Source organism: Scomber scombrus, chromosome 5, assembly GCF_963691925.1.
Source record: "Scomber scombrus chromosome 5, fScoSco1.1, whole genome shotgun sequence".
Taxonomy (NCBI): domain Eukaryota; kingdom Metazoa; phylum Chordata; class Actinopteri; order Scombriformes; family Scombridae; genus Scomber; species Scomber scombrus.
The window spans coordinates 21,257,223-21,379,118 of record NC_084974.1 but is presented as its reverse complement, the minus strand read 5'-3'; the positions used below and the strand labels follow the sequence as shown (position 1 = coordinate 21,379,118).

The 121,896-nt window shown below is 39.7% G+C and overlaps 3 protein-coding genes across 3 annotated transcripts in view; 1 reads left to right on the top strand and 2 right to left on the bottom strand.

The window, feature by feature from the left end:
- Positions 1 to 8,533: 8,533 nt before the first annotated feature.
- On the bottom strand, positions 8,534 to 51,904 carry LOC133980657 (LHFPL tetraspan subfamily member 6 protein). Its single transcript, XM_062419425.1, has 4 exons — positions 51,653 to 51,904; positions 50,164 to 50,679; positions 13,467 to 13,565; positions 8,534 to 9,330 (listed from the first exon to the last, which is right to left on the bottom strand). Exons 2-4 carry the CDS (start codon positions 50,546 to 50,548, stop codon positions 9,212 to 9,214), a joined length of 603 nt encoding a protein of 200 aa, XP_062275409.1. The 5' UTR covers positions 50,549 to 50,679; positions 51,653 to 51,904; the 3' UTR covers positions 8,534 to 9,211.
- Positions 51,905 to 54,960: 3,056 nt separating this feature from the next.
- Positions 54,961 to 78,803, top strand: cog6 (component of oligomeric golgi complex 6). The gene is made up of 19 exons (XM_062419376.1): positions 54,961 to 55,130; positions 55,469 to 55,612; positions 56,362 to 56,433; positions 57,995 to 58,053; positions 65,455 to 65,566; positions 66,054 to 66,136; positions 66,357 to 66,427; positions 67,208 to 67,301; positions 68,873 to 69,001; positions 70,039 to 70,130; positions 71,134 to 71,198; positions 71,289 to 71,380; positions 71,477 to 71,594; positions 72,637 to 72,768; positions 72,966 to 73,133; positions 74,121 to 74,228; positions 75,732 to 75,785; positions 75,874 to 75,953; positions 78,231 to 78,803. The coding sequence occupies exons 1-19, from the start codon at positions 54,996 to 54,998 to the stop codon at positions 78,376 to 78,378; spliced, it is 1,956 nt and encodes a 651-aa protein (XP_062275360.1). The 5' UTR covers positions 54,961 to 54,995; the 3' UTR covers positions 78,379 to 78,803.
- A 30,038-nt stretch (positions 78,804 to 108,841) lies between these two features.
- Positions 108,842 to 121,896, bottom strand: part of foxo1a (forkhead box O1 a) — a 27,205-nt gene continuing 14,150 nt past the window's right edge. Inside the window, exons 2-3 of the mRNA XM_062418795.1 lie at positions 110,593 to 110,784; positions 108,842 to 110,110 (exon numbers count right to left, since the gene is read on the bottom strand). Of these exons, the coding sequence (XP_062274779.1) occupies positions 108,926 to 110,110; positions 110,593 to 110,784 (1,377 nt within the window). The 3' untranslated portion in view covers positions 108,842 to 108,925. The remainder of the gene's footprint in view (positions 110,111 to 110,592; positions 110,785 to 121,896) is intronic.

Below are 121,896 nucleotides of genomic sequence, written 5' to 3'. Positions count from 1 at the left end.
AAATGAAAACAGTGACCAGTGATACATGACAAGCCGGTTATAAGTCTAGTGACTTGTAACCAGCTTGTCATGTATTACATCTGCTTATATCTCAGGAATTTTAATACTCACTCTTTTGTTTTGCTCTCTGGCAGTGCTCTGATTGCGCATATCAGCAAATAGTCTTCCAAAAGAGGAACATGGAGGCAATAATGAGGTAAATATTGGTGCAACAGTTTGTCTATACAGCTCCTGGATCATGCTGCACAAACAGTTTTTGGGGAAATATGGGGGGAAAAAGTCTCTGTTAGTTTGGCAGTACGCTCTGTACAAACTTCAGCTGAGCGAGCACTGAGAAATGGATAATTCATGATTATTCATAGAGTTTGTGTGAACTTTTGCATTATGTAATTAAATACTGGCAAATTAGATGGTAGAATGACTATGATTTCTAGCTGGTGATTTTCACAAGATAAAAACATCCACACAGAAAAAAATGTTTCTGAAAAGATTTTCATACATCAAAATCAAACAATTACACTTTACCTATCCCAGTCTTTAAATCTAGGCAAATTTATAATTAAAAGCTGTGTATTACAACTATAACCTTTGGTATCCAAAGAATATGTCACTTTTTTATTTTATTTTTACCATGAAATAGCAGACAAGACTGCAGCAGTTCAGCCCCTTCTTCGCCACTGCAGAAGTGGAACAATACTGTGTTTTTATACCAGTAATTGGCTAAAGTACAACAATGTCAGGCGGTTAGTTTGAGATCAGCTCTGCTCAGTTCACAAGGGAGGAACTTTCACATGGCTAGCTAATCATTAAATGCTGGTTATTAAAGAGGGCAACTGAATGACCAAGCTGTGCAAGTTCTTACCTCAGACTTGAAAATGTTTAATTTTGTGAGGTGTGAGGGGTGAGATCAGGACACTTTAATAGAAGAAAAGACATCGCTGTAAGTGTTTGTGGTGCCAACAGCACATTAAAATGCAAAATCCTAACATATGGTATCAGTCAGATGTTATGACACTTCTCTTCTAGTTGTGCTGCTTCAAGAATGACAGATGACAGACATGAAGCAGCTGTGGGGCAATACAAATTCAAACTGAATGACAATAAGAGCCTCTAGTGTAGATGTTTCTCAATGCTGGGAGCAGAGTCCCCATGTGGGTCTTCTTGATGTACACACAGAGTTGTAAGATATTTCAAGGACTGATTTAGTAATATTTGTCTGGTATAGTTTAAGTGCTTTTATGCAATTCATACTTATCATTCTTATTCTAATGCAACAAACACCCTCACATTCACATGACAGCTTGGTAACTCTATTGGGGACATGAGAATTTTGAAACCAAAAAACATGATCTAGGGCCTAAAGACTCTGAAAAACCTTGAAGTAATGGCATTAAATTATGTCAAAATGTTTTTAGAGAACATTGCCCTGTAATATAATCTGTCATTTTAAGCTTCACTAAATTATTTATGCTTGAGACTATCAATGAAATACATCTCTTGTCAGATAAAAAACCTCAACATCTTGCCAGTCTAATTCCCAAAAGCAGCTTATATTATATTAAAATCCATCAAATGGTCCTTCATGGGGCAGCTGGAGATCTACTATATGAGAGGGTGAATAACTCAGACCATCAGAGACCGATTAAAAGCCAGAGAAGGATGTCATACTTAATGGTTAAATAGTAGGAAATTATGCATAGATCTATGAGACATTTTGGTGTATCAGATACATTAAGACGACAGTGTTAATTTATGTCCTGAGATTTAGATAATGATAACAAAAAAGTTATAAAAAAGTATGAATTAGTGTTTCAAGAATAGATGAAAGAGACATTAAAGATGTAGCTTAGTCTCACACCCCTGAATCACTGCCCATGTTCCCAATTTGGTCAGCAATTCAAATAGAATGAGTGGATGAAGTGAAACGAAACAGAAGTTCAGGCTGATTATCAGGCTATTAAAGATGGACATCAAGAAACAAAACTTATAATCTACTGTGTCGTGTCAGTGAAGCTGCTTTATGGACAATGAAGATCACTTTATGCACTGATCCAAGGTTGAGCTCAACTTTAAGGTCCATTTGAGCATTATACTGCAGAGGTTTTATCACAGTTATCTTGGATGCTGTCACCTTGTCGCACTCTCTCTCAGTCCATTGTCTTCGGTGCAGTTTATGGGTTTATCCTTCACAGGTAAGGGATGAATCAGACTGTCTTTTCTTCTGTTTTCAAAGAAACAAAAAATACTAAAACAGAACAAACTTGAATTTGTCTTTTACCTACAAATAGAATGTCATTCTGCAGCAATTTCACAGAACTAAAGAGCACATGACAGATCCACAGAAGGTGCAAAAAGAGGTAACAGTATGATTATCAATTACCTCATAATGTTCCAGTCATACAGCTTCAATCCTCTCTGGAATGCATTAAAGCAAGAAAGAAAGAAAGGAAGAAAGAAAGAAAGAAAGAAAGAAAGAAAGAAAGAAAGAAAGAAAGAAAGAAAGAAAGAAAGAAAGAAAGAAAGAAAGAAAGCCTCTGCTCATTTGAGGGAGGATGAAGGCCGATAAAATGTGCACTGCTTCTTTCAAAGCTTAACAAAGAGACTCAAAGTTGAGCTCAAATATTAACATCTAAAGACAAGACATGAAATTTGACTGCATTAAAATGGAGTTACAGCAGTCCTAATAATATTAGCAATAACATTAATGACTTTCCAGGTTAGATGAGGATAAAAGCACATTGATTTTTTCATACTAGGTGGATAAAAAATGACTGCTGTATAACATCAAATGGTTAAGTGTCGATAATCCTCCTCCAAATGTTGGTACTCAAATTAATATTACCAGACAGCCTAATGAGTTCTGAATAATATGTCTGGAGATTTGAACAACAAGGATGACATTTCACAGTGGTGAGAGATATAGCTGAATGTGTGATGAGGGATGACAGAGTCAAATATGTCAGAATTTATTACCTTATTAGTTTTGGCCAGATGACAGAAGATTTAGAAGAAAAAAAAAAAGCTGAGAGTCACACAGGCCCAGCGCAAATTAAGGATGAAGACTGATGATGTGATGGATATCATGCAGTAATGTTCAGTCTACTGATGAGTCCAAGTTGAACTATTCACTCTTTTAGCTTTGACCTTTTAAAAAAGTTCATGTGGTAAAATATCATATCTTCTGTGGTACTGGCATTCCACTGCTGGGACATTTACCGATTGTACCACAGAACATGTGGTTAATTACTGTAATCCTGTATTCCAAAATACCACACACGTCTCTGAGTACCACTGACACATCAGAGAAAATGTCACAAGAACATAAAAAGCACCAGGGGGAGGAGGAAGAGGAATTTACCTGAGGAACATGAAGTACCAGCACCACAGAACATGATGTATTGTATTTTACCAGGGGAATTTAGCAAGAAACACTGTAAAACTCATTTAGTGCTGGGCAGGTGGTTAACAGTGGGTTAATCAGAGCTTGTCTGTTTGAAACTGGGGTAAAAGGGGCTAAAAAGCTGTGTAAAGCTGTAGAGTTGGCAATCATTCTCTTTGTCACTGTGAGCGACCTCTTTAACAGTGCACATTTGATTTAATGCTGCTATGAAAAATATTGAAATCATGCAGCTTTAATGCCTTCAGATAGGCTGCTTTAGTACAATGGGTCCCTAAAAATAGAATCTCTCAATATCAATATCATTTGTCTCAAACTAACCAGACAAAAATAGCAGTTAAACACTGGGTCTGTGGTTACAAATGATTAAAGGATCAAGGCTGGATTCTTAAATAGGAGCTGAACTACTGTTTGCTTCAAACCAAATAAATACTGGTGGCCAGAGACTTGTCACTGACAAGACGCTGGGATAACTTAATTAAAGGCCTTTTGCTGGAGCTCTACTTAAACAACATTTTGGGGACAGGTGAAGCACTTCATACAGCATATTTTGGGGAAATGGGTTTAAAACAGCATTACAATTAAGTGCTAGCAGTGAAACTAGTACTCACAAGCTTTGGGTAAGGGATAAAAGAAACTGCATGTTTCTCCTGGGAGTCTTCTGCACTACAGAGGGCTGATAGCAGAGTTGATTACACAGAACAGTTGTGACAATTTTTAGAGAGCAGCTCAAAGAATGCTGCTCTTGCATCCTCTCTTATACATTATCTTGCATTAGAATAGGTCTTACAGTCGTGAAATATTTGCTCTCTGTTGGCTTGCGTGTTATGCTAATAGGAGTGTACACTATGTTCTCCGAGTTAAGGGAAGACTGTGAAGAAGATTTTTTTCACGACTGTAACAGAACCACATTCAAGTATTCAGTATCGAATAGAAACTGTGCCATCTCTTTGAGACTGTGCCCAGAGGTAACTATGATTGCAATTCATGGAAATTTGTGAGCCTGTACCTTTGGTGTTTATTAACTATACAGCTGGTGTAGCCATGTCTCCCCCCGTCTTGGAAATAATGCTACAGCCCAAGTTTTAACTTCCACTAAAGTAACTTGAAAGCCAGCAGTGGCAGCCTGCATCCTACAGTTTATAATTGATGCTAACTGCACACAAGGAAAAAGCTCTCCTATCTTCACAGGAAATAACTTGGAGATGGATGACTGCAGGAATGAAGTGGTAAAGAGGGGAGTGAGGGAATGAGGAGGCTATTTGAATTTGGATGTTTATTCCTTATTAAAAAATTGACATCTGTTATTGATGAAGTGGTGCAGACATATAACCCAGGTCCACAGGTTTATTTTATAAGTGATGCCAGAATAGATTGGTCTAATATGCTTTTGAAAGCCAATAGACAAACCAATAGTTTTCTCTCCTGTGTATTTATACCCATTTTAAAGGAAGAAATAATGAAAAGTATATTGTTATGCATGCAGGTGATTGACAGACTTAGTCTATGTCCTCAAATGTTTCCTTCATTCCTCCATTTGTTTGATGTTAGATAATTTTACATTACGTTCACGCATGACATTACTAAACCCAAAGACTTGCTGGGAGATGTTATTAGTAACACCTGCTATTTCCCTATGGAAGAGTGCAAGAGATTTTTTTGAAGAAAAAAGTCTACTGTTAAAATTAAGCCCATTAAAGCCTATTATGGAGTCTGGTGACGCAATTGCCAGCCAGCATAGCTCCATCCACTCTCAACCTGAGCAAAAGTCTGATCAGAATCAGTAAAACACCTGTGTGGTTGTGCATGCATGGCCTATAAAAAGTAAGCACTATGGATATTGATTTTTCCTTTCACTCAAACGTGCCCTCCTAGTTCAAACAAACTGCCAATTTGGAAACCTTGTTAAATGCAGCCTCTGTATCACTAGGTGAACCAGTGAATCTTGAGCCGTCTATCTGTGATTGTGAGCTTGGAGTAAAAGCCTCTGATCCTTTTTGCTGATGCAATTTGTGTGGTGTGTGATCATACATACAGGGATAATTAGCAGTTCCTTTAAAGGGAACATATATTTCTGCAATTTTTTTCCTCATTTATGAAGAGTTGTCAGATATACATGTAAAGTGGCAAATTCTGTGGTGAGGGCCTGGAGAAATGAGCTCAGTGAGTAAAAAAAAAAATCTCACACTGCAATGAAATGACATGAGCTCATTATCGATGTCCATAAATGGGCATTCACTCCAGGTTCAGAACACCCACATGCACAGGAGGACCCCTCAGAGTTGAGGCCGCCAAGAACTGCATTGCCATACAGCAGTACAACTCAAGCATTTATTTCTGATCTCTGGATTTCACCTAGGACTGCAACGGCCTCAGCTCTCTGGCCCTTCGGCTGGCCATGCTGCAACTGAAGGAGGGGTGTTTCCTACTTGCTTGAAAGTGAAAAGTTATATTTTAGTATTCAGTTGAGGTGGTGGGTTCATTCACAAAACTGGGTCTGTGGAGATGATGGCTTGCTAATGCTAATTTGCTAGTTTGTTGGTGAGTTAAAGCATTTTACCATTGACTGTATATGAAAATGGACATCATGACAGCTCTCTAAAAGGGAAGACAACACATCTTGACCACCCTCTGTAGTTTCCATCATAAATCCCAAACTAAACTAAAAAATCAAAGTATGAGTAAAACCATTTTTTTCTAAAAAGATGATTTGTCATTTTAGGTAGTTTTTATCTTGCTATATTTGTCCAATTGCTCATATTTCTGATGGATTTACTTTTTATTGGTTTTTGAATGATATCAAAAGGGGTGTGACATCATGACAGCTGCTCTTGAATCTCCGTCTGGTGGCGAGACGGCTGAGGGGAAGTGTCCAACAGTCCGTCATCCTGCTCTGACTCTACTGCTCCGACTCTGGCTCCAAATTACGTCACACAAGCAAGATGGCAGCTCCAGGAAAGGAGATATTTCTGCCTCACTTTGCATAGCGGTAGGAAGTGGAGACACATTATCTATGTTTACAGTCAGTCATTTTACAGTATGGACTAGTACAACATAGAAATTAAGAGAATATATGTGTAGCATTTGATTTTAAATCAATAAGATTGAGTGACTTCCAAATATCATTGTTTGTAAACTAGTTAATGTGTGCATCACTTGCTACTTTGACATATTGCTGCTACATTTTATACTACACAACAAAATAACTGATGTCTCGGGGTCACGGACCAATATCTATACAGGCTCCATAGTTGCTGTCATGGCTCACTATCTTGCTATGCTGCAGCAATATCAATTATACAATAACTTTATGGAGATTGCTGTTATAGTTGCCCAAATCCTTTTATAAGTAGAGTTGCTCTTAAGGGCAATAATTATCTCTCTACGGTACTGTCGGGGAAAAAATAATTAGAAAGAATTAATTGATATTTCTAACTGGCTGCCAAGGTTGAACTCTCTAAAGGTGCTACTGTCCTTAGATAATCCCTGCTCCAGTTTGCATAGTTTGGATGTTTTGTCCAACGTCACACAATTGTGTTAATTTTTGTAGCATTCTTTTGAGCTATGGGCGCTTTGTTAATCTCTGAATATAATATGTTTGCTTAATCTCATGGTATTTTCCTTCAAGGTTCTAGAAAGTATATCAGGAAATGAGAAATGAACATTTTTACACTAATGTGTGTGAGTTTAACCTAAACTGACCTTACAAGATCAAATCACACCGTAGCTTCTATATGCAGAGCTGATCCACCTCCAAAATAATGGTGAGAAAAAGTAATCATTTTCATTTAATAGAACCATACATTTTATGGATTCTTACCTAAAATGTGTCCCTTTTTGTATCAAATGTATCAACCCTTGTAGATCTATACAGTGTTGTTAACAGATCAGTTTAGACATGATTTCTTTCTCCATAAGTATCTAACCATGCAGATAGTTCTGGTTTCATTTGCTCAGGTTTTAAGATATCAGTCTCTGAAATTTCTTCTGCCAACCCAACACGGATGAGGTGAATGGAAATCAATATGTGCTTCTCCCAACACTGAAAAATTACACCTTTAAGCTTAATTGTCTATGAAAGCAGTAATCTTGTTCTTCAAAACAGTAAAAACAGTGGCTTTAGACAATATTTCTTTTACCCAGCAACTGTACTGAACTGTTCATCTTAACACATATTTTTTCATGTTTTAAGACAACCAGCCGCCCATGAGGCACGAGACCTCGGCTTGCACGGTACACCCTGTCAGTTTAACGTATGAGTACTGATATAAAGGAGGGAATGCTCAAACTTGACCCCAATGTGTCAGGCGCTGCTGATGAGGCATCTGGTTGACATTCTGTAACAATCGCTGGTGATATCAATCAGCACAGCAGATCAGAGAGAGAACACAATACAGAGGAACCGTGCTAACATAATAAACAGAGCAAGTAATGAGAGAGAGATTTCTCAAGTGAGGGTGGAAGAGGGGGAGGTGGAAGTTGAAGGGGAGTTCCCATTATCTGGGGGATGCCACGCATTGTGAGAAAATGGGCATGCTAATGAGGGCCAAATACATCCAGAACAGCTGCATTGTAAATGAGCTGACTTTGTACACTTGGGCTTGGATGAATCTCTGAAGTGCTGTTTGTTAATCAAAGGAGGGAAAACGGAGAGGAACAAATTACTAAAAATAGTAACTGAAAAGCAGGGTGTAGTTTATGCCTCTGTGGTAATTGCTGTGAAAAGGTTACCACTATTGTTATTCACACTATGAAGGAAGGTTGAGGAACTATGAGATACCCCTTGACATTAAGCTGATGGATGCACGGCTACTCAGTGTCCCAGGGTATGATTGCGTCTCAGGCTTTGTCTGGAAGACGGTGAAGCTTTGAAGTTGAGTAACCGGATCAAAAGGCAAATAATCTGACTGGAGGTCATGGGATTCACCTCATCAATAATAGGGAAAAGTTAAATTCACAGTGCTGCTTGTCCTTATCCTCTTTATCGATTGGGGAAAAAAAAAAAGTCTCCCACATGTACTGAACACCACCAAGATCAAGAGGTCATGGGAAAAGCTTTTTAGGAATGCGAGTGGAAGCCTGTTCAATTTGCTTCAGGGCATATTGTGTAACTAAAATAACACTCTGAATCCAGAATTTCAATAAACATTTATTTACAAAACGAAAATAATGACAAAGAATAATTTGAAGAGTAAATACAAAACATGTGCTATTATGATAAAACACATTATCATACACAGCTTATATCTTATGAATGTGTTAAATAAACTATGCTTAGATTTTTTGGAATCTGAAAAGGCTGAGTTGAGGAAGCAGGCAGCCAGTGTTGGATTGCTTTACATTATAGGGATTATTGCATTTCAGTTTGTTTAAGGCAAGGATGAGACATGAGGAGGAGACAGAAACACTTCACATGACAATGACGCAATATAACTTTTGTCTTCGTCACAGGGAAGACTATCACATAAACATCAATGACCGAAGAGGAGAAAGACAAGAAAAAGAACACTCTTTTCGTTAAAGAAATAGTTATTTAGCAACTTTACAAACAGGATTGGTCCATACTTTTGTCATTTAAGAACAGCTTTTAAGAGAAGAACTAGTTTTCAAAGCCATGTGTGTGTGTGCTGCATTATGAAACAGTCCCTGCAGTTGTCAGATGAGTAGTGTCCCATGATGTGCAGAGCACCATAATGACTTGGTGTCTTTGGTGCCTGATGTGCTGTACTGGTGTGAGTCCACAGAGTCAGAGTCCTCTCCCTTTTGTCGTCCTGCCCGAGGTCTCTGCCTGTTCCCGTCTGACTGATGCTTCCTTCAGTACGGGTACTGCTTCTGCTTCTTGCCTGCGAAACAGGACAGGCAGGTACACAGCAGCATGGCGGCCGCTGCCCCTGCCCCCGTGCAGTAATACGCCCAGCCTATCTGGCAGGAACCTGCAGAGGAAAGTAGAAGATTCAGGATGTTATCTTTACACCTTTTGGTTTATCTGTCTGTCTGTCTGTCAGCCACTTCAAAGTGAGTTGAGGCTTGCATTGTTTAGTCTAGATCTATAGAGCATCTTTAGGAAAAAATCCTATAAATCTCCCCAGTTTGAAACTGTTAAATTACACAACAGCAACAGCATAATATGTATTTAATTGCTTAAATCAAGTACATTTATTCAAAAACTCTGTTTAAGTACAATTTGAGATACTTGAGTATTTCCATTTTATAAAATCTGATATTTCTATTTCGTTACAATTTAAAATGAAATAGTGTACTGCATTAATTTGACAGGTGTAGTACTAGTTACATTGAAGAACAACTTGGAGGCCTGACCTCCAGGTTGGGAACCACTGTACTTAACTACCTGCAGTAACTGTACACAAAGTAGTTGAAACTAGCTCCACCAACTACATATTGATATTGATTTCAGTATTAACAGTTTAATAATGTCAGCTACAATTACCAATTTACACTTGGTACATATACTTCAGTAAAGGATCTGAGTGAAAGATTTTTGCTTTGATGTCCATTTACTTTGTATATTGAATGTTACAACTACTGTTTTTGTGTTTGTGCTCATCATTTATGATGTTACATCTCTTCTTCTTAGTGAGTTGCAATCACATAATGCCCAAACCAAAGGAGTAAATAACTCTAATTGGACCACAGTGTATGAATGAAATTTCTACTATAAGACAAAGTTTTTGGTAAATAGAAAGTTCTCACTGGATTTCAAAATTTAAAGGTATATTTGCAGCATTTAAAAATCATTTAAATTAGGGAACTAAAGTGATGTTGGACATTATTCTGTCCTTATCATCAAGTTTAGGAACCATTTAGCATTGGTGGAGGTTTCCACTGTTTTCTAGTGTGTAGTCAGGACAGTGAAGGTGACAGCGAGCAACTGATAACAGCGCTGTAATGCCAAATGCTGTTCTTGTTAATCTCATAAAATCAGTTTGTCTGTATGTTAAGAATACTACATTACACTTCTAGACTTATCCAACATTAACAAGTTAGTGTTACGGGCCGAAAATGTCATCAACTGTGACATTTTTGTCCAAGCCACTACATTTCCCTCCCTCTTGTGAAAAACAGTTGCAAATTCAAATGCAAATTCACTGAACATAGTTGCAAACAGACAACTGTTCTCACACAAGTCAGCATTTTGGAAAGCATGCTGGAGACAAAAGATGCTGAAACTGAGCCAAAGGCTGAAAGCAAACACAAATTAAAACAAAGTGCCTCCTTAAGACACATTTTCTATAATCCTCTGAGGAGATGATGTGCGCTATTAAATAAGGATATGACCTACATCTATTCTAAATTTGGAAAGCGTTCGATGACCATCAAGACTTCTCATTATAAACCTCTAATTTTTAGAGAATATCTGATTGAATATAGTTATCTAATTACCAGCTGAGGGGGTGGAGGATGCGGCTCATTAATAAATCATCATCATCAGCTGTCACTGTGGAAACCTGATTCAGCAGCCAAAATTGAAAATACTTATGTCTCTGAGTCCCATTTTCTGTCGATATCATACTTAATGAAAATTAGCTTCCCCTCCTTTTCAAGTATGGCTGTATTTAAGGGGAAATATTCATTTTGAATAACATGCCTGGTTAAAGAAATTACTTGGATTGTTCTGATGACTTTTTGTTACTAATTTTTATTGTAGACTTAAGTATTTCACAACTTTTCCATATTAAAAATACATTCATTTAATGTGTCAAGCAACTACAATCAAAGTAATCTGTCCTTGATAAGATACTGTTTGATATCATTATGATTAATGAATCAGTCTGAGGAGATGATATTCTAATTCTTCTACGTGGTGAAAGCATTCTTTTGTGTGAAATCCACTGTTCTCGTGGGAGAACATCACACTCTTGTCATGGTGCTAACAAGGAAGTGGTGAAGCTGAAATAACCTGCTATGTTGAAGCTCACAAGAAAACGCAATACGCCTGCAGCACTAAACAGAACAGCACACTGACGCAAACACACTTGTTAACAGTATATGTACTGAGAACCTGTTATTTCTAGGGGAAAACAGAAACTTAAAACTTAATTATTCCTGATGACATACTTGGAAATTTCGATGTTTAGTGTGTTTCGAAATGCTTGGAAATGAAAACCAGTCAGATTTAGATCTGACTATATTTTACAGAGATAGTTTAAATGCTGCCAGAGCAACTGTATCCATCTGCTAACATACTGTCAGCTGTAAAATCCATACAGTTCATCTACTGAAAATTATATCTGGACAAAAAACTGGATTTGTTGGGGTACTTTATGATATTTATATTTGAGAGTTTTAAAAATTCAATGATATATCGGCTGATACTTGTTTTCAGTCCCAATATGGATCCCCTGTATGTTGTTTTTTTTAATTTTTTTTGAAGAATTGTGACCAGTATACAAAGTAAAAGGTTTATTTTACAGTTGAAAAATCAACTTGTCAGTGCTCTTTGATGGACCAACTATGTAATGGTGACCGTGTTTCTTTCAAACCTGGTTTATCTTCTTTTTTTTTTTTACTCCAATTTCTTGTTACTTATCAGCTGGCACATACACAGATACAGTATACCTGCAATAAGCATATATCTGCCAATATATCAGCCTGGCCAATTTACTCGTATAGATCTACTGAAAATAAATCAGTACACAGCATCATCACTTGGCTCTCTGCCGCATGATATCAACTTATGTAGTGTTATTTTTGCCCTGGTAGTGATGGGTTCTGTGAATTGGTGAAGCTGGTTAATTGGTCAGTTTGTCCATCCATCTTCCTAACATTTTGGTTTAGTAATATACTGATACCAATAATAGTTATCTGGTGCCACTATCAGGTCAAAACTCCACATCAACAGTGTGATTCATAGCAATGAGTCTCAAAAACTAACTAGCTGGGTTTCCAAGAAAATGGCTGTATATGTATGAATTATGTATGAATTCGGAGCTGTTGGTGGACCCCAGTGACCTTTCCTATATCAGGCCAACATTTCTACATGTACACAGGAAATATCAAAATCTAATGAGCAGATTGTCCTGACATTCACAGACTACATTTATGCTTCCCAAAGTTTCACATAAAGTTTGAAGAAAGATGAACCAGGTTGATTTAAAAGATTGAATCATGGCCTTTGCTCTACACTCTCAAATATTTATTATATATTTATATTTATTTTTTTTAGCCCTGGTAGCGGTAATTCTCTTTGTTTCATTCAATATTGTGAGGTGTGATTAACATCGCAGCCTCTCTTTGCTTGGCGGTTAATGGCAGTAATCCAGTTCACTGAAGATATATTATATCTGCATATCTAAATTAGTAAGAAAGACAGCAGACCAAAAAAAGCTTTAAAGAATCAGCATAAACCTTTGACATAGATGTAAATTGAAAGAGAGGACAAATCTGAGTGTACCCACGGTCACTTGATTACATGAGATGATACCTTTGACATTCAAATAAATCATTGCAATCAAACCAAATTGTTTTCCCTCAAATGGTTAATAGGCTTGGTATTAATATGAATTTAAATTTAAATTTTTTTTTTTTTTTTACATAATGTGAAAAAACATTATCCAGCACATGATCAGCATCACATAAGACAGCTGCTGTAGCATGACTAGCTCATCTGCCTGCGTAGTGTCTGATACAGTAGCATATGAGATAGTCCTGATAATGCCATCTGAATACAGAGCACACATCGAGCTCCTGCTTATTCTGAGCACATATTTAAAGCCATAAAACACTTCAGAAATCAACAGTAACTGGAGGTTCTCTTGACTTTCTATCATACATTTTAAATATTAAGGGATGGTGTCTCCCTGGTATGACAGTACTTGAAAGTTGTGTCTGCATGGTTTAAAAAAAAAAAGGCAGAATGTCAAGGGCCATACATAAAAGTCTGCTCTCCCTTTCCAACTTTTTCATAGATTTATCTGTTCAGGGACCAGAACATTCAGTGAACACAAGATAAATTTACACAGTCAAGGTTGAAGCACCAGTGTGTATTTTAGGTGCCGTGAACAGGCCGTAGGTGTGTGTATTTGATGGAGCTTCCTGGTGGATGCCTTACCTAGTTGAAACTGGTCTGAACTGTTGTTGCAGGTCTGTTGTACTTCCTCACTGTCCCATCCCAATGGATAGAGTGCACAACCTGATCCTATGAGCAGACCTGAGAACGAGAGAGAGAGAGAGAGAGTCAGTCAGTCAGTGATGACGGTGAGGCAGTAACTTCATAGATCTCTTCATGTTAAATAAAAAAAAAAAAAAGTCATATAACATGGCTGCAAGCTGACACCATTTGTGAAGGGAAAACAGGGAAAGGGAAGGTAAATTACAAACTCTCCCCATCATGGTATTCACTCAGCACCTTGAGGAAGGTCTCCAATGTTTTTGTAAGACCTCGCCTCAGTGGGTCTTTCATTATTAAAACTCTTTTCAGTAATGAGGAAGAAAAAATGCAAAGCGGTGAGTTTTTTTTTTTTTTTGGGCCACAGAAACTATAAATGCACCAAATCATCCAGCAAGCTGAAATGAATTAAAACTCAGGTATCATTCTTCACGTTATGTTTTAATTAAATGATCGAAAAGACAATAAACTGCTGCTCCCCAATAAAATAATGTGTGTGACCTCACCTCTGTCATTTTTTTCTCTCCCTTATCAAGTGTTTCCAGCAGATACTGGTGGGGAGGCAGCTATGACCTGTTCCAGCAGTTTTACCTCTGAACAAGCCTCACATCCTTTTGTAAAAATGACACGGATTGCGATTTTAACACTTCATCACATTTTTACTCCAACAAAACAAAGCACTCCTCTGCCAGCAGCTCATAAAACTGATGCGAATGAACAACGAACATATGCAAATAGCTTGGCAATTTCTCACAGAGGCTACGGTGAAAAAAACAAGCATTTTTTGGTACGCAATAATTACTGTAAAACTGTAAAATCCTTGAGGGACTGCTTCATGTCAGTGATTAAAGAGACTTATGACTGCGCTTAAAGCTGCACATACTGTAGAGACAAGAGTAAAATCTAGTCAAGGCCGTTACATTAAGGATTAATATCCTCAATATTTGCCTGGAGCCAGGTCTTGACAAGTTATTCCCTGGATGCCAAGGCCTGTCTCTTGAAATTACCCTGTGGGGGCCCCCGTTAGGTGGCTCCGCCATCACATTAGCTTAATCCCCTCCGATGTGCCTGCCTTGCTATCAGTTTTGGGATGTGAGGATGGCAGCGGAGGAAGGGAAGGCAAGAAAGCTCTGCCTTCCAACCTGATTACCCCTGCCATCCAGGACTGTCTTATTACATCTAGGGCAGATAACAACCAGGAATTAATCCACATGCTAATGCAGATGGGCTAGACAAACCAGCTCACATCTGAGGTGGAGAAAGAAAAGTGAAAGAGACATCTGTGTTTTCCCCTGCTGCAGCCAAGAGTACAGTGAACATCATTGCCTCGACTCTGGAAGAAAATAGAGTGGCTGATTATGGCACCTGTGGTAGAAAATCAATTCTATGAAACTTTGGCATGTTGATGAGAATGAAGGGATGTAAAAAGGCTCTGACCAAGCATATGTCATTATAGCTCAGGATCAGAGGGGATCCAGGGATTTTCATATGTAACAACTCAGCCGTTTCTTCTTCAGACCCTTAAGTTTCTTCTTCAGACCTAAAATTTCAACCTTTGGCTGAGCAGTACAGCAGAAGTAACACAGGAGAATTTGATGTAAATCCCCATCTAAGCAGTCACCACAGTCCCCCTGATCAACATAAAGAAATGACAAGGTATGCAAGGTACAAAAATGCATTTAGGAAGTGCACATACACGCAGTCATTTAAATGTTCTCAGTTATATAATATTATCGAATGTGTTTTGATTCACATTTGTAACAGTAAAGACTGTAAAGCATGCCAGCATGATAATGTATTCATGATTAATATTTAACATAATCAAAAATTCTCTTTCAAGTGTTGTGTAATGCAGAGAGATAGAGCAGCATGTAATCAAATCGAATTTCCTTGCAGCACAAGGGAGGGGAAAAAAAGCAGAGCAGAATATGGCATTGTTTGCCCAACGACATTGCTATTCTATCCAGCAAACTGATGGAATCAAGATTTATGGGGATTTACAATCTTTCTTTGATTAACACATTTGTTAAAACGATTAAAACCATAGAGAGAAGAAGAAGAAAAATGGGGAAAGAAAGACTTCAGTGCATAGTTTCCACATCAGGTCAGATGATGATGATGACAGTGAACGCTGAAAATCACTCTATAAGTCAACAGACAGGAGGGAAATTATTGCCACACAAAAACGAGAGCTCGGTTCCTTTGTGTAACTGCACACAAAAAAATCAAAGGTTTCTGTATGAGCAGTCAGTGTTTTCTTTTGTTTTTGGGGATAAACTCACTCAGCCTGCAACACTGCAGTGGGTGAAATCAATGCGTGCACTTGCATGTTATCATGACACTATTAAGGCAGATGCTGCAAAACACAAATCTCTGTGGGAATAGATGAATAAAAATGCAAACATACCGCCAAGGTGTAATTCAATTCCGTATCATCTGCGGTTCAACGTCTCTGTTTTTGCTTTTATTTATTTATTTGTTTCCCAGGATAGTTAATTCCATCAAATCCCATCCTCCACACTCACTATGTGGGTTATTCAGAACCAGAGGTAGGAAGGCTGGTTGACTGGGATGTGGGAGAAAGATTACCAAAAATGTTCCTTCACATAATGTTTATGAGCCAAGCTGCTTGAAGGAAGTGTGGACTTGTGAGAGGCAACTATACCTCTGATTCTCCATGCGTGCTCTTGTAGACAGATACTTCCTGTCCTTATTATGTGCTAAGCTGACGTCCAATCTTCACAGACAGACAAGTCAGGGATTTGTGTCATTTAGTATGTGGTTGTCAGCTGCAACTGTGTTCCTTAACCTGTTTGGATTTTGACTTCCTAAATTGAAGTGATGACCTCCCATTAAGAACTGCATATGAAGACTGGTGAACGAGTATAGTTACAGTACAGAACAGTATGTGTTTTTCCATAAATCATTTTGTGTTTCCCCTTAAATGACTTGACCTAAATGTGGTGTTCCTAACATTGGGTTAGAACCACCAGACTAGCAGATTCACTACAATCAACACATCCTCATACCGAAATGACAGAGTAGGTCAATTTCCAATGACTCTGAAAACGACTCTGTGTTTTCAGAATGGAGGAGCATAGCGTTAACACAAAGCTCAGTGCTGACCAAATATGGATCAACATTCTGGTACTGCATTATCTATTTCTTGCTTTAAACGTTTCATAATACGTATGTTAGTGTACTGTTTAGCTGGAATGGCCGGATCTGCTTCCAAAGAAGCTAAGATAACAACACACACAGAAGGAGTGTGATTTAATTCGCTGCTCAGTGCGCCATTACTCCACTTCATCTTTACATAGCAAATAGTTGTTTGCTAAATGTTATATATTGCACCTTCAACACTAGAACTGCCACCATGTTTTTCAAAGGGATGTTACTATGCTTTATTAAAATATTCATGTCTGCCAGTATTTGACAATGTTGTCTAGCACCTCCCTGATGTGAAAAATAGTGACAATGAATCCAGATTAAAAACACATGCATTCATTTCCATGCAGTTTATGTTTAAACGTTGCAAGTTACTAGGCAATTACGTTGAAGAGCTGAGAACTACATCAAGTCATAGTTATATTAAGAAAGAGCAAAGTGCACAATGTTCTGAATGTCTGCTCAAAGATTGTTAAAGGGAAACGTCAGATGTGTTCAAATGAGGATGATTTAGCCTCCTGACATACATTCATTGTGTGTAAAACTTAATTTTTAGTTAACTGATTATTCATTCATTTTAGTTTTTTTTAAATTAAAGCATTATAGAACATTGAAAACATAATTTAAGACATTTCAATGCATGAAAAGAGGATAATGCATTCAGTCTTTTGAAATAATAATAAACAAAATCCAAACTTTAACTAAACTATTTTCATATTCTTTTTACCAAGAAAATATTCAAAACCTTTGAAAAATCCCACATCTTTATAAAACCTTCAGTAAAATTGGACTCACTTAACTTCGAAGGGATAAGGTCCTTTGTGAATTTCTTCACTGTCCCGCACCCACAGAGAGACTCTGTTCTCTCTCAGACACCATCATCAACTTCAACAACACTCATTTTTCTGTGAGCAGATGGTCGTCTCATGATGAAATCGTTGCAGGACATCACTAAGCTGCCATGAGGATAGCTGGTGGAAGTCACCAGAAGGCAGTTATAGTGACTATACACAGCCACCACGGCACGAGATTGTAGAACAGACGGATAGAAAAGATCATAAATCTGAAAAATCTGCAACCAGCAGAGATCGCAGACACTCAATGTGTCTTCCACCGAGGTTATTGAGGATAAAAATAACCAGTTTCCCTTTAGCAGCATCCACCTTGCCTTCAGGTAAAATGTAAAGATGCCCTTAGCTTTCTGGGAGATCAGGAGAAGTTCAAGTGTGGCTCCATCAACACAGGTCTGAGAGGTTTGTTTGTTTGTTTGTTTACCTTGATGCTTTTTGCAGACGACAACTGTTTGTAAAAACCTTAGCCCATTTCAGAGTCTTGTTTCAGTTGCCATGGCAGCCAGCTGAAGCCTGATAATTTTCTCTGATTGAAAGAGGTGAAGATGAAGAGGAAATGGTCAGAGAGAGCGCTCAGAGCAGAATCTAAGAGGCCAGACAAGTTGTTCGCAGATTGAGTTTCAATTGATCTCCATGTAGTCATTATCAGAATGACTATCTCAGACCTCGTGGCTTCTCTGAAAGCCTGTTCTATGAACTGAGAAAGACCTCAGTTAAATGGACTTCAACAAATACAATCAGGCACACATATCAGTGTTCAATCCATAAAAGCTGCAATATAGTGATCTCTCTTATGCCTATCTTTGCCTCAGATTACATCATTGTAGTTGAGCTCACTTTTGAAATCACATTTTCTGTGTTTTAAGAAGCTCACAGAGAAGTGCTTTATTCCATCAGAGCTGCGCCATTATTCCTCATCCTTTTTCTGTCAACGCTTTTTACCTGAATGAGAAACTGCCCCCTTTTCATATCCCCCCACATTCTCTGATTTAGGGAGTGCTGATGCCTTTTGTCAAACCTTCCTGCTCCCTGTCAAGAACGAAGGAATTTCTTTACCCTCCCTCATGCCCCTAGACAATACCATTCAAGGTTATCATTCAAAAGGCCAAAGAGGACGGGGAGAAAGGCTGCCGCTAAGCTGGAGAGAATTTTGGTGGCCAGGGAATTGGAGTGGGGATGTGCCTGAATGGGCCGGCTTTATGTAGGGCATTCCCTTTTGGGCTTGGAGGATCATCTCAAAGAGGTAGGAAAATGTTAGAGCAACCACACCTGGGAAAGCAGGCCTGTTCAGTGCCAAAATAATATGCAACTAAATGTTCTCTGGTCTTTTTCTGTTTCCAAATCTAAATTTCCTCAAGAGAGCTGAAATATTTAGCCAATAGGTTATTCTTGTTGTTTTATATGTTAAGGCAAATTTCGATAAAACATGTCAATATTATGAAGAAAGAGCGAATAAGGCAGACTACTATGATCTATAAATGTATTACTCAACAGCACTTTTCTGCTTCAATGAGAGGTTAAACAAATATATTTCATGCATGGTTGCCTTTACTTAGAAAAATAGCTGGTATAATTTGTCCACAGTTGCGCTCAATTTTGCAAAATGGCACATATGGTTCAACACATTCACCTTCATTACATTTAGCCAGAAACGCATTCTCCTTTAGTGCGAGTTAAATTATACCGTTATGTTTAGGTAGGCTACACTCATTTTCATTCTCTTTCGGTTTACTTATCTGAGTTTAATCAGAGGAGGCGCCACGTTCTGAGTCTCCCTGTGTCACTTCAGCCCTAATAGCCCATGTGCCTGATCTGTCAACCAACCCATCCCGGCATGTTGAGACGTGTCTTCTTCTTCTTCACTTGAAACACAAGGCACACGTCAACATGTGCAGCTCGCATGCCTGCTTTTCTTATGATGTTTTGATTCTCCGTGTTATTCAAGTCGGATCAACGCGGGTGTTTTTAGTAGGGCTTACTCCTGTGTGAGCATTTTTGCTGGTGAAGCTGGTGTTTTTTTATGTGAGCGAAACGGGGATCTAGAGATTCGGTTGAAACCTTAGATTGTGGAGCAGTGAGAGATGGAGGATGAGGGAGATGCAGAGAAAGGAGGGATTTAAAGAGAGTATGTGAAATATGTGTGATATGTGATGTGCACAGTGAAGCATATAAATACTTGCTGCTGCCAGTGGCTGCCATTCAAACATTATTTAGCCAATAGTCTACTCATTGGTTCATTTACAAGTAGAAATCTCTGATATCTTCTTTTTTATTGAGATTATTTTAGCAGTTTCCAGTTACTGTTGCAGTTTTTCTACACAACACTTCCCAGAGATCTCCTCAGCCATCCGGTTGGACCAGGGGTGTATTAGTGAAGAGGGTTTTCTGGTTGAATGATTTGTTTCTGCCAATGTTTTGAGAATCACCTCCTGTGTGATGGGTGACTGCAAAGAGGATCTTCCAGTCTACAGTCTTTTACTGAGTCAGTCTTATGTTTTTCTATCACAGGAATGGGCTCTATGACCGAAAAATATGAAGCTTGGAGCTCAAAGTGTGACCATCTTCTCCATGACAAATTTCTCCCTCTTCCCTCTGGTATTTGCTACTGCCAGCCCACGCAAAGGTCATCCGCTTTCAAAAACTCTTTTCTACCATCAGCTATAAAATGATTCATTGTTATGCTGTGTCATGTGAGGTTTGCATAGTTATACTTTTATGTCATCCTGGAAGCAGACTGTTGTTTCCACGTGTTTTGTCTTTCACTTGCGTTTGGTCTTTTGTCATGCGGTTGCGTTGCTTGTTTTGTTTTATCTGCTGTTGCTTTTAACTGCTTTATCAGTTGCCCTCTGGGATTAATTAATAATAAACTGAAATGAACCTTAGATTAACCAAAGTACAAAAATCAGCACACCATGGATTAGTGTTGTGGTCCATTAAGTGGTCCCTGTCATGTCTTGGTTTTGCATTTCAAGTCATTTTTTCTAATGTCTTAACTTACAGTTTGTTTTCTCTGGTCTAAGGCAGTGGATAAATTAGTACATTTGGTGCATTGTCCTCTTGGTTTGGTATCTTTTCACACAGAGAAAAACATTCACACTGCTCATTGGTTAAATGTGCTTGGGGCAGGAGCAAGAACATAAAGTAAAGGTCTTGAAGAAGTTCCTCTGGACAAACACAACGTTCTTTGTTGCCTTAATCCAGGTTGGACCTCAATCAATTCTCTGGCTAGAGTTACATTTGCTCATCAGCATACCAGTATGTAAAGCAAACCTGGGTACAAGAGCCCTTTAGCTCAAAACTGTCAGGGTCCATTTACCAGTTTGGCTCGATCAAAGTCAAATCATATTTCCATAACCAACAAAATTCTCCAGAGTTCATTTGGGAACAGACTGAGACTACTCCTCAAAGGGTCTCAGCATGGTTGTTTTGGTCTGCACCCAAATACGATTACTATTTGTGAAACTTCAAACTGCATTAAAAATCCCCTACAGAGATATATACAGACAAATAAAAACACATTGCTTGGAACAATAATGTGTGTCTGTTGTAGTTTTTCTACAAAACATTTATAATTACCCTTTTTGCAGGGATGCCCCAGCGCTCTTACCACCTGCTGTGTCATCCTTAAAAATCCTTAAAACAGCATCTACTCCCTCTCCTTCACGTTAAAAATCCAGAAACTATGAATATGCAAATACGTTCCATTTCAAAAGTTGAACTACTGGCAACAATGTGCCTCCTACTTCACTATAAAATCCATTTTCAGTGTGTGTGTGTGTGCACTGGAGGCTTTAAATTTCCAAATCACACTTGTGTATGTTGAATATTGGACCAGAACTGGCTTCAAAATTAGTTGTGATGTCACAAATCATGCTTGTGGGCCCACCCCTTAAATTCAGATTTTCAATTAGCACAGTGAAACTTTTCACTTTCAGCAGATGAGTTCAAAAACAGCCCTCCAGTGTCAAATTCTGCACATACATCTTTATGCACAGTGAAGCTCAAACATCCAACTGTAGGAATAAGAATAAATACATACTTTGAGTGGAGGGGGACTTTAAGAATTTAAAACTATCTTAAAGTGAAAAGTAAAGTAGTCATTGTCACTTTTTCTGCTTTTATTGCTGCTGTGGATGCTTTGGAGAAAGCTTCGTGAAACTAACCAGCTCAGGGGGGTGGGGGGGTGCTATGTCCGGTTGTTTTCAGGCAATACTAGCAGTGCTGTTGATTGTTATTGGTCATGCAAATGTGAATGCAAAAGGAAAGATGTGCCAAAGGGTTAGGGTTGGTCCACAGGAGCAATTAAGCATGCAACAGAGCCAATTGCAGAACAAATGTGATGTGATGTGCTGGATGCTGTTTTGGATCAACCTCCCTGTTAAATACAAAGGAAATGCAAATAAGACCCCAGCACCAAAGCCCAATAGGTTCTTAAAAGATCAGGTTGTGCAAAGTGTCAGTGGGTTTAAAGTTCATTTCATAGAAAATGGACAAATGAGAGCCTACTTTTAACTTAACTATCAGTTTTTATTGCGTATTCCTGCAGAATAAGCCAAAAGTCAGCCTGATTCAATGTACACTAAGTGCTGGTGTGTTGGCTTTTGAGACGTTGACACTCTCTCGCAGCACAGTCTCATTTTGTTCCATGTACACCCATCAGTCTTTACCACTGGCCCTGAGCGGAAGGAGCAGCTTTTGTTATATTGATCTGTTTCAGTGCTTTTGCTACAGGCATTCTGTCAAGAGCTGGTCTTATCTAATCACACCATTCATTTGTCACACAGTTTCCGACTACAACCGGTAATTAATAAACACACCAATTACAAGAGCAAAATTAACTTCTGGTTCATTAAGCAGTGGGCAGAAACAGCATCAGCATCACATCTACAGCTCATGAGCACAACTCAGAGCAGAAAAATGAGCACAAGCTGAAAGTGGAGTGTGCCAAATACGTAACACATAACTTTCAAAAGAGAACATCTTCAGGATGTGTGGAGAGAATGAGCTCTTCACACGAGGGCGCAGATATTTTCTGTATGTCTCACTCTTTCCAGCTACAAACCCACGCCTCCATGCGACCTCAACCATGTCTGCTCTGATCTCATATTGCAAATTGGACATTCTTCTCCCTCCTTTCAGTAAGAAGACATGTCAAATAAGAGGCAGACAAAAAACAAAGGGAAGAATACAGCGACCTCCTAAGAGAAATTCCTCTGCTGGCTTTTCCAAAGAGTTGCACATTTACCATTCCCTAGTCAATGTACTCACTCCTGTGCTAAAATGGTGTTGGAATCTAAAGCATGAAGAGCATTACGCACAATGGTATGTCAGGATCTGAGAAAATCTGCCATGCCATGATAATTACCTGACTGCTGCCATGCTGTGCTGAGCTTTTGAAAATCTTGCAATATTTTAATTACATATTATAACCGAGTAGCCAAGTTTTCATTTAAATGTAGTGCAAAATTGTATCCACATTTCAAGAACATCAGCAACAAAAAATATGGATGAATGAGCACTTCCATCCACCACTGTTTTACGAATATAACAAGATGATGTGACGGAAGTGCCAGTGAAACAGACGATGTGGAAAACTTGACGGAAATATGGCATTCAGGGTGTGATTTGTGAGAAAAATCAGAAGGGGGGATGTTTTTGAAACATTTTTATTCATGAAATTAAATCTGAACCACAGTGGGAGAACAACATAACAACAAAAAGAGATGAAAGTTTACAGTCTCCTCGTTGGTACACACGGATCTGATCTGCCACCATTTTTTATTTGTCTTTTCAGTTCCAAATCTTGATTGACGCTAAGCCACACACTTCATGTATGTCATGATTTATTCACAAAGTCAGTTTCCATTGCACTTTGTTGCATTTTCTTCTGTCATTTTTCTTCTTTCAACTTTTAAAAATTGATGATTTAAAGAAAATCAAAGATGTTGTTAACATTCTGACATATACAAAAACACTTTCAGGAATATTGAACAATAAAGAATATTGGCATCTTCTACAAAGTGTTGCCAATACATATGCATTCTCATCTGGAATTTCTATTTAAAGTGAGGCAAGCTGAATGAAGAAGAAAACATATGAGCAGAACAACAAAGCCAAAGGGTATGGAAATTCTCCTCGGGGTATGATCCACTTTATAGGGTCCTACAAGTGAAACTCTTCTAACTGGGTCATGTCTGATGTTTTGAGCAGCACCCTCCTCCTATTGACACAGCCTAACAGGAAGGCATGACAGTAGGCCACGTGTCCAAAAGTCAGCATGTAGGAAAGCATTGCATTTCCTTTTTTAATTACCCTTTACAATGAGAAGTAAACATGCTAACGCAAGGCCTTCTGGGGAGAAGGGAATCAAAGATACCAGTCTACGCTTCAATATTCATGTTAATAGCATCCACATATGCAATGAATATTTTAGTATCCTCCACACACACTACCAGACATCAAAATGCCTCTCTGACAGTACTGGGGCTCATCATGTGAGCAGTTCCACACCGCAAACACAAAGAGCTTCCATTCAAAAGACAATGCAACGCTTCAGGGATTGAGGAAAAACTGACTCCCACTGCCAAGTGTACAAAGTACTCCATAGCTTGTATTTTAAGTGCCGACCCACTGCATTCATGCTGTCTTCTGGGACACACAAAAGTTAGCTTATTACCCCTGGGGACTGAGTTTAAGTAGTAGTAGTAGTAGCTCACCCAACCTACCGAAGCAAAAATCAAAATGTTCCCTTCACTAACAGGTCATTTTTTCACCCAGCATTTCATTGTGTGGGGATAATGAGACTGGTTACTAAGCTCTGAGAGTCTAAAAACATCAGAATACAACTTGACATATAACACATCAGCAGTCGATTGTAGAACTAAATAAATGTAGCTAGTAACATTTTTATATTGAGAAAATGCTGATTCATTCATGTTTAATTACTAAAACAGGCAAGCTTGTAGTTAAGCCTAAGATTAGCAGTTAGCTACGACTTTTTAAGCGAAGTGTCCACCTGAACGCTGAACTGCTTGATGTGATATTCGCGACTTTCACGAATAACTCAACATTTTGGGAAATACACTTATAGATAGATAGATGCTAGACATCACTGACAAATCTGTGTAAGCAACTGTAAGCAGCTAGTTGGCTTATCTTAGCATCCAGACTTGAAACAGAGATAAATAGCAGACCTTGCAATGTCCAACAAAATTCACCAACCTAGCTCAGTTTTTGTACAGGTTAAACAAACGTGTTATCTTTAAAGCAGCCAGTCTTTGTGATAAGCTAAGCTAACTGGCTGCTGGCTGTAGCTTATGGGGTGCACAGACATGAGCAATCTTCATTACAAAGTTGCCAAGACTACCAATAAAATGTTAAACTATTTATATAAGAGGAATTCCTTAGAAACTTCTGAGTTCATGAGTTATGATGTGCTGTATGCTGATGTTTTTTAAAAATGTTGATGACCACAAAAGCTTTTTCTTCACCTGATTTACGCTTTTGAGAGAGCTAGATAAAGGTTACACAGTGATGCACAAGATGACTCTCCTTTTTCATCATGAGCTGTTATGCTGACATTTGAGATCCCTTGAGAAAGAGAAGAATAGCAAAAATGAGAACACATTATGTAACATGTCAAATAATCTGCGAGAAATACAATAGCGCAATATAGCGGAGAGGAAGAGATCATGTTCTGCGTGACTGTGTGTGTTCTTGACATTTTGTATGATATTGAATTGTTATTGTGATCCTACATAATCATATAATATCTGGTTTATCCTGTCTGCTCAAGGATGAAAAGCTATTTCTGCCTCGATGATTCCACAGATTGAAACCAAACAGATGTCAAGAAAGGGCTATCAATTCTATTTCACATGAATATTTACACATTGCACATTTTTACGTTGCAATCTCTGACAGGCAGTAAAAAGAACTGAGGTAAATTGAAGTGGATGCTATTAAGTTGAGATAAATGTTCATAATGAAACTGCAGCCTCCTGGTGAAGACTTGTCTTTATATCAAGGCTGGTACGGAGTCCTTTGAACCCATGGGTAATAAAATAAGATCTAGAATAAACAGCATTTCTTTATGCTGATCATGTGGAAAAGAGAAATGACAGTGACACTTGTTAATTTCATTTTGGTGTTAAAAATGTCTGGTATGGTAAAAGATGATAAAATATGCAGAGCGCCTGAGGGCTTTTCCCAAACCAGTAAATAGTCTGGCTAAATGTGAGGACTTGGTTCTTGTTTTGACAGGCACATTCATTAAATCTTCATTTTTGATAAACAGTTTGTATTTTGTCAGTGAAACCCTGAGGCGAACTAAATCAAAAACATTAAAGGTAAAGAAATAAAACCAGCTGGATGAGAATGAACACTGACAAATAAAAACCCAAGGGTAGAGCGCTAGCGAGTGGGCTGTTATGTTTCTATTTTATATGCATAGTTATAGAGAATCCAGACAACTCCTATAATTATTTGAGAAAAAAAAATCAGTGGCTTTTCTGTATTCACTCCTGTGTCCATTTAGGAAAGAGAAAACCAGAATGAACAATGGAGCAGCTATTCAGCATAATATGTTTCTAATAAGAGAATTTTTATAACAGGATGGTGCCCTCACCAAGTTTCCTTTTAACTACACTTCAGACAATACAGACATAACACCTCTACACTACTGCCTCCCACAAACATATGGCTTCAATCACACTGCAGGCATTTATGTCATAAGAGGCAGTGAATCGTATGAATCCACTGATTATAGCAGAGGCGCAAGGACGAATGAAAATCAATAGTTCCCCTGAGTCCTTGCAAAACTGACCCTCACCGAGATCTTTTGCTGAGAAAAACCCCCAGATGCAATAAGATGTGGGAACAATGCTCTTTAAGCACCAGTGGTTTCCTTCAACAATCAGGGTGTTTGGAATGAATTTCCACTCCAGAGGGGCTAAATAACAGACACTGCTCATATTGCGTTACGCTTAATTCGCACAGGAATAACAGCACAATGTTTTCACCTCATGTAATTAATCAATTACCAGCTCACCCAAGTGTTTTGTGAAAAACAGGCAACAAGAAAATGAAATTTGGTGCAATGTAACAATGACCTTCCTCCATAGTATCAGCTACTGCATTCAGTTTTGTAACAAAGAGCAATATTTTGCATCAAAAAGAAAAGGACACTGTTGAATGTCAAAAACAAAGTCGATTTGCATTAGTGGATTAGTAAGCATTACCCGCGGACCTGTGACTTCACTAAGATGTGGCAGGTAATTTGTGTTGGAATTTCACAAAAATTACAGCAATGGCAGATTTACACCGGGATTAAAATCATCAACGATCGCACTCAATTATACAAATCACTTCCTGACCTCAGGTTATATTAGTTCCATGCAAATGGAGCTTTATAAAGTTTCATCAGTATTCATGAACATGAACAACTCTCTTCAGAAGCTTAAAATGAGAGATAAAACTTGGGTCTGCTGCAGTGCCGATGAATTAGAGATCAACTCTGTTGGATGAAACTGTGAAACTTCACAGGAAAATTAACTTTGTGTCATTATAGTGCTCAGAGTTGTGAACCAGAAAAGTTTGCCGCTGTAATGTCATGTGTCCACAAAGGCTCCCATTCACTGTCAAAAGAGCTCGTCCATGATGCAGCTCCTGATTGAATCAATTTGAGCGCCTGCAGCTCTTAGTGGGACTTGTTCGGGCTCACAAATTAAGACCAAATCAAGATCATAGGTCATTGCATGGGTAAACTGTTTTTATTTTTTTCGTTGGTTTCGGTCTTGAATGTTGATTACTGTAACATTGCTTTGGTAGCCTTACAGTGACTGAACAACCTGCCATGGGCTGTTGAGAATGTACCACTGGATATTTCAGAGCTTGTCAGTCTGATTGATTGAGCCATAAAGAGTTTGTCCGTGGGGCTAACAGGACTTGGATAAAAGATTAGGAGTCTGTTGAGTCTTGATTAATGTTAGAGGATATAACCTCTAGCCAGTGGTGCTGAAAGATTTATATAAACAGGGTCTCGGCGGTGAAATATACACACACTGAATTGGAGCGATTTGAAGGCAGTGAGGATGAAACAATAACAGGGTATCCTCAGGACACGAGCTAACTCAAAACAGAATTGTCACAACTCCATAATGAGACAAATGTATATTAACTGGATGAAACTGGACAGCAACACGAGGGACAAAGCATACTAGAAGATACTGAGGGCAACAACCCCAATTTCAGTTATGCTGCGTTCCAAATCAGAGGGAATTTGATGATGGTTGGGGGACGGTGGGGGGAAATTCCTCTGCATATTTATATGGACCTTGTCTGTGTCAAGCCCTGCCCCACCCCCTGGACTTAGGCTGCCTGATTAGTATTCAGTGAATTCATTAAGGCACAATCGCTGGTGTCTGGGAACATGGGAACTCTTGATGAAGGAGAGGTTGAGTTCAGCCCACTGGTTAAGTCCCTACAGAAAAACGCACCATCCCCCAAACGTGAAGGTCACTGTGTCCTTACTCTGGTACTGATCTGATGATCACAGGCAAACAGTGGTTGGGGGGGGGGGGGGTTCAGTGTCAAGATCTTTATTTGCACATGATGTGTTGTTGTCAGCATGCAAAGATATGTGCTGTCTGTGCCTGACAAAAAAAGGTAAATGTGAGTCTGACTTTGACTTGATTGTCTCCAGTGGCAATCACCCATAATTCATCACCAAGGAGGGAGTGTTGTTGTGTTGCGTTATAATATAGTGTTTCTCCTTGTAAGCTATAAAAAATATAAATGAGATCAGACTTTGTTGCTTCCAGACCATCCATCCCTCAAATGCTGCACCCCCACCTCCCCGACCATTAAAATCAATGTTGAGATGAATGAACAGTAGAAACCAGGGGGACACCGAGGAGAAAACTCTTCCGGCTGCTCCAACGGCTCATACGTTAGGGAGGTGAGCTTTGGTCTGTCCCGGCCAACCAGTGATGAATCATTCCTCTGGGAAGCACTTGCACACTTCAGCCAGTTTAATAAAAAACACCAAAAAACCTGTCCTGCATGAAAGCTTCACAATAATAAATCACAGGCAAGGAGACAATATTGCACACGGCCATGGTGCACAAATCCAATTGAGTTTGGCTTTGCACTCTTCTCGTTGCTCGACTGTCAATCTTCTGCGTTTCTTCCATCCTGCTGGTATCACTTTGACTTGCTGTACCAAATACAACTCTCTTCATCATCACCCCCACCCACTTCCAAAAATATTTGAAAACTAAGAGGGACTTATCAAACATATAGGCAAGAAAACACCAGAGGGTTTAATATTGCAATTTATGACTGTGTTTCGCTTCAAGTGGTCTCTTGATGGCTGAGGAAAGGTCTTTAAACCTACACTAATTTTAAAGCGTTCACAGTAAAACTAATTACCAATAAGAAAAAAAGAAAATAATAATATGAAGAGCTGCTCTGGCAGTCCACAGCGTATATCGCAGAGAGAAATCTGTGCCATATCCTGAAGCTTCTTTCTGTTTTCCTCCACCACAATGAGGAGGGACGACTTTGATCATCCAGTGTTCTCACTCCCCTTGAGAAAAACAGTCAGGGTATACAGGGTTTTTCCACACAAGGGGATCCAGAGCAGAGGAAAATGAGGTGAACAGTCATGAAAAGAAAGCAGAAAACCTCTAGCCAAGATCTGCAACACACTTGACAGGAAACTAAGCTGCTGAAACAAGTGTCAAACAAAACAAATTGCTAAACCTTTTCTGACACCACTGCGCGGTCTCAAGATTGTCATGGCAAGAGTGAAAATTAAGTTGCCGGAGACGAAGATGCCAAAGATAGATCACCAACATCAAGAATAATGCTGACTTTGGTGGTAGTGGTGATGTGTGTCTATGTGTGTGTTTTGCGAGATATCTGAGAATTAATTTATAAATGCTTGGCTACTTGTGGTTCTTCTGTCCAATACAGGCTTGGAACTATCTCTTTTTTTCTTTTCTTTTTTTTGCACCATTTTCAGTTTTTGTCATGGAGCCAAATCTAAAATAGGCTGCCTCACAGCAGGGACCAGAGTTTTCTGTCTAAAAAGATGCAGTTTTTCTTTCTGAGTCAGGCATGGCAGGCACATAAGCATGAACGTGACAGCACAGGTGAGTCAATAAGTACACACAGACGGTGCACTTTCATTTGGGGGGGGGGGGTACTTCAAAGTTCAGTCCACAGGGTTAAGAGAGAATACAAAAAAATAAAGAGGAATCTGCTCTGGTTGAAAATACATTTTGAGATAGAGAGAAACTGATACAACCATAATAACAGCTACAATACATTTTACAGTGCATTCAAGTTAAGGCAAAAGGAGGAAAAACCTATTTGATATGAATGAAATGTCAAAATTATGCCTTTATATTGATCTAATTTGAATATGTATGTGTGATATGTAGGTGTTTGAACAGTAAGCAAATACAGACTAGCCAAGTGATATGTATTATTTCTCCTTATGAAAACCTGTTTTGTTTGACAAAGTGGCCACAGAAAAGCAGAGAGTAAGCATGAACTATTAATCAAACTAGAACACAATGACACTATTGCCAGAACAAGTTAAAAATGCAAAGGGAGATGTATGAGATGTGCTTTCAGTAGGAGCAGCAACAAATAAAGGAGTGTGTATTTGTCTGTGACTAAGATCAGGGGCATGTTGCAAAGGTTCAAGGTACCCATTACTGCTGAGTGTAGCAACAATGGGATTACTGATACCCGGAGGGCACAGATGGCACCAAAATCCTTTGAGACATTCTAAAAAAGGTCACACAAAATTCAGAAAAGCCACCCCAACCTGCTCACCCACCCATTTTTCTGCTGCTAACAGATTCCTAAGGCTGGTTTCTCCTAAGGCTTTTAGCCTCTCTTCAATCCTCTGAATGCTCAACAATCATTCTTTTCAAATGTGTAACACAGAACAGAACAGAAATGCCTTTGAAATGTCAAACGGCAGCGGACCTGACTCGCAATGTCATTGATGAGATTGTAGCAAAGGCTGAATTCAATAGGAAGCTCGTGTCTCCTTAGTGGAAAACAGATTTTATCAGAGCTCTTTTGTTAAGATGTTTAATGGGACAGGAAGCAAGAGGAGGAAAAAAAAGGATGCAGAGTGATATATTGAAAGACATTAGACTTTATGGCTGTGCAGGGAACAAATTAATTGCTGTGCACCTTGTAATGTAGTTTGAAGGTCACTTTTGACCCCTTCTCTTCTCATCCTCTCATTCATTCGTCTCTGTCATACTGTATTTCCTCACGGTTGGTCTGCTCTTTTTGCTTTGCAGCAAGGACACTCGCATTCCTCCTCTGTCTTGTTTTGCCATTATGCTGTGTCTGTGTATTTCCTGCCACCATAAGGCAGCATCCTCCCCAGGCGCTGGCTCCTCCACTAACACCATATGGCAAGGCCAACTAGGCAGGCAGTATTCTGCAAGACTCTCACAGTGTCTCTGTTCTCAATGGTGTCTTCGAGGAATCTGCTAAACCACTTAAAAAGGGCCTTGCTACTTTAAATTGAAAATATAGGTAGTGAGAAAATGGCTGGGGGAGGTAAACTGTGAGGAAGTAAAAAAGTGATTAAAAATCTGCTGATTTTCAGGAGGTTAAAGTTTGCCTTGTAGACTATATTGTATGTTACGAAACCTCATCCTCCAACTTCACCATACAGCTCGCAAACTCAGAAAACATCCACTAAGAATGAACTCATCCTGACAGCTGGCAAAGCAATCACTGAACTATGGGGAGCAATTCGGATGATGACATGACTCAAGACTCTACACTCTAGGTGCGGTGGATTTAAATTGATTCTGTAGCTGTATGGCTCATTTCTTACCAGTTTTGGTGAATGATGCTGGATAATTCATGAGAAATTTGGCCATGCTGCTGACAACAACAACCCTAACCTTAACCCTAACCCTATTTGAAATTAATTTGGAGGTCAGATGCCAAACACAGCCAAGTGAGTGGTGTGTTCATCTAGTCAGGTGCAGGAAGGGTTTATAATGATGTATGAGTGATGAAAAGCGCTGTCAGTCAACTGTTGTACAGCGTAGTTGAAATTCTCACCAGACCACACTGAGCAAAGTGAAATTTGCGGGTTGGCCACGCAAGCAAACCATTTTATTCCAAAACACAGAATTACAAGGTGCACTGCTGCAATATTTTGGTCAGCACATACTGAACTGCGAAGCTGAAACTGCTACACTTCACCTCAGCAACACAACACATAAACTTGCCCATCCACTCCTCGGTTTACGAGTTGGTCTGTGTTGTGATTGGTTGGAAGCAATAAAAACATCAAGTACTTTAGTTAATATTTTTGCCCTTTTGTGTTTATACGGACAGCTTTTTTTCATTATGGCACCAGCTGTGTTAGAATAAAATGAGCCTCTGGAAGAAAGTGTGAAACCGACTCTGGAGAAAAAGCTGCAAATAGATTTAACCCAGCTCATCCCGCCAGACAGGCATGTGGAGTGTGTGTTATAATGTGAAAATGAAGCATACCCGAGGATCACACTTCATGTGTGGAGTGTGCTACTCTCATCTGGTGTTACTGCTGTATTCTTCTACTGCACAGACATCATGTTGAGAGGAAGGTGATGTAAACTAATGAAAAGCTTCCATTTATGAGTCAAAGATATTATAAAATGTTATGTTGCAATATTGTAATTGATTATCTAATTAATTTAATTAATCCACATGATGTCCTTGAATAGAGTCCCACCATTAGCAGGAACATATATTAAAATAATTATGCAGCAACTGATATTGGTGTCAAGACATGAGGAGTAGAAGAGAGTCTGCACCACCCTGACATCTGTGACTGATTACAAGTTGTAATGTGCCAGCGATAAATGTGTGAACACGAGGCGGTGATGAATTTAACAGTGTTCCCCAAGGAGCATGGACCTTCCATTACATGTCTTATTACTGTCTCTACCTTCTGATGCCTTAATTGATCCTTGCGGGCACACAAAGGAGACCCTCCTCCACCCATCCGAAGATTATGATACCCAACAGCACAGGGGAAAAAAATGACCACAGCAGCTTTCAACCCAACTAGCCCCTTGCTCAACATTTAATTACAGAGCTACAAGGGACCAAAGCTCTTGTAATACCGAGCTGTTGCTGGACCATAAAGGTGAATGCAGCGTTTTATCATGAAAGTTAATTTTCATTGGATACAGCTTGTTTTTCCTCGGCAGAGAAAACATGAAAATAGGGTCACTGGTCTGATTGGCATGTCCTGCTGCCAGGGCTTCCACTGCTGTGGTGCGTGCTGAACTGAGTGCCTTCATGGATGAATTCAGAAGAGAAATGCAAAGCATGGAGGAATAGCACTATTTTCTAACCACAGAGGTTGACCACGGCATATGTTGCTGCTTATTATTCCCTGTGTCTGCCTGTTTTTCATTGTATTTATAGCAGGGGGAACCTGATTTAGATCTAGGGATGGGTGCCACATCTTCCGCTCTTCTGTGTGTAATCTTTCCCTTTCTGCTTACTGCCCTTTATTTAAAGAAGATGGCAAGTGAGATAGCAAGGCGTCACTCCTCTCTCTTTTCTCTCTCTCTCTCTCAGTCTTTCTCTCTGACACCAGCTGCTGCTATACAGTTTATGATGCTGGTTGGGAGGCATGGAAAGAGGGATGGGCGGGGGTCCGGAGCCTGTGGAGGTGTAAAAATCCCTCCCACCTTCTCTGGTGGTATGCAAAGATTCCATGAGCGGCTTCCACAGCCCGTTTCCTTCCACAACCCTCCCCCAGCCTCAGCTTCCATCAACCCTGAGCAGCCCCTGAAAGGGAGGTGGAAATAATAGAGTTGAGGAGGAGGAAGAGGCTGATTGAAAACCATCTGACTTCCACTATTTTTTTAACCAGGCTATAGAGATCTGTAGGGTCTTCAGGGATTTGTACCCACAAATAGAGCGAGTGTAGGTGTCAGTTTCTTTCATTTCATGTAAATGCTCACTTCAGGAAATGTTGGCTAGGCCAGGATAGCTGAGTGGCCAAAAGATTATCGTCTGATCTAATGAAGTCTCCAAATTCAGGAACTGACAATGAGAAAAAGAACAGCAGAATTAACTTCTCTGTATATTCCTGACCATTTCAGCAGCACAGATCCATTTCCATGATCATTATATTTCAGAGGAGATCATAATACCTCTTAATGGGAAGGAAAGTCATTGCAACAGGCAACTGGTAATGTGATCATCTACCCATGACTGACACTCAATTCAAATCTTTCTTTAAATGCCCTCATTTCATTACCCCCTAATGTATTCTTTACTCTGTGTGCTCGTGCAGAGAGAGGTGGGAGAGATGAGAGAAGGGACGGTTAAAGATGAGCCATCTCTAATGCCTCATTTCATGGGTTATTTTTCTGCTGAAAGAGAAACGTCAAAATTGGGTAATTTCTAAGTGATGATTAATCAGCCCCTCTCTTCGGTTGAAACAGGCACTCCGACTCCTTTTCTGCAGAGTTAAGTTGAAGTTTGTTGAAGCTGTATTTGACTTCCTCTTGAGAGGAACAAACAAGGAGGTCAGCTTTGTGAGAGGCAACATGTCATTCACTTTGCCACAACTGCAAGATTTTCTGAGTGTACTTGCCAGAGTAAACAACTCACCATAAGGGCTGGCCGTCTGTCTGCCGCAGTATGGTGGAGCTTTAGTGTTGAACTATGTAAAGTGTGTGCAAAACATCAGCAGAATTGCTTCCTGTTCATTTTTAGCTCAAAGTTTTGCATTCGGTTTTCTTAAATTTGGAAGAGATGTTTGGGCAAAATGCCAATAGTGAGCTTTCCAGTCAAGAGTAAAATAAAAATGCAGTTTCAGTTTCAATAATGAAATCACTAACTGAATGTGGGTAGACTCCATGCAAAAATGTTCATAAACTGACTTGAGATTTTAAGACAGAAAATGTCTCCACAGCAAAGCATCTAAACTACAGTCAGATGGATGCAGTGTGCAACAAAATACAAGCAAACAAGCACACACAAACAGTTCTTTGTCTTCCAATGTCTTCTAATCTTAGAGTAATGGGGATCAAACACGCAGATGGAGAACATCAGTGCCTACTTCGGCACCATGTGCATTTGTTTGCATAACTGCAAGATTGTTTGCTCTAACCTGGAGACGTGACAAAGCTGTGATCGAAATTTACGACAGCTTTCAAAACAAAAACTCAACCAAAGCCTTAGGTAATAACAGGAAACTCCACAAGCCACACAGCTAGGCAAACTAACTTCCCATGCTATTTACTCATTGTCACCTCAGTGTGCAAGCACGGTCACGGCTGCTTGTTGCCTCTGAGGAGGCTGGAGGCTTCCAGCATGGAAAAAGGTCCGTCTTCACTGATTTTCATTTCCACGCTTACAGACAGAGCATGGGAGAAGAGACAGGCCACTGCTCCGGTGCCCACCTGGCAACCAGATGAAGGCTTAAGGGTTCAGGGTCCCCCTCATAGCTCTGCATATGCAAGCATGACCAGACAAGAGCCAGCCTGGCCCCTGCCTATGGCCTGTCTTGAAGACGGATGAGGCAATGGCGCTGGGCCTGGGGCCCCTGGGCTCCCTGCAGGGACCTCACTATTGGGCTGGTAGATTAGGTCTGGATCACTGTTGACATGCCACAGCAGAATGCAATGGGATTGTGGTGCGAGAGGCTCAAGTGTTTTTCACTACTTCGAAAATGGAATGGCCAACATGTGATCCGATGTTGAGATGTTTACAACTTCTTTTATATATTACTATACACAACTATTGCTGAAACAATTAGTGAAATGATCAACTTTTCAAGCAATGGAAAATTAACTAAAAACAAGTCAATTAATCGTTAAAGTCATTCATGATGCAAAAACGCTTAATGTTCACTAGTTCTAGCATCTTAAATGTCTTTGTCTGTTTTATATCATATCCTTGGATATTGAAGACGTGGGTGCTGAGAACTGAGCTGCAGCTATGTACATATCAATACTAAATTATCAGGAAGAACCCTTGTACAGCTTTTCATTGTTATTGTTGGCTATTAGTACATAGAGTAACAATAACAGATCGTATTTCCAATTGTTTCATATTATCAGAGGGAAAGACCAAATTAGCAGCCACTCAAGTGACAGCAGCCCATTTTCCCCATGTTCACCTCACCACCCCCCCCTATTACCGCTTCCTTGAAGATATATAGCTAGCCATGTACATGCCAATGAATCACAGTCCTACTCTGCACGTGACATGTTGCCCTTGGTTAGGCGTTACTTCTCAAGCTCAAGGTCTAACAACAGAGTAATTATCACAAAGTGCTGAGATAGAGGAGGATGTTAGAGGATGATACGTTTAGCTGAGTTGCGATGGGGGTTCCTTAATTGCCAGCCGCACGGTGTAGGGTCAATCGTTTTGTGGGTTTTTAAGGCAGAAGACAACATAAGTAGGTCAATGGCTGGATGTCAGAGAAAGCACATGGAAGTGCTGTATGAAGGATTTTTTTAACTATTAGGAGAGACAGTATAAAGCACATGCAGAGCAAACAACAAGGCAGCAGAAAGTCGCTAACCATCACAAGTGACAAATAGTGGCTAGTTAGTAGTGCAGGAAAGTATATAGATCTCTTTTCACAGATCAATACGTCCTGCAGACGCCCCTGTCATGTACTCGAGACTCTGGTGCCTGCTTGTGTCTGAGTCTCCACCCTGACCCATCCCCTTGACTGCCACTCTCCTCCTGTGTAACTGCCCGCAGGGCTCGCCAAGAGGGGGAAGAGCACATACAAAACAACAAAGCTTTGAGCAAGGACACTACCGGGATCCCAGCTGACGGATCTGAGCTTTGATCATGATTACAGATTACTGTGGCTAAGGGCAGGTGTCTTCCTGACTCAGCGACACCCTGCTGAGAACCCATCAATAAGCAGTGGGAAGGATGACTGTTTGAATGCTTTGCCTCGATGATAATACACCTTTAAATCCCTGTGATACCTCTGTACAAGCTGTCCGCTTTGAAATGTTGTTTTGTTCAGTTGTCTTCCAAGAAAGAGGATGTTTGTGAAAGCCCAGGAGACCTTCTGACTCGAATTCAAAAATGAAACTTTTTTATTTCTATGAAGGGAATCATAAACTCTTGCCCAAAGGAGTTACTTCACCCCATTTATAAATCAGGTTTTCTTATCAAACCACACAGGTTTTTACTAAACGCTTTATTGACTAGCAGCTACCCAACTCACAACTATTCCGCATTAACTGAGCTGAGAGTAATGTAAAACACCAGTGCCTTTTTGTTTTAGGTTTGCAGAGGCGTATGTGTAGTATAAGTGCATCTAACTGTATGTACACTGCCGGGGGAAATCTCCATGCACCAGTTGCCAGTAGCTGGCCACACTGCAAAAACGGCCCCTCTCAAAATAAGCCAAATAATCCTGAATCTAGCCAAATTATCTTGTATTGAGCAAAAAAATCTGCCAATGGGGTAAGAATTTTACTTGGTTAGAATTCTTAAAACTACCAAAAAATTCTAGACACTGAATACTCAAAATGTGCCTTAAAACTAGACAGAAATGTTAAAATTTAAGCAATCCATGCCTACTTCAAGCAATGAAATCACAGTTATTTAAGACAGAATTCCTTAAAATGAGTACAATCTTGTGCCTTTGCTTGAATAATTTGTAATCTATTGTCTTACCTTTTTACTGGTTAAATGCAGCTTGATATTAGCTGGAAAAACTAAATTAAAATAATATGTTCATGATTACTTTTCTATTTAGACAAAAAAATAAGTCTAATTTTCTTGAAACAAGTTTTTTTTTACTTAGATATCAGTTTTTGCAGTGCAGCAACTGCTCTGGAAAAAGTGTTGAGCATATTCTCATGTCTTTCACTGTAAATGTCTCTGGATGGTGGAGAATGGATTGGATTGACCAGTAACCATATATTTGGCATATTTCTTTGGTATGAGCTTTTCTTTGGACTCAGAGCATGAACTAGAGGCAGACAATGTGAGATTCACACACACATGAAAGCGGCAAACCCGAACGCAATCCTTTAAAATAATAAGCTGTCAGATTTCCTTCGAAACCTTTGACATTTCATTTTGTACTGTTTTTCTTTTCTATTTTTTTCTCTCCTTCTTAAAACACACATTTTTAATCCTGAATTGCTGTGAAAATAGTCATATTAATGCTTCACTTAGTTATGACTGCTGGAACCTTTCGAGGGAAACTCCACCCTGAACCACTTGATGCCGTTTCAAAAACAGCTTTTTTCAGTTCAATTCAAGCATAATTCTCCTGTTATTTTGGCCGAGATCAAGTGTTTGAACGCTTGCACCAACATTCGGCACTCATACAAACAAAAATGCATTGTAGAATAGACAGACATACCATTTTTTTCTAACAGAGCAGACTGTGGAGTTGCCACTTGATTTTCATTAAGCCGTACAGCTCTTGCTTTGCACTCAATCCAAAAGTTGGTCTAACCATACAGTTTGCATCAGCCAAGATACATAATAAAATCCCCCTTTTATTCTAGAGGACATTTCCAGCACAGTTCAACAGCCAGCAAGTCCACATGCTTCTCAGCTGTTTCTCTGCTTTTTGGACTGACAAAATAGTGAATAACTCTTCTTCAACTGCATTGCCTGAGGAAGCGGGAGCTAAATGATCTCAGAGCTCCAGACACACAGGAGGCTGGAGGGGAAGATGCTGAGATAATAATGGACATTTACAGCCCAAAACCTAGCAGGGTACTGCAAGGTCTCTGTGCACCGCACAGCTGTCTCTGCTTTTATTGACATTTTGTGTATGCAGCCGGGGTCAGTTTACCGGATGGCTTACAGACTAACCTGAATGTCATTGCTGTTCATGGGTGATGTGCAGTGTAACTACTGAATGATCCTCTGCCTCTATAATAGCCACCTCTACTACCTTACACGGCAGAGCTGATGCAGTTATAGAGAGGGAAAAACAATATTGGGTAGTATTTCATTTTTGGACCAGTCAACTCTGGGAGAAACACATCAGTGTAACATCAAATCAAAAATCAGATATCAAGCAGGCAATCAAAATGGTACAACCTACACGCTGTCCACTATGCTGTGACTGACGGTCTGCACTATGTTATCAGCAGGCCTGAGTGCCTGTGACTTCTCGGCTTCTATTATCTTTCTCTTTGCACATGACGAGCCGTTCGGCATCCATCATGAGTCAGACTGAGTGCTCTCTGTTTGAACAAAAAAAGAAAAAAGAAAAACACACTCCGGACAGCCACTGACTGTGGTTATCTTCAAATGTCAGATGGTGAAGCACATCACGGTCAGGCTGAAACATTGAGTAGAGTAGAACAGCTTCAGAGGACTTCACTACTTGATCCAGTAGCTTTCACAGAGATTCAGTGAGGTTAGGAAAAAATAAAATCAACTTCTATCCTGCTATCACTTTATCAGAACAGTTCAGCCAGCCACTGAAACTATGTTGTTATGATAAGCAATCAGCTTGATATCTTCTTATTTGTGTAATTTTGCCCTGAAATAATCACATCAAATGCATTCCTTGGGAATGAGCCAGATTGAATTTGAAAAGCAATTGTGACAATTTTCATATGAAAGCCATATCTTCAGTTTTCATACATTTACGTGCTCTAAAAGGGAGATAGGAGACAGCAGGAGGCAGGAAAGGAAGATGCCCTGAGGGGAATGCCAATAAAGGGCCAACATTGAAGTAGCACTATCAGGGCAGTCGTGATAGTGACACATTCACTAATGATCAAGTCTTAGCTGGCGGTGAAGGAGATAAGTAGATGAGTGATATCACTGGCAGCAGAGAAGTACGGTTCAGCTCCCAAGGGCTTGGCTCCACATATGATCACTCTGTAATTATAAATCCTCCATTCTGCTTCACCTTTACAGGTGTCTTTAGTCATTTGTTAAAAGCCTGCTGGTTTCCTTCCAATTTGCCCATGTAATAATGCTTACGGAGTGGCAGATTCAGACTATAACACTAAGGTGTGGAGACTGTAATGTATTTCATAAAAAAATAAAATAAAATAAAAATCAATTTTTTTTCAAATGTTGGATGCTAGAATAGCTCAGACACAAGCAGAACAAAATAATTTGATCTCATTTTTGCTTTTGAATGGATTTAGATTACTTTGTTTCGCAACTATTTATTTAAAATGAAAGCCACAATACAAAGCAGACAAATGATGGTGGTCAGTGTTTGTATTATCTTGGAGCTATTCACTGAAGATTGATGTTTTCATTATGCTGGCGAGTCTATAAATCCTGAGAATAACTCATATTTAATCATTTAAATTCATCCTGACCATCTCCCACAAGAGACATCAGCTCAAGAGCCAGCTAAAGCAATAGCTGGAATCTGTGATTAAAGAGCCTCGGGTTCAGTCATAGTATGGCTCTAAATCACACCCAGGAAAACTTTCTGTAATATTTTGGTGTAACTGTAACTAGGGCCAGGTCGCTGTTGCCATGGGGACCCACAGTCAGCAGGACTATCAGCGAGGATGTAGCTGGCTTGTCAAGCCTGGGAGAACAACACCGGGGGGGCTCAGACTAGTCCAGGCCCAGAATTAGTGCAGAGAGCAAAGTCACTCAGCTGGATCAAAGAGTACCTTTGTTCCCATGCTCCCTTTGGAAAGGAGCAGAACTCTCAGTTCTCGCTATTCATTTCAGTTTTCAGTGATATTTTGTTTCTGTCTAACCACAAAGAGCATGTAGAAGAAAATAAGGGAATACAGAAAAGAGAATAAGTGACTAATGAAAGCAGCAGATGAAGAGGCGGAGAAGGCATGAAGGGTAGATTGTCTTGCTAATGTTCTATACTCTTCTAACAGGTGAGGTGAGAGATATGGTATCAGTGCTGATATCATTATCCCTACCTACTGTACAGCTATTTCTAAACGGCCTCTGACTCAAACTCAACTTATCCTTACATTCAGACTCCAGCGCTTCTTTTATTAGGAATTTATTTCTTACAACAACTTTTCTGCAGGGCATTTTATAATGGCTTCAAAACCTCAGACAACTCCTTACATCTCTTCCACCAAACTATTTTTCACAACAATCCTATATATGGCCATCAGTCCTTGCTGATCTTCATAAACACATACAAATATGGGTAGAGCATATCTTCTGTGCTGTTTATAGTCTCCTCAAGCCCTTTCTCTGAGATGAAGCTCACTTTGTGCATTCCAGAGACCTTGTGTTATGCTTTCACAGGACTGCATTTTGGACGGAGTCTCTCAAAATACATTGGTTCACTCTGTCATACGGTGAGTATCCCATCTCAGGGCCTCTTATTCCAGAGCACTTTCACAGTCTGTGTCTGCTGGCCAGATCGAGCAAATGCCTGACATCTGCACGTCTCTCTTGCTGGGTTTTGTTTATGTCTTGCTGTTGCTGGTGATTTTTTTCTTCTTTTTTCTTTTTGAGTTCACAGGATGGCCAGTCAACAAGGAGCTGCTTAACTGCTGAGGCTTGACTATCTGCTCATGGAGAGTAAAAATAGACTTTGGGAGACTATCAGCAGAATGGTGGTGTTATGTTTCTTGAATCTACAGGCAACTTGTAGCTTAACTTGTTTATCTTGAGCAACAGACCACTGACCGCTACAGGACTCTGGGGATTTCTTCAAATGTTGACTCTCCCACTCTCCCTCTCTCCTTTAGGTCTGGACCCCATGCTGCTGTGGAAACCAGATCCTATAATGGGAAGAGCCCACCCAACTGCTGCTGACCAGCTGGAATGACAGTCTGGGAAGTAAAGCAAAGCTGGAATCACACTGCGTCGCCTTCCACCCAAACACTAAACCCTCCCTACTCGCCACAACTACAGCCGTGGGCCACAAAATGGAGGTTATTGTTCAGCTTGTGTCAGCCTTACAAAAATTGAGGCATGCACTTTTTTTTTCTTTTTCTGAGACATAATTTCATGCGGCACAATTACAGGGTTGTCAGTTTATGATAATGACAGAAGTGACATTTTGCTTAATTTCTGTGCCAAGGTGCCTTTGATGGTGTGTTTCTGCAAGGCTTCAAAAAAATCCCCACAATGCACATTCTACTCCTTCAAATTAAGTTTCATGTGTTGTATTGATCACTAAACACAAATAAACTCATTCTCTCAAGGGTCTCGGCCCATCTAATTTATATGAGCTGAATTCATAACGGAAAAATTCTTGCCTCTGTTTGCATTCACAAACACAAGCTAAATATAGATTTTGGCCCTCTGCTGTAAAAGACAACAAAAGGAATGCTGTGAAACGTAGTCAATTGAAAAACTTTCTCTTTTGCAACAGATGCAAGCGTGCTCTTTAAAAGCCAAATAAACTTGCAGTGGCGCTGAGAATAGGAAAGTCAGGACTGGGTGGGGGCAACAGAATATATTTACCTCAAATTCCCAGCATTCCTTAAGGCAGACAGCAAAAGCAGGCCCTGGCCTCTGCACACGGGACATTAATACACCAAATCACTTGCAGACTCAAAGAAACACACTGAGATAAATGCCTACATTTCTTATGCATGCAGTAGTCGTCAAGTCATTAACAAACTGCGGTTTCTCATGAGAGACAAACGCGTGTGCACAGGTGACGCTCGTCCTCCTCTGATCTGATCTTCAGCTGTCTTTTACGCCACCTTCACCTGCCCTTTCTGTCTAACAGCTTGGCTTCATGTGTCTAGTGACCCACTGAGGGACAAGGTTTCTCTTCTCATCCAGAGCTGCACACTGACCCTGATCTAATTCAGGGTATAATTAACTGTAGTGTTAAAGGCACGGTGCCTCTGAGACTGTAAAACAGGGCATGAATACTGAGCAAACTACTTTATCCCACAGGGCTCAGAGCCATTCCGTCCAATTCATACTTATTCATTTATTCAGCCGACTCATGGCCTCCGACTCCCTGAGAGATGTCTAACGGGTCAAACGTGGGTTTTCCATCTTCTTCATATGTTATTAGACATAACATGTGGTAGAGTTTTTGTTTTTTTTCTTCCCTTTTTCTCTCTTTTAGTTTCTGTTTTCCCTGCCCGGAGAAACAAGTACCAAGAAGGCTCAAAGTGCATGGAAAGGGGCTTATTCTTGTATTCCTAGCTGGGGAGGTTTGCTCACAATAAGTACAGGCTGGGGCAATGAAACATGCCCTCCACAATGTGTGTCACCGGTGATACAGAGAAGAGGAGCCTCCGCCATCTGTTGAGCATCTGTCAGAGCAGTGATTCATCCATTCACACATATACACTGTTTTAGGTGTCATTGGCAAAGATGTGTTAACAATTACTTTTCTGTCTGCTTAAGTAGAGCAGAAATCATGGAGTAATGATCTCAGAAAACAAACAGCTCAAACAAAACATTAAGTCCTAGAATTCAAATTGTTTATTTTATCCAACCAACTGTTCAAAACCCAAATATATTCAACTATCTATGATAATAATAGCAGCAAATCCTCACATTTGAGAAGCTGGAACCAGACAATGTTTGTCATTTTTTGCTGGATACGTTATTTCAATCGTCACAATTGCAAAATTAATTTTCTGTCAATCAGCTAATCAATTCATTGACTGATATTTGGACTTGGCACCACCAATGGTCAGTGTTCCCTGCTCTCTGTTTTTATGACCACATTAATGCTAGACACGACTGCAGACACACCAGACACGTTTTCTGGAACAGTTCTTTTCCGATTGAAAAAAACAACCTGATATGCAGCACGCCTGCTACTATGGCAGTGAAAACAATGACTTAACAGAGGAACAGACTGAAATAACCCTTCTGTCTGTCCTTTGGTACCCCAGACTTCCTGTTTGACAAAACCAAATCCCTGTTGATGCTGGGCTTTCCGCCCTGTTTCTCTCTGTTTCTGTCTCGCTCTTTTTTTTCTCCTTCCGTTCTCTCTTTCTGTCTTTCTTGCTGAGGCCAGGTCCACTCTTCGGGTCACTGGGTACTGGCCCAATCTTTTTTTTTTTTTTTTCCCAGCAGACAGCAATGTGCACAGCCAGTAGGAGAAGGAGAAGAGGAGCGAGCGAAATAGATGGAGAAGGAGAGGGGAAGGACACAGAGGGGTGGGCAGAAAAGCAGAACTGGGGGAAAGGTGAAACAAGCCTGAAATAGAGAGTTAAAGACTGAGAGCACTGCAAATAATACTGTAGTAACCCGAAAGGAAAGGGGCAGAAAAGGTGTGAGTTTATCCTGAGAAAGAGTAAAGGGTGAAGGAGAAAGATAAACCAGAGTGTTTCAGAAAATAGACACAAGCTACATTTCGCTGCTCTTTGACTCCAGTCACCCTTGTGGTGGTGTTAGTGGGGGTTTGAGAGAACTGTATGGTGAGCAAAAATAGCTGCCAGGTTGAATGAGCACATTAGAGTGTTGCACTTTAGGTGATCAATCAACCCAGAGGAAAATATGTCCACTTTATAACCATCAGTGGCCGGAAACGTAAGCAATGAAGAGCAAGATAACATCCTAAAAACCATTACACAAAGTTCTTGTCTGTAGTGAAATGGCCTGGCTTTCTCCACTCAAACATATGGGCCAGTGCTAACTCATTAGTTTTATGCAATGCCTACATGGCAGATCGGACAGTGTAGTTCATCATCATCACATCAAACTGGCAGGCCTACGAGGAGGAAGGAATACAGATAGGGTTTTGGAAGTAAAAGAATAACATGGCGCGTCAGGACATATTTACCCATCGCCTCGGAAATGTCTCGTGATCCGACACCATTAAACATTGACTGTCAAGAGACACTGTTTCAGACAGAATACTCCCCCTGAAAGATGAGTTCTTCATCCCAGAGCCTTCCTCGTATGGATGCCATTTAATTTTGTTGTACCTCTTGAAAATGAGTGCTGGTGGTGAGAGGGGAGTGGAAGCACACATTCTGGGACTGGGTGGGATCCAGCTGGCAAGAACTCACAAAGCCGACACAAGGACAAAGCTCCTAGCTGTGCTGGTATGGCTCTAAAACAGGACAACACACTCCTATGCCAAATAACCCTTGGCAAAATTATGGAAGCCACAATGGCAGCCCATCTGTAATTTATTTACCTATCTTTAAATTTATCACTCATACTAGTGCCCATGCCCTTGATATACACTTTGAGCTACAGAGGTAACGTGGACAGTCAATTTCAATTCATCTGGTTTGAACAATATATGACTAATACACTGTATTTCATGTTGTCTGTTACAGGGCATATCTGGGGAAACACTACCAAATAGTACAGTAAAACCAGAGGAAAAGGTAATTGAAATAGACCCAAAGTTAAATGTATTTCATGTATTTTCCCTGTGGTTCATTCATTCACTGACATTCCACACTAGTGTGGGCAAACAAGATGCTGGCACACAGGGAAAACAGCCAATCAACCAGAAAACGAAATGGAGAAGCTTTCCCAAAAGGCAACACAGCCAATTATTTGATATTTCAGATCAACTGCAGCTTGAACGGAGGCTGATGTGGGAAGTATTCAACCAGAACGGCCAACAAGCCTGTGCACACTGCAGAGGCTAGAGCTGGTGCATCGCATTGTTTCTCACACAAGCATGTCCTTTTGTTCAGTTACATCAACTTTTAGTAAAATCTTGTTCTACTCACTTTGAAACTGTTCTCATTTCTCCAGTTCTACTTTTGAAGAAATATGTCTACACCAAAAGGTTTGCAATGGGTCAAAAGATAAATGTGTGTCAAATGAATTACAAGTTTGTCATCTCAGTCTGAAAGATCTCACACGGGAGCTTCAGAAAGCAGGAATGCCTGCAAAAACCCCACATTTTTCTGATCTCATTTCATCTAAGAACTGTCAGAACCCAGGGGTAATATTTAACGTAATAGACATCAAATGTTTTTTTCCCCCCCACATCCCTTGGGGGAGCTGTACCTCATTGGTCTGCACCTCCTTCTGAACAGCAGTCGCACATATGAAGTCCTCTGTTTGTACCCTACATACTATCCCGTCAAACTGAAAAAGGACAAGTACAGCCAGTCATGCATCATACTGCCTGTCTTGTTTATTTCGCCTCCAGTTTCAAGGATGTAGCGGTTCAACACATTCTCAATGAAATATAGCCTATATCACCTGGTCAGGAGTAACTGTATCTCCTGACATTTTTATCAACAGTTAAGATAATTTTGATCCAGATGACATTCCCGGAAGGTCAGGGCAACATTTCATAATATTTTTCAGACATTTTTTGGTACAATGCTTTATTACCGCCTCTCTTAATATGACTTGTAGTGTTATCTTTTCTTCACATACAGCAAATCAAGCTTTGTTTAATCACACCAGTTACATTTGATTGGTTGTCTTAAAAGGGAAACTGGCTATGGTTGTCATTGATGTAAACTGGGTGTATACTTGTGATTCGTTTTTTTTTTTTTTTTTTTTTTAAGTACATTGTCAAACTTAACAGTCTGCTATTCGCAATTTTTTGGCCGTAACCACCATATGTTGGATTTGATTTTTCAAAAACAACTCACTGCCTTGAACTATTTCAGCTTTTATTCTACAGTTAAGGGGTATTTCTGAAATTTGGAAGCTCTTTTGTCGATTATATACAGTAGAAGCACATCACATTGTCTTTTCTTATTTAGCAAACAACAGCACTAATTAGTCCTTTGTTATCTTCGGAAATGGAACGCCAGGAATTGTGTGTAGGTGTGAGAAAAATTAGATCACACTACTCTGGTTTTGTTTTCCTGCCAGTTTTTAAATTATTTTGAGATTTCGTTTAATCTATAGCCGGGCTTGGCAGCTGGCTACACCACAAGCCTATTAATCCCTTAAAGCCAGTCGCACACTCCGTGAATTAGACTGTCTCAGACAAGTTTCTGAGATTTGAGAAAAAATCTTGATGTTGGAGCCAACAGAGCACACCGCCATCGTGGAAATCTGTTTGGTGTGATCGGGTCATAGATGCAGTCTGAGCCAGGGATTGAGCTCTTTAAGACATCTGCAGATTTCAAACATATTTGAAGTTTTTCTGCAGCGCTTTGTAGTGTTAGAATGAGATGCAAGGCTGATTTGGAGAACAAGAAGTAGCAAAGCCAATGAAAGGAAATTAACTAATAAAGTAAGTGGTTATGGAATATTTTGAACTGAACAATAAAACATATGTAACAAGAACATCAAACGATGCACAATCAAGGTCTAGCTATTTTAAAAGGCTTTCACAATTTACCTCTGACTCTTAGCAGTACAGACAACCATTCTAATCTGCTTTTCCCAACCACTCTCTTTTCCAAATCTGGCTGTTATCGTCTCTTTTTCAGCATTTTAGTTACTCCTTTGATCTGGTCTTCTTTCTCAAACTCCACCTGCATCACTTGACTGTAATGCAGGTGGTCATATTATTTTAATATGCATTCAAAAAATCTGAAATGTTGAAAAGAGTCTATCAGTATGAAAAAAAACCCCATTAGAGACTGACTTGGTGAGGCCCCTGGATCCCATTACAATCCCCTCATATTTAATTGGTGCAGACCAGTCATCCCATCTCTGGGCCTGTCAAACTGTCAGTCATCATGAGGCAATCAAATTGCAAAATGTCAAAACAAGACTACTTGTCAGGTGCAGAGAAGAAAAAGAGAAAAAATAAGAGAGGGTATAAAAGCATGTATTAAGGGTGAGTTATTGTGCCATGGAGAAAAACAGCATGTAAAAACATTATGTAAAAATGCACACAGTGTTCTTAAATCATGGCTTTCGAAAACAAAAGTTAAATAGCTTTCTTCCTGCTGTGTGCAGCTCTGCTTGGGGCACCCAAAAAGACAAGGCAAAGCTCTGTAGGGGAGAATCAAAATCCCTAACAACCAAATCCAAGTCAAGAATCTTTTAAAGTCTGAACCTCCCGTCTGTGCCACAGTCGTTTAGAGTCCGCACCACTGCATAACTAAACTACAGCAGAGGCAGTTGTTTAATGTAAGCAGCACAGAGATCTCAAGTCTTTGATTTATGAGCCAGAATAGTCTCATACTCTCATACTCAGACTCTAACTCTCTGGCCTGTAGAGGAAATCTGGGCCTTTGCCATTGGCAATTAACCAGCTCTGGAACAATTTGCCCACAGCGAACTAGGGGAAAAAATAGCTTTATGAGAGGAAAACAACAACATCAGCAACAATAATAGTTATCATTCAAATTATTCTTCATCAGCTAACGAGACAAACTGCTGATAAATCCTTTCAATTTGAATCTATTTCATGGGATTGAGATAAATTAGAGGGGGATATAGAGTGGATGTTTTACTTTTGGCAGCCCAGAGGCCCCGGCCTCTCTGGAAAGACACTCTTCATTAGCGGATAACAAAAGCAGCAGCAGAAACACAAAAGGAGGATGACACCAGCTTCAGATGAAGAACCATGAGGCTCCTTTGCATTTGTTGAATTCACATGCGATGCCTCACCAACTGTACACCTCATTTACTCCCGCTACCTGTTCCTGCTAATCACTGAGATTTGATCATACGTATCTCTTAACGCATATTTCGCTTTTCCTCCCCTGTGGTTCTTTATGTTTCCGTGAGGTTCTCGGTTAATAAGCGAATGCAGAATGGTTCAATCATCAGGTATGTTGTGTTCTCTCTCTCTCAACTTCCCCGCCTGCCTCAACACTTCTACACCCATTGTACGTGGTAGAAGACAATACTGGGAGCAGCTCACTGAGCTTCCCATTCGTGTCACTTCCAATTAGCCCTTCTGACATCTCTGCCCTTTGCCTCATTCAAGTTTAAAAGATCTGAGCGGTGTCCCTTGCATTGTACCCAGCTTCACTTTGTTCTCCTTCCATCTAAATTCATGCATGTCTGGATTTGTGACTCTACGAAAGAGAGAAATCGTGAGAAAGACAGACAGAGATTTTTTAATCCTACAACCCGAAAAAAGCAGCTTGCTATAATGCTGTATGTATGGGGCTGCTGTGAGCTTAAAAGGAGCTCCACTTTCATAAAAGTACATTTCTGAATAAACCAGCCAGCCTTCACCTTAATCATCCACCATATTATAAATCATTAATACTGATGTTTCTAAGTAGCTAAGCCTTTTAGAACTAGGACATGGTGCGTTGTGGTGGTCCTCTGAAGATTTATCCTTCTGGAAAAAACCTGGCAGCTCTGTCAAATCTGCACGCAACCTGCTTTTCTGTCACATCACTTTTTAAAGCAAAACTGAAGTGGTGGGGATTGTAAATAGCAGAGTGGTGAGCCACAGTATGCGCGCAAACATTTTTGAGTTAATGAGAGGGCTCAAGTGCCACAGCTTCTTAAACTAGGGCAGAAAAACTTGCAGCTTCCATGGAAGCCTTCCCTCAGACCTCACATCCCGGGAGAAAACGTGCAAAACCAACAGTACACACAAACCAAGCTGGTGCCTTGCATGTCCGCTTACTGTAATCAAACAAACAAACAAAAAGACGCTTTCACAGCCGGAGCTGCAGCTTGGACAGGACTCTATGTCTTGCAAAGACAAACGTGCAGAGTGAAAGGGCGTGGGTTTCTTTTCAACTTTAAGGGGCGCCCTCTGGATCAAACCCAAAGCAGAAAATCACACTGACATATTTTGGGCAGGCTTCTGGTCTAAATGAGCCTCAATTTTCCATGATTTCATCGGATTACCAAAAAACAAAAGATACAAATCTATGCCAAAAGTCTGTAGCACATAAGAGAGCGAGAGAGAGAAAAGCTAATTATTGATCACAGTAAAATACAGAAAGGTATTATGAAACAGCTCTACTCTGTATTAATTTATACGCTCTATAATATTTACACAATGTGAGCCCAATTCCAGTGTTCTCATGAACGGCTGGGATTTAAAAAACGTTTCACTGTACTGATGACCAAAGAACTTCACAAAATGTGTATAAAAAATTGTTTATCACAATATTCTATAAAATATGTATCTATTGCACAACTAGTACTAGGAGAGGTTCATGTGACATCTAATATTCTGGAGAATATTATGGAAAATATTGTATCATTCTTGAAAAATTCCTCAAAAAGTCCATAACTAAGAGACAGAATTAAGTTTTAAACTGCAGCCATGAGTTTCAAAATGTAAACTGATCTGCCGTCATAAAGTGAATAACATGACCAACATCTCACTGGGAGATTCATTTCCTGTGGAGCAGAGTATCTGAGGAAACAACGGCTTTTCTGGCCCAACAGCAGGTTTGTTGGCCAAGAAAAGTTGGCCAGAGGTAAAATTTTTCATGGTTAACAAGATTTCTATGCCTCCTTGTTTCCTTACTAATGTGTTTTTGTTTCATGAACAAAAGTTCTGTTGGGCGAGAGCAAATCAAATTTGATGAGAAAGTAATTACAGCCATCAAAACCTCCCACTTCCCTGTAAAAACCTATAACGTCAGAGTAACAGAGAAGGTGTAGTTTTCCACTTGTGTTTCAGTGTAAAACAAAGCATTGAAAAATATGCAATCAGACTGTTCAAAATGTGACAGATCTCTTCATATGCATCCAGATCCTCTGTCTGCACACAGTTAGCCAGAACAGAAAAACTCTCTGACCACACTGTGAAGGCAGGGTCAGGGTTGGTTTCAGGCGCATGCACACACACCTAAGAAACATAAACTTACCACCAACAAACTGGATGCCTCCGGCCACACGGCCAATTGTACGTGAGATGAGGTCAGAGATGCAGCAGCCCATGAGAGCTGTGAGTGCCACCAGAAGGAGGAGGCCACATCCAACGCCTGTCACTATTGTGCAGATCCTCCACTCGAGACTCGGAATGCCATGGAAGGAGGCATAGCGCCCACACTGCTCCAGCATCACTGTGGCCTGCCTCTCCTCATCCCGCACTGGGTAGGAGCAGCGCCTAAACGTGCCAAAGGACACGGGCTTGTCCATCTGTGTCCCCAGCAGCCAGTAGGGCATGAAGAAGCCAACACAGGAGGCAGCAGCACACAGCAGGGACAGCATGGCCCAGATAACACCCGTACATGTCAGACTAGACGCCATGGTAAACAGTCTGCGAACAGTTCACACAGTCACTGAACTAACAGCAGTTTTGAGCAGTCGCAGTGTTGTGGGAAGCCTCGCAGTGAGCATTTACCACCAGCAGTCTTCACCTTCTCAGTGACTCTAGGTCCCTGTGTGGATGAAGAGAAACAACCAGACTTTAGCACTGACATAGAGATCATATAGATAACAGCTTGATATGAAATATGAGTCATTATAAGTAATACAATTAACTCAATAACTCAGCAGCCAGTATCAGATATATGAGAGAATTAAAGTAAATAAATACTCATTAACAGGCCTTCAATAATTAGACAAACAAGCTTGGCTTCATAAGTTTTTGTGGCTGACTACTGATCAGTTAGATCTGGTTTTCTGTAAAGTCCTTTAGGGCTCACAATGAGGCAAATAAGTAGACTAAATACAACTGACCCTGGTTTAATAGAAAATGTATAGCATACACCCAATACAATAATGGTTAAATTCACCAATAAATACTTAACTCAATAGTTTGATAAGCTGAAGGCAATGATTAGAACATATGATAGATTATTGCTTAAGCATGATTCTTTAAGGCTTTTCTATGTGGAAATGTTAAAAAAACAAACAGATTTTAGCGAGTGTTTCACCACATTCAGCATCTGTAGGACACAAGTTAATATGCATATTAACAACCCGTACATCCCAACAGCTTATCATTGGAACAAAATGACATATAGGCATACCTTCTGGCAATGTAGCCTAATTATATACTGAAATTAATTTTAATTATTATAATAGGCAGACGCAGTAATCATAATAAACTTTAAATTGATATTATACACACAGCCCAACAAAATAGAAAGAAAAAACAGGTTTTATGGGACTACTTTATGAGGCTATATAAAATGCCTATTAAGTATGATATAGCCTATGGAAATAGGAGATTTAGTTAACCAAACATAAAAGTCGCTGCATGGACATAAGTGATTTTTCTCTAGGGGTGACCTCAAGGAACCCGATGTATTATCGCAGCGCTCACACCGTAGGAATGTGAATAATGAAAACAAGGCAAAGAAAAGGAACAAGACGATGAAGAAGAAGAAGAAGAAGAAGAGGGCTTACATGTTGGGAGACCTTTGGAAAACGGTGCTCTCAGTGTACACTGAAGGGTTATTTCCATCTGCGGACTCCAGCTGTGCTTGGCTCTCAAAGCAAACTTTTCTTCAGGAGAGGAAACGAGGAAAGAAATGCGTTCGAGGTGAGAATGTAAATCCAAAAGTAACCGCAGAATCCGTTCACAAATCACTTTCTCCTCATCAATATATTTAACCGAGGCGATGATCAATTATTCACTCCTGTGCGGTGCTGAAACGTGCGGCGCTGACTGAGTGACTGCACTACTGTCTCCACATTCCTGCTCTGCGAGAGAGAGAGAGAGAGAGAGAGAGAGAGAGAGAGAGAGAGAGAGAGAGAGAGAGAGAGAGAGAGAGAGAGATAGGGGGGCGGGGATGGGGTCGAGTCTCTGAAACACTCTCGGGAGGTGACCATCAATCACGCAAAATCCCCACCCAGGGGCTGGACTCACCGCTACTATCATTTCCCTCCATGCTCCTGATGCGTTCAGGGATACCTCGTAAACTCCTGAAGCCACACTTGGAAATGACGATCGTGAATCCTGTAAGCATTTTGTTGTGTTGCTATAGCCAAAAGTGATAAGATTGAAGATTCAAGGTTCCTGTATTGCCATTGTCATTATGCACTTCAATACACAAGAAAACGAAATATTGTTTCCCTTAAAAAACAAGAAAAACATACTGCAAAAAATAGCAATCTAAAATGAATGGGCTTGGATAAAAGGAATGTTCATATTCATATAGTGCGAGAGTGCCCATTATCTATAACAGTAGGCTATTGGTTAGTATTATTGTTAGTGTGCATAGTATATTTAAGTATTAGTAGACATATATTATATTATTATATTATTATTATATAGATATTATAAAATATATACATAGGATAAAATACTATATACATTAGACAATTGTGCACGTTTTAAAAGTGCAGTGAGATAGAGTAGGAGTAAAAAGATAGATGGATGTACTTTATTGATCACAAATTGAGATATTGTGTTACAGTAGCCAGAATATGATAATAAACATTAGCATACACAATAAATATAATAAAATTTAAAATATAAACATAGGATAACATACTAGACAAGTATGCAAAGTTGGTAAAAATGCAATGAGGTAGAGTTGGAGTATAAAGATGTGCAAATTCATGAGCAAAGTTATTGAAGATTGGAGTTTGGTTTAAAGCTGAGACTTCTGAGAGTTCTTTGTTGAACAGAGGTTGGGGGGGGTCAAAGAGAGTTATTACTTTGGGCAGGAAAGATTTCATATTTCAGCTGAACCAGTCTGTTAGAGAAAGTTCTCCACTATCTGTCCAGTACGAGTGGGAGAGGTTGGCCAGGATTATCCATAATGGATAACAGTTTGTTCAGTGTCCTCCTCTCCTCCACGACATCAAAGGTGTCTGGTTTGCAGCCAATTACCAAGGCAGCTTCCTTAATTAGTTTATTAACCCTGTTGGTGTCTCCAGCTCTAATGCTACTCCCTCAGCAGGCTACAGTGAAGTACAAGTGCACCGGCCACAAAAGACGACGAAGATTTCCAACATCTCTCTGCACACGTTGAAGCATCTCAGCTTCCTTGGAAAATAGAGGCTGCTCATCCCCCTTCTTATTTCCACCTAATTAACATTGATGTTGATTAGGTGTCAGTTCAGTTCAGTCAGTATATCATGCATATATCAGTAGCCTGACTGAAATTTAAATGGATTAGTTTTTAATTTCATGTAATTTTGAAATATAGGAGAGCCTTTTAGAGATCAGGTCATGGCTTATAGGACTATAGTGCATGAATACTAATGAGTTTACTGAGTCCTATTGTAGATCAGATCATATGGATTTGGACAATTAGGGGTTTCTTTGCTTTTATGTAATTTGGGGTTCAAAGATGTTGTCTATATTATAATAATCATCTGTTGACAGTGTAAATAATCAGTTATCTTTTGCATTCAATGTGTTTTTTTGTAAATCAGTAAATAAACAGAAATAAAAGATTTTTAACTGGCACAAAAAATACAACATTTATGGAGGCAAAATTACCAGAATAATGTAGTGTTGAAACTGGTTAAGCAAATAACTGAGTACTTGAAAATCATAATTACACAGTATTCAAGGTATACTGTTACTTTACACTGGCAACTGGGAATATTATGAGCATTTTGAATCTAACTGATATCCTACTGTAAGTCACAGTAAATCACACCTTATCTAGCCCAACAGTGGAATTTTAAGTTATATGTTTCATAATTTACTTGATGTAAAATACTTGATCAGTCAGGTCACTTCTGGGATTCTTGAACTGGTGATTTAGGTCCTTAGACCTTGAGTATTCACATAGGGTATTCCCACTATTATCTCCATGAATAATTGATTGTTGCGTTTCCTCATAAGTGGAATATTTCCAACAGCACTTGAACGTTTCATCAACATTTTCCAGTGTGAGAAGTAGATAAAGTTAGTCAACCTGGACCTCCACTAATTTGGAGATATCTCGTCTATATAGATTATATTCATTTATCTTTCAAAGTTAATTTGACACTGACTAGTTATTGGACCAATAAATTACCCAATTTATAATGTAATAAGTAATGTAGCTATTTTAATTACTTAATCAAAGTAATGCAACTTATTACATTTTTTCATTTGGTTTCTAATTTTCTAATAAATGTTTTCAGCTGTTAGTGAAAGTGTACCCATTAAGCCCACCAAAATCTAAGTTGAGGTGTTTTTCATGGATACTGACATGATTTATAAGGGAAATCATATCTTATAAAGCAAAATTTATCTCACCTTTGAAAATGTATTCATTAGTTTATGTAGATATTGGAATATAAAAAAAGATATTTTTATGAAAAAAGTTAATAGTCTGGCATGGGCTAATTGTGACACAATTTAAGCCCATGTGTGCTCCAAATAATACCACGTCAGGATTTATTTACAAAATATATAAAAAACATTGATTTTAAAGAATTAAAAACAGCAATATTTATATTCAGTAAGTAATTCAGTAAAAATTAGGAAAAAAATAGGAAAAAAAACCTTCCTCCTGAGCAACATCTTAAAGGTCTGACATCAGACTTAACCCCCTTTGTAACGATCAACATTTTCAAAGATTTTTTCTCAGTAGCTGTAACGGGTTACAGTTACATTTATTTTGTAATTAAATGACATGTAACTAGTTGCTCCCCAACATTGTTTGTGTATTAGAAGTAAATCATTTCATAGCGGAACGTTGGTTTGTTGTCGAGTACTCTTTTGGCTGGTCGGACATTTATTATAGCGGGACCATAACATCCTTTCCCAAACGTTGACGTGGAGGGTTTGTTTGTGTTTACAATGTCTGACACTAAAGTAGACATTTCAACTGATAGCTCCGCTGTCATCCAGAACCCAAATGCATCTTCTCAACCAAATAATCCGCTGTCGAGGAAACTCAACAAAATATTGGAGACGCGGCTCGACAATGACAAGGTGCGTTAAGAGTTTAGCTCCCTGCTAACTAAGCTAGCAGCAGATGAAGCTAAACTAGTCGCTTTAAGACGGGAGATATTTCGGGTTTACTGGGATATTTTAACCTTCCCTGATGACATGAACCAGTAACATTACTGGCTGTGGTAAAGCAGAGTATGTACATGTTGCTACATACGTTTCATCCCCCCTACATGATGGGGGGATGAAACGTACCCTTTAAGTGCGAAAAAGCAGGCGGCCAAAATATGACAGACATTTAATTTCTCCGGTGGTTTCTGTAAAAGGGGGACATATCCTTAGTTTGATATAAGTCATAACTAACTGGTATAATTTTTTAGGAGATGCTGGAGGCTCTGAAGGCGTTGTCCGTGTTCTTCACTGAGAACAGTCTGCGCACCAGGAGAAACCTTCGAGGTGATATAGAGAGACGAAGCCTGGCAATCAACGAGGAGTTTGCACTAATCTTTAAAGAAGTAAAAGAGGTAATGTTGAGGAGCGCAAGCACAGTCCAATGTATTACACTTTATTTATAACAACATCAATTTCCCAGTACAAGGAAAAGTGTGTGTGATTTGGGATGGGGAACATTCACAGTCTGAGCAGGGACAGTTAAGTAGATATAGTTTTAAATTATTGACAATATTTCTCTCTCTCTCTCTCTCACACACAGACAGACAGACAGACAGACAGACAGACACACACACACACACACACACACACACACACACACAGACACAGACACAGACACAGACACACACACACACACACACACACACAAAACAACAACCTTGATTTAGGGTTTTTAACTTTTAAGGCCGTGATGTCTTTGAAACACTCCTGGAAAGGTTTCAGTTCCCAGATTAAAACTGATAATACAGTTGATTTTGCTTACATAAACTGTACTTCAAATGCAGGGAATTAGTTTAGTTTGATCTAAATTACATGAGTTCAATTGTTAAGAATGTATTGTGCCTGATTTCTGAGAAAATGCCATTACCAGCAGCAATCACAGGACAGAAGACTGAAATGGGGAACTTAAAAGTCTGTGATTCCAGCAGGTTACATAAATGTATTCACAATAACAGAATCCTGATATACTCATAATGTAAAAAACTGTTTTCTATGAGGTGTATGCTATCACCAGTGTCTCAAAATACTGAGAGAAGTATACAGAGAGGTATGTCTGAACTGCCTTAGTGCTGTCGTAACAATGATTTCATTTTCTCCACAGGAACTTGAAAGTGTTCATGAAGATGTGCAGGCCATGACAATATGTTGTGAAGAAATGACCAGCAGGTTAAAGGTACAATATATTTTCTTGGCATGTGTTAAAACATTTTCCTGTACAACATAAAAACAACATAAATGGACTTGTGCAGACTTAACATAGTATGAATCAACTTTACGATTTTAATGACATCAGATTGATTTTTGCATTTCTTCTGAGAACATACACTCACAAACCACTTCATTAGGTGCACCTGTGTAATCTAATGCAATTCAATGCAACAGCTCTGTCATATATTCTACAGTTACAAAACTTATGTACGTTCAGTTTATGTTGACATTGTCAGAAAGGTGATTAATATTACTTTTTGTTTATTATTGAGGTTGTAGTGGGTTGTGGTGTACTGGAGTGCATGAATGGTGTTCCTAATATTTTTTCCACCCCATTAAAATACATACACGAGAAATGGTTGGAGGTATTAGAAACACTTTTCAATCTACCATAAAAGCTGGTAAATAAGACACAGTTTATTTTGGGGGGTGTCATGCGGGGGGAAAGTATTTTCTCTTAAAGACTGGTTTATTTGAATGCACTAGTAGCTATTCATTTATAAACACATATGTTTATACAAGTTACCCCAAAACTTTTTCAATCTACTTTTATTTGAAACACAATCATAACTTAAATATTACACCTGAAGCAGGGTGTCAGGTTAATGGTTAATGGTCCAGTAATAATTTGCTTAACTGAACTTGACCGTTATATTAACTCAGTCTGGGTTCAGGTTAAGCTATGAGTTTCACTTAAACCTTTTAAAAGAACACAGAAACTTAACATAATTGATAAAGTGTGTAGCTGTATTGTCAGTGGAGTCCAAAAAACTCTTCATCGGAGCTGTTGCTGTGCACAAATATTACACCCAATTCACTGTAAGGCTCACCAAGAACACTGTCCTCGGACTCTGTGTTAGTCACAGAGTCAAACAAAGCATCATCCTCTGTTCCATCCAGTGGAAAAAACAACAAAATTAGTGAATCTTTAAGCTTCAGATCTGTGTTCTCTACCACTGTGCAATTAAAGTTGGTCATCTGTGTACTTTTGCACATCGCATTTCAACATCAGTTTGGTCTGTAAATACTGAAACATCACAGCAAGTAGTGTCCGGAAATACTTCTGAGCAACATACTGAATCACCACCTGCCTGTGAACCCTTTTTTTTTTTTTTTTTTTAATTTCTCAGAGAACATATAGCAGGAATGGGTCTATTTTCATTAGCTGCCAACACAGCTGGAACATGCAACGCATGCTTGACACCCCTGTTTATAGGACATTATAGTTCATAAGTGTGGACGCTCACATCGTTATCTTTATACTTATTGTTATAGTTATGGCTCTTAGTGTGAAGAACGCCCTTTACAGACTTATAACCAAATCCAGATCCAACATCTCTCTGCATTTTACTGGTGTATAAGACACACTCCACTTTTAATTGAAAAAAAGGTGTATCAAAGGTGCAGTAAAATAAATTGCTGAGCTGTATTGTTGAATTGCATCAGATTGCACAGGTGTAATAAATGAAGTGGCTGGTAAGTGTATTTTAGCCACTGCAAATAATCAAAGACCTTTTCCTCAACAGGCTGCCAAGGAGCAAACTCAAGACCTAATAGTTAAAACCAACAAGCTTCAGGGAGAGAAGTGAGTTTCTTCTGAATGGGTGATGACAATTGTGTGTGTGTGTGTGTGTGTGTGTGTGTGTGTGTGTGTGTGTGTGTGTGTGTGTGTGTGTGTGTGTGTGTGTGTGTGTGTGTGTGTGTGTGTGTGTGTGTGTGTGTGTGTGTGTGTGTGTGTGGTGTGTATTATTGTATTAAACCTAAAAAAGACAGAGAAATACTGTACTTAAAAAAGAAAAACATTTCCCTCTGACTAAATCTTGATATTACCTGGTTGGATACATTTATAATTTCTTACTGTTAATGGTTTACACTTACACTTTCCCCGTTTTCCTCCTGAGGCCACATGAATCAAATTCATAGAATGACCGGAGAAGACAATATAATGATATCCAATATATAGTATTTATTACCACCTTTGGAACATGGACAGCTTTAATTATTCAATAGTTAATTCAGCTGAGTTTAAATTGTTGTGACTGTAGTTTGTGTTATATTTGTATTGAATCGGATGATGATGTGAAATGGTTGTAATGTAACTGCTTTATTGGATGAACCAAATCTCAAAGCACTCACATTACTAAAGCAGTAGTCTTAATATAATGTTACATTTTAGGTACAGTCGTATTTATTGTAAGGCTATTTATAATGGATTATGCCAAACACATTTTGTGCTTAGCATTGGTCACTCTTATACAAGTTTTGGTGTGCAAATTAGTCTGGGAATGCAATCAACTATTGGAATCACAAGATATTTTAGATCTGATTGTAACTAAATTGTCACCAAAATGTAAAATATGACCCTATGACGAGACTGTCGCCCTGAACTTTTAACTGGCATTTCAGAATGTCAGGGAGATCATGGAGATAAGGCTGGCAACTTTATGCTGAAGAAATATCTCACTGCAAATTGTCCACCCCTTATCTGCTGTGGGGCTACAAGTCATTTTGCAAATCTGTCACATATGTCACTGATAAGCATCTTCATCAGTCGAAAGCTAGACACCCCAATCTTCTGGTGTCTCATTTCCACAGAGAAATTACCCCTTTTTTCTATTTTCTATTCAGACGAGTTTCCAGACAAATAGCACTTCTATCAAAACACACGTCGGGCACAGCATTGTACACTTTGCAAGAGATAAGCTTTTATGGCACACACAGTGTTTGGAAAGGGAGACTGATTATGCAAGCACTTCCTTGTTTTTCAGGAGCTGCCTTTGCACTTTACTGAATATCTGACACCACCGGAAACTGAAGGGAATCTCCTCCTTTAAACCTGCTGTGTGACACTTTTGTCTCCCCTTCTTGCAGTTATTATAATTTAAAAAACTGATGTCATCATTGCAGACCCCTCAAGCTTTTAACATGAGCTGGTCCCCACCCTGGCAACGCAATATGATTGGGGCTTACTGAGGACAGTCTGCCCTGGTTAACAGTAGCAAACCAAAAGCTATTTGACGTAAATTGCATCACTGTCAATGCACCACCAACATCACATTCATAAACTCTGGTATACTGTGAAATCTAAAGATTTACCTGGCAGTGATAGGCTTAATCAGCATTGTGTGACTTTGTTTGGCAAGGTTTTGAATGTAATGGAAGATTAATTTATAAGTAAAAGTCCTGCACTCCAGCTTTAACGTAACTAGGCCACAACTTTAAAATTGCATACTGATAATTTGGCATATTTGCACAAATAAAGATATGACCCACCAAGTTAAAACACCATTTAAGTTGTAGAGAAATGTTGTAGTCTATAAAATGCAGCCTCTCTCTTTAGGGTCAGCAGTTGGAGAGATTTGGTGCAGGGCAGGAAGAACTTTCAAGCACATCTTTATTTTTGATGAGGAGGGATGAAAGATTTATGAGGTCGATGAATATTTTCCTGCGCTTGTCTATTTGCATAAGGAGGGCAGCAATCATCATTAATGGAGTTTTATTTTGTTTTATTCGTCATGTCTTGTGATGTTTGGCCTTGAGATACACATCAAAGTAGTTCCCATTTACTCTGCGCTACTCCCTGATCTTATTGAAGCCAGGCTATTACAACTGGTGAGCAGCTCATCAAGCGAGCTCTCAATTTGAGCATGTGTATTGAGATTTGCTGACAACACGCATTAGGAGCCATCAGATATGCAGATCCAATATATGCACACAATGACATAGAGTCATGAGTGGAGGCAGATAGTGTAGCTATGGTGCTCACCCATCCACAACTCTTGGAATACTGATGGGTTTTTTGCGGTGGGTTTAGAGCCTGCCAATAAAATGAATCGGGGTATCATGAATTTGGCTGGCAGAGTGTTGACAGGGATGTGAAAATAAAACAGTTGCTCTTGTTAGTTGATAGGCGGGGGTTGGGGTGGGGTTAATTAGCATCGGTGGCGGCTGTGACCTCAGTGCTCAGTGACCTTGCGAGTTGACACAGAGGCAGGGGCTCGGGCACAGATGATGTAGATTTCTGGCAAAAGACACTGCTGACAGTTGTGATGTACTGCTGCAATTCTATGCTCCGCTGGCGCAGCTTCAGGACCTAGAAGAAAAGGTGGCATAAGGAGGGAGGCGGTGAGATTTAGGAGGAAGGAGATGAGCTCTGAATCTAAGAGCAGTCAATTACACCAGTGGGAATAAAGCCACCAATGAATGCACATGTGCAATGAATTAATACAATTCATATTGCTTTGTGCAGGGGGGCCTTGTTGAAGGTAAGCGGTCAGAGGTTTTTACGTGAATGCCCTTTTTTTGAGTGGCCCCCCTGCCTTGTCTTTTTCTTTGCATAAAGGTCCCTTTTGGACCTGCTGTCTGTCTGTTTGACATTTTCATTCGCAAAGCCACAATGACTCCGCAGCCAGATGGGATGGTGTCTGCACGCTGGGCTTTGACCTTGTCTTTAGCAATTTTGTCTCAGAAGAGCTGCCAGGGGAAGTGTGCAGTCAAGCTGTCCTTCTTAAGCCACCCACCAGCCAGCCCCTGTGCACCGCACCACTCAAGTCTTCTGGGTCAGATCTATTTCAGGTCACACAATCCTCTGCAGTCCCAAGTCACTGTCTTACTTATTTATTTATTTATTTTCTTCTGTTGACATTTATTATAGCCATGTTAGATTTGCAGCATATTATCACATTTTGTGCTTGTTGGGCCGCTCTGCAGAGAGAGTACAGTCATTGTCAAAGCTCTGCAGATGCTAATGTGTATTTACCCGGCAGAGCAGGCCTGTCCTGAACTGTTTGCTATCTTACCTGCCAGTGGCACCGTGTCATTTGTCAGCTCTAATGAAACGGAAAGGAAGAGCAGATTGGTTATAGTGTGCAGAAACAAAGGTGGAGGGAGGGGGAACCAATGGGAGCAGACAACCTGTGTTTGTCCGCTGGCTTTCAGACACGCTGCTCTTTTTGTTTCGTTTACACGCAGGGGCTAGTCCTGTTCAAAGAGGCTGTCAGCAGCAGCACTAAATAGAGACTGTGTGTTGTTCCATAGTTAAACGTAATACTGCACACCTGTCCTGCACAGTGTGATCTTTGTATTACAGTGACATGTTATTAAGCTGAACAAGTTGAGACATCTCACCAACGGATATTTTTATGGATTGCGTAAAGGGGTCGGACTGTTGGCTTAATTGACCAGCTATTACTGAACCACTCAGTAGCAGTAGTTTGGCTGAATGCCATAGAACAATGTAGATATATTTAGTAACCTCAAATACCCCACAGTAGTTAGCATAACCTGTGATGAATTACCAGATATTGTCATTTGTGCCAGTTTTTTCTCCAAAAATAAAGCAAATGCTCTCAGTATGACTTCTGTGTAGGTCATTAATAAATCAGGAGTTTTGAAACCCCTGAGAGAACATCAGGGATTTCAGATTGTAAATGACAACCTGTGTAAAGTGACACTTGAGCCTTATTAAGGCTCAGCTGGCTGTTAATGAGGGTATGGCTGTGAGTATGCCTTTGTGTTTTCTGATGGGACTGGCTGCGACTGCACTCTGTGATCATTGGCGCGTAGCTAACTAACAGCTTTGTGAATGCCAAATTTCCACGCAAGCCTTTGAAATGGCCCCTAATAGATTTTAATGGATAATCAACCCACATGGTTTACAACTTATGAGAGGGGTTGGTCACATGGTTCGCATGCAGTTGATCTCCTAATCTTTCGATCTGTATCAGTTAGCACAATGCCCTGTGAATCATTTCTTGTCGTTTATCTTCACTGTCTACCTTTAGGAAAGTGATAACCTTGTCTGCTATCTTTCTATTGTGTATAATTACTTGCAAGCTTGGTAAATGTTACTTGCTGATCACGCTTTCAATTTTTTTCTAAAAGTTGACGGTCCGGTAATTAAGGAGGCGCAGATAATTTCAGCGTTTCAGTTTGGCAAAGCTGTTGATGCGATTGTGCTGCGTTATATAGCTTAAATGCTTTCCGTGCTTGAACAGACAAAATCAATCGGCCTAGTTGGGAAATCTGAGCACACAAAACAAAGAGACAGAGCCTTACACACTGCAGCGTGTTAAGTGTTTAGTGCACTGTAGTCTGTTACGTATACATTTCACCCTGTCATGTCACATTGTGTAACCTGCACTTATTGGGCATTCTTCAAAAAAAGGGGTTACCTCATTCATCTTTTCTTGGAACCACTAGCCCTAGAGTCTTTACATACTTGTCTTTACAGTGTGATTTTGCCGATTCACTCAAGTATGTTGCCTCTCTCTGGTATTTGTTAATTGTAGTCTGGAGAAGAATGTGTCAAGTCCTGACAGTGCTGTAGAAAAAAGATCCTGCTGCTCCACTGTTGCCTTGCTCCCCTCTGCTTTAGCTCCCGCAATCCTCCTCTCCTCACCTTGTACAGGCGTGTGCAGCATGTCTGTTTGTTGTGATTTACATCCTGGAGGAACAGGTCTGTCACTCAGAGCCTAGATGAGAGAAATTGGGGGCATTTCTTGTCTTCTAGGGGTGATTCTCTCACGCATGAAGAGGTGAAAACAGTTGCTGCTCTATGATGAGACTCATGAGATCTTATTTTCCACACCGAAAGTTGAGTACATGACATTAACACAGTTCAAGTGGTTTGTTGCAAAGACAACAATGAACATCACCTTTTACCCTTTCACAAATGTATCTTTTTGTATGTTCTGCATTTCAATGACAAGTAATCAAGTATTAATCAATTGAATTAAGTCATTCCAAATTAACTCCATTTTAGAAAAATTCCCTATTACTGTACTAGCTCAACATCAGTGGATCATTTAAATGTATCATAAACACAGTAAACACACATTCACACAGACACACTCTGTGTTGCTAGAAGTCTGTGGTTTAAATGCATCATTCATGAAATCCCAAGCTATGGCATGTTAAATGTGGCTGAGCAGATAAGGTTATGAAGCCTTTTAGATCATTAACATTATTAAGATCATCGGATGGCCAATCAATTTCCTATCTACTAAAACTGCTATGTGGGTCCCCCCCCCCCCCCCACACACACACACACACACACACACACACACACGCACACACACACACATTATGTATGTGCACGTTTCTGCCGGTTTTCTTGTGAAGATAATAACTCAAGAACCTGTCACAATACTAATTCCATGTTTGCACTGCAGTTCTTCACTATAGAACAGATTATCCAATTAGATTTCACTAAAAGCTTGCTGCATAGATTTGCATATTAGTGATACAAGCCTCTCTTTTCCTACAAATGTAGCCACTCATTCTACAAGAGTTTGAAGACTTTACATTAATAATGGTTGTGTGTGAAGACAAGCATGTTAACATGCAAAATAGTTTCTCTAATTTATGCATCACTCAGTTTGATTAATGATCCATTAGCATAGCTTGTTATTTTTGGCTGGACCGCAGCAGGCCAGACCTATAAACCAGTGTATTTCAATCTTGTCCTGGGGTGACCCTGCCCTGCATGTTTTAGATGTTTCCCTTGCTCCAACACACCTGATTCAAATAAATGGGTCCTTATCAAGCTTCTGTAGAGCTTGATGATGAGCTTATCACTTGAATCACCTTTGTTGGAAGAGGGAAACTGACTGAGAGATGAAGTTTCACCATTGGTCAGCTGAATGGTCGGTCACAGTCCAGCAATATACTAAGTTTTGACCGAGTCTTGTAATTGTAATTGTGGTGGAATATCAGATAGCTTTTTTTTATTTTTTATCTCTCCATAACTAAATGTGTGCTCTTTCTAAATAATTCTCATTCAGCTTTATCCTCTCTGTTTTGTGTGTGCAGGCTTGGGTAGTCACAGCCACTTTTAATACAAAAATATTATGTTACGTTGCCTAAGTAATGTACCACAATTACATTTGGATTAGAGGATTTTGGTAACAGCCTCAGAAGGTATTTTTAAGTAGTGGTACAACTGGGTTGTCGCTGTGAAGCTCATTAAGCCTATCTGTGTGTGTAGTAGTCCAGTTAAAGGTAGCGGTCCAACCAAGCTGTTGTCCTAGTATGTTGTGACAAAACCCAAACACACAAAATACATTAAGGACAAAGAAGCCTCGAGCCATTGTGTGTGAGGCTCAACAAATATACATTTTTACTGAATCATAGAGTCCTCCTACAGATTTACAACCCTTTGCTTCCAGCTGGCTGGTCACTGGTAATAGCCGTGTGAGAGACAATGGTCGGATAATGTTGGGTTTTTCTCCTCCACCAAAACAACCTGGTGATTTACTGATCCAGCCTTGCCTTCACACGGAGGGAGGGAATATAGACGAGGTGGTTTGGACAGAAAGATGGGGACAGTGGGAGGACTCACTGTTGTTCTGCTATCCCGTGACAGAGTTCCCTGTTAGACTGGGGCAGTTGCCATGGTCACTATTGTGTTGGGACACTTATAGTGACACTGATAGTGATCGCTCTGCAGTTATTGATAGAGACAAAACCTGGCCAGTATCTGGCTCTGTGCTCTTTTTGTTCCTCTTGTCTTCCTCTGTTATTTATTTTCTGACTGCTGCACATGATATCTCCACTCTGTGTCCTCAGTCCTGTAGTTTCACTTACAGTTCACTGCCAGCAAATGATTGTGTGAGGAGTATGACTGCCATCTACTGTGTGACTTCAATCATTACAGCTTGTTGACAGGCATCCCTATTTTTGATGTTAAATTACAGCATTTAACTTGGTTCTATTTTTCCCCAATAGGGCTTTTTATTTGAAAAAACACAAGGGTTTTGACAGAGCACAATGATAAAGCTCAGTGATGAAAGACTGAAATAGAGGAAGAAAACATTTGAGCACTTTTGTTTGATTAAAAAATTCCCAAGGGGCCTGGAAGACAGACAAAACAAATAAAGATGACACACAAAGGCCAGACTAAATGAAAAAGTATTACAATAAGAAAATATCAAAGGGCAACAGTGACAAGTGAAGGAAATGACAACATTTATTCCTTTTCCCTTAGTCACCGTCTTGAGGTTAGAGCCCAGGTTGCCCAGGCTTTCCTTGCCAAGTTTCAGCTATCTAATGAGGAGATGGCAATACTTCGAGGGGCTCGAGATGCGCCTATTACTGAGGTAATATCCCTTATGATGTACACTCATGAATTAAACCCTGTGAAGAATTCTCCCATCTGCTCCTAAATGACGAGAGGATGCAGTATCAGGCACAGATTTGTGCCTTGCCAATCAGCAGCTGTCTGTTGCTTGAGAGGCTTCATTACCTGGATCATCTGTTGAAGGGAGATGCCTCTTCCCACTCTGCCAACATTATGCCATAACATCTGATATGTTGTAAGATGTGATAGGGATTTTAATTTAAGTAGTTAAATTATATGTTCCTCTCCATCACTTTATACTGTTCTAAATTATCTTTAAAAATAACTTGGATACTTCTACAAACTGTTAGATTATAATATGATTATAAGCAATTAAACATGTGAAATGACACCGTACAGTTTAAGATCAAGGTTATATTTATTAAATGGTCACACCAGAAAACATTTTACCAAAGTTGTAATTTTTAGTTTAACAGATTTATTATGTGTCCTTTATTTTTTTCCAGGCTTTCTTCAAAGTTCTCAGCCGGGTGAAGCACATCCACGAGGATGTGAAAATCCTCTTGCGAACCAACCAGCAAACTGCAGGGTAAAGTGCATGTCTCACCGCACAGTGTTACTCTGTGCTCCACTTCTTCAGACAGAAAGTGTTTTTTTACAGTGATTTTATTCTTGTTGTTAAATTTATGAACCTGAATGGTAGGAAAAAAACATCCAGGTCTGGTATTTATGTCTCTGTCAGGGATCTGACACTATGGTGCAGGTCATGAGTATGTAATGTGTGGTCTTGGTTTGTGTACTTGTTCTAGGCTAGAGATCATGGAGCAGATGGCCGTGTTACAGGAGACATCATATGAGCAGCTCTACCGCTGGGCTCAGAGTGAGTAGAGTACACAGAGTTAATGCCACGGGTGTGGCAAGGGATAAAACTGACTCACTATGACCCTTTTGAGGTTTCCATACTGAATTTTCAGTGTCGTGTTGTCAAATAGAAGAGACATTAATGCATTTTGTCAAACTTAATGAAACAAACTGTAATTCTGTCTTCAGACATCTGATTTTTTTTGCTAGTGCTAGTTAAGTTTTTTTTTGTTAATGGATGTAACTAAATATAAAACTGTGCTCTCTCAAGTGAAAGTAAATATCCTGTAATAGCATTTGAGGACATGTGTATAATATCCTCTATATCAATAGTAATCATGTCTATATAATTGAAATAAAAATAAACTGTATAGATCAAAGAAACAAAATTTGTGTAATTATACAGTCCAAATAATATAAACACATTTTCTGAAGAGGATATTTGCTTAATATCATTTAGTATTTAAAGCATTCAGTAAGCTACGTCAGTGGTAGTGTGTGTTGACCCATTTTCTCAACAGTGTGGAAGACTGCCCAGTACCCTAAATCCTGGTCATTGTTGGTATTGTCTGAAGCATAAGTAAACTGACCGACGTCTTGGGAAAAGCTCATGGGAAAATATGATTGAAAAATGTTCCCCGTGCTTTGGTATGGTTGTTGCCAGCAGAGTTGTTATGGTCCAAAACATTTAGCAACTCTGACAACACAACACAAGCATAGTTACTAGAGAGACTGCAGCTGTTTCACTGGTTGGATGATAGTGCTCATTTCTTGTCCTATTGTCTTTGTTTCTACACAGATGAATGCAGGGGACTGACCCAGGAGAGCTGTGATATCAGCCCTGTTTTGACTCAAGCCATGGAGGCCTTACAGGACCGACCTGTCCTTTACAAGTAACTCACAAACCCTAACTTATTTGTCGAAACAACATACTGTAATGTCGTTACTGCATTTGTCTTCATTCCCATGCCAATCAGTGTTTATAGTGTCTTCTAAGAGCATTAATAAAAAGTAGAAGTGATGAATTTTTTACGTCCAAAATCAAGGCATCAATGGGGCAAGTCTACTGACACAACTCTTCACTGACAAAGAAGGCAGCAATACGTTTCACTCTGTATCTGTCCTCTGTGGGCACCCCACATCCCACATTGTGAGAGTTTATGGCCAGAGAGATTCTTGCCATCTCTGTCACCGATGTGGTCTTGGCAAAAGAAACAAAGAGGTTCTTGATTAGAAAACAACAGTGCAAACTGCCTGGAGCAACAGAAAATGTCGCCATCTTGCAATCACTGGGTGAAAAAAGCGCAAACCCATAAAAAAGCACTGCCAAAATATAAAAGAAGTGGCACTGAAAACATACACTCTCGTAGTTTAATAAAACTGTGCTCAACAAAATGAGTCCTTATGAATTGTGAGAATTTCTGAGCTGATCTTCTGTATTTGAGACATTGTATGAGATTCAGTTACACTGTAAACAATCAGTTGTGTCTATATTTAGTCTTTTTCTCCAAAATGCATTTGGCTACATTTGGAAGACTGCAGAAATGTGTGAACCAGCTCATCAAATCATTTCCTCCACAGTGCAGCTAGTGGTCAAAACACAGAAGTATATGCTGTATAACAGAAAATGTGCATCATGTAAAGATTGTTGTCCACTGATGTCCTTGATTTACTTTGTTTTGAATCCTTATTCAACCCCTCTTTCAAGTCAACAGCTTTTTTTTAGTACATTAGCTAAAAGATAAAAGAGAATCATGACACGTAACTATTTAATTCAGGCCTTGAAGTGCCCAAAGTACATATGAACAGCCTCTATGCATTTTACACCCAGTTATTTTAAAGCAATCACTGACTCAATCAGGGAGTTTATATATATATATATATATATATATATATATATATATATATATATATATAAAAGAAAGGAATCAAATGTTTTATAAAAACACTGAATATCAATATCTGTCCAAATGATTCATACTCGCCAGTACAAGAGAGCAGTGTGTGCTCACGTAGAGTGCAGAATTGCGTAGATTCACCGATTTCCCAATGCTTACTGTGAGTTCAACTTTGTCCCTAAAATTTCTCACGTTACTTCAAAATATGTTTTCATGGCAAATCTTTTTCCTGTCCATGCTGCATTCTTGGAAACGCACCTGTCTCGGTGCCCAGAAAGTGTCCAAGGTCATGCGTGGGCTGGGGATGTTGAGGCTGAGAGAATAAAAACCGGCGTTCCTGGAATCTTAATTCAGCACTATCTTCTGTTTAGTCTGACAAAGAGCTCGCCACCGCCAAGTAATCAAAACAACCTCAAACTCTTTCCTTTTGGAAAAGCTGCCTGCATTGTTGATTTATGTCAACGACTGACCTCCAACACATTCTGCAGGAAAACATTGTGGCCACCTCGTTTTCACAAAAGGTTTGAGGTTTTGAATGTTGCCTTCTTTCTCTTGTGTTTGGTCAGGTACACTCTGGATGAGTTTGGGACTGCACGTAGATGTGCGGTGGTACGAGGCTTCATCGATGCCCTCACACGGGGTGGGCCAGGAGGAACTCCCCGTCCTATAGAGATGCATTCACATGACCCCATGAGGTACTGCTCCAATCCCATTTGTGAAACATTTCTTAAAGGTATGCTGATTGGGGAGTTCAGCATTGATGTCTCGATTAATTGATGTTTGCAGTTTCAAAGAGAAGCCCCCCTTAAACACACAAGATAAACCGTTATGCATTTCCAAAGATAATTGACAAGCTCAACTGAAACAAGTGACACATTACTTCCAACCTGTTTCCTGTTGAAGTATTTGTTCAGTTGGGATTAATTTTAGTTATCACAAAATATTAATCTGTTAGAATGGTGTTACTATTCAGAAGAACTATAAGCTACACAAAGACATTTGAATGGAAACAATGGGGTGTCTGACGCTAAAATAAATCAAGTACAAAAACATAACCGTCCCTTTAATAAACTATTAAAGATATAAATATTCTACCTTCCCAAATGCACAGTATATCTGTTGTGTGATTGCAAATGTCACATGCCCTGGATCTATAAATTAATTAGAATTTGTTCCAAACCCCTGAGAGTGAAATTTGATTTCAAATTATGTTTGTTTTTTTCAAGGAGTGTCTAAACATGTCTCTGTTTCCTGTTGCACCACATCCTCTTCACTTTTGCTCCTTTGCCCAGCAGCCAAATGGGAGATTTTCTCAGAATACAAGCCATGTTTGGAACACAAAATCACCTCCACTTTAATAGGGGGCATCAGCAATTCTGAGAACATCAAGTTCTTTCTCACCTCCCTATATCCTCCTCGTTCACATGCACACGTACTTACACACGCACGTACTTACACACACACACACACACACACACACACACACACACACACACACACACACACACACACACACACACACACACACACACACACACACACAATCATTCAAGTTTACCTTGCGGCTTTCCACCATTATATAACACTAAAACTGTGTGCATGTGTGTGAGCGGAGTGAAACACGATGACCCATGCTTCAGTGTAGCTGTGGTCAGGACACGGTAAGATTAGCCCTCCGGTTAGCCCCTCAGTGACGTCCTGTTTAATACAGACTGGTTTTTCAATCTTTCAGGTATGTTGGGGACATGCTGGCCTGGCTGCACCAAGCCACTGCCTCAGAGGAAGAGCATCTAGAAGCTCTGCTCAAACAAATCACTCTGCAAGGTATGACGCTTCCCACATGCTAATTACATAGTGTGTAGTTTTCCATTATCCGGTTCATGCCACACCTTAAATGACAAACAATGTGATCACACCTACAGCTTGTTTTGTTTTTTTTGTTTTTTACCTCATTGGTGGCTCATTGGTACCTCCATGAAATATAGTGTATTTTACTGTTGAACCACTGCTTGTAAACAAATGTCATAGCTTGTTTATTAGACAGAGTTTTAGTAACCAGCCACTCCATTAGGTTAGACATTTTGGCAACAGTTAAAAAGTGTGAACAAATCCAATTCCAGTACATTTAGTTCAGCCTGGCAGACTAATCCTGTGCTTGTTTCCCGGATTTACCGTCTCTAGTTTTCATAGCAGTAAAGAATGAAGACAACTCAGTGAGGGGATCAGTTGAGACTTTGATCAATTAAGTTATGCTAAGCTATTAAATCCTGGCTGTAAAAAATGTCAACATTTACCTCCTCACATCCCTTTGGAGTAGTTTTCTGTACTTAATATTTATTATTTCACACATTTGGAAAAAAACAATGATTTTTCAGGTGGGTGGGTTTGAATAACTGCTGTCACCTGTGAACTTAAAAAAAATGTTCCACAGTTGGATTTTACTCAAATCTGTGAATGCACCTTAAGATTGATTTGATTGAATACATTTATTTATCCCCCTGTAATGTAAAGGATGCTCAATGAATATGCTACTGCTTATACTAACTTACTTTTTTTCCAATAAAGACATTTTTCCTTAATGATGCATTAATTAACACTGCTCATATTTATGATACCCTTGAAAGTGTTGATGCATTGAATCTCAGTTTACCTTGACTGTGTGTGTGTGTGTGTGTGTGTGTGTGTGTGTGTGTGTGTGTGTGTGTGTGTGTGTGTGTGTGTGTGTGTGTGTGTGTGTGTGTGTGTGTGTGTGTGTGTGTGTGTGTGTGTGTGTGTGTGTGTGTGTGTGTGTGTGTGTGTGTGTGCGTGCGGATTCCTTTTTCATTAGGCGTGGAGGAGAACATGCAGGAGGTGGTTGGACACATCACTGAGGGAGTGTGCAGGCCGCTAAAAGTGAGGAACCACATTAGTTTAGGAAGAAGGAGCCACAGTATTCTGTCATGTTCTAATCATGCATTCAATCATTATTGATCTGTCCCTCAGGTTCGGATTGAACAGGTCATTGTGGCTGAGCCAGGTGCCGTCCTTCTTTACAAGTTGTCCAACCTGCTGAAGTTCTACCACCACACCATCAGGTATTTCAGCTTTTTGATGTATGCAACATAACAACATATCTGTCGTTTATCCATTCATGCTGCATTGATGAATTGTCCCATATGATCTTTGTCTAGCTCTATCATTGGAACCAGTGTGGCGTCCTTGCTTATGACCATTGAGGAAATGCACATCCTCAGTAAAAAGATGTTCTTCAACAGTCTGAGCCTTCATGCAAGCAGACTCATGGACAAGGTACAGTATGAATAAGATTAGGTTTATTTGACCAATCCACAATATTTACCCTGGTACATGCAGTATGTTCAATTCTATCGTCCACCTGATGTACAGTAATTTGTCTATTTATAGATATATTTGTTATTTATAAAATATGAAGTTGTTTCTTATCCAGTGTGGTTAGTGCTTAAGTAGGGAATCAACAGAAATTAGAAAAAAAATCAAACCTAAGTTGACTTTTCCTACAAAAATCCATGCACAAAAGAAAGAAAGATGTCAAAGTAAGTGACTGCCAGCAAAGCGAGAGATAGCAGTATAATCTTTGTTTTTAGACATAAGGTTCACAATGTTCTTCCATAAAAGTACTTAAATGACGGTGCAGTTCAGTATTGCACCCTGTGGACACACATTGTGTATTTCAGCTCTGCTTCTCAACCCTCAAAGACAACAAGGCTATTTCTGAAGCACTTGTAAACATTTTTGGCCTCCTGGCCACAGCATCGAAATGGTGCTAGCTGCCAAAAAACACTTGACTTTTAGTTAAATTGGCATCCAAGTATACCTCAGCACGAGCAGGAGCTCTTCCACATAATATGCTGGCTGTGTCCCAATCAATAGCAGTTACAATAATTATCCCTATAGCTTGGTGTTAATCAAATTGGAGACCCTCAGGGTTTTAGTGTCAATTCCAGCTAATGCCAGGAACACAGCCTTCTCATAATTTGCTCTATTAGGTGGACAAATGTGGCCAGGCTCAGTTCTCCGTTGTGTGTCCAGAATCCCGTGAAATCAAAACCCTCTTCATTAAAAAAAAGCTCTCCTCTAAAAAAGCTCAGAACAAGCTGAGACTCAGTGTAGCAGCAGGGGGCAGTTGTACATTTGGCCAATCATTCTCATTAGAGATATTTAGTGTTTTGGTGTTATCAGGATCACTTGTCTTGGTGAATGCTGCAGCCCACACAACTATCCTCTGCAAGGATAACTTTGCTCTTTTTCTCCGTCTACCTACTACTACCTCTACTCCATACATCTCATCTTCTGGCCCTGTCTGCCTGGGCAGGTGGAGCTGCCACCTGCAGACCTGGGACCCACAGCTTCCCTCACTCAGACCCTGTCACTCCTCAGGGAGGTCCTGGCCTCCCACGACTCCTCAGTGGTTCCTCTGGATGCCCGTCAGGCTGACTTTGCTCAGGTAAACGCATATTTTGTGAATATGTTCAGGGTGGGGAAAAGATGTGAGAAAAGTCAAACTGGCCTCTTTTTACTGTCATATTTTAAGCAATTATTGCCTGTTAATGTGTTTAATATTAATGTTTAATATTTTTTATCACCTGTTCAGTGATATTTTGTCTCACCTCATAAGGATCTGCCTTACCTCTTCTCTTCCAGGTGCTTTCTTGCATCTTGGATCCACTCCTGCAGTTGTGCACTGTGTCAGCCAGTAACCTTGGTACCGCTGACATGGCTACCTACATGGTCAACTCACTGTATGTCATGAAGACTACACTGGCTCTCTTTGAGTTCACTGACAAGAGGCTTGAGATGCTTGAGTTCCAGGTCTGCCCTCACATAATACAACTCATGTCATTTGAGAATTGATTTATGTTTTCATTTTTTTAGGTATCCATTTATGGAAGCCTATATGGGACTTTTTTTTAGAAATATAGTAGTAAACTTGAAAATATAATTCCACAGTACTATGACAGTTTTTTCCAAATGTGACCGTGTTATTTGAGATAAAATGAAAATGAAAATGCATTAATCGAATTTGCATTTTTATTTTCACATACTTGTATGGACATTCTGACCATATTAAAATGAAAATTGAAAGGCTATTTGACATTTAATTTTCAAAGTTGTACCTCACTGTAGTGTAACCTGCAATTTGTCTTCTCATCAAGGCGGGTCTTCAGTTATAACGTTAATGATTCTCTGTAGGCGGGACACCATCCTGCTACTCCATGGTTGCATTTTCATTAGTTATTAAACATGTTCCACATATGTATGTATACATATGTGGAACATGATTAATGCTATTGGGATCTTACATTAACATTTTCAAGTTTACATTATCATTTTAATATAGTCCCCTATAGGCTTCCATATCCATTAACATTTAATTACAATCTTCTAATAACAAACTACACCTTCTTAAGTCGAATTGAATGATTGAACACTAATGTTATCCAGCATGAATGCTCATCTTACAGTCATCACATTGTCTGAGCGTTGTGGTATTGTTCATTAAAATAGTTAATTATTCTTGTTCCTTTCATTAAAACCCATCGAGCCCAAATCTTTTATTAAGATAATTTAATATGCTGTCTCATAAAAGGGTGTGCGTCATATATATTCGCCACATCATGCTCAAATGCGCCATCCATCCCTTTATTTTTAGCACATCTTTTGTAATTGAGCACCACAAGAGCTCCTGTGGAAGTTTCATTATCAATAGCACAGTGATTCTCCATTAACCACAAGTACCATTAGTTCACAATGCAGCATTAGACTGGATTTTAAACCACTCTCTCCCTCATTTTTCAGATCGAGGCTCACCTTGACACCCTGATCAACGAGCAGGCATCCTACGTGCTGACCAGAGCCGGACTCAGTTATATCTACAGTTGTGTCCAGCAGCACAGTGCTGAACAGGTCTCACGTGGCACTTAACTACAACCACACTTTCATATGCAGTCACTTGTGAAGTTATAGAACTGTGGTTTTTTTCTGACATAACTCCTGTATGACTCCCTAATGGTCTTCCTTTTTTTAATATTACACAGGTACTGACATATTGTTTACACTACCTCTCTGGGCTTTACAATCGCAATCGCTATGGTTACACATGACCAATGTCTTTATTAGGGCATAATATTTTCAGATTTTCATATGAGAATGGAGAGAGATCTTGTTATTCTATTAAAATATTTTAGCTTCCTCAAAGTGTCCTGTGCAGATGAGAGTGCTGATGCCCTGGAGCCTTCCTCTCCCATTATAACACACTTTGCCACTGAGCTGACTGAGACCCATAGTTGTGGTTTAGCATGCGAGTCTTGAAACCCCAGGTCATGTCAGGACACACCACACCCTGTTGCTCCTGCTGTAGCTCAACGCAAAGCTCAATCAAGAACTGTCATTCTGCAGCAGACTACTTCTCTCCTCGGGTGGCCTGTCTTGGGTTTTTTCCTTAAATAGTCTTCTGTTTGAAAAGATTAAGACTCACTGTCTACACTCGACGGCATCCCAGATGTCAACGACTGACAAAATTTCCAAAGTTTATTCTAGACTTTTAAGGTTGACTTTCACTATCTGTTTAACATTTTATCCCTGTAATTTTCTGAGATACATCGGATGAACAAATCAGAAACAGTGATTATAACAAAACTGTTCCACTGACTAACAGCAAGCAGATGAGTTTGTAGACTCATAGTGTGTTTGTTAATGTGCCCATATTCCCATAAAATTACACTTAGGCACCGCACTGTAGTTTTGACCCTTGCACTGGCATCTATTTGCTGCTTTTAATGTTGGCAATTTAAGCATTTAAGCTTTACTTAATGTAGCCATTGTGGGTAATCAGTGTCAGCTAATTGCCTTAAAGGTACCTGCTGTTGTGTTCACAAAGTCAGTCTTGTATTTGCTCTGCACAGTTTTTGTCTGGTTAACAGTGAGATTTAAGGAGGTACATGTCCAGGTTCAGTTTATTCATAAAAGGGTGAATTTTATTTAATTTTTCCCCCATTTAATCTATTCAGTTTAAATTAGGACTGAGCAATAAATTGACATCTAATAAACATTATGAATCTCTTACCAAATCCTCTTTTTTTCTTTCATGAAGGTTTCATGATGCTTTAAACAATTGTGATTTATTTTTTAGAAAAAATAAATATCCTTGTTATACACTTTGGTGGCCAGAGGAAACATTATTTTTTTAGGCATCACTGTATCCCTGCCTTCATCCATTTTTAGTAGCTGATCAGGGCAATGTAGACAAATCACACAGAAAGGAAAAACCTTGCAGCACTCTGAATAACCTTAGCGAATAAAGGACCTCAGCCTCTTGACCGTCATTCAGTTCTGAGATTAAATGTTCCTTTTCAGTTGTTGCAACCTTGAATTGGATTCCAAGCTGATGTTTACTTTTTCCTCTCATAGGGTCCTCTGTCCCTCCTCCCCAGCATGGATAGCTCCTCCTTGAAGGCAGCGATGGTGAGTAACACTGCGTGCATTTATAAAGCAGATTTCCCTGTATTCTTCATCTCATCATCTGCTGTTACGTCTCTCGCACAAACAACAGGTCCAGTTTGATAGGTACTTGTCGTCGCCTGACACTCTTGTGATGCCCCAGCTCAACTTCCTGCTCAGTGCAGCCATCAAGTGAGTTCCTGTCCCTAATGTTTATAGCCATTCTCTCTATTCAGGGAAAGAATTGCAACATTCAGGCTTCAAGTTAAATGTGTTCCACATTGCATGGTGTTTCAACAGGGTAAAGAGCACATTCAGAGTGATAAAAATAGCACAAGAGCGTTGACCTAATAATGTTGAACATTCATTAGTTTACCAGATGTAATACGATCATTACTGCATTCCAAACAAAACACTCGACTAAATGCACAGAGTTTAGATGCTAAATTGCTAAAGCCACCAACACATTGAGAGAGCGGTCGGCATGACTGCCTGTATTTGTCTTACTGATCAGAAAATGCACATGCTTTTAGCTCAGTCCAGCTGCTACAATGGAGGGCTCTTTATATGAGTCACGTTTACTGGGAAGTGCAGCAGGCTTGAGGAGCACTCTGTACCTCAGGTTAATGTTCTCTATTAATGGACATGGGAGGACTGATGGGCAGGACGCCATTAATTAGCTTCTGGTCCATTTCTCACTCACACTCGTTCCCTGAAATCATTCCTCCTCCCTGTCTTTCTCGCTCTCTCTCTCTCTCCCTCTCCCGCTATCTCTCACGTCTGCTTCTCTGCTCACCTAAATACACAAAAAACACCCACTAGCACTCTGAAATCACTCCTGGGGCCAGATGCATAAACTCTGTATACAGACAAAAACCATCCATACGCCATTCCCTGTATATAAGCTAGTATTTATAAACACAGACTGTGCGGTAAGGACGTGCGCAATTCACGCATTCTTCACACCAAACGTACTCACTTTTCTTAAGCAATCTGAGGGTTATGTGACGAGAGACAGTATCTTTCAGTAAACCATTGTTTTCTTTTATTAACAACCAACTGCACTGATTGTGATTTTTTTTTTTTTAGATTTGTAAAATGCCAATCAAAGGTGCATTTACAAACATAATATTGATAATCATTTTTGTGTGATTCATTTTATCACTTTTAATTTACATAGGAATCAACATTTTATTTTGCTGTTAATATTCTCTTTTTTTTTACCAGTAGTTGTGACACAGCTTGTAAAGTTTGTTGAGATATGAGAGCAACAAAACTAATCATTGTTTACATTTCTGAGATGGTGATGATGGTTTACAGATCCATGTGATGACTTAATAATATAGACACAAGAAAGAGCCGCACAGCTGTGCGTAATGGTCGCGTGTAATTACTGTATTGGCTGTCAACACACTCTGTACAACTGCACTTCTTTCCCATTTGTTTAATTGACAAATCTAAAGACTGGTTAAAGGCATGGGAGTATAAATGAGGTTCGGGTACATGGCCTAGTTCTACAATGACAGATTTATAAGACAGAACTATGAGTACACAAAGCTTTATAAATGACAAAAAGGATGCATATACGTTTTGTCTGTATACACAGCTTTAGTCTTTGGAGTGCACAAATAATGGGAATGTACTTTTAGACTCCCTTCATTTCACATTTCTCGTTAGTGCACTTGATGTAGTGTAAGGAGTTATACACAGTGTTGTGGTTCTATGTTCTCTGTGGGCCAATTAAAAACATGGATCTCAAGAGCCTGAGTGGGATACAACTGAGGACTTGAGTCCTCTCACTGGGCTCTTCAGTCCGACTGTTGCATCCTCCACTCAATCTCCACTGCAAGAAAAGGTTACATTATGTCTTTCAATCTCTTTTACAGGATGAGGTTTTTTTTAGATGTTCCTTGTTACATTTTGTTGTAGGCTCCAAGGGACTTATCAATCATCTATGCCTTAAAGTAATCAACAAAAGAAAAATGCTAAAAAGATGATATGCAGAGACATGACTGGATATTTTAAACATCTCCTCTAGAAATCGGTAAAATGAAACATAATGTAACACTTCACATGTCTACATTAAAATATGGCAGCAAATGTAGAAGAGGAGGAACATTTGACTTTATCTAATATTTTCTTTGCTAACTCAGTATGTGTTGCAGTTGCTTACATCTGATGCAGTGCATTAATGCTGTAATATGTATCCATAGATGGCAGTGTGCACCACATACTGCCACTCATTGTTTTGACACAGTGGGGGCACACACTGGTCACTGAACAAAAAAAAGTAATTAGGACAAATTCCTACTCATGGCTGACTTATTTCAGTTTTTGATCAGTGACTAATTACAGCATAGCTCTGCATGTCCAATTTAGAAATGTTGTACCTAATTAAAAAGCCTGTTCACTGCCACTACTTTTATATTGCAAGTGTAAGAATCTAAAGAGTTTTATCTGTTTGTGCAGGGACCAGATTTTCCGACAGTCAACAGAGCTGGTGTGTCGAGCCTACAGGGAGGTTTACACAGCACTGACCAGCCCAGCTAACAGCTACAAAGACCCAGAGAACCTGTTGCCCAGATCACCTCAACAGGTTCAGAGCCTGCTCTCCTGAAAGACACTCTTGTCCCACCTGGTTGATCTCAAAATAAAAGGGGGGGGATTGCACCAGAACTGGACAGCCTGCTGGTTATTTAAAGAGCTGTGTAATTTGTACAGTATAATAACATAAATGTATATAAAAGTGGTTGTTAAGGTGGGGTTCTTTGTGGGAAATGAGGGATGTGGGTCGCTGACCTCAGAGAGAGACATGCCTGTATATAGAGCCTCCTATGAGCCATGAGGAAAGAACATTTATATGTATATGATCCATTTACTTTGACTGTTGCATGCAGTCAGCTTGTTTTTCTCTCTGTAAAGCACTGTCTCCTTCTTTCTGTCTGTTTTCAAACCATGTTCCCTGTTTGGAGATCATATTTGTACAAAACAGCTGCCTTTTTTTATTGAGAATATTGACTATTATATAAAACAAAAAGACGCACTGAATTAAAAAGGATTGTCTGATTTTTTTCCACACTTAAAAGTGGTCAGGAAAACTTTAGCCGCCATGCCAAGAAAAACCCAAGAAGCTTCAGCTCGAATGTTGTGTTTATTTTAATCTGAACTGTTTTGAGTTGTAGGGATAAAATGGAAAATCCATCTCGTTTAGCTTTTCAAACAGTGTCTACCATTATGACTAAGATGTGAAAACAAGACTATAATGATACTGGATTCAGTCATTTACCATAAATTCTACCTAAAAATGGAAAAAATGTCCATTTAAAACATTATAGTGTTTCAGGAGGAGAAAAAATGTTCTTCACTATTAGCACAACATTATTCTCATAGTCATTTTCGAATTTTTGTGGTATGGATTTATAAACTAATTTCCCCAGTGTGTACTCGATCCAAATACAGTTCATACGCATTTTTAGTATTATTTAAAGCATAATATTCTACATAATGATCATTCAGATAAAGTAGTTTATGTTTGGGCAGTTGCCATAGGTTTGCATACCAGACAGAAAGAGGCCGTTTTGCTCTATAAATAGTTAAAATCTACAGAATCCACAAAAGAATTCAAAATGCAGACCCAATCAGACTGATGTCAAATGCATTGTTTGCAACATTGCCTCAAATTTAAAATCGCCATAGTCAATTTTATATCTCATCATGGTACACACCTAGTAGATCCCAAAAGTGTGTTTCTTTTTTGCAGTTGACACCGCAGTGCTGTACAGTTGTTAACATGATGACGTACAATATCATATCAGTGAAAATCTGACCCCACCCAGCCCACGTAATCTGCAATAAAGCAGCAATGAAACAGTACAGATAAGTGAATATTGATCCAGTCTGTTGTTAAGGCGTCTGCCCAGAGAGGCAGAATTTCATTTCTGCTATCTGACATCAAGGTTCATGGCAGCGGGCCTGATCTTGGCAGCACTGCCAGCACTGAGTCCCAGGATTTCCCTAGCTCACCGGATGTTACTCAGATATCATTGGCCAGGACATTGAGTACTGAGAATAAATGGAATACCACAAAGTTCAGCATCTGGACGGCACTCTTAAGTCCTTTAAATAGACCAGCTCTCACTTCCAGTCCTGTTTGGCCCTGGTTGAACACAAGCTGGATTCTTCAGTGTTTTCACTCAGCGCTCTTTGGCAAAAAGTGGAATGATGTTTGAGGAGCAGGATTATTGAATAACAACATACTGTTCATGTGTAACAATACACACAGTGCACGCCTTCACTTACTCAGCTGCACATCAGTACTGTGTGAATACATGTGGGTCTGCACAGACCAGCACGTGAGAGCTCTTTCCTGCCGGTGGCTCTATTAATGAGCTAGCAGATGTGAGAGGTGCTGGAGTCACCACTTAGAGGTAGGCAGTGGTGAGCAGGGTGGCAAACATTCATCCCATCATCCGCTCCATATGACAGCGGTCACCAAGCTTTTGCCTGCTGAAGCATGAGACCAGCAGGAATCTAGGTTAAAGGATAATACCAGCAATATTGAGGTTTTTTTTTTCCCAGTCTTGCTCTAGTGCCTCTTTATGCTGATCCACTGCTGACAAATGGAGTCTTATCTATTGCCTCAGCAGAAACTTTGAAAGGAAAATTACTTGAACCAATGTACAGCCACTGTGGAAGGCACACATCATACTGCACACTTACTCAATGTATGTCATTCTTCCTTTACTTTCATAAAATGTAATATGTTGCCTCAGAACTTGGAAATGAATAATCTCCAAGTAGTATTAGTGGCTGAACAAGAGGCAAGTCTACTCTGTTGCATTTAAGACAACATTTCCCCATACATGACAAATTCAGTCTAAATGAGAACAAGAAAAACCTGTTTCTGTATATTGGCTCCCTGTAATTCCAATGAGCATCTAAAGCAATCATTAATTTATCAATTATTTAAGGAATAGAATTGATCTTGTGTTCATTGCAGTTAGCACTCATTCAGAAAATTACAGACCATACATGCACACACAAAAACTTAAAATGTTGTTTTTCATAAACTTCACTATATTCACTGAATAGCCACATATCAGTATTTATAGTTGAAGCTCATTTGCAATAGTCGTCCCTAAATGGGCTATTATTTAAAAAAAAAAAAAAAGAAATGCATGCACAATGTATTAAAATAGATACTGATCATGGTAAAAGTGCAAGTAAAAATGCTGGAACATTTATGAAAACATGCATCAAATGCATGCATTAAATTCAAAATGATACATTTAAAGTTTTCCTTATTCTCTGACCAGATTAAGTTGTTTTGTCCACCATTTAAAAAAAAAGAAAGACATTTTATAATTCACTATGGATTCATCCTGAAGAACTGAGCCAGAAACTGCCCAAGGCACCTCATACCTTTTGAGCCTCAATATATAGGCAATGATATGTTTTCATTGGCAAATTTGATAAAGTTATCAAATTTAGCATGCCAGTGGTGAAGTCTGTTCGACTTGCAATCCAAAAATGTTATTGCATAATTAGATATATCAAATTACTTTTTGTACCAAATGTTGTCTATCAAGGTTTTACTACATTACACACATTTTACAAATGTGAAATTGCGACTTAACAGTTTCTGATAAGTGTAAATGTATTTCAGTATTGCATAAGAACAACATATAAAGAGAAATCAGTTTTTAAAATTTTATTTGATGTACCAATCCACTGACTGAAAGCATATTGACAGTTTTGAATTATTGTGTTTTAGTAGACACGAGTATTCAGACTTTGCATTTATACGTTGTCAGTGCTCTGACGGTTGTGTGGAAGCTTGAAAAAATACCCTGTCTAGCATGCACGTATAACAGTATTTCCTGCATACATCTGGGAAAGTGCTTCATGTCTGATTTCATGATGAATGCTGACATCAGGCTGCTCATGCTGAGTGCATATATTTTAAGAGGAGCCAGGACAGAATATTACAATGTTACAGTATTTTTAAGTGACAAGCTGGTAGGTCACTTCAAACCACTTTGATTACAGATGATGGTTTACCAGCAGAGCCTCATCACAATGAGTTTAGGAAAAACTTCACAGCTGGTGTGTTTCTTTACTGGTCATACCTTGACCCAGGCAAATGCCATCTGCTATCCAGCTCTAATCTTTGCACACAGATAACAACCTGTCCAATAGGAAGTTAGAAAATCAATAACAATATAATGGACTTTGTTCCACTGAATCACAAAATAAGAACACTGTAAGGTGTACAGTGTTAATGTGTTATCTACTTTGATTAGGCTCTTCATTTCACAAACTGTGCAGTCCTTTCAGATTATGGACAGTTGCATCATACTTTGCCTTTTTTTTAGACACTGAAAACAAACTTTCTTCAAGAGAGGATGTGTTTATCCCCGGAAATCAAATGTATCAATCACTGCATGGAACATGGATACTTGGAGACTGCTTTGTTTCTGGATTTCATCACCCCTGCCAAATTCTTGGTTTAAATTCAGCCATCATCCTCCTCCCCCTAATATCCCCTATTAAGCCCATTAGAATAAAGACATTAGTTATGTAACATGCTCTCCATGCATTGTTTACTAGCTGCTTCAAGCACAGGGCATGGCCATCCATCTTATTATGAAGCTCAAATATCTCCTGCCTCATCAATACTACTCATAATTATTTCCCCACTTTGCTTTTGTTATTTGGAAAGGTTACCTTATGTCAAACCTCTCTCTCCCTCTCTCTCTTTTGAGGCTATTATGTCATTTGTCTATTAGCACAGGAAAGGGGACACTGTGAAGTACTGACCTGAAACATGAGTGCACAGTAATTAATTTTCTTTTCTGATTCTCTGCTGTTCCCATCGCCCCAATCAGTGTTTCAAGTAGTGCACTCAGCACAGGGCTTCACAAACTTCCAAACTGTCTCAAAAGTTTGCATTTGCTGCCTGCGTTTTTGACACATAAGACACAGTTATTAATGCATGTCCATCTGGCTCTGCTATTGACAGGCATACTCCCTGGCTGACCAGATGCATGTCCAGGTGGCCTGATAAACAAAGCATATCAGAGACGCTAACAGCACAGTGTTTGGTTAGTTGTGGGATGAGAGGAGAACGACGAGATGACTGGTTCTCTCTGGCCAAAGATTAGCCAATGATGGAGCAGCTTTACCCTCACGCTGTTGGAAAAGGTTGGACCCCCCGATGGTGCCCCAGAATGCTTGTACAGTATTGTGTGTGGCTGTGATTCTTCATTGTATAAGCTTTTCCTCCCAGCAGAAACATGTTTGCTTTTGCTGGTATGAACACTTTGTACGGAGTGCTTGGACGAACACAAGCATGTTCAGTCATTTCCGAATTGTGTCACTAATCAACAGATCTTTTCCTGTGATGTTTTTGGATTTTAGTCACCTATGAAACATCTCTCCCTGTCAGATTTACTGGCTCGTAGCATTAAAAGGAAATGAGTATTTAATTTATTTTCATGAATAATTTTTCAAAGATCAGCAGGTTTGCTACCACCACAATACCAATTCCATGAACACATGAGACAGACAGAACTATTACACCAACAGAATAGGGAACAAGAACATGTAACAAATTCACCATGACTAATGGCTCTGTGAGTAATCCAACATGCTGTCAATCATTACTCACACGGAGTGCACTGTCTCCACTCTCATTGGTCCGAATGTGGCCATGCTGTGCGCCTCTTCAAAGCGCAGTCCCGTGACTCCCATCCTGAGGTGAAAGAACAGGGCCGACTTGTGTGTACGGGAGAGGAAGAAAGGCAGTGATTATATGGACAGGGGTTGTTCTTGTCGCTGGGGTCACGGCCACAGACCTGGTCACCCCACTTTCAAGTAGTCCCCGCTCAGGGACGGTAAACAAACATGACTATGAATACAGGTGATGGCTGCATTACACACGGCTGTTTTGACGCCAGAGGCCCTGGATGGTGATGCAATGGCACAGAGTTGTGATCTGCTCTGATACTACACTCCATCACTGTAGTGTTACTTTCAATTAGACTAACTTTGCAAACCAATACGATCAATAATTTGTAGTTGACTCGAACCCAGTAAAATTTGACGTGTTTTTGACTTCACTTTTTAAAATGAATTTCTGAGGCTGTAGAGACGGCCCGGTGTGGGTGAGAGGGTATTTGTTGCATCTTTGATGACACATTTGAGTTCATGTTTTGGTTAACTGTACACATGCATTTTCAGGTTTTCCAATAAGGAAATGAATTAGAGAACTGAAGTATTGCTTCATGATTTCCCCTTCCAGAGAAGTGTGTGTGTGTGTGTGTGTGTGTGTGTGTGTGTGTGTGTGTGTGTGTGTGTGTGTGTGTGTGTGTGTGTGTGTGTGTGTGTGTGTGTGTGTGTGTGTGTGTGTGTGTGTGTGTGGAGGGAGGTGTGGAACTGGTTGCAGAGAAACAGCACTAGAGGCCTGAGAGGGTAAGGTGAGAGCCCCAGTTACTGAGTAACCCTGAGCAACAGTCCCATACTCACCTTTCCCCTAATAGCCCTTCACCTTCCCAACCACGTGAAGTGGGCCTGTATGCTGACTCCCCATAGTGTGCACTCAAACACACACACACACACACACACACACACACACACACACACACACACACACACACACACACCAAGAAAACTTGGCCAGTGACAGAGAGTCACAGCAGTACACAAACAAACACACACATAGTAGTATTTCCATCACTTAAGAGGACATTATATTGACTTCAACTCTTTTGCCTAAATGAAACCTTAACTTGCTTTCTAGAGTCTGAGTAAACAGATTTACATCCCCACAACATGAGGAATATCTGGACCACACACACACAAGCAGAATAGCAGAACAAGCAGAGCAGTAGCTCAAAAGTGAAGTAATTGTAATTTTAAATGTCTCATTTAAACATCAGAAATCATATCACCAGAATAACTGTAAGGTTTCACTGGGTTGTAGATCAAACAATGACTCAACACTTCTTGCCGTAGGCGCCATTGGGCCATAAGCACCTGACTATTGCGAGTTGTGTTGATGCGTGTCTTTTTAATTTATTCATTTGTTATCAGCAGTTGTTTGAGCCTTTTTGACACAAATGCCAGTGCAAAGCAGTTGCCAGTCGCATCTTTTTATCAGATGGATTCTCAGTTTGTATCCTGAGTACATATCGAAAGCATTTATCAGATTCAGTGCAGTGAAAATGCTTGGCTTGTTCTTTTTTTTCCTCTTCTTGTCTCTGCAGTGTTCTTTAGAGGCCAGATAACGACTACTGACTGGGTGCAGAATGTGCATACCTGTCAGCAATTTTTATTGTGTTCAAGTACAACTTTTTAAAAGAAAACATGAGGTGATGCTAGTTTTTTCAGGATAGCTACTGCTATGTTTTGAAGAACTGTAGACCACCTTCCATCTCCAGGTGCTCCCATTTTCATCCTTCCACTGACATAGTGCCATAAACAAAAAAAATCACAAAACATCAAAGCTATGAATGCAAGCAAACCAGAAAAATCTGCATTATGATCTCTTTTTTCACTTTATCTTGGATCTGTGTCAGAATTAGCTCCTACGTTTTTATTTTGAACATATACGACATATTTGAACATATTTGTGTCACATACAGTGTTGCTGTAGTTACTCGTAGGGTTTTTTTTCTTAAGTTTTGTTCGGCTTTAAAGTTCAACATTACTTTGGTGAGCATTAACTACAGTTGAATATGGTTGGATTGAGAAGTGTGTGGGAATGTGTGTACCACTGTGTCAACAGAAAGCCACTCCCTCCCATTGTAGCAGCTGAATGAGTAAGATGTCAATGGAAAGTATGAGTCACTAGACCTACGACTCACAACAATAATATTTAGCATGAGTAGGGAACTCAGAGCAGTCTGCAATAGGTAGATTGGTGATTAGTGGCCTTATACGCAGACTGGGAGTGGCTGTGACAAAAACTGCTGGCCTGACATCATTAATCCGTCCCAGCCCACACACTCTACACGCCAGACTGGTAAGGGAGGTACTGGCTGAAAGACGGGCTGCTAATTCAGTCCAGGGTGAAGAGCAGAACCAGAGCGATCCAGATCAGCCACACTGAAACCTTCGCCTGTTCCCTCATCATGGGTGTGACTGTGAGCTTTCTTGGTAATGCCCCGTCTCAAAGAATGAAAAAAAAGAAAGAGAGAGAGAGAAAGAAAAAAAAGGAGTGTGCTTTCTCACACTACAGAGTTCATTCCTCACAGTAATTTACATTCTTTGAAGCATTTGAATGAGTTAAGTAAATGAATCATATCAGTAGGAACATGTAAAAATGTAGCCTCAGGAAAAGTAGGCTATATTTTATCATTTGGTTGCAATGTTTTGCAATATGGCCCATCACTGTTAACAAGATAGTCTTATGCCATTTTTATGGAAAATTGGATGGATATGTTGTTTACCGTTAGGGTTGAGTAGTCTGGATGACTCTGGATGACTGAAAGAGTCACGTAATGGTTCTTGTCTAATTTGTATTTTCAACATTATTCACTGCATGACAGCCTTCCTTTAGTGGATAATTTCAAGTTTGGAGGAAGAAGTAGAGAGTACTATTTTATCACAGTGTGAAAGCACAAAAAAAAAAACATCTTCACAGTTGTGGTGTTGTGGTGGTTGTGAAGGTGAAGCATTCTTTAAGTGGTTATCAACCTATTGAGAGATCTGACACACATATACATACCACTCTGTTGTTTATTTCCAAAAATGAAAAAAAAGAATTTCAACTTTATAAGTGACTAGTCATGAAGAATTATCCCTTTGCAAATTGGCGTTTTATTAAAGTATATAAGATCAAACAGAAGTGAACTGGAGAAAAGACAAAAAATATCAGAAATCCAACAGAGAAAAGAAAAGTATCGAAAGGTATGCAAAATAAAAAAAACAGAAATAACATAAATAATAAAACAATCTATGACCCAAAATAACACAAAATCCAAGAAAAAGATGCTTGGTAGCAGGACTGACAGTTTGCTTTTGTGATGTGCAGTGCAAAAACACGACAGCCACAGCTTCTTTCCTCGAAATAAGGCAATAACAAAATGAAAAGGACATTGTGACTAACCAGCACAAAGGAAAAATAACTTGCATGTGTGACTGTTAGCTGTAGTACGGATTAAGCTGCACTTCTCTCGTCACAGGAAGAGCGCAGTAATAATTATCTACAAAACACTGCAGAAAAGTCCTCATTCAAAATAATTAGTAAAACTGAAATCTCATGACAACAAATGAAAAGCTAAATCTGCCTGGAGGCCAGTTAGAAGAGCACAGAAAACCGTTCAATATTCTGATATTTGTTTATGGAATTGTTTTATTCTACAAGTGCTTTCTTTTCTTCTTCTTAGAGACTCTGTGTGAGATACACGCTTGAGTATTTATGCTGTACACAAAAAAATTGAGTAATCACTCAAATTCACAAATCTGCCCATGAATCACTACTGCATTGAGGTTGAAGCTCAAGTTTGTGCTGTTGACTCAGAAAATGAATCATGGAACCTGCAGAGAGCCCAGATCATCTGAGCAGCTGTCCCAACAAGCCGGGTGCCGGGGCCAGATCGGTCCCTGTTTTCACTGAGGGGGGGGGGGCTTAGAGAGATCTGAAAACTTTCCACTGAATGCTTTTAAATGGTCACTTTGAAATCATGCAAGCAAATCAAATCCATACAGAAAAAAACAACCTTTGGTATTTAACCTGAGTGCACAGAAGCAACAAAAGTATGTTATTATTGAATGACTGGCATGGTGGGTAAATTCTCTAACCATTTCCTCCCATTCATACGTCGAAAGGTCTTGACTTTCTCTTAAGTGATATCTTGGCTCAGACATATGAAGTATTCCAGATTGATCAAGAAGTAGGAAACTGTGCTTGACCTGAAATAGGAAATCACAGTAGGAAGTTAGATAAAATTCAAGAATGGAATATCAGGCTTTCACAAAACACTTTTCCACTACTTGTCCTGCAGTGAGATTTATGTGGATTTGTGCTGTTTTTGCTGTTACCTCAACATCCGTAAAGGCAACATGCCCAATTATCAAAATGATCTGTTTTTAAAGCTTTTGTCTCACAAACCTTATTTTCATTGGATTTTATTTTGCCTGTTATGCAAAGTCTATTCCTCCCCAAGAAAGGAAAATGATCACTGTGTTATGCTTATATTGCTCAGACTTTGCAAAAATGCAGGATTTATGACACTGTGAGTCCAGAAGCTAGTTTCTAATTACATTTTTTGTGTGAGATGAAAGAAAAAGTTGTTTTGAAGGTATAAATTATGGTTGTCGTGGAAACAGTGTGTGATTTTAGCTTGGCGCTCTCATACGTGGGTGGCCCAAACATGTGAGTCAGCAAAACGGACCACTCGGATTGCATCTGTTGTCACGATATGAGAGAGATCGTGAACTCTTTCTATTTTTTTTTTTATTCCCTTAAGAGCAGCCTTTCTGCTGGTATAATCCTCAAACCCAGTTGTCTGCTTTGGTTTTCTCCAAGTTGCAGATCACAGATGAAGAGATAGTCAACCAAAGAAAAACCAGAAGCAGGAGCAGGAAAATACTGCTTTATGCAATAAGAATGCACACTGGGATGTAGTACAGCCACACAAATCGATTTTTGCTCCATCTAGTCTCTTTGATAATTAAAGTGCTTCAAAGTAGATTCCAGTATGAAGCTGTCTTCAACACATACATTTTTGCTGCTTTGTTGGACTTTATTTGAGTCCACTTTCTTTTCTTCATATCAAGACACTCATTCATTCATTTAATCCTTACATACTATTCATATTCTGACTAATAATTCGTGTCTACACCAATTTACATTCATACATTCCCCATCAGTCATTAATATATGTTTAATTAATTATTCTTCTTGTCCAGTAGAATAATTCATAGAATATGATGAATACAACATGTTTGAATGCTAATGTTTGAACTTTTTAAATCTACACAGGCCACATTTGTACATATGCATTTATAGCAATGTGTATCAGCTGCACAGAATTTTTCTTTTTTTTTTAAATAATGCACTTTATTTCTATTTTTGTATACTGTTGATCACATTAAGAAAAGTTTGGCTAAAAGGAATTTGTATAGTGTGTTTTTACAGCTCTCAAATGTAAAACGGGTCAAATTTAACCCTGAACAATATGTAAGGGTTAACGAGCAACCAGCTTTACAGGCAGTTCTTATAAGCAAATAGGCATTTAAAATATCCCTAATCCCATTGTTTATATCCATATGTGTCTTCTTCCCTACCTACCTGTTCATTGCTACATTTCTGGCTGTGTTACTACCGCCAACTGTGGATCAGTAGAATAGCATGAATGCAGCTGCAGGAATGCGTATCGCGTTACCTGCAAGGTTTATCCTGAAAACAAAACCGAGACCCACTTGTAAAAAAAAAAAAAAAAAAAGCACTGCTCCAGGGCACTACTAGTGGTCAAAAACTCCACAGGGTACCTTTAACTCTCCTTTCAGATATTACAAGTATCAAATACAAAGAAAGTATTAAAAATACAAAGCTGCAAAATAAAACAAAAAACATCACATCCAAGATTAAGGGTTAAAATATCTGCTGTCACTGACTTTAACATCAACGGGTGGAGGATTATTCTGTGGAGAATTTGTTAAATACTATAAGGCTAAGTGTTCAGTTTTAAAAATGATCTTCCTCTCCTTCTGTAAGACATTATAAATATTATTTAGAATCAAAGAAACCTTTGATTGAAAGAAGGTGATGGAAATAAGAGCCCGTGGAGGCAAGTCACCTTTCCTCTTTTCCTCTAGATAGTGAAAAGACCAGGCCACTGATGAGCTCTGGGAGTCAAACCAGCAGCTGTAGCCTTCCACCTGCTCCCTGGCTCTGGCACCTATGGGAGCAGGTCTGGATCACGCCTTGCATGCCCCAGGAGATGCCAGGCTATAGAGAGCCTTGTCCAGACTTGCCAGCTTACAGGCACACTGACTCCCACTGTACAGGTCAGGCCTGTTTTCCTTTGCCTTAGCCTGGAGCCTTGTATGGGATAATTAGCAAACTTTCAAGGATGAGTGTAACATTGGATTAACTGTAGCACCTGAGCCACCATCATACCGTATGTCACCTTGTGTGAGAGGTTGGTAAACGTGTGAAACTGGTCTGAAATCTTTCTTCCAAAACCAAATTCTACTTCTTCTGACGTTTCTGTTTCTTGGTGATTTATTGTCATCTGTAACTGCCAATTTGGTCGCCTATCAGGAAATGAATACATTTGTTTCTCACGTGTAAACAATCCAACAAGTCTGCAGTTTTAAATTTTATTAATCAATGGATCTTATTACAGCTGCTCAGATGACAGATGAACATTGGAGGGTCTTGACATTAAATTTCAGCATTAGCTAAAAATAATAACAAGATTTACATCTGCCACAGGGATTCTTCACTTCATGCTAGGAAGTGGTAGTTTTTCAAGGCTGAAAGAGCTTTCTCATTTTATATTTCAGATGAAGTTGAAATATAAAAATATCACTCAAATTGGAGGCACAGGTGTTTGATAAAGGAATGTATGATAACACTACCAGTTGCAATCAACATCATCACCACTTGAAATACTATAAACCTCTTGTGAAATCAACACTTACTACCAACAGGCCATGAAACAGCTTCCCCTTCCTCATTGGATCTGGTCTGACAGAGAGCACAGAGAACAAGCTTCCCACTCTTTCAAAATCCACCTGATGAATGTGTCGTACTGTAGCTCCCTGGGAGGCATAGGCCTTTGGGGACTAATAATGTCTGTCAATCATACTGTAATAGCCTCACAAATCTGAAGGTGAGAGACATTAGTGAACAGCCCTGACAGATCCATGCAACTGCTCCTGCAAGAGTGTGGCTGTGTTACACCGGGCCTGTGGGCATCAGCTGGGAAAACAAGCTGAGACTGATAACAGATCAGGCCCACATTCCACCCTGGGCTTTGCTGAGGGACAAGGCAGACCACCAATTCTCACACACTTCTCAGGAGCGCTGATAGTGGTTAGCGTGGGAGTAAGGGTAAGGCCTACAGAGGTGCAGGGTTGGCGGTATTTCACAGAACTCTTCTGCTTTGATACGTATCTCATGTCACAGCCAGGTTGCGCACAGCCGCGTGAATGCCTCTGTGAGAGAAGAAAACAAAAACATACATCTCACTGGCTTTATTCGGTGTCAGTTTTAGGCCAGTCTGTTTTTAATAATCTGAGGAATAGTTCAGCACTGAAAGGTCCAGGCGCTGACAGACCTCCCGCCTTGCTGAGCAGGCTCTCTGGGTCCATGCTGTGCAGGCCTGGCTGCGCCCGGCTGGACGGCTGAGTGCAGGTTGCCCAGCAGGCTGTGTTGTCTCAGCATTCAGCCACGGATGATAGATGGAGCTGGAAATGCTCCCAGAGAGGGGGTGAGCACATGTGTGGCAAGACGTGGCAGGTGGTGAGCGCTGACTTGACAGCAATTAAATGTACAAATCTTTGATTAAGCTCATGGGAAGGCAGTCATTAGCAACAGTGAATCGGCTCTCCCCCAGCACTCACACACACATGCAAAGCATCTCTCTCTCTCTCTCTCTCTCTCTCTCTCTCTCTCTCTCTCTCTCTCTCTCTCTCTCTTTCTCTCTCTCTCTTTCTCTCTCTCTCTCTCTCTCTCTCTCTCTCTCTCTCTCTCTCTCTCTCTCTCTCTCTCTCTCTCTGTGTCTCTCTCTCTCTCACACACGAACATTCACATACACATGTACAGGCACACATTTTTCGTCTCAAGTAACACTAACACTAATGTATGACTTTGCTGGGTTTCAGCGACTGTTACATTTGTCACATTTTAAAGAGTCAGATATTAATGTAAGTTTCATGTCACTTTCTGTCATATATTTGTCTCTTGGACACACCATAGCTTAAGGCACTCATACTGTAATGAGAAAAAAAATTGAGAATTGCTTATTTAAATTTTATTCTTTTATTATGTACAATACAATCATAGCATTTCTGTGTGCTGTTGTTTTTTTCTTACTGCATGTTAGTTTCAATCATCACACCTACATACTTATTTTTATCAATGTGATACCACCGATACAGCTTAATAATAGTTCTGGGAAAGAGAATGGTCAGACAAATATGGTTGTAACACAGTTATCTAGTGTACTAATGTACTGGGCAACTTATGAAAGTGAAACCAAAAGTGACATTTTATTTTAATCAATTGCATTGTAAAAACATCAGTAGTACAATAAGTCGGGTCAGTAGGTCAGTGTTAAATCAGGAACTTTGATTTTTATTGTAATCTCTACATGAACCTCCATATACAGTTGGATTCTGGACTTGTTTCAAACCTCTTTGATTGCTGGTATGTTTGGCTCATACACTGTTGTAAAACTTTCACGCGTCATATCTCCATAACTCAGCAATAAAATGATGTTTTAACTGATGTGAATGTTGGCCAAAACTTAAAATATAAAACCCAGATTGAACAAAAAAGGTAGTACATAAAACTGTGTTCAGCTTTATGTCTGCCTCCATTCATCAGTACTTTGTGTATGATACTGTAAATCAGTTCTGGTAAATAGGCACAAAATAGTAGCACTCGTCCCCTCATAGGGTTAACATGTCCTGTTTGTACATTTCTTGCCACAGCCATCCACTCAATACAATACCACTCAATCTGAATGCACACCAGGATAGGACTTTGGATGAAAACAGTGATGTGTACTCTTGACAGTGTGTTTTGAATTTAATTCTCAGGTCACACAAGGTCCTTGCCACATGTGGCAGTGAAATTTGTGACACTGTTCAAGATGTGTCTTCTCACTCGTGATGCCATGGAAATCCCTATACAGGTCTCACGGCTGGTTAAAGGATACTTGTTTTCTGTATGATTAATTTGGCTTTGGCTTCAGTTACCTAGAAGTTCAATCGAATTGTTTCTTGATGTGAAACAGGTGACAAAATACATTTGCTGCCCTGAAAAAACTGGACTGCTTTTAATGTTTTATCCAATCAGTTTCAAAGTCTTTATTATCATTAACATATTAAACCTTTGGTACTTCTTGGATAAACTTGTAGGAGCTTTTTGGTTATTTACAAGTGTCATGTTTTTATTAAATGACATAATCAGACAATGACAGGGGCTTGATTTAATCAACACTGGTGTATGTGTGTATGTGTATATTATTATATTATTATAAAAAAGACATAAAAAAGAAAAAGTACTTAATTTTTATAATTGTTGTTTTTCATGCTAACCATTTGGAGCATCTTAGCCTTTTGTTAGCTATTTTTTAAATTTGTTAAAAATGCTTCTGTACATTTTCCTTTCTTCCAATAATATTAGCCTAAAACTCTTAGTCATCCGTGCATATTAAGCCATACAAAGCAACCCCATCAACCAAGTAAGCAGGCCTACAGTAATCAACAAGAGAGTGAGTTGAAAAGTTTGCTCTAATGCAAACTTTTTTAACGCTAATTTTGCTGGGCTTATTTTGTTCAAAGTCATAACGTTCCTAATCCAACCAGACATCACTAATAATGAAACTGGCCTAAACAACACATATATCATATGACTTGGTGATTCATAACTAAGAACCCAAAAAGTATAAGAAATTCTAATTCTTCAGTTGTGTATAGTATTAATTTATCACAAGCTTTCTTTAAGTCATCATTGGTCTTTACTTGACAGACGTACATTCATCCAGCAGTCTCTCACATGAGAAAAAGGTGTCACCTTTACGTATAGTGTATCACACACCTAACAAGTCCCCTTTGAGTTGCCTTTGGCTTCCTGTGGGACCGTGATAATTGCCATCCTCTCCCCTGCTCACTAGTGAGAGCGAGTTCATTCCCTATATGCCTAGGCAGTGCTGGGTTTGGACATATCTCACTGTCTATATCCCATAATCCCATTGTCTAGGAAACACAGGAATGCTTACAGCTTTACACCTGACAAGCCTCCAGTGGATTCATTCAGCACTCAGTTGCCACACAGGATTACTGAACATAAATCACAGCTCAGAGAAAAGTAAATGCTTTCAAACATCAATGTGCAGTGTGCACTCTGTGTCTTTCACAGGTTTTTTAGGCACAATGTATCTATTTTTTTTATCCAAAAATAATTAATAAAAGTGGATGAGTGAATAGAAAGTAAAAAAATAAATTAAATTGCCTAAAAGTTCAACAATTTGATCATAATAAGTCTTTCTTATTTAAAACAATGGGCATCTTGTTTCAGAACAAAGCTCTTCATCCTCAATGGCTGGTAAGTACGGTGCTCTGCTCCTTTCATGGGAATCTGTCACCGTGGAGATGTGAAGGTGCTCCCTGCCAGGGCCAGGAGAGACAGCAGCACATCCCACTGGACCATATCCATCCTCAGAATTACACCAGTCTTCATGATGAGATAATCAGAGACAGAGCAGATGTGACACTGACAATTCTACTGTATCTAAAGGAAATTACTGATTCAAAATAATGAAATGACATTTAAACAGACCATCAGTGCTATGAATATATGCTCTATATTCTCATTGAAAACAACAAATAATGCACAATCTGTACTGATAATGGATATTAATCTAGCAAGAAAAAAACAAAAACACTTTATATTAACTGCATTTAACATAGCAGAATCCATGCTCCAAAGCCTTTCATGTAAATCAATGCCCATTATTTGTTCTCCTTTGCTAATTGATAACCCTCCATTCAATAATAGTGACAACAGTCTAAACACTTTTGATGGGACCCTTTTGTCCCGGGATAAATGCTTTCCTACAGGATACAGAGTGGATTTTATGTTTCCAGATGCAGAATGAAGTGTAAAAAATCAGTCTACACTTAGGGCCTGATTTACTAAAGGTCTGCGTGTGTAAAAACGTGTGCAAACTTGACATCACCTGCAAAACGCACGCAAACGAAACGCGCATCTGGATCTGTAGCTGCTAAATGCTCCACCAGCAAGCTTCACTACTGCTAGCGGCTGCTTGCAGCTGAGATGATCACCTGGCACTGGTCACCCGGCTAGCAGCTCCTCATATTTCCCAAGTCGCTGGAGCAAATTTCCTAATATTCCTATTATTATTATTAATAGGTGTTATTTGGAGAAACTGACCACATATTGTGAATGGTTGCTTTCTCGCCTGAAAACATTAAAACTTTATTGGGTGACATGTTAACAGTCCTACAGCAAAAATTACAACAGCTTACCTCCTACCGAGGTCTAGTCATCACTTCTTTGTAACTCCACATCCCCAAATTTCTTTCATTTTCAAACTTTTAATCTTCAGGCCAAACTGACATCACTTGAGACAATTAATCAGACTCCATGCAGTTCCCTCTGGGGCCACAAAATGTTTTATATTACTTTTTTCACATAAGCAATAGTACTCCCCAAGCTGTATGATGTAAGACATTAAATGTATTTATTATTAATTTTTAATGATATTGTTTTGATGGAGTCAGTATGTTGCTTTAAGACTACATCATTATATTAGGATAGTTCATGTCAAGAAATCAATAGCATTTCCTGGGTCTTGTTTTATTTCCCCATGTTTTCCTGCTCCTCCCCTCTTCTAAGAATATGCTGGTTGGCCTAATCACAGGAACCGACCCAGGCTGGAGGTGCATGCCTTTGCACATGGCAGCACAAATTAAAATGTCTCCTGCCGCCCGCCTCTCTAATTCCCTGGCACTATGCCCTGGCCTGTCCCACGAATTACGACCAGACCTCTCCATATGGTGCAGCCAGCATGGGGCAGGCCAGTTTATTGACATGAGCTCCTCCCTGATCTCTCTAAGTCAATAACTGAGCAGTTCAGAACACACACATTTGGCCAGCCAAAGAGCATTAACTCCATAGAATTGCAATAGCAAAGAGACTTATGTTACAAGTTTTTTTATCCCTTACTTAAAGGCGACTACCAGTCGTTACCACAACACGTGCATTATACAGAGAAAGAATCCAGAGTTTAACTGATCCTGGACCATTTAATCCCTTAAGAGCTGCACTGTGTGATCCCTGGGCAGGGGTCTTTGGGTCATTTCCAAGTCTAGACTGAAAACAAAAAGAGATTGGATCATTTCCAATGTGGTTATTTGGCTTTTTAATCTCAATTTTATTGTCTCGCTTACAGTTAAAGGTTTCAAAGAGTCGCCCTCTGCCAGATGTTGATGGGTTTTTTTCCCTCTGCTTTCCTATAATCTCTATTATTAAGTAATGTAATCCCTCCTCCACCAAACGCTGTGTTGTTAGCTCATACTGTACAGTACGTAACAAACAGTGATGGTTCAGATGATTAATTTTTAGAGCCTTTATCAGTCAAGGTATAGTAATTGGCTATTTTGAGTCAGCTGGGTTGATGCTATTTTCGGTCAAATCGAAAGAGTAACTTTAAAAGTACTGAATGATATAATATTTCCATAGTAACAGTGCGGAATAGGTGGCAAAACGTGTTATTACAGCAAAGAGATATGACAATATTATCAAAGGTCATTAAAAGCATTAATAAATGTGTATTAGGCAGCACATTTTATATTCAGGTAACAATACCCTGATGAATCCAACAATCCAAGAATCAGACAGTTGGCTGATGTGTTGTAGAGGATGTAAAACAGAGACTAAATCAAACAGGTCTGATGACTATTTATGACTCTAAACTGCACATATTTTGGGGTTGCAGATAGAACATTTTGTCCTTGAACATTCAGCATTTATGCCTATAACAAACATAAATAATTTTTATAGCCTCTCTATAAGTATAAAACCTTCAAAACCAAAAGCTGAGACAATAAATAACAGGATTAAAAAAAGGTTACAGACTGAGCACTTAAGCTTAAATAATTGATAACTTGACATAAAATGCAAAAGTGTTTACCACAACAAAGCTGAGACGAAACAAAAAATTTGGGGTTGCTTAAAGATGAAAAAGGAATCTATGCTATAAATTTGAAAAGAGAGGGTTTTGGTTGCCATTTCCTTTGCTTTGTTCTCTGCTGAGTGTATCACTGGTTGACTTCATTCATTTCTATTATGTCTGCCTCTAAACTTTGTTACCCAAAAAGCAGAGACTCAGAATGCTCCAGTTGTTAATCTTTCTGTTAAAAAATACACATATTTGAATATTTATTTTACTTTGAGCTTGTCTGGATAAAACAGTAAACAGAATTTCTAAAATGTAAATGTACACAAATGACTCTATAAGACACTGAAGAGTAAATGCAGTGAGGAACACCCCAGAGGCCAAACTGACATCCATAAACCAAAAAGCAGACAATGATGTTGTTGTAGATTCTTTTATCAGAAGAGAAATCTTTAACCACAGAATAGATGGGATAAATCCTGTGGTGGGAACACAGAGACAGTCTGCCTCCACCTGCATCTCAGTGCCAAACTTTTGCAAACACACATGCTGCTTTGTTAGGATCAGCGATCAGTGTTTGTCAGCCATGCTGAGTGTTGTTGATGGTGTTGTTTTCAAATGTCCTGCTGACACTTGGTTCTTGCCTACACGTACCCTGAATGCAGATTATTAGGCCAGGGCTCAGGTAACTGATATGTGCCTGGATAAAACGTAAACAAGCGTAAAACACCTTATGACACGCACGAGTAGAGGGGACACAGAATTGAATACACTTATGAATAATTTAATTGCTGGTTGAATGACCCAGTGCTGCAGCAGGATACCTTTCTCCATACCCTGCCATTGATGAGTAACACTTTAGAACTCATGACTTATGGCAAGTGTAAATCTAACCAGTAATGAATACCTAACATGTGTGTCCATTTTCTGCACAGATAAAACTGAAGGCAACAGGTAAAACTGAAAGCAAACTTACAGAAAAGTGGTACTGAACAACTCACGAAAACAATTTGGGCAGCTCCATCCACAACAAAGTGTAGACAATCTTTGTGTGTTTACGGGTTTTACGATGGGACTTACACGTGCAAATCAGCACCATTGTTCCAAAACCAGAAAATGTGCTATACCACAAGCCACCACCCACCAAAATGCAGTCACAGCATCCTGTTGTTTTTAGTCTCTGTGGAAGTGTACAGCTGCAATCTGTTTAGACAGATTATGAATCAATTTCTGGATTGATATATAGGAGATGGGACAAATGTTTTTCTTTTGTTTCTCTTAAAAAGAGATTTAAAAAAAAGATAGGATAAAAAAACAATATATAAGAGGTAAAACTCAGAACTGGGCTTCTTTCCACTGTGTTTAAACTAGTGTCTATCTCAATGATTAATGTAAAAAATGTCAAATAGGAAATATTCACTATTTACAGTATTATAGTTATTGTAGTATTGACATCCAAATGAATGCCTCAGCTGTCCTCTGAAGTGGTTTGGAATGTTCCCCCTTTTTTATGCCTGTAAAACTTTATTCCTCTGTGTCTTATTTTTATTTTTCAGCTCTGCAAATTGCATAATTGTGCAATTTATTGTGCAAAAAGTAATTGCTATGTGTTTGAGAGTTATAACACAAATACATCTGCCTTGCCTCCTGCCTCTCTTTTGTTGTTGTTGATGTTTTACTTTGTCCACATCTTTTACATCTTGCTCTCCTTCCTCTTTTCTTTCCCTCTACCACATCATTCTACCATAGAAGTTCAAGGGCCTGATTTACTAAGATCCCAAATAGTGGGTACTAAATTGCGTGCACGGTGCAATAGATTGCGCGTGCCATTTGCCTGCGTTTTGCGGGGGATCTACTAAGAATAATTGCGTAAATGAAAACAGGTGCAACAGGGTGGAGACAGCAGTATTTAAAGGAGGGTTTTGCATGTCTTTATGGAGAGTTTGGATGAGCAGAAAGCTGCAAACGCAAAATGAAATGTGATCAGGTTCTAGTGGAAGAGGTTAACAAATATATTGAGTTATAACAAAAACAAATATTACCAGAGAAACCGACATATGGGATAGTATTTGTGACGAAGTCAATGCTGTTAGTAAAACCAAAAATATTCAACTCCAAAATGATTAACACAGGTGGAAAAACTCTGTCCTGTGCGTATTCTGTCATTGTGCCTCCGTCTCCTCCTCTCCACAGTAACAAAAGCCATCTGTGCCCAGTTAAACCTGTCCTTCAAAGGTACTATTTATAGACGCAGTTAGCGTCAGAAATACCTTCAGGTATGGTAAATCACAATGCGTGTGCTAAATAACATATTTACATTTTCTCCTCCCTGTATTTTGCGCACTGGGGTTGAAACGCCCCATATTACATATTCATTATGGCAAACGTACTAAATGGACAGCGCGTACTATCTTGCACAGTTGAAAGACGCAGACCTCAGTGCGCTGCGTTAGTACATCAGCTTGCACATTTTTTGTGGGTGATGTCAAGTTTGCACACGTTTTTACAAACGCAAACCTTTAGTAAATCAGACCCTAAGTGTTTACATCCTGTGTTCCTTTCAAGAAACCCTTGTTTATTCTTCAGAGTGCCAGTGTGTGACTTTCTTAGTATCATTCTGAAGGAAATACCATGGGTCGCATGCCAGTCACAGCTAACCACAAACCCAAGTTGGGTGGAGAGGGGGATTTTTCATATGGAATATGACTGTGGGCAAGCTATTGCCAGGTTTAATGAACAGCCATAAATAGACTCCTATTGCATGTAGTAACAGCTTTGAGTAACACAAAAGCAGACTGTAGTAACCATTGCCTGTGGTATAGCTGGGAAAAAGGGCTCTTATTGTTTCTGTGCATTGCTGAGTTAGTCATAAGATATTACCAGACTGTCCATTTCAGTCCATGAAGCATCAGAAGTGAACCTTTGAATCTAATTTGTATCTTTAAAGTTCCCTGAATTTTCACTTCAATCCTCTCCTCCCAGCACCCGGCCTGACAGTATGACAGAAAACTCCCTTAATGAACCCTACTTAGATGTCAGGAATCAGCAGCTCTGACATACTTTGGCTTTCAACAAAACACACAGACTCTGCTGTGTCTAGCTCAATTTCCCAAGATTGCTTACATCACATGACATAAACGGAGCTCTCAGGGATACATATCTAGCACTTATGATGATAGATACTATAATAATGTCAGAGGTGGTTAAGGAGCAAGAAAGTATGGCAGTACAAAGGTTGCAAGGGGTAAAGACTGATGTGGAATTTAACTAACCTGGAAGCTAAAGTCTTATGGGGCTAATCGGTTCCAGATATGCATAAATTACAAAGGGAGGAACAGTGATGGTCAGCAGCTCAGTCAGAAACAATAAAGATAAAAAGGAAGAGGGAGAGAGACAAAATCAGATCAGTATGTGTGTGAGTATCATGCCTGTTGGGTGTCTTATCAAAGCTGCTGGAGAGGTCAAGTCAGGACACAAATCACACCCCCAGGCTGGGCTGCCTCTTCTCAACTTACACAACAGTTGAACTACATCTGTTTGTCTTTTACTCTCTCTCTAGTTCTCTTTGTTTCTCCTCTCACTACTCTTGAAGGGATGTTTGTTGTTCCCAAAGTGGACCTGCACTGGCACAAGATGACGTGACGGAGTGCAATGGAGCGTAACTGATCATCAGGCTTTCTAAGTGGCACCACTATAGTTCACAGAATCATGGTTATGTTTAGGCTGGTGTTTAGTTTAGCCTTGAGGTCAAATTAGATTAGCACATAAACCAATCATAAAAGCACTTGAATGGTCTTGAGCTGACCAGAAAGGCACCTGAGTATACCAGAGGGTCGCTTAAGCTTACCAAAGGAGCATTAGGAGCAAGCACAATGATACTTAGGCCAACCAAAGAGGCATGTAGCAAAGTGTGGGCACTTGGGCCAACCAAACGAGTGCTAGGAGCAACAACAAGGGCACTTGAACTAGAGGAGCACTTGAGGGGACTTACCCTAACCAGAGAGGCACTTGGACCAACCAGAGGGTGACTTAAGCAAATCGAAAGGGGTACTTGGGTCAACCAGAGAGGCATGTAGCAAAATCTGGGCACTACCAAACGGGCATTTGGGACAATCGGACTTGGGTCAACAAGAAGGGCTCTAAGGTCAACTACAGATATGGGTATGTGGGCTTACTGAAGAAGTACTTGGGCAACCAGGCAGGCATGTGGGCTGACAAGCTGTCCATTTTTATTTTACATCAAAAAGACACATTGGCATCAGCAACATGCCTCTCATTGAGTTAGATTCATGATGCTGCATGTGATTATTTAAGATATTACTTAAAAATTACTTCAGTCAAGACCCAGCTCAGATGCATCTAGAAACAACATTGTTGGTTGGCCAAACTTATTTATTACATAATGGTATATTGCAGTTTTGACATTTCGTTTATAGGGCCTTCGGGTAAAAAATAATAGTTTAAATTAGTGTTTAAAATAATAGTTTGAATATACGTTAGACAAACAGGTTAACAAACTAAACAACATACCAAGAGAACTATAAAATAAATATAAAATGTTAATTTCTACTGGGCCAGTGCGCAGCAGTCAAGCTCACCTGAGGCTGGTGACCACCCTTGGGTTCTGTCATCCACGTCGGCACTTCACTAGTTACAGGCCCCATTGCTTGGTGTCTTTTGGGCCCAAAGTCTCTCTGAGACTTATTTGTGTCACCTATGGAGCCCAAGAGACACTCCCTCAACACACACACACACACACACACACACACACACACACACACACACACACACACACACACACACACACACACACACACACACACACACACACACACACACACACACACAAGACAGCTAGGCATGTTCAGGCTTGCAGGATAGTTAGAAAAAATAAGTGTGATAAGGCACAGTAGATACATATTTTAATTTTATTTTTCACAATCCTCTTCACTCTTTTCAATGTTCTCTTATTTAAATTTTTAAATGGCTTCAGCTGAAACAATCCTTAAGAACCTAATCTTCTAGCCCAATTACATAGTTAGATTTAGAAGATTAAGATTAAGAAGACAATTCTATAAGATATTATGTGCAACAGAACTCTGTAGATCTTTCACTAAAACCACAGACTACTGTGACAGTGTATTGAATGAGGATATCATTGGATTTGTTCCAGAGTGTGATTCTGTTTGGATGAGAGATTTGAAACTGTCAAGTCAAGTCAGGTCAATTTTATTTATATAACGCCAAATCACAACAGCAGTTATCTCAGGGCACTTTTCACATAGAGCAGGTCTAGACCGTACTCTTTAATTTACAGAGACCTAACATTCCCCCATGAGCACATGAGCAAGCACTTGGCGACAGCAGCAACAACAACTGTCTAGTTATTTATTTTACCCTTCTTTTTTAAAATTTTATTAAACAGCCGAGGCATGCACTGACCCACTGTACAGACAGAATCTAGCCTGTAACACTTTTCACATTAGATTGCAGCCATGCTTGCCATAGTAGCAGATCATGCTTTCATCAACTGATAGATGTTTTGTGTATGGCATCATCTTGTAAGAGTCATTCAGTGCATTGAAGATGGGTCACACGTTATAGAAAGGGTCGTCTGTGGCTTTTGAGTTATCAACCAGATCTATTGAGGCCATTATCTCATCAAAGCGGTTCCTTCTCATTGCATTTGAGATGGCTTCATTGTATACATCAGGGTCATATGACCAATACATGTGCCTCCATGGCACAGAACTGTGGCCAGATGTGAGCAGAATCCCATAAAAAGTCAGCAACTCATCCATGTTAAGATCAAGTGCCTTCCCTTTGGTTTGCATTGAATATGCATTTGACATCTCAACAATGAGCTCCCTCAGAGTAGGAGGATACATCAGCAGGAACAAATCAGCAGGGTCAGGTTTGGTCTGTTTGATGCAATCTGCTGCAGTTGGGCCATAGGCCACAAAATCTGGTGTATTGGATGTGGCTGGTCGTCGAGATCTTTTAAAAACCCTGTCCCTATTTTGCTTATTTTGAAGGGACTTTTTCTGTTCAATATTGCGTTTAAGGGTTTCATTTTCATCTGAACATCTCCTTTTACTGCGCTGTGGGGTATTAGTAATCTCTGGGCATCTTCTTTTTCGGCTTGGTGCTGTGGGAGACTCACTAGCATCAAGGGATATTTTCTGTTTATTATGGCGTTTTGGGGTTTCATTTTCCTCAGGACATCTCCTTTTTTTTGGTAGTGGAGTCTCATTTTCCTCAGGGAGTCCCTTTTTTCGGCTGGACACTGTGGGAGACTCGCAAAATAGTGGCAATGGGTTTTCTTCATCACCAAATGCTGCAGGAATTAGAGGTGAGAGGGTGGGGCCATTGGGGGGACAGGGAGGATGTGGGAGTAGGTCTGGACTTGTCAAGATCAAATTTTCCTCATCCACCTGATAGGTCACTTCTGCTTCACCATTCAGCAATCTAGCAGGCAAATGGCCTGTTTCGACTTGGTACTCTCTATCTCAGCAGTCGCTATCACAGTCACTTTCAATTGCATCTTTTTCAACTGTAGGAATGACTGTGATGTAGCATGTATCACTTTGGGGTTCCTTAAGGTCTAGGAGATCCAAAACCTCTGATAATTTTAAGCTGTGTAGAAAAAAACAAAACAAGAAATACAGAATAAACACCTAAAACCTAGCCTAGCATAAAACTTAGCATAGCCTAGCCTAGCATAATACTATGACTGTTTTATGCTAGCGGCAACAAATGCTTATATATACTCTTCTTATGATCAAAAGATGCATGAAGGCACATAGTTCTCATTATATATCAGTAGCAGACCCTTTAAAAGATGAATGTTGAAAATATTTTAGTTATATCTGTACATTAAGGTATTTTACTTACTTCCTCTTGTAAAAGTTTGAGGCAGACATCTCCTTCCGGAGGTGCAGGCAGGAGGTAAAGAGGCCTGGTCATGTGACCATTCACACTAGTTACATGATATTGATATAATTTATAGGAGACAACCTATTCTTTCATTTTAAAACTTAAATTAGCTACCCAAAGTCAAACCAACACTTCAAGAGATCCCAGAAGTTAAAAAAAAGTGCTGCAACTATTGTTGCCAGTGGGATTAAACTGGGAAAATATTAGACGAGCATTACCAATTGAAAAGCCGGCCTTCAGTGTTTTGTTAATGGACAAGTACCAGGAAGGGGTTTTGGTGACATCACAGATTTGACTATTGCCCATGGTATTATAGTACTGTGAGAGTCCTGTGTTTGCAAATATTGATTTAACTGTCCCACTAGTGGAATGACAATAATTTAGATAGGGGTTCTTATTCTTTAAATGTGCTCAGTCTCTCCCTATAATCAAAAGGCTGCACCTTTTATCTTCTTTAACTCGACGCACGAGGAAATACTAGATGGAAAAATGTGAAAGTACAAATGCAGCATAGAGAGTGAACTCAATGGCATATCACTACGTCCTCACACAGCATCTGTGTCCTGACATGGCCCCAACTGTCTAACCGCATTTTGCCTTCTCGCACCCAGGGGAACATAAGGATCGCATATGCCTTTGGCAGAAGTCCACACCCACATTCCTCAGCTATGTGCTCACAAGTGTTCTATCTGCCCCCCCCCCCCCCCCCCCCCCCCCCCCCACCACCTCCCCTCCCCCCACCCCCTCCCGCTTTGCTCTGACACCAAAACCTTGACCCACATTGCTGTGTGCAGTGTAAAGAAATGCAAACATTCCAATTTTTTTCTGGATGCAGGGGGGGTGAAACATACAGTGTGCCACTGAACTAAGCTGAGCCTTAGAAGCTTTTCTCAACATGCTACAGCCCGAACTGGCTGTCATACTGTACATGTGGATTATGAAAGTTTGTCCAGGTTCCACGATGGTGTTAAATTTCAACTATGGTTGCAGGTACTGATTTTTTTCAGTGTGAAATTCATCAGTGTAGACGAAAAAAGGGTAAAGTAAGAAAGACTGTTGAGCATGAAAAGCAACAAGTCTAGACTGCAACTTCTTAAGAACACTTCTTACCCGGGGATTTTTATGAGACTAGTCCCCAGTGGCTTGTCTAGTTAAAGGTTATCTGTACTTACATCTCAAAGCCAAAGACACTGGGGCCAGAGAGGTTTTGCAGTTTGCTGTCTGGGGTGAATGAGTTCAATGGTAGGGGGTGCATGGTGTGGAATGTGGCTGTAAGGAAAAGCCAGGAAGAATCATTATAGGGAACAAATGAGACGCCAAAACCGGGAGTGCAGCACACAAGTAGAGGATTTTCATTCTTTTATAAAACAAGCCTCAGCACATGGCTTGAATCTCCTGTTCTGGGATTCTTTATCCCTTCTGTGACAATTGCTGTCTCTTCCAGTTTAAGTGTAATCGCCAAATAGAGGATACAATTGGGGAATGTGCTTATTTACTCTGCAAAAACTTTTAGACAATATGTTGATAGCTGATAATTTAGAATGGCTTTTGCTAAACAAGGTAGCTGCTGATATATTATTCTTTTCTTTAAACATAGCCAATGCAGAATTATGATTAATCCTACTGCACTTTGCTAATAGTCCTCTGCAACTTTACTAGCACACTTGTCAAATACTGTAGGTCTCATAAATTTTACACAAGTCATTTGACCTGGAAATGTCATTTGGCTTATTAGTTGAGATGAAAATATGACCTTAGATCAGACAACTTCCAGTCCTAATCATTCCCTGCGAAGCTAAAGACATTCTCCAGTTTAGCTATCATCACGAAAACTATTTCAGTTTTGTGTACCAATAAATGAGTGATTGATTGCTCTCGAAGCAGGAATCAGTTTTTTTATCAGATATTAAGAAGCACTTAACTCTTGCTTATGAAGCACTGAACCCATTGCTCTGAAAACTACTGTTTTCAGAATAGACATAACTACCCACTCATGTTTCCAGAGAACCAATTAGATTATTAGTCCAAAGGTCCAGTTGCTAGCTTTTGGAGCTTTTCAACCTCAACGTATAGTCTTCTTTAAAGCAGCTCCCTTATTTATAACCAAACTTATGCTAATATCAACATCTGTTTTCTTATTTTTTTTTAATTCAATGACAAGTAAGTTGTGGTTTTGTTTTTTTGTTGCTGCTGTTTTTGTCCCAAGTGTAAAGAGAAAATGTAAAAAATGGACACATCTTTAACACAGAAGTACATTTATTCATGTCTTAATACATTAATATTGAACAAGTAACATATTCTTATTGATTTGCAAATTACACAACACAATTCCAATTTATTTCCTGCATATAAGTTAAATGTAACAGATTTTTATTTTAAAATATGTGGGAACTCTTCCTCTTATTACGAGGAGCACTTTGTTATAAAATGTAAGTAAAAGTGCAATATTTTTCTACTGATAAAATTACAAAAATTGGTCCAGAATCTGGGTTCTGAGCAGGACTTCTCTGACAGACTAAATATTGTGTTTTTCATTTTAAAAATGCAATATATCTTTACATTGTTTTTAAAAGTAATTTGCTTCTTGACGCTATTTTCTAAAAACTGTAGCTAAATACATGAAATACAACATTGTCAGTTTACAAAAGCTTAGCATGTCAATCACTGCATCATCTATTTTCTAAATAAACTTCATTTTCCCCCCCAATACAACTATCTGAAACATAGAGTTTTGACAACAACATCACCATAGTATCTCACAGCGCTATGTTACAATAAAATATCTCTGTAATAAGTTCAAAAGAAAATGGAAATATAACAATAGCAACATAAAATTAAGGTATACAATGCATAGATTCAATCATTTAAAAATGTAGATATAATTTACTTAGTACAGCTCTTTTTCTTTTAGAGTGAACCCTGTGACACTGACTACATGGATTCATTACAGTTTATCCTGACTTGAGTGACCGGCACAAATATATATAATTCTGAACATATCACATGATAAAAATGCTAAATATATCACTTTGACTTCAAAGGCAAATTTGGCTATAGTACACTATGGCATGTTTGGGTAAGAAAAGGCAACACCTGGCACCAAAGCCAAACAGCAGCTTCTTTAACGGCTTCTCTGCAGAGCCTTTTGAAATGTTAAGAATTTCATTTTACTCTTTTCAAACCTGCCCCATCTCCCTGGCTTCCTTAAAATCTATGTCAGTGGTGTCAGATTATGTGCTATTATTGGCTCGGAGTATGCAAGTTTTCATTTCAGCCAAATGAAAAGAGCTATTACTTCTGGTTGAAGATGAACTTTTTGTTGGTGCGACTTGAATAAAAACTTGCATACTCACTACCCCCAACATATGATCAGACACCCACTCATATACGTGGTTTCTGGATAAATCAAACAATAGACATTATTGTTAAATAGGCAGTTTTCAGTTTTAGTTTATCTCTAAGCCACTTGGTCTTTCAGCCACCATATCAGTCGACCTCATGAGAAGCTAAAGTCGCCTGAATCGTGTACACTATTTGTGACTCTGCATAATGAGTCTCTGACAGGCTGACAAGATCATTGTTAGTACAGCAATAACTGGGAAAAGCAAGTCAAGAAAATGCAAATATACAAGCTTGATAAGATACTTAACACTTAGTGGCGCTGTTCAGTTCAGGGGCAACATTAAAAAATAATTAAAATAGGACTTTGAATGAAAAAAATGATCGGAGCTATCAAGTCACATGTTACTTTTATATCAAATTTTTAAAAAGACAGAGATAGGTAGAGGTAGGAAGGACAGAGTGAAAGTAAAAAGTCTCATTAAAAGCAGCAAAGCTGATCTGATTGACAGCATCAGAGGGCTCTTTTGGCCTAAAAGGAATCATACTGTGCTAAATTAAATCAGTCACGCTAACCTTTTTGAGACAAAGAAGAAAATGAAACAAGCTCTGAAACTGAACACGGGACAAGGCTGGTAACTCACAGTGTCTCTAATGACAGTCACCAACAGGTCTTGGACTCAGCCTTGGTGTGAAAACAACAGTAGCACTGAGAATATCTTTTATCCACCAACCTGCCTTGACCTCCTCACATTCACAGCGGCGCAAAGAGTTGAGGAACCCCTAACAATAAAAATCTACAGTCACTCGTTTCTTCTTGGTTTCTAAAGAAAAGTGAAAGCAGGACACTGAAAATACAGAATCCACTGTACGTTTCTTCAAGACTGCTAGATTTGAGTATGTTCTGGACCGTAGACATTTACAATATAAAACCCTTCAAGCCTGCAGTCAATATCTACTTTGTTAGGCACAATAAATAGGCCCCTGTGGTATTAAGGTTCAGAGTGACAAACGACTCAGAACAATTGTGATGTCTGAGTGCAGGTTATGCACCAGAATAAATCTATATTAACCACAAATAATTTAGGTCTGTAATATATACTAAATCTAGTAAACATCTACTACATCATTTTAATATACATTCTTAATGTATGTACAAGCAATCAGAGAGGGTATTACCATTTTACAGCCTGATTGAGATAGATCCTCAAGCACAGATGTGTCTAAAAGAATCTGATCCAGTTTTCTCTGTGAGCTCATTTCTGCTGCCTTGATTTTTGCTTATGTTCTGTAAACATGATTTACAGTCTTAGAAAACACACTAGACCTGATTTTACAAACTGTATGATGCCATTATGTACATTCAGGCAAGAACAAAGTGAGTTATTATGTAACATCGTCCAAAGATCCCTTGAGAGGTTTGTCTCTTAACATCATGTCAGTCCACAAAACCCATGAGCCAGATTACCTTCATAATTAGTCCGTAGTGGTAATCAATTATCACTACACTGTACATAAAGAGTTTGATTGTGAAAACACAGTAAAACAGCATTGAATGTTGTACGTTTGTGCTGCTGCTGCTGCTGATGAGATGTAGTTTGCTTTGTCACATGAAAAAGTCGCAGACACTACCACTGTATAGTATCTGTAATCTTTGATGAGTAAACCAGAGAGGTGTGTTTCCGTTGGCTCTTATGTTAAGGCAAAATGTTTGGCACTTAGTTTGTACAGAATATTTGATATTTCAAAAATAATTTGACCAGTTCAGGGGCCTTAATGGAAACTTCAGCAGATTGTGACCAGTCTTAGTCTGCTGCAGTGATCAGAAAGGTATTTTTGAAATAGAAATGTTGATGGTACAGAATTTGCAGGTGATGTTCGGATTAAGCATCCTCGGATGCATTTTTTCTTTGTCTCAAATGAGTTCTGATTGTGTCTTTTACCAAACGGCAACAACAAGAAGTCAGTTGAGCAGAACTTTTTTTTTTTTTCGCACTACAGTCTCTACCCTGACACCCAGCTATGTGTGGTGGTCTTCACCCCATGGGAGAAACCTTGCTGGGTCACCATTGGCTCAAAGTTGAAGTCCAGTGAGTCCCCGTCCATCAGAGTCTCATGGAGGACAGTCTCCATGTCAAACTCAAACTTCTCAATAGACATGTCATCCAGGTCGCTGGGCAGCTTCTCCGGGTGCGAAGGTGGTGGCAGACCTGGTCGACCGTATCCGTTGGTGTTGAGAGGACAGAAGCCACCAGGCATGCCTCCAGCGCTGAGGTGGCTCGAGAGGCCATAAGGCATCTGCATGGGGCTTTTGGTTGTAGGCAAACGCATATTGCCCCCGCTGTGGCTAAGGGACATGAGCAAGCGGCCATTCATAGCCGGTGATGTGGCTGGGGCTTGGCTGTGCACATTATGGGGGTGAGTGTGAGAGAGATTGTGCGGGTGACCATTCCCTCCTCCCATTAGTTTGGCTGCGTGCTGGCTGCTGCTGTAGGGTGGCAGCATGCAGCCTCCGCTGGACTGAGACACCACAGTGTCTACTGACGGCATGAGCTCTCCATGCTGGTCTGTATCTGACGTCAGCAGCTCCTTCAGAAGCCCAGGGCAGCTGTACTGACCCATACCGGGCCCGAAGGTCGGCTTGCTCTCTGGAAGTGTCTGCAGTGGCATGGACGACAGGCTATTCATGCCCACTTGGCCATACGCACACTTGCGATACTCCTGCTGGGGCTGGGAAGCCATGCTGGGAGAGTTGTAAGCAGAGTACCCAGGGCTCGGCTGCATCATAGAGGAGGGGGAGGACTGGGAGGAACCAGGGGTCGTTGCCCCTCCTCCGACCTGAGAGTTGTTGGGTGAGAGCAAGTTCAGGTTGTCCAGAAGGTTCTCCATGACATTCTCAGAACTGTGTCCCAAAGAGCCCGTCATTTCTGTGAGGCTGGGCAGTGTGGCTGTCATCTTGGCCCCTGGGGCTCCAGGGTAGCCCATGTGTACGTCTGCCTCCGCAAGGTCATCCTCAGGCATAAAGGGTGAGAGGCGTCCGCTCAGAGTGCTAGCGTTGGAGCTGGTTCGAGGTCTGAAGCTGTTCCATGCATCGAAGTCGTCGTTGCTGTGAGAGTTGGGGCTGCCAGGCCATTTGGAGTAAGAGCCTGGGCTGTCGGCGCCTCCGTCAGGGCCGCCCTGCAGGGACAGCTGTGGGGAGACAGGGAGACTCTCAGTGCACCAACAGACATATCGTATGTGCCAGAGACAGTCAGGATAACATATGCTTCTGGTAGTAAAACACGAGGTTGAAGGATACTTAAAAATCTAATATTTTTATAACCACAATACTGTATCAATAATGCAGTAAAATGTAGAGAATAGACATCTAGAGACAAGAGAATTCATTAGAAGTGTGGATATGATTGTCAAACACATAAAATCATCCTCAGTTAATGTTTTTTTTAGTTCCATTACTATAAAAAAAGAGTGATCATTTATGAAAAAAAAATATGAAAAGATTAATAATATCAATATATTTTGTCTAAGAAGAAGATTGGGACACCATTTATATTTTTATAAATTCTTATTTGAAAAAATAAATTGTGGATTGAAAGTGGCGATAAAAATGTTCTTCTTTTAGCATTTTCCAACTAAGCCAAAAGCAAAACACAGTTTGGTTCTTTTTTTACCTTTTTCTTAGCTGCTCTTCCTCTGCTCTTGGTTAACTTGCTGTTGTTGTCCATGGAGGCCGCCCTGCGACGTGGAGACTTGCCGCTCTTTCCACCCTCTGGGTTTAGCATCCACCACGAGCTCTTCCCCGTCCCCTCATTCTGGACACGAACAAAGCGGCTGTGCAGCGACAGGTTGTGTCTGATGGAGTTCTAGAAAACAGGGACAAAGAAAGAGAGAGAAAAACACGGTGAGGAGAAGACAAACAGACAGAGCTTTGTGTTTGCCCTTTTCCCAAAACACCTCAGATTTGCCTCCACATAGAAGTGCAAATCCATCCTTACAGGTAGTTCTCTTTTGAAAACACACCCGGCTTGACAGCTGACTTAGAGAAGAAAAAAGGGAGATTTTAAGGTCACTCAACACTGACGCACGCACGCACACATGCACACTACACAATAGGTGTCAATACATTTACTTCATGAGCAATACATCCTGAGCAGAGCAAGGCTTAAACTGCAGACAGTCTTATCTCTAAACATACTGTATATGTGGCCCTTTATTTCCTTCACAAAAAGAGTGGGGCCCAGTTTAAAACAGCATTATACCAACACTCACATTCCACCTGACTACGTGTCTTTTCTAAATCAGCCCAAAATCAAAGGGAGGAAACAGACTAATCTGTCCTCCTTACACACTAATACTACGCTCTAACGTTGCTTAGTGACACCCCCAGTGGAAAAACACATTTTTGTGCAGGAAGCTAGTGCAGCATTATAAAAACACGGCAAACAAAAGAGCGTGAATATTGGGCAAATGTCTGCTAAGGAAACCACTGAAGGTGAGGCACTGTTTCTGTCCTACTTTAATGTAACTACTGTACTGGGAGACTTGTGTTACTCAACTTTCCAGACTTCAGTTTCAGCCCGTGATGATTTTGAGACTAAATTAGCCAGAACTGTTGTTCAAGTGAGCATTTACCTTCAGAGAATAATTTACACTCTTGCTCTGTGTTGCTTTGTGTCTGGGCCATAACATGAAGTAATGAGCCTTGGCCAGACATTACTGTGCATGCGTAATGCTTGTTGTTTTGGAAGAAACGCTGGAACTCCCGGCACACATACACACACACGCGCGCACGCACGCGCACAGAGCTTAGCATGCATAGTGGCTAACGTCATCAAGCCTGTTCCCGCTGTGAGTCACTACTTCACATCTGGTTCACAGTCTGCCCTCTGCTCGGTCTTCACCTCTGCTTCTCTTCCTCATCTCCACCATCTCTTCTCATTCTCCCCCCCCCCCCCCCCCCCCCCCCCTCTCGTGATGTTGTGATTCTTTTCACTACTGATTGATATGTTGTCTATTTTTTCAAATTTCTATAAAATGACAATTTGGCAGAGCTCAAGGTGACAACTTCAAATTGCTTGTTTTGTCCAATAGTCAAGATATTTAATTTACAATGCTTTTAAACAGAATATCATTATACCTTTTAAAAGCTAAATGTTTGGTATGTTTGATTAATAAATGACTAGGGGTGTGACGAGATCTCGCAAGACGAAACACGACGATATTTCTCGTCGACGTGAATTTTGTCTCGCGAAACTAATTAAGGGGCGCACCAAAAAAAAAAAGATCGGTTTTCTATCGCTCATTCGCACGTCATGTCTTCTTTTTATAATGTCACGTGTGGATCATTAACCTTGTTGCAGCTTCTACCTGCTGAGAAGATCTCAGTCAGCAGTATGAGATGAGGAGAGGAGCAGTGGTAAGTTCTCTACACTGAGAGCCTGAAGTAGGAGGAGCAGGGAATCTAGCGCAGCTTTGGAAGCCTAATGATGCAAAAAGTAAAATGAGTCACACTACCAAATTATAACACAATTTATATGTTGTTCTACTTGTGTATTTATATGTGATACAGGATGTTTGCAATTTACTTTTATTTCTGTGTTTTTTTTATTAGCAATATGTTATAATATATATATATATGTGATAATTGGATTGGTTTAATTTATATTTATATATTAGAATTGTTTTTACTCTTTACAATTTACTTTTTAGTATTCGTGATTGTATTTAACTTTTGTATTTATGGTTGTTATTTCAATAAATACCAAAATTATCCATCTATAAAATATCTATATGGGGAAACCTTTTACAGTGCTGCATACTGCATATGATAATTATATATTTAGAAAGTAGAACTAAAGTGATTCATTACAAGATGATTAGTTAAAACATTTCAATTCAATTTCCATTTTGTGAATTTTAAATAAAAGAACAGTCATGTATTTGCTCATTGAAGTTTTCTTAAAAATATAGTTAAAATCTAGTCTCGTCTCGTGAACCCAATATCTCGTCTTATCTCGTGAGCTGAGTGTATCGTCACACCCCTATAAATGACTCAAAAGATTAAAGGGATACTCCATCTGTTTCAGATTGCACTTTCTTATAAAAATAATGGTTAAATTATTGCAGAAGAAGCTGAAATATTGTGACTTTTAGTCTCTTTTAAACTGTAAAAATGTTGGAGCCTACATTTCCAACATAATGAAACTCAATAGTGTTTTAGCCTTAAGTCTTTTGAAAAGCCCCTCCAGAGCCACAGGAGATGAACAAATTGTCCCTTCAATCAATAACCAGAAGTGCTGTTGTTGTCAACTTTTCCGACTACCACGCTCTATTAAATACTATCACTTCCCATTTCTGCTGTAACGCCTCCTTTCATTTGTCAGTTCTTTATTCTCTTTTCATTTCACCTCTTTCACTCCTCTCTGCCTCTACTTCTCTCCACCTCTTTCGTATCCTCACTGCAGGACCTCAGGCTCCAGGGCACATGAGGGCCTGCTTGAACACTGGCCCTTCACAAATGAATGAAATTACCTTCGAATCAAATGACCCGACACCCTCAGCCAATAGTCTCGGGCTAGTTTGCATGATCTGAGGAACGTGACAACCCCCCCCCCCCCTCCCTCTCCTCGTGCACATCGGTAGCTATGACAAAAGGCGAGGAGGAAAGTTTGGTCATGAGCCTCTCTTTCCCATGACCACTAAGAGTGCTGGTAATTTCAGCTGTGCTGCAACAAGGAATGACTGCAATGTGAGTGCAGACGCCGGGATGTCCTGTTACAGCCTTATATCATCCTGATGACAGGAAGGAGAAACTCACAGCTAAAATCTCCACTTTGGAGGTTCTGGTTTCTATTTTGGTTCATGTCACAGTCAGTGCGTTGGGTGTTGTGATGATCGAGAGTAAACTACTTTAAAAGTCTTGATGCAAGAGAAGGAGTACAAGTGAAGGGTCATAAAAAATGCTCTGATGGGAAATACCAGGACTCGGCAGAACTCAGTGTGCCGTGTGGGGAGTGTGGCTGAGGGTGTCTGCTGGGGCCAATGGAAAAGCCTCGTCTCCCATTCTGTGTGTGTGTGTGTGTGTGTTTGTGTGTGTGTGTGTGTGTGTGTGTGTGTGTGTGTGTGTGTGTGTGTGTGTGTGTGTGTGTGTGTGCCAGCTCATGTTTTTTGTGGAATGGCAATGTGACAAACAGCAGCGCAGTATGGTTTTGATTTTGTTGTTCACTCTGCTGCAGCCACTGATATGGTGGTTTGAATGCACACGCGATTGGGGATGAAAACACGTACATGAACACAAAGTTGCACTCAGACACATGCATGCACTCAGATGCAGACATGAACATACAGGGTTTCCCATACATTCATTTATTTTTAGTGGCCCGCCACAACATCAGAATTGCCCGCCACATATTACTTTTCTATTTTTGACTCTGCACGCCCCATTCCCTCTCTCTCACACACACACACACACACACACACACACACACACACACACACACACACACACACACACACACACACACACACACACACACACACACACACACACACACACACACACACACACACACACACACACACACACACAAACACATGACAATAGACCCATCTGTCAACAGAATAATGTTACACACTCCAGTACAGTAGGTGGTGGCATGCAATTTTAATTTTAATTTGTAGTCTGCCAGTAAATCAGAGAAGAAGTGGAGGGATATGGTTGGTGGCTGGCCGAATCAATCCAGAGATCACACATGGTGAAAAAGTCCAACTCCGGACAGTTTTCTGAGTCTGTTAGCATGTTAGCCTGTGTGTGTGTGTGTGTGTGTGTGTACTTTTGGGGACAAATTTCCTACTTAAGTTGACTGGGGATGGCTTGTCCTACTGGGGACAAAAGCTGTGTCCCAAATTGGAAAAAGGTGATTTTTGGAGGTTAGGGTAAGGGTTAAAATTAGGCAAGTAGCCTAGTGGCTATGGTCAGGGTAAAATGCTATGTCATGTCCCCAAAAGTCAAGACATCAGGCTAACAGCTAAAACACTTCATACTAAGAAGAATGACAAATTGCTGTCTATATTTCCTCATGTACTTTTCATAAATTAGATTTTTTTAAATATAGAAATTAAAAGTCTGTTTCATTTGGATCCTGCGACTATATGTGACACTCATTTATCTCTGGCTGCAGTACACAGGAATCTCACATTCCAGCTAATCACTGTGTGCAAAGTTCAATCGTAATCACAGCCAACTTGTTAGTATCTCTTAGGAAAGAGTAAAGGCAGGATTCCCAGCCAGGCAGCCATCACAATCAACATTCCTCAGCAAGGTTACAAAACCAACGATTTCACAGAACTGAACTCTAATTACCGTCACTGGAGGACAATGTAGAGAAACAAAAGATTGTGTAAAGATAGACAATAATACCAAGACAAGACATGGCTTGTTGCTTTCATTCAATTCATTATTTAATTAAAGTGAATACTTTCTGCAATGGCGAACCTCATGATAATAAATGTTGTGGAAACAGGCAGCAAGCTGACATTATCTCTGAAAGCTGGGTTCATGTTCGCCAGAGATAATAAAGGGTTTACTCTGTTCTGCTTGAGCCCACCACGAGGAGCACCACCTCCATTCTCTGAGTCAACAGAACAGAGCAGCGCTGGCAAAACACGAGGAAGTGACCACATGAAAGAGGACTGTGACAGGAAACAGAGCTAACTTCCTGCCTCACAGGAAACACGGCGGTCGTGAGGCAGAGAAAAAGGCATGGAATGCGAAGCCGCAAGCATTGCGAGCCAAGTGGACACCGCAAATTTAGCTTTGCTCTCCCGCACCCCCTTCCCCTCCCTCCTCCACCTCCACCTCCACCCCCACCCCCAAAAAACTGCCAGCGAGTTTATGTTTAGCTGCAAACACCAACCCCTGATGTCACACTTTATTTATTAAATGAATGTAATTTGCACTTTGTCGCGTGACTGTTTCAAAATGAATTACATGACCGGATACGTCACAACTGACTCAACAAGTGGCTGCAGTATGGGAGTCTGGGTGGTGTGAGTGTGTGTGTGTGAGAGCAGGAGAATGTGTTTGGAGCGTAGGCTATTTAAGAAAAAGAGAAAGAGGGGTTGTGTGTGACAGAGTGGGCATGGATCAGTAAAGAACACACTGTGCTGGTTTAAACTCTTTCCCTGGCAGTACTACTGAAAGGCCACAGTGTTCAGTACATTACCCTCTCCTCCTTTCCTTCCTTCTCTCCTCCTTATTTCTTGTCCCTTTACCCTCCCTTTTATCCTATAGTCATCTTTGCTTCTTGCCTTGTCACCTCTCACTTCCTTCCTACTCATCTCATTCCCTCTCCTTTTCACCTTTCCTCTCCTATCTTCTCATCTGTTTGCATTCTTTCTCTTCTCTACTCCTTACGGTCTCTTTCCTCTTGTCTTTTCTTCTTCATCCTGTCCTTCCTTCACCTTTTTCTCACTGTCTTCTTATCTCTTCTCCTCTTCGGCTCTCTTTTGCAGATGGTAGCCACCTACCTGAAGAAAACTGAGTGACAAAATGCCAGACAGATGCTGGCAGACTGACCGAAGTGCTAACGCTTTCGGAGCTGCTCAAATGTCAACTCGTCTAATGAAAAAATCCCCATGTGAACGCAACACCACCTACATGCAGGGCTGCTCTGAATCAAGTGAAGCCACAAGTGAAACCTCAGCTGCAAAGCCAATAGTTATATGTATATGATGTCTGCAGCATTGCTCCTTCTTCACTGTCTCAAAGCGTGCAGCAGGTATGAACTCATACGCCAGCAGTTATCTGAGCAGTTTCACATGTATTTACCAGAGATATGGAACTGATCAAAGAGAAAAAATGTGGTTTCCCTGCACTATTTCCACTGAACTCATTAGTGTAACGGTGCTGTCCTGAGCAGGCTTTTTTACCTTTTGTTGCCCCATGTTTTAACCTGAACAGTTAGTTTCAAATGTAGTTTTATTTTTGCACAATGCACAAAAAGTTTTATTGCATAAAAATACGACAACAATATATAATATACAGTGCAGGGAGAGGCAGTTAACCCAGTGTGCTTATTTGAAGTCTCCACCTACATAATGTTACAATTTTACAATGTTATAGAGAATACCAATTCATGTACAAATAATATTATTACATAAACGTGATGGCAAACTAATAGTAACCAAAGAGACAACAAGGATAATAACAATAAAATCAAAATAAAAGCAAAAATGTGAGTGTCTGATGTGTGTGCATGCATGTGAATGTGTTTGCATGTGTGTGTGTGTGTGTGTGTGTGTGTGTGTGTGTGTGTTTGTGTGTGTGTGTGTGTGTGTGTGTGTGTGTGTGAATGCATGCATGCAAGTGTGTGTTTAAGTAAGATGGTGAGCGGGATATTGGTTTATGCACCTGTACTTACTCCTGAGCAAGAAGTAATGATACATTTCAGTATGAGTGAAACAAATAAAACCTGCATACATGGACTACAATACATGAAAAGCAATTACTAAAAAGCAGTTAAGTCGTCTTTTAAACATGTGAATTTGCTTTAAAGTAAGTCTTGAACTGCTCAGGATTGAACTCCTCCTGATATTCAAAACACATATTTGAGAAATATTGATGTCATAAATGGTAAGAATCTGGAGTTTCTAAAATAGAGGAGCAGAACAGATGTGTTACTCTGATCGGGTTGCAGTCCTAACAAAATGTATTAAAGAGTAAGGAGACAACAGTTTGTGTCTGACAAGATGACTAACCCTCCTCATTATAACAATAGATTTATTCATTTTTCTGCTAACCCAGTTGGTTTGAGCTCTTCAACTCAAACTCTGATCAACAATAATTCCCAGGAGTCTTGCAGTTGTCACTTGAGCTATGTCAACAGACTCAATTGTTATTTTAGATAAATTCCTAGAGTAGAGATTTTTTCATATTCAAAGATAGTTTATTTCATGTTTTCATTTTTATTCATGAAAATAAATCAGAGCCACAGTGGACCTATAGACTATGAAGCATATTAGGCAATTTGTTGTATTTGTCGGACTAAGAAAACAGTCTGCTTTGATGAAGGACTTCTATCCTCTTTTTTTGCTTTCCTGTAGAGGGGTCATCTGCAGCATGTCACCCCTGTTTTACCCAAATCTCTGTGAAACTCTGAGCAGGGAAGGAGGCAACCCTTGGTGGTCCATCCAATATTCCCCATTCCCATCATCGCCCCCCACAAATCACTCTTGGTTTATTATTAACGTCCTTAATCAGTGAACTGAAATTTTGTGAGAGAACTAGTGTTGTGTCATCTGCAAACATTATTGAGAAAGACTATTTGAGACATAGATATGGAATAATAATAGTCCAAGAATGGACCCCTGTGGAACCCCACAGGGAAGTCTGGCTTTGTTGGATTAGCAACCTTAACGCAAACAAACTTCTGTAGGAGACATATTTTGTTAACCATTGTTAATTATGTAGCATCATAAAAAACTGCAAAATGCAACTTTTCCATTAAAATATGATGGTTAACTGTAACACAAGCTTCTGAAAGCCCTCTGAAAATACTAAAAGTAAAATTCATTATCAAGTGCGGAGGTAACTTTGTCAGCCAGGTGAAGCAGAGTCATTTAAGTGGAGAGATTTTTCCAAAAACCATACTAATATCTGTAAAGAACTGAATTGGAATCGAGATGGAAAATATATTATCAATCAAAGTTGCTGCATTTTCTTGTGTGGATTTATGAGTAAGAGGGGAAAAGTAACTAGAATAAAGAATATTGAGGAAATTCTTGGTAAAGGTATCTATTTTTAAACAGTGTTTATCCTCAGTGTTTATCAGGTTAAGAGAACTGGACAAACTTCCATTAAAATCACGGTGACAGAATAAGGTGGGCGAGAAATAACATCAACAATAACATTCTTTCCATCAGAGACACCAGCAAACTCTAAAAAATCAGATTCCACCTCAGCCTTATCTGACTTCAGAGAGAGAGAGAGAGAGAGAGAGAGATCATCCTTAATTTTAAACTCATGGTCATCATGAATAAACAGAGATACTCCACCTCCAGATCTATTACGTCTTACGTAGTGAACCAAACTGCATTTAAGTAATTTAAAGATTTCTCTACAGACACCTGTAAGCCTGAAAAAGCTATTTGTTTAATTTAAAGTTTGAGGGAAGATAAATAATGAAATATTTTGTCATAGCTGCTGGAATGGCTTCTTACATTTAGACGAGAAGTAGAGAATATATTAGGATAGAAACACATAAGTCATTAAAGCGGTTTTCATTATAAAAACTACAGAGGTTAGAGGCATCAAATGATGGAAAAAAAGTCTGGGTCAACATTGGGATTGTAAGAGTCAATTGTAGAGGGATCAATGGGCTTAAAGATCTAGGTGTGTTTGCGCACTATAACTACCTATTTTCTGTGTAATGTCTGCGGTTGTAAGGAGGACAAACCTACAGAGAGTGTAGCGCACCATCTCTGACCGCCAAAGTGAGTAGCCCTAAAGCTGCAGCTTGGTCATGTCTGGAGCAGCGTGCTTTGTGCTGAGTCTGGCAGAGTTAGAGCAGTGTGGTTAAGACAGAAAATGTGTAAACCTGTTATTAGCCTAACACCACCTCAGCAGGTCTGAAGTGGTGTTGGGCGAAGGTGATGGCGGGGCGACAAGTGACGGGGAACTACCACTCAGTGGGATTACAAAGTCATAAGGTCAATCAGGTTTTTCCCCTTCATGTCAGATGCACTTAGCATTCTGTGATCTAGAGGCTGATTACTACTTATTCCATTTGAGTATGAAAGTAGGTTTACTAAAAGTGGTGCATTGTGGTAAAGTGGTTGGTAAAGGCAGATCAAAGTGGTAATATCTAGAAGGCGGGATGGTGCATAGCAGTCATGAGAAAGATAAGATGAAGATAAAGAAATGTATTGTCATTAGGGATGCTCCGATCAGCATTTTTGGTGGGCCGATCCGATCACCGATCACAGGAATCATATATCTGCCGTTACCGATCACCGATCACAGAATAGATGGGAGAATAATAATAATAATCCTCAATGTCCTGTATTTACAATGTAGCCTTGTGCACCACTTAAAGTGGTAAAACCATTTGTACTAAAATAAATAATAAACACAATCAAGATCTTTATGTACCACAATCAACTTTTAATTTGTGTAAACCCTGCCCTGTCAGCTTTGTTGTAATATCCCTCCACCTTTTACTGTCCCTGCTGTAAGGCTCCAGACGTCTAAACGTTTCACTGACAGTGGGCTGAGTGACGGCGGCCGTCTTTTTTTTTGTCCGGGCTTGTTCCTCATACTCGCCGTATTCTGTTGTGTGGCGCGTTCTCAAATGTCGGATAAGGTTAGTTGTATTAAATTGTCGTTGTTGTTGACCACCTCTTGGTATTTCGGCGTCGCATATCTTGCAAACAGCGATCTTTTTCGGAAACTGTGAAAAAATTCCAGACCGGAGAACTCATGTTGCCTGTGCCAGCCTCATTCATGAGAGCGGATAAACAGTGGCAGGTTAATTACGTCACGTGCTGGAATGCGGTAAACAAAACAGTCTCATATAATATACGTCACGCGCAGAATGTCTCCGGTAAAAAATAAATAAACTGGATACACACAACACTAGTGCTTAGTTTGGACTTGGCTAATTTAGATTTCAATTACGTACTCTGAACTAGTGTTTGATAAATATATATATATATATATTTGCGATCGGCTTTTCTGATCTGCACTTTGAGAGCACACCGATCAACCTGTTTAGGTTGATCGGTGTGATAACGATCTGCGGCCGATCGATCGGAGCATCCCTAATTGTCATATGCATGGTAAAAACACGGAGGTTCAGACAATGCAATGAAATTCTTACGGTAGAAGCTCTTCTTGGCATAAAATAATCTGATGGGGGTTAGCACTGGGTATCAAACCTAAATGACTTAAATGTGTCTGTAAAGAGTATCGACAACTGTATCAAAAAGGCATCAAAAACTGGCACTGATGCCTGGTCAGATTCTTTTTTTCCCTCTTCTTTACTTAATAAGTTTGTTAAATCAGAATTTCAATCTCAGACAAAGTTCATACATAACATTTCTGGGGTATATTTATTTATTTTGGGTTGTTTAATGGGTGGATTTATTGGTCACCATCAATCAATGAAGACAAGATAAAATATGTGGTTGTTATAAAAGTGTCTGCATCTAAATTGTGCCTTAATTTGCTCAGTCACAACATATTGAGTCATTAGCGTCTTTCTTTCTATCCTTCTGTCACACACACACACACACACACACAAACAAAACAAAAAAAGCAAAAAAAAAGCAATACACCCTCACATTACCACATTCACAAGACAACCTGAATAGCCTGTGATGACTTCATGTGTTTGCAGTTTGATAGGTTGATAGGTTATCATCAGCACCAATATTGAACTGACCAGTGATAATCTGACCTATTTACTAAAGTCAATACAGCAATGATCATAAAAGGCGGTGGAAATAAGAACGGCGCACAGGAAATGTAAAGCCCCGGGCCTTTTTTATTATTTACACCCTCGGTTTCATTAAAACGATCCGGAGAAAAGGAAATGATTGTTGTCATTAATGTTGCGTAGCAGCGAGCAACACAGCACAGGCCTCAGGTTTGAGTGGCCGGGAAAAGCATAAATGTGTCACTGTTAACAGAGATATAAAAAGAAATCTGTTTTGCCACAATTTCTGTTTTTAAAAAAAGTCTCGGATTAAAAATGGAAACTGACCCTAGGATATGGTACGATCCAGAAATAGGTTGTCTCTGCCCTCTCCCTCCATCCCGCCCCTTTCTTAGTTCTCTATTCCTCCCTTGTCCTTTCCCCTTGCTCCTCTGGGACATCATGCACATGCACTACTGGCCACAGCTGATCGCACACTCGTGTTGCAACAAAAAGAGTCCTTTTCTAACCCGCTGACGTCAACTTCCAATAATTCAATTT

Bases quoted from the DNA above. Each gene is read 5' to 3' on its own strand.
- LOC133980657 (XM_062419425.1), bottom strand. From the start codon at position 50,548: ATGGCGTCTAGTCTGACATGTACGGGTGTTATCTGGGCCATGCTGTCC. The intron at 13,566-50,163 runs GTAAGTTTATGT...TCTCGTTCTCAG, and splicing joins AGGCATCCAGTTTGTTGGTG to GTCTGCTCATAGGATCAGGT. The intron at 9,331-13,466 runs GTAAGGCATCCA...TTTCCTCTGCAG, and splicing joins TTCAGACCAGTTTCAACTAG to GTTCCTGCCAGATAGGCTGG.
- cog6 (XM_062419376.1), top strand. From the start codon at position 54,996: ATGTCTGACACTAAAGTAGACATTTCAACTGATAGCTCCGCTGTCATC. The intron at 66,137-66,356 runs GTAAAGTGCATG...TACTTGTTCTAG, and splicing joins ACCAACCAGCAAACTGCAGG to GCTAGAGATCATGGAGCAGA. The intron at 75,786-75,873 runs GTGAGTAACACT...CACAAACAACAG, and splicing joins CCTCCTTGAAGGCAGCGATG to GTCCAGTTTGATAGGTACTT.